The sequence below is a fragment of the Macaca mulatta genome, chromosome 6 (genome assembly GCF_049350105.2).
Source record: "Macaca mulatta isolate MMU2019108-1 chromosome 6, T2T-MMU8v2.0, whole genome shotgun sequence".
Lineage (NCBI taxonomy): Eukaryota > Metazoa > Chordata > Mammalia > Primates > Cercopithecidae > Macaca > Macaca mulatta.
This window is the reverse complement of record NC_133411.1, coordinates 11,705,923-11,807,230: the sequence shown is the minus strand read 5'-3', so window position 1 is coordinate 11,807,230 and position 101,308 is coordinate 11,705,923. Positions and strand designations below refer to the sequence as shown.

General features: G+C 47.8%; 1 protein-coding gene across 2 annotated transcripts; it reads right to left on the bottom strand.

The window, feature by feature from the left end:
- Window positions 1-7,312: 7,312 nt before the first annotated feature.
- Window positions 7,313-100,605, bottom strand: ANKRD33B (ankyrin repeat domain 33B). Of its 2 annotated transcripts, XM_001086061.4 has the most exons (4): window positions 100,091-100,605; window positions 43,640-43,769; window positions 26,295-26,435; window positions 7,313-15,898 (listed from the first exon to the last, which is right to left on the bottom strand). In XM_001086061.4, exons 1-4 carry the CDS (start codon window positions 100,442-100,444, stop codon window positions 15,057-15,059), a joined length of 1,467 nt encoding a protein of 488 aa, XP_001086061.3. In that variant the 5' UTR covers window positions 100,445-100,605; the 3' UTR covers window positions 7,313-15,056. The 2 variants fall into 2 exon arrangements, with proteins under 2 accessions (XP_001086061.3, XP_077860744.1); XM_078004618.1 differs by lacking the exon at window positions 26,295-26,435.
- Between the last annotated feature and the right edge of the window lie 703 nt (window positions 100,606-101,308).

Genomic DNA, 101,308 nt, shown 5'->3' with positions numbered 1-101,308 from the left:
TAGGGACACCATACACCCCGGAGGGGTCCCCTCCTCTCAGAAGGCCCCAGGCCAGGCCTCTTCACCACGTCTTACTCTAGGCTCTGGGAGAAACGGGGGGCTTCTCCTGGGGGCTGCTCGCCTATTCTTACCAGGATTGGAAAGATTTGGGCCCAGATGGTCTGGGACGCTGTTGCTGGTACTGAGGACACCACGGGGTCTTCCAGACCATGATGACAGCATGGCCCTAGGGGCAAGGAGCGGGGGTATCTCTTCACCAGCTGGAAGGCCATGCACGGTGTAAGGCAGTGCACCAGAGCCAGGGCTCACACAGGGCCTGGGGCAAAGAGCTGTGGCCTGATTCTCCTGGAGACCTATAATGGAAGGCATGATCATTCAGAAGGATTTTAAACAGCAGTCCCCAACCTTTTCGACACCAGGAACTGGTTTCGTGAAAAAAAATTTTTCCAATGACTGGGAGTGGGTGGGTGGCCAGAGAGGGGGCAGCAGATGGTTTCAGAAGGAAACTGTTCCCCCTCAGATCATGAGGCAGGTACTAGATTCTCATAAGGAGTGTGAGACCTAGATCTCTCGCATGTGCAGTTCACAGTAGGGTTCACGCTCCTATGAGAATCTAATGCCACAACTGATCTGACAGGAGGCGGAGCCCAGGCGGTAATGCTCGCCCACGCGCTGCTCACCTCCTGCTGTGTGGCCTTGGTCCAGGGGTTGGGGCCCCTGCTTTAAAACACACCCCACTGCAGGCTGTATTATGCTGATCTACCTTCCATCAAGAATCGCTGGGGGGTGGCGGAGTTTGGGGAACTGCTCCTGATCACTGGGAGAGTGTGGAGGCAGAGATGGAGAACTCCTGAGGACTGTCAGTCAAGGTGATGGGCACAGAGTCTATGCTCAGAGTTGCCCCCAGCATCGTTCTGTCCAGGACTGGCCCAGGCAGGGTTTGCAGCGAATTCAGAAATTCGCTCTTCTCTAGGACGTAACACCCTGTCAGAGTCACACAGAGAGTATGCATCCAAGGCTGGAGAAACTGTGTAGCCAGGGCTGGAACCCCGCCTCTGCCCCAAAGCCCCCTCCCCACACAGCCTAGAATATGCGGACTGCTGCTGGGTTTCATTAAGCTGGCACAGTGCCTTCATCCAGTCTGCTTTTCTGGGAGGAGAGCCAAGCCAAGCCTAATGGAGCAGGTACTTTCCGCGTTGCTGTCTCCTGGAGGGCTGATTTCACTTGTTTCCATTGTCATTTAATATGTCCCTAGTCAAACAATGCCCTCATTGAAGCAGGCTAATCAGCAATGTCCTGCAGCATTTGGGAGGACAGCCACCTCCCACAGGCCAATAGGCAGCCCCTGGCGGCAGGTCACTTTTCTGACCCCTGGGCACAAGGGAGGAGGTGGACCACTGCCCTGAGCCTCGCTTCTGGCTTCCTCCAGCTCCTGCTCCTCTCCCAGGAAGGCAGCTCTGTCCCTGGGAATGAGTCACTGCCAGAGATGCAGAGGGGAACAGGTGCCAACGGGGGAGCCGGAAACCCCAGCTGGGCCCTGGGCCCTGGAGCGCGGAGTGACTGGAGGCCCTCTCTCCGCTCCTGCCTCTCTGTGGGGTGCAGGGGGCTTTCATCTGGGGTCACTGGGTGGGTTTGGTCAGGTTCCAGCTGTGAACATTCTTTTAGTCTCAGGAATGGAAAAGCCCAGGCAGCCACGGCTGTGGGCCCTGAATAGTCAAGAAACTTAGAGCTGATGGAAAGTGAGCCGGTGGGCGTGGCAGACAGGGGTGGGGTTGGGTTAAAACTGCCCTCCCTCACCTGCAGCCTCAGTGACTGACCCTCGGGAAGATGACCCTGGGTGGTCCTGGGTTTTGTAGCCATCTGTTATTTAGTTTGAAGCAGGACAGAGGAAGGCAGGAAACCACCTTTCAGTGACCTCCAACTCTGCAGCAGCCTCGTTAAAGATCTGAGTCGAATTTCTGTCATTTAATTAAATTGTTATGCAAACCCTACAATCCCCACTTTACAAATGAGGACCCTGGGCATGGGAAATTAAATAACATGCCCACACCACAGCCAACGCGGGCAGGGTTGACCCACAGGCCATGCCGTGACTCCGAGGTCCAGGCTGCCGCTGCCGGGGTGAAGAGCTGGGCTCTGCTCACGGCCCCTGCTCAGTCGCGAGGCCCAAGTCAAAACGTGGCCCCGGCTCTCCTCTCTGTCAGCTCACAAATACCAGGTAGCAACTCCCGTGGGCCAAGCCCAGTTTAGGTGCTGGGACGGACGCATCATGGGGAATGGACTCCAGGCAGAAGAGTAGAGAAAATGCCATAAAGGAAAGAGGAGAGTGACAGGGGGCAGTGCACTTCAAGGGGAGCTAAATTTAGCTGGGGGTCCGGCAAGGACCTGAGCAATGACACTGGGCTGAAGGCCAAGCAGGGAAAGCAGGAAGAGGAACAAGCAGGTAGGCCACACCCCATGGGCCTCCAGGCCATGGGCCAGGGGCTGGGTGGCTTTTCTAGGTGCAACCAAAGACTGCTGGCAGGTTTTGAGCAGGACAGCGGCAGGATCCCATCCATACCCTCAACAGATCCTCTGCCCATTGTGGGAAGGATGGATTTGCGGGGAACGAACATGTAATGAGGCCGTTGTCAGGGAGGTGTGATGGTAGCTCAGGTTAGGCTGGTAGCAGAGAACGGGTGAACGATTTGAGGTCTATTTCACAAATAATACAATATAAAGCCTGAAATTAAAATTCAAGATGTTTTGCTCCTGACACTGGGTGAACCCAGGAGAGAACGGAGTGGTCCAACCATGCGCTGTGCTCCCTGCTCTGCTGCCGTGGATACGGCCCCCAGCCAACCTGCCCTCCTGTCACCGGACCAGATACAGTCCTGTACTGCTCTGCTGCCGTGGATACGGCCCTCAGCCAACCTGCCCTCCTGTCACCGGACCAGATGCAGTCCTGCTACCCCTACAGAGGGGCTTCCATGGCCCACCAGCCCCTGCAATGTTCCTAACAAGCCGATTGTATCTTCCTGTGGAGATGGGGTGGGGGCACCCCACCTTCTCGATACCACAGAGCCTGCCTCGCCCAGGCCCTGGTTGTTTACGCTGTTCCCCCTGTGGTCTGACAGGCAGTGGCCTCCTCCCAGGCTGTGAGTGCGTGTGATAAATACACCACTGTTGATTGAGTGTGTCCAGTGTCGGGTGTTGGGTGTGCAGCCATCCCGATGCCCCGGGGTGGAAATGTCTCCCTCACACAGATGGAGAAGTTGCCATCAGATTTGCAGCTGGCCAGGGTGGTGGGGTGAGGGCCCTTCCAGGCTCTCAGCATCCTGATTCAATAGTCTGTGGTAGTGGTGTGGGTTTAATTGTGTCCCCCCCAAAATATGTTCAAGTTCTAACCCATGTCCCTGTGAATGTGACCTTATTTGGAAATAGGGTCTCTGTACATACAAGCAAGTTAAGATGAGGTTGCAATGGATGAGGGTAGCGATGAGCCAATGGCTGGTGGTCTTATAGAAAGAGGCCTCGTGATGACAGAAACTAGAGCGATGCTGCTACAAGCTAAGGAATACCAAGGGTCGCCAGCAGCCGCCAGAGGCTGGAGGAGGTGGGAAGGAATTCCCCCAGAGCCTTCAGGGGGAGTGCGGCCCTGACAACATCACGTGACCTTGAACTTCTGTCCTCCAAAGCTTTGAGAGAATACATTTATTTCAAGCTATCCATGTTTGTGGTAATTGGCTAAGGCAACTCGAAGAAAGGCATACAGGTGGGGCTGGAGAACCTGCATTTCTACAGTTTTCCAGGTGATGCCGATGTTACTGGTCCGGGGACCGCCCACGGAGAACCACCGTGCAGGTAACTGCGGTTCATCACCGAGAAGATGAGAGTTGCTGCAACGTCTCAAGGGCCCCCTGGCCCTGAGTCCACAATGAGGACCAGCGTGTGGAGTTAGAGGAACACAGCCTGGGGCTGGGCACGTGGAGGAGACCCTCAGGGGCAGCACCTGCAAAGCAGGGGGAGGAAGTGCAGGTGGCCGTGGTTCTACCACCCCACCTGCCCCCTCTCACCCTCCAACAGACATTGTGGGCTTAAATCAAGCCAGGAGAAGCTCGTGTGCACCTGGGAGGCCCTTTCAGATGGGGCTTGGCGAGGCAGGACTTCTCATCCCTTCAAATGGTCACCGTGGACTACGAGCAGGTCAGGGCCCCTGTCACGGGGTGAAGGGGCATTGGGGTGCTCAGGGCTGACACCAAGGCAGGCCCTTTTGGCAGGACACAGACCAGCCATCTTTAGCCCAGGCTGGAGGGCGGCTTCCCCAGGTACCCCCTTGCACTGGGCGTGAGGACATTCCACAGCGTTTTTCAGTACAGGGCACCGGCTTCCCCGCACAGTTCGTGCACCCGAACCCTCCTGTCTCCCACGGCCCAGAGAGGGGCCTCCGGGTCTAGCTTCTCACCTAGGCTGTGGGATTAATAAGGCTTTTCTTACATAAGAGCTGACAAAATGGTGAAGTCTTTTCCTTGCAGCTGACCGATTTCTTGATTTCTTGTTTTAAAAATACTGCTTTTGGAATATCAAGGTGCTTTTGAGTTGGATTGATGTATTTTAATTATTTTTACCCAAAAGAACCTATTCACCTTTTGCTAGGTTTCTGTTGGCTTTTTAAGGGAGAGCAGTAAAGGGCTTAGGCAGCATAAGGCTGGAAGTACAGGCAATGTGAGGGGTATGGCAGTGGCGGCCGTCCTGCCCGGGGGCTGTCACCCCTTCCCCACTCCTGCCCAGGCCACACTGCTGGGGGAACAGTGACCCCTCAGGTCTGGGAAGCCCCTGGCTGGCAAGCTGACAATTTCTGCCTGAGCAATTTGCACATCAAAGTTGTCATCAGACTGGAAGCTTTGGGGCCACCTTTCATGTCCCTGGATGGAAACCAGCCTGGACATCATCAAGGAAAATGGCAGGCATGACCTGCTGGGAGCAAAGACCACGTAAAGGGTCTTGGTGAAGGAGGAGCACAAGGGGCTATGTGCAAAATCCTCAGCGGACATTCTGGACCGCTTCAGCCCAGCGTGGGCAGACACAGCCGCGAGGCAGCCGGACTGGGCGAGCTCCCTGGGAAGGCGCTCCTCTCTTCCACAGGAAAGAACTTAGCGCACGTGCCCCCAGTATCTCCAGTCAGGAAGATGGAGGAGACAAGACCACCTTTCTCCTAGCCCTCCCCAACCCCATTTCCCTTTTCCCACCCCAGTTCTCTGGATTTCCCATGGGGATCCTCCCTTGTGTGTTACCTTCCTTTTCAATCATATTTCACCCAACACACAGGCACATTGGCTCTTTCACAAATGAGCACAAATAATCGCCCATAACAATCTCCCCCTAGGACAAAGGTTCATAGATAACATTTTATTCCCTACTTAGACCCTTCCTTAATAATCACGTAGGATTATGATATTTAATGATTGAGACTTCCAATTTCCTACATTCAAAACGGAGCTTCCCAAATAAATAGGGGCTGGTTGTTTTCAGTCCCATCAGATACAACCTAAGTGAGTTGTGTACACATGTACATGTCTTTCAGCTAAAGGGAAACAAAGTACCTATATGTCATTAGAAGAAAGTATAGAAGAAAAAGATTGTTCATTGGGGGTAGGAAAGGCCTTTTTTAAAAAAACACAGGATGCAAATAACAAAACAAACAAAAGTTGGACAAATTTGACTTAATTATAATTTAAATCTTCTACATTACAGAAGATACCTTAATAAGTGATAAAACAAGAGAAAATGCACGCCACATGAATGAAATATCCCAAATACATATCAACCTCCAGCAAAAATGACACCAAAAAGTGAAATGAAAACCAAATGAGGGGCCAGGTGTGGTGGCTCACGCCAGTAATCCTAGCACTTTGGGAGGCCGAGGCAGGCGGATCACTCGAGATCAGCAGTTCGAGACAAGCCTAGCCAACATGGCAAAACCCATCTCTACTAAAAATACAAAAATTAGTGCCCGTAATCCCAGCTACTCGGGAGGCTGAGGCGGGAGAATCGCTTGAACCCAGGAGGCAGAGGTTGAAGTGAGCCAAGATTATGCCACTGCACTCCAGCCTGGGAGACAGAGTGAGACTCCGTCTCAAAAATAAAAAAGTAAAATAAAATTCCACCCACCACTCCCACCCTTAGGAAAAAAAAAAAAAAAAAAAAACCAACATCAGATGAGACATGGATACAATGTGTAAAAATAGGAAATTAAAATGGCTGAAAAACAGGTGAAAAGATGTTCAGCCTCATCAACAACTGGGAACATGAAAATTAAAACGAGATACAATTTTCTAACTGTTGGGAAAGGACCTCTCTTGCCCCCTGCTGGTGGTTGCACACACCGCAGAGCTTTGAAAAGGCCGCCATGGCAGTGACTATGGCAATTAAAACACATATTCTTTAAACCCCGGCAGATCTCACTTCTGCACTGCTATCTTAAAAGATATCCATTTGTGTATATAATTGGGTAGGTACAAGGATCTTCATTACTAGCAAATCGTAACAACCGGGACCATTTGAATAGTTCACCCATGAGAAAATGGTTAAATGAACCATGGTGCACTTCTGCTAAGGAATACTACACAGCAGTGAAAAAGAACAAAGTGGGGACCAACACACCCTTCTCAAAACACAGTGAGTGAATGGGACTGTATGTCCCATGGGGTCCTGTTTGCACAGCACAGAGGGGAGAAGGCATTAAAAAGATATTTCTAGAAGGATGTACAAATAGCTGGTCTGAGGGACTGCCCTGGGGGAAGGTAAGTCACTTTCATCTGAGAACTTTGTAAAATGTTTAGTTTTTTTTCTCTCATATTTGTGTATTACTTTTTTAGCTGTCAAAAGAAAATAAAACTAATATTTAAATTATTTAAAAATCTCTCTAGGGACATATTTTAAGTAAAGAAAAGAAACTGACGGACAACCTGTACAGTATACCATTTAGGCAAAAGAACACACGGAAACTGAACTATATTCTTGTTTTTATGTATGTACATAAATTCATGGCAACACCCCTGAAGGATGCCCACCTGCCAGTGGGTTCTTCTGAGAAGAGGCGGATTGTAATGAGATCATCTGAACATGTGACAAACTATTTGTGGGGAACTCACAATTTTTAAATATTATCTTTGAAAAATAAAGTGAAAGTTTGTCACAATAAGAAGGTGCACGTCTATTTCAATGAAAAGAAGGGAGTGACATGAAAAAATCCTGGTATAGTTCACTGTATCACTCTCTAATTTATACACACTCAAGTTTATTCAAATATCACACATCTGGACCATAAGAATGTGTTTTAACAAGTGATTTTTTATTCTTTAGCTACAATTCTCCCACATTTTTACATTATCCCATTTTTTCCATATTTTTTTAAACATTAGTACATAATTTGTTAGAAGTTAAAAGGGAAAAACATTTTTTTCTGACTAATATCACATTATATTTAGCTTAAAGATTATTAACTTTTTGAATATCAAAAATTGAAGCTGCTGGGAATCACATTTATTTGTAGGTTCCCAAATAGCCCTGAGGTCTGAATAGGAAAATATCTTTTATAAACTATAACAAAACTCTCACCTCAAAATAAAACACTATGAAATTTACACAATATATCTGTACTTAGTATCTTTACAATATCCAGAAACCTAATGGATTATTAGAAATGACAATGCAAATAGGTTTACATTCAGAAAAAAAGACAGCTTATACTAAGAGGACCTAACTTGCAACCTGGCACCCTGTGCAGGAATCTGTTCAATCCTTAGAATGGCCATAAAGTCATCTTTGTTAAAAACACAGGTCCTTGGACATCCCCAAATGCCAGGCAGACCAAAGACAATTCCAGTACACTGGCTTTTACAGTTCATCTGAATGGGGTATAAGTTTCAAATTCCTTCGGATGCCCCGAAGGCTCACAGGGATGCTGGTCATATTTCTGGGACTGTCATCGCCTTTTGCAGTTTTCATCAGGTGTATCCATAGCTGTGCAGTTCTAAACCAGCTACCAGAACTTTTGCTCAAAAAACTGGTGTTAAGGTGCCTCCATACCTACCTCCCCAAACTTCTTAAAGCATCAGGCCAACACAGACCATTGCTTTACCGGATGGAAAGTTTCGTGGTTTTTTTTTTTTTCTTTCTTTTTATTTAAATACAATAGAAGGGTGTAGTATTATGACAAAACTAGTTCCTTCAAAAACCAAACTGTGTTAGCATTGATTAGAGTATCTAATACATAGGCAGACTTGGGGAAATACCAGGGCTTCCTCAGGATAAGGTGTTGATTCTACGGGTAACCTGCAGCCAAATGTCAAGGGCTGTAGGCTGAATTCCTGGGGAGCTCTTCCAGGGGTAAAGAATCCTCTTGGGCCTGGGACCCTTGGGTTTGGGTTCCTCCGTGCAGCCAAGGTAGGGCAGAGGCAGAGAGATGGCCCAGAGCTGGCCAAATGGGTTCTCTATGAGCCGCCTGGGTCAACGCTGCCTTTCAATAAAAACCTGGACTATGATGACCCTAGCCGTGTTCTGTGCCACAGCAGGCGGAATGCTGACAGTGAGACCCCACTGAGTACACTGAACAACACACCATCAAAGCAGGTTCCATCTGACATTGCCCACAGCCAAGCTATAGCAGCATTGTAACCTTTGCCAGCACAAAGCCCAGTGTCCCTTTAGTTCATTTGTGTGTATGAGTACACACACGTGTGCTCGCCTGTGCACACACTCACACCTTAGTGTACACTGGCCACATTGGCACTGCCTGCTGCCGAGGGCTGTGCCTTTTATCAAGTCTTATTCAGGCTGGGTGAGCCTGAGGAAACTGTGTATGTAATACCGGCTTTCAGCTGAGTCGCTCGAAAGTAAGTCAAAGCAATCCAGGTAGTGTGTGTTTCTTTTTCCTGTTTCTTTCAAAACAACCTCCAGAGGAGATTTTTTAGTCACTTATTTAAAATGTTAATGAAGGAACCTGGGAGTGCAAGGGCACAGAAATGAGCAGCTGATTCAAGAGTCATACCAGTGCGTAAGCAAGTTCCAAACGCACCGAGAGGCGTGGAGGGGAAGATGCAAGCAGCGCCTTGAGAGACACTGCTTTTGTTGTAAGCTCTCCGCAGCTCCCAGCATGACCGCCGCAACGGCATTCATCCCACTGCAGTTGTCATCAATGGGACTTTATTGTTTTAGAAAGATGTCATAGTCACGGTCCCACCTGTCCTTCCCTGGACCGTGGCCCTCCAGGCAGTCCCAGGCAGGTGCCGGCTGAAACGGGCTGGTGTAGAAACCAAGGACCAGGCCCAAAGAAACAGGGTCCCCAGGTGTTTCCAAGGGGAAGCACTGATTGCCAGGTGCAGAATCCACACAGTTACCCACTATGGGAGGCAGAGGGACCTTTGCAAATCCCCAGGGAGTGTGCTAGAATTTCCCCAAATACTGCAAAAGGGAAAAAGTGCTTGCGCTTTATCATGTGAAAGACTAATGGTGTCTAGGAGCTGACACAGCACAGGGGGACTCTGACCACTCAGGAACAGTGAGCTGTGTCAGGACGGAAATGAGCAAGCCTGAGTCTCCGGTGCACCTGGGGAAAGAGTAGCGCAGGGCGCACATCAGGGCTGTGCCTCACTCCGCAGAGCACACTCGGGTCCCCAGGGTACAGATGAACAGCAGCCTTCCCACGTCATGTAGTGTGGACAGCGGGGCTGGGGGGAATGTAGTGCTCTTGCAGGCGGGCTACCAGGGATATGGCAGACCCACTTTTCAGGGCCCATTCATTTCCTCTCTGGGATGCATTTCATCATAATCACTCGGTACCCACGCTTCTTCCCAACAGCCTGGAAACAGCAGGCTGTGCATCCTTTTCAGGCCTGGGGCCTGGCCCTACTCCAGGGGCTTCTGTTTCACTCACAACAGCCTCATCTCCACTCCTGAAACCTGGTCACCACCAACAGCAGGGAGAGAAGCGGGCAGAGGGGCCCAGCATGGCCCTCCTGCATCCATAAATCCTGTTTTCCAACCGACATCACGGACTCCCTCTCTCCCGCTCCCAGGAGGAGCCTCTTGCCTCAGGAGTGGCCACGCTGAGATGACAAAGCCATTGCAATTCTGATCTCCATAGTCCTGAGGTCTCCAGTGCTGCCAGGAGTCTGTCAGGAGGAGCTTGACAGGACGGAAGACGTCCACGATGTTCCCAAGTGCAGCCAAGGGGCAGCCTCTGCACAGCGAGGTAATTCCAGATGAACGGCTCCAGGCTGTTCCCTCCTCCTTTCTGGTGAGTTTAGTGCTGGGCTGACTGTAGAACACTTTATTCACAGAAACAAGTAGAAACAATTGTCACTCTTAGTTCATGTGCTCCAATGTCAGACCGGGAGCAGCCGGTTCCGGAGGGAAGAGAGAGGACTGGCCTATCTGTGTTCTCATCAGCCGCCTCCATGCACACGGAGGTGGATTTCATTGTTGTTGATACACATGTTCCATCCACAAGAGGCAACTCAGAGGGACTGAAGCGACTTCACACCCACCCCAAAGCCATTTCTGCCACCAAAGTCCCCGATCTAGAATCACCAAGAAGTCTCCATCAAGGGTAAGCCCCAGGTATCTCAGTTGTTACCAGCAGCATCGACATTGTCTGAGAAATATTTTTTCTGTCCAGTTAAAGCATGATTTACTCAAACACTAAAAAGTAGTAAAATAGACTTCAACTTTTCCTCTATTTTTATATATAAATTTATATATAAATCCCTGAGAAGGTACCTGTCAACTTGAAATTCACTATCTACAGTTAATAAACATCAGGGTGCAGGTAGGGACCCCAAGTCCCATCCCTTTGCACAGCAGGGGCTGCGCTGTCATGGCAGGAGAGCAAACCAGGCCTCCCTTCCAAGCAAAGAAGAGGCGGTGGGAGAGGCACAGCTGTGGAGGAATTCGAAGCCATCAGCGCAGACCCTAGCAGGCCTGCCACTCATTCAGTCTGGGGTCTAGGAGGTCCCACCATGATAACCCCGCAGGGACACCACATGCCTCGCAGAGGCCCTGGCTTTTCTGTCCTTGGTAGACCTTAGTGTAGGTGGTGCCAGGGATGATCAAGAACTTAACCAGCTGGGAGAAGAAAACAGGCAAAGGAAGGAAAGGCTAATGAGGAAGAAGAGATGAGGTGATGGGGGCAGGAGAATGTGGAGGCAAAGCCAGAGAGGGCACTGCCGTGGCCACTGACAGAAGAGGAGAAGGGGTCGGTGCTCATCGGTCCCCTCCTCCCTGAACCACATTGGGGATGCAGGGAGGGTGAGCCCTCGGTGAGTGAATGCAGCTGTTCAAAGCAATGAAAATAGACAAAAATGAAAAATGTTCTCTGAAGACACTAGGCTTTTGGAGAGGCCACTGTGAGACCCCTGACTGCCAGATACCCAGCGGTGCTGAGTGGGGATGGGACAAGAAGCCTGCCCCTCCCAGCCCTGTCCACATCCTGAGACCGAGCGGCCTGTGTCACCAGTACCTAGGGCTGGAGGAAAGGGCTTCCAAATGGCTCAGGAAGATGAGGGGGTGTTTCTCCCCACCTCTATGACCAGATGACCACACCTCCCGTGAGGAATCCCTTACCCAAAAGAAGTGAACATAATAATGTTGCTTAAGTATATACTGACCCGTCAGGTCACCCCGACACTGACTCCATGACACCCCCTCAAGGTGGCTCTGTTTCCCCATCATCTGGGCTTCCCTCCCTGGTCTCCTGCACTCCCTGAGCCTGACTGAGGGCCCACCTGTCCCCTCTGTGCCCACTCCAAAGAGAACAAGAAACAAAGAGCAGAAGGCCCCCCACAGGTCAAGGCTAGAGGCTTGGCAACACTTCCTTGACTTGAAAAATTCCTCTACTAGCAAATCTGCTTCCACATGGCAAAAATGAGAAGTGCTGGGCCAGCAGCCATGAGCACAGCTGCAGGAGCTGACTGGACCCACTGCATGGGCCAAAGGGAAGGGCTGTCCACAGGCAGGCTATGGCTAGAATGAGTCTAGAGAGGGACTGGGGAGAGTCTCCAACTCAATCAGGAATGACCCTTCTTTCAGTTGGGTCTGGCAGGTTTTCAAAATCCAATCTTTCCACTGAGGCCACACCAAAGCTCCCCGGGAGGTCAGGCTTCCCCCCATGCAGCTGTCGTTTTTCCCTCAAGTTGCAAACACTGGCCAGGTAACAGCAGCTTCCACTCACCAGGCAAGTGGCCAGCCCTCCTTCAGGTTTGCCAAAGAAATCCATGTCCTGCCCCACGCTTGTTGGCTCAGCAGGCTTTTCAAAATGCAGGTATCTCTAGAGCTGTTTTGTGGACACCAGGAGCATCACTGGACAAGCCCTTTGCTGGCCCCAGAGTATCCTGTGTACCTGGATGAGGCTGGAACACATTGGAGGCAGGGCCGTAACACGCCCACTCCAGAACAGCGTGGGACCTGGGGAAATCACCAGTCATTTGCTGTCCCATCACTGCTGTTCCACACAACCCTGGAGACTCTGAGCATGGGTTGTGGTGAGGTAGCAGCTGGGCAGGACCAGAAATGTCCATTTTTGATATGGAAGCAGCAGACACCCAGGCTTGGGGTAGAAGTGGGGGCTCCATACCACTCCCATACCATTGCCAGGAATGCCTGGCAACCCACCAAGGGTCAGATGCCACGTCAGCCCAAGCAGAAGCTGCCTGGCCCTGGCTGTTCCAATGACAATCAGACATTCTTGGGAAGGTGGAGCCTTTGTGGGAGCTCAGAATGGGTGTCCTCCCGAAATCACTATGTTAGAGCCGCAGTTCTCAATGCAGGCTGCAGTGCAGTCACCTGCAGAGCTTTAGGACGCTCCCAGGGCTCAGCTCCTGGGACCAGGACCTTGAGAACTTTCACAGCAGGGGTAGCCGGTGTTGAGAAGTGTGCCTGGGAGACCACGTGGCACTGCCTGGCTGGGTCCTCGGTTGACAGAGGTGAGGGTGGGGCTCGTGGTGTCTTGGTAATGCTGTGAATTATGTACGTGTGGCAGGAAGGTGCCACATGCCAAAGGAGTCAGAAAAGACAACCCCCAAAGATAACCAGTCTCAGTCACAGTCCCCACCTCCTCAAAGGGGACATGGCCAATCCCAACTCCTTGGCCACGAGAGTGACCCACAGTCAACTAATATCTGCAGTTCTCAAAGAGGGTCCAGTCTCCTGCGGCATTCATCACGGTACCTTTCTGGGATTAAGGAGGAACTCACTGCAATCTGACCTTAAACACTGTATCATCATCGCACCAATCTTCCATTAACCTGGGTGCAGCCTGCAGTCCTGTTCAATGGAGTTTTTGGAGAGGCCAGTTTAGGATCCCTGGTTGCTCGATGCCTGATGGTGCCAAGTGGAAGGGAGTATGGAGAAGCCTGCACCAGCCCTGCCTGCGTCCTGAGACAGACACTCTGTATCACGATGTATCTAGGGTTATTAGGGTTATAGTACAGAGCCTCCAAATAGGCCTGTGATCGTGCGTGTCCAAGTATTTAATACTGAAATAAAGTGCATATGTGACAGATACTCTACAACCCACACAGCCAGAGCCATTAGAATTAGAAGCTCCTGCCTGAGTTTCCAGCTTTCAGACCCTGCACTGCCAAATTAGAATGCTGCAAATCTGATAATGATTAAAAATACAAAAATATGCAGAAAACCCCCTTTGATAAATTCAAATTTGATCACCGAGAAAAGTGATCTTCATGTCACCTTGGAGAGAAAAGTCATCTCCATGTGACTTTGGAGATAAAAGTGTGGATTTAAAACCCTCACCAAGAGCTTGTGACCCAAGGCAAATCACACCCGTGCCCTGCCCTGCTCAGGGCCCCGCATCTTGGAAATTCTATGAGGTCGGCATGAGGATGAACTAAACACCAAGTGCAGTCCTCAAAGGAAAAGGAAAAGAAATACCCACACAAGGGACTCTTTGGAACTGAGCCTGGAGGAGGGGGCTGCCCCGTCTACTCCAGGAGAATTTGCCGAAAACAAGTCTGTTCCCCATTCCATTCTCTCGCCTGTTCTACAAATCGCCTCCTCCCCATTCCTGTAATTTGTATCATTCTGGGCTCCTGACTCTTGTTGCATCTTTTTGACGTATTAAGGATATCTGGATTTGAATTACTTAAGAGCACATATGGCTTAATTTTGTATTTCTGGTAATCATTTATTAAATTTGCCCCATTTTATCGAATGACAGTTTTTTTCTCATATCTATTTTTAATGTTAAAGATTTCCTATCCAGTTTATCTAAAACCCTTTGCTTAAAATGAGTTTAATTCTAGCAATAAATAGATGTTTACCTCTCCATTGTTTTATAATTTGACAATATGTTTTCCCTCAATATATTACTGTATGGATAAGAGTTTTAAAAAGATACAATAACATCTGATCTCTCTGTCTCACCTGATCATGTGGCTGAACGAGTCAATGCCTCTGTCAAACAGAACTATCTGGCATCACTTAAGCTAATTAGTAAGAACATCCAGTGCACACCTACACCCACGAGGAGGAGAAAAGACCAAACAATCAAAAAGGGGGAGAATCCCATGATGTCTGTGTGAACTCATACAGGTATCATGAATACTTATTGCTAGAAACAGTATTTTAAACAAAAGGTCTTCAGGCAAGTGTATTAAAACTGCCTTGGATATAAGGGGCCCTATCACTTGTAAAACGTTGCAAATTTGATAAATAATGATTAAAAATACAAAATTACGCAGAAAACGCCCTTTGATAAATTGATCTTAAAAAAAAAAAAAAATCCTAATTGAGGTTCTCTAAATGGAGCCTTTTAGGCAATGTGCCCGCTAGGTGTACTGATTGCTAGGAGGGCTGGTGACAGGCGAATCGATGTGGCTCTCCCAGCCCTCTCCTGGAAGCAGCCTGGACAGACAGCCTGGAAATGCGCATGACCCCGTGGTCCATGGAGCGTCCGTGGCGCGATGCGCAACGAGGCCGCCTCCTTCTCCGCAACCAGCCCCGCGGCCTCGCCCCGGACCCGGCCCCTGCCCAGGCCCCCACGCCAGGCACACAGGCCCTCACGTCCTCTTCTTCCAGGGCGCGGAGCGCCTCTCCTTCTGCGCCTCGGCCTGGCGCTTCTTCTCGGCCTCCTCTGCCTTCCGCTTCTCCTCCTTGGCCTCCTTGTACCGCCACTTGGGGATCTGCAGGTGGCCGCTGTCCTTGGTGCTGCCCTTCCGCGCCGGCCGCTCGGGCTGGAAGGTGGGTGCCGGCGCCTTGCTGACTCGGACCCGGGGCACCACCACGCCGGGCCTCACGCTTCTCCGCCGCAGGCGCTGCAGGGGCAGGAGGCTGGCCTTCCGCGAGGAGGGCGCGGCGGGGCCCCGGGACGGGGGCGGGGGGTCGGCTCTCGGGGAGCCCTCCCGGCAGTGCACATCCTCCGTGCCGGTCTGCCCGCGTTGCCCTGCGCCTCCCACCTCATCCGCCTCCTGCGCCTGGGGGCCCCGCGCCGCCCGCGCCGCCAGGATCTCCTGCACCGCCAGCCGCCTCTTCCCCACGCACGGGGGGCTCTCGGGGCACACGGTCTGGCACACGATGGCCACGGCGGGGCTGTAGAGGCTCGTGGTCATCCGGACCATGTGGTCCAGGGCACCCCCGTCCTCCGGGCCCCGCATGGTGCGCGGCGTCAGCGCGGACAGCACGCAGTCCGTGAGCCTCTGCAGGCAGTTCTTGGAGCCCGCGGGCTTCCGCGCCGCTTCGGGGGGCGGCGGCAGCTCGGGCCGGTACTTCTCCCAGAACTGCTCCGGGCAAGGGCGCTCCAGCAGCCTCTGCATGAGGCGGACGGCATCCACGCGGCCCGTGTAAGTGGCCCATTCCTGCGGCGACATCCCACGGCGAGGGTCCCTCGCGTGGACATCCGCCCCTGCAAAACGCAAAACACACACAGGAGTGGGTGGCGGCAACAAGGACTCTTCCCTCCCAAGGCAGAGACTGGGGCAAAGCCGAGCCTCCTAACAGAGGGCACCCTAGACCCAGCCACTGCGCGAACCCTGCGCTTATCGGAGCACCCAAAGTTGGGCCTGGAGTGCAGTGATGGGAACACGGCCCACTGCAGCCTCGACCTCCTAGGCTCAAGCCATCCTCCCAAGTCAGCCTCCCGAGTAGCTGGGACTACACCACGGCCCACCTGTAGAGATGGGGCCTTGCTCTGTTGCGCAAGCTGGTTTCGAACTGCTGGGCTCAAGCAATTCTCCCGCCTCCACCTTCCAAAGTGCTGGGATTACAGGTGTGAGCCACCGTTGCCCAGCCCAGTCCAGCCTGCCTTTTAAGTGCTCCATTTGATTATCTGTCTTGAATGAAACCCTGCCTGAATTCAGCACCTACATTACGGATTTTTTTTTTTTTTTTAGATGGAATTTCGCTCTTGTTGCCCAGGCTAGAGTGCAATGGTGCAACCTCGGCTCACCGCAACCTCTGCCTCCTGGGTTCAAGCGATTCTCCTGCCTCAGCCTCCCAAGTAGCTGGGATTACAAGCATGTGCCACCACACCGGGCTAATTTTGTATTTGTGGTAGAAAGGGGGTTTCTCCATGTTGGTCAGGCTAGTCTTGAACTCTTGACCTCAGGTGATCCACCTGCCTTGGCCTCCCAAAGTGCTGGGATCACAGGCATGAGCCACCACAACCGGCCAAATTACAGAATTTTTTAAAGAAATAAGATCCTATAGCTTTCTGTCAATGGAGAGAAGAACAGACAATAAAGCTGCCTTGGATACCTGAATGCTGTGGTTAGAATAGTCTAAAAATACGACTAGTAACAGTGACTCGCAAAGTGGTGGCACCCCAGCTGTGGCCTCACTCTGAGGACTGCCATGGGTCCTGGACTGTGGGAAATGGGTGGTCCTTTGCTTCTCCCACTGCGGACTAGCTGGCCGAGCTCTGTCTATCTTTAACAGATGGTGGGCTTTTCCAGAATAGAAAAATTCATTTTTGTTTGCTCAACACATCTCATCCTGGTGGGTAGGGGGCATGAATTTTAAAAAGGCTTGTTGCAAAATGAATGGCAGTCACAGTGGCTGTGGGACCTGCCTGAGACCCCCAAGCTAGTAACAGAGAGAGGGTCTAAGACTTGGGTGTCCTAACCTCAGTCTAATGTACTTCCTACCACCCGGCAGGCCTGGTGTGACGGTTAGTTTTAGTTTTCTATGTCAACTTGGCTAGGCTAGAATACCAAGTGATTTAATCAGACATGGATCTAAGTGTTGCCCCGAAGGTATTTTGCAGCTGTGGTTAACATCTATAATCAGTTGACTTTAAGTCAAGATTGCCCTCCATAATGTGGGTGGGCCTCGCCCAATCTGCTGAGGGCCTTCAGAGCAAAGACCAAGGTTTCCTGGAGAAAAATAAATTCCTCCTCAAGACTGCAGCATCTACGTACTCCTGCCTGAGTTTCCAGCCTTCAAGCCTACTGCACCAATTTCAGACTCACCAATCCCCACAACCACACAGTCAGCTCCTTAAAATAAATCTCTTGATATCCACAGCCTATTGGTTGACTGACAGGTCCCCTTACACAGTCTCCCTGACACTAGTCACTAGTCACTTAATAAATCTCCCCAGGCCACCCACTGCCCCCAAATATTAAATATGGCAAAGTTAAACTTCAACTCAACTTGATGAAATCTGCATAAATTTCAATGTTGCAGTATAGAAATTAATATGGAATTGCTGTTCAATTAATACTGGTCCAATCTCAATCCCACATACTGTTAAAAATCATTGAGGGGCCAGGCGCAGTGGCTCACACCTGTAATCCTAGCACTTTGGGAGGGCGAGGAGGGAAGATTACCTGAGGTCAGGAGTTTGAGACCAACCTGGCCAACACATGGTGAAACCCCATCTCCACTAAAAACACACAAAATATTCGCTTGGCGTGGCGATGGGCACCTGTAATCCCAACTACTCAGGAGGCTGAGGCAGGAGAATTGCTTCAACCGGGAGGCGGAGGTTGCAGTGAACCGAGATGGCGCCACCGCACTCCAGCCTGACTAACAGAGCCAGACTCCATTTCAAAACCAAAGAAACCATTGAGGATTTCAAGTCCCATTAGTCCCATCTCCACCAGCAAAGCAACGTGGAGAACTAGGGCAGTTATCTAGTCTGTGAGCTCCTCGGGGACTGGGCCCAACAGACGCTTCTTCATGTATATCCCGTGCAGACCCAGACCCAGTTGTCTGACATGTGATGGCTGATCAATATGTGCTGAACTGAGGAAGGCCGGGTCCCCAGCCGCTGCCCTGGCCTGCCGGCCCACAGTGGCCTCATGGCTCCCGCAGACCCAGCTCACCTGAGCTGGCCTGGTAAGGATCCGAATTCTGTGACACATTAAAGAATAGCCATATTAGAAGAGTGGTAATTATTTGGAACTGGATATCAGGATGGAACTCATTAGCGAGAGTACAATTTATAAACTGACTAAAATGAAAAGGGGGCAGTAAAAGTGTCATAGCAAAAAATAGATGACACATTAAACCTTAATTAATTGCATGTCACTTAAAAAAGGAACAAACTGCAAAATTAAAATCTTAATGAACACTGCCTGAAAGAGACATTTTTCGAATGCTAATGGAAAACCAGAGGAAGAGCTGTCCAAAGTTTTGCACTCTTCGTCCTGATGTTCACCTATCTTTTCAAAATGATCTCAGAAAAGACAAAGACTCTAAGGAAAAAGGCCACTGGATCCTAGAATCCGAGTCATGCTATAAATTAGGGATCAGCTGCCTTAGGAAGAGACTGTAAAGGGTCATATTAATGACCTGAACACAGTAATTAAATTATAAAAGATAAGTACTGATTAATAACATTTTATGCAAACACCTTTCACAGAATACAGAGGATTTCTGAAATGCCACTGTATCCATCTTCCTGCCAGCAGACCCCCCAGCATCCTCACCTCCCACCTAGTGTCGTTTTGCCCAGGGCTCAACCATACGGACAAAAGTGGGGCTGCCGCCCATGGGTCCACTTGCTGCCTTGTTGAGCGCTCTAAGTCTACACAAAAATCCTCTATTTCACTTGAGGGAGCAACATCCTCAGTTCTTGGCAATGCATCACAATCAGTCTAACCCAGGACTTCTGAACCTCAGCACTATTGACATATTAGGCCAGGTAATTATTTGGTATGGGTTGTCCTGTGCATTGGAGAACACTTAACAGCATCCCTGATCTCTACCTTCTTCTAGATGCCAGTAGCACTCTGCCAGTTCTGACAGCCAAAAATGTCTCCAGATGGTCAAATGTCCCCTGGGGCAACATTACCTCCAGCTGAGAAGCACTAGTCGAATCTAATGGCTGCAATCCTGTTCCCCATTCTTCCAGCCTCCCTTACAGCTACAAGTAGCCAAGCAACCCAGCAGTGGTGACTGAGCCCTAAAGACGGTTTTGCATCCTGACGAAAGGGACCAGCATGGTTGGTGCTGCTGCAGCTTCCTGTCTGAAATACGGATTGGGTGATTCTTGTGGAATCAAGGGGTGACAGATCAACAGGCTAAGGGGAGCCAAATGGACAGGAGGAAACCACTGGGGTCTGTGTTGTCCTCACGAAGTCCAGGGCCAGCTCTGGAGGGTGACTGCCAACCTCAGACTTCTAAGGAGCTGAGAAATGCAGCCTGTTTTCTTTAAGCCGCTGTCTAGTCAGGATTTCTGTTACTTGCAGCCAAAAACATTCCAAACAGGTGCTAATGGGAAAAAAAAATCTATACTTTCCATCACTCATTCTCAAGAAGGCTTTCTCCGGGAGCCATGGCCAGGCCCAGGACTAGCAGGAGGTGGGTGGAGCGTGAAGCCCTGAATGTGTCACTTCCCTTCCTGTTTCTCCACCAGCCCCCACCCACCCCCATGTTATCCACCCTATAAACCCCAGCTCAGGTCTCTCTCTTGCAAGGGGGCCTTTCCTGGCCACAGGGGACCACTATGGACCAGCCCTCCACTGCTTCCTCTTGTGCCACCTCCAGCCTGTATCTTGGGCATTGTGGGTATAATCAGGATGACAAATCTGGATTAGGGTCCCGAGAAAGAGCTTGTGCTCCAGCCCAGCAGGGAGGACAAGCTACCCCCGCCACACAGCAGGTGGGAAGTGTGCTCAAAGTTCTCATCTCCCCTCAAAGAGGGACTGGAGTTGGAAAATAAACGTCCCAGCATCTCTGCGATATCTTTTCCTCATATTGGAGGGTCCAGGGGATCTGAGTCCCAGCTGCCCACAAGGGGAAGCTGCTCATTGGTGGACATTTCTTAGCTTCCATTCTTCCCAATCTCACTTCCCGCTCCCTCACTCCACTTCCTGGGGCCACCTTCCTACGAAACTACTTGCCCTCAAGTCCTTGTCTCAAGGTTTGCTTTTCAGGTGACACAGAATGCTTGACTTTTCATCCTTCCTCTGCCTAATGACTTCAAACAATTCTACATGGCAAATTCACACTTCATAGGAAACTTATGTTTTCCTTATAAACAGAAAGAAACCTCTATATGGTTGGAAATCATCTGACTTTCCAGGAGATATCAGGGCTTCCCTGAGACAAGAGCAACCCTCCGACCCACAGTGGGAGCATCTGTGATCTCTGTTCCTCACCGTCCTTTAAATCCACTTTGCTCCTTGGAATCACAGCAAGATTTGAGGTTACTGCTGCTTGTTTTTGCTTCCTGAAGGCTGGGGCAGTTACACCGCACTTCAGGTCTGAAAGTGAACTCCCTTAAGCAAGCCTGGAACCTGCTAACCTCCACAGATTCTGCCTGTCTTCAGAAAAAAATCACATCCTCGATATGCTTCTCGGAGTCACCTATTTAAACAGACCTGTCACTGTGGGCCTTAATATTTCAATGAATTAACAAGGTTCTGCAACTCCCCTTGCAATGCTCTTCAGAACAGCCTGAGTTATTCCTTACGAGGCCAAAACCAAAGATGCAATCGATCAGCCTCTCAGAACCCGGTTATACTTGTTATTAAAATCTGAAGTGTCCGTCTAAAACAAAGGCTCTGGCTATTAGTTTCTTTAAATGGTTTAATTTTTCTTAATATCACATATTTAAATGGAAAGAATAAGACTTAAAATATTTGCACAAATTTTACAAATATACCAACATCTGTCCTTACTGCTGTCCACTAATCCTGGGGAAGCAATTCAACACTTTTTTTTTTTTTTACAATACTTATCCATCTACTGGAAAAGGAAAATAAAACCCACTTTTCTTGGGCGAACTGTAAGCTTAGTAGTAATAGTAGAAGATGAAAATGTTTTATAAGTTCTACACTACAACCAAAGCTTAAGAGGCAGCTCAAAAGCTCCCTAAAAAATACATTACTTTTTTTTTTTTGAGACAGAGTTTCATCTGCTGCCCAGGCTGGAGTGCAGTGGCACGATATCGGCTCACTGCAACCTCCACCTCCTAGGTTCAAGCAACTCTCTTGCCTCAGCCTCCTGAGTAGCCGGGATTACGGGCGTGTGCTACCTCACCCAGTTAAATTTTGTTTGTATTTTTAGTAGAGGTGGGATTTCACCATGTTGGCCAGGCTGGTCTCGAACTTCTGTCCTCAGGTGATCCACCCACCTTAGTCTCCCATAGTGCTGAGATTACAGACGTTAGCCACGGTGCCCGGCCAAGATGTCACACTTTTATTTGAGGAAGGAATACAGAACAAGAGAGGAAGAGTACACAGAGGGGAATGTCTCTTCTCACTTTGTACATCCTTTCCCATTTAAATTATTTACATCAGTGGTTCTCAACGGGAAGCAATTCTTCCCCCAAACTGGGAGACTGTTAGCAACATCTAGAGATATTTTTGGTAGTCACAACTGGGGAGGTGCTACAGTCGTCTTGTGGGTAGAGGCCAGGGATGCCACTAAAAATCCTACAGTTTGAAAGACAGCCCCCACAACACAGAATTATCTGGCTCTGCATGTCAGCAGTGCTGAAATTAAGAAACCCCCGGCCAGGTGCGGTGGCTCACACTTGTAATCCCAGCACTTTGGGAGGCTGAGGAGGGCAGATCACAAGGTCAGGAGTTTGAGACCAGCCTAGCCAATATGGAGAAACCCTGTATCTACTAAAAATACAAAAATTAGCTGGGCGTGGTGGCAGACGCCTGTAGTCCCAGCTACTCAGGAGGCTGAGGCAGGAGAATCGCTTGAACTCGGAAGATGGAGATTGCAATGAGCTGAGATCGTACCACTGCACTCCAGCCTGGGCGATAGAGTGAGACTCTGTCTCAAAACAAAACAAAAAAAGCAAAATACAAAAACCCTGAAGTAGGGGCTTACTACCCTCACTAAGAAAGTTTAAGTATCTCATTCACAAGATATTTTTCAAAGGGAAAAACAAACCATATTTTTTCATTCACTTAACAGATAACTATTGAACACACAAACTCACAAATAATGATAATAATAACAATAACAATAATCACAACCAACATGTCCAGAAGGCTTCTCCAAGCCTGGCAGGCACCTGGGGGCTGCTCCCACGTGAACTTGCTCAATCCGCATCCCGCCTTCCTGCAGTGGGTGCTATCATTAGCCTCATTTTATAGAAGAGGAAACTGAGTCCTAGAGAGGTGAGTGACAGGCTGCAGGTGTAGAGATGGGAAGTGGAGAAGACGAATTTGAAACTGGGTCCTGGCTCCTGCGTTATTTCTGTTCAGCTCCTTGCTCTGTACCTTGTACAGGACAGGGAGAGACTCACTACAGGATCCCACAGACAATAATCTGTGGATTGTTCTAGACTGTGATGGGGGATGGGCCTGCAAAGTGGGGAACAGGGGAGGGAGAGTATAAAATCTAATGCCAAATTTGTATCCAAATAACTGATGGGGGAAAAGCAATGTCAGCAGCAAACCCACTGCCCACAGGCTCATCGTTCCAAGAGATGTGCAAGGTGTTTCTGGAATCCTCTAAATGCTGTCACACATGCCTGAAACCCCCAGGAGACCCAGGGAAGAAAGCACAGCAGTTGAACCAAATGACGAGAGGGCAACTGACCTACAAAAGGTTTGCAGTTCAAATTAGTTCAGTCGGAAAGTGCACTGATGTGACCGACATCATAAATGTTCAGTTGAAAAAGTAAATTACCAAAGATCTACACTCAATTATAACTAGATCCAGAAATAGCAAAAGCATCTGAAGCTCCCGCCAAACACAAAAGCACCACATAATCACCGTTTAATTAGAAGGAACCATTTCTCATTGATAAGGGCAGGCAGGGCCAAAACTCTGTTGAAACTGATATCTCGTTGATTTTTTTTTTAAATGAAACTATCGTCTCTGAATCAAAAATACAATCGCTGGGACTCACTTTTAATTATGATTTTTTTTCTTTATTTCCAAGAAAGTTTTCATCTTTGAAGCCTCTATTCTTATTCACTGAACTTATTTTTCTTATAGCATCCCCTAGCACTAAAGAATCCCCTAAGGTTAAAGCAGAAGGAAAGATAAATCTGAAGCAGTTGTGAATCCTGTAACTCCAGACTGATCTCGAGAAAAACAACAGATAGGCTGAGACGAGGCAGCGCTGCACACTGGCTGGAATCAAGACTGTCCCGTCACGGGCAACAGGTTATGACAGAAACTTCACAGACCCAAGAAGAGACTAGAGGTGGGATGCGGTGGCTCACGCCTGTAATCCCAACACTTTGGGAGGCTAAGGCGGGCAGATCACCTGACGTCAGGAGTTCGAGACCAACCTGGCCAACATGGTGAAACCCCGTCTCTACTAAAAATACAAAAATTAGCCGGGTGTGGTGGTAGGTGCCTGTAATCCCAGCTACTCGGCAGGCTGAGGCAGGAGAATCACTTGAACCCGGGAGGTGGAGGTTGCAGTGAGCCCAGATTGCGCTATTGCACTTCAGCCTGGGCGACACAGTGTGTCTCAAAAAGAAGAAAGAAGAAAGAAGAAAGAAGAAGAAGAAGACTGGAAAGAAGAAGAAGACTGGAAAGAAGACGACGACTAGGGACAGCGACAAAGTGAGACTGTCTCAAAAAAAAAAAGACAAAAAAAGAAGAAAAAGACTGGGGACAACTAAGAAGACAACTAAATGTGGGAGCCCAGCAGGGGTCCTGGAACAGAAAAGTGACATTACTGGAAGCACCGATGCCTGGGAAAACTCTGATGCCACCCTCAGGATAATCAAGACAGGGGTGATGCTGTGGTCTGAATGGTGACGACCCTCCAAAATTCCTATGCTGGAACTTTAGACTCCCTGGGATGGCATTAAGAGGTGAGGCCTTGAGGAGATGATTAGATTACGAAGGCTGTGCCCTCCTGAATCAAACTAGTGCCTTATGAAAGAGGTTTTGAGGGTGCCTCGGTGTCCGCTCTGCCATGAGAGGAGACAGCAAGAAGGAATGGGCATCAGCAGACATCGGCCCTGCCGGCACCCTGATCTTGGGCTTCTCAGCCTCCCCAGGTGTAGCAATACATTTCTACAGTTTATAAATTACCCAGGTGAGGTATTTTGTTACAGCAGCAGAACAAGTAAGAACAGAGAGGAAATCCACTTCTTCAGGAACTTGCAGTGCCAAGCAGGACTGGCTGAACCCAGTGCCAAGAGCAAAAATAAAGAGAAATTAAAATAACAGAATTAAGTAACGGTGAAAGCAGCATCGCACATTCACCGAGATTTCAGCTGCTCACTGAATCTAACACCACATGCGCTTGACACATATTTTCTCATTTAATTCTCAAAATAACCCGAAGAGGTTGCCCGAAGGATGATCATTGATTCTATTTCAGAGTGAAGAACAGAATTAAAGCTATTAGTTGTGTAGCATTTAGCTTAGTAGCTCATTGCAGCCGGATAGCCTTTAGCAGTATATAAAGTGTTGTCATATTTTAGCCTCAGGGAGGTGAGGGAGAAAGGTCATTACTCCCATTTCACAGATGGAACAGGAAAGTGCTTTCTCCAAGATGGCGCGAAAGACAAAGGGAGGTTGATTCAGTTTGATAGCCTGAGAATTTTCCACTCTATGACACATCAAAGAAAACAGAAATTGCCACATACATCACCATGCAATACCACATTGCCTACTAACATTACCACGCAACTCCGCAGTCACCTGCTAACGTCACCACGCGACTCCACGTCACCTAACGTCACCACGCAACTCCACGTCACCTCCTAACGTCACCACGCGACTCCACATCACCTGCTAACGTCACCACGCGACTCCACGTCACCTCCTAACGTCACCACGCGACTCCACATCACCTGCTAACGTCACCACGTGACTCCACGTCACCTCCTAATGTCACCACGTGACTCCACGTCACCTGCTAACGTCACCACGCGACTCCACGTCACCTCCTAATGTCACCATGTGACTCCACGTCACCTCCTAATGTTACCACACAACATGTCGTCTTCTAACGTTACCATGCAACTCCACATCACCTCCTAACGTCACCATGCAACTCCATGTTGCCTCCTAACATCACCATGCAACTCCACGTCACCTTCCAACATTACCATGCAACTCCATATCACATCCCAACATTAATATGCAACTCCGCATCACCTCCTAATGTTACCATGCAACTCCACGTCACCTCCTAACACTACCATGCAACTCCACATCACCTCCCAACGTTACCATGCAACTCCACGTCACCTCCCAACGTTACCATGCAACTCCACGTCACCTCCCAACGTTACCATGCAACTCCACGTCACCTCCTAACGTTACCATGCAACTCCACGTCACCTCCTAATGTTACCATGCAACTCCACATCACCTCCCAATGTTACCAGGCAACTCCGCCTCACCTCCTAACATTACCATGCAACTCCACATCGCCTCGTAACATTACTATGCAATGCCACCCACCAGCAAGCAGGGACCTCGGATGGCCTGGGCCGTTCCCACCATCCCTACACCCACCTTCAACAGCACAGTCTTGCCATTTACAGCCAAGAGATCACCCCTTTCTGAGGAAGAACAGATATGGACAGGGCTGGGGGTGTAGAATGGGTGAGCAGGAGGAAAACAGAAGGTGAGGGAAGATGCCACCCACTGCAAAGCTCAGCAGGGAGCAGGAAGGGGAGTCCTGAAGGGAACAAATGCATGGCTTCTCCCCGTGATCCTGAAAGCATTTGTTGTTGGCTTTTTAAAAAACTCAGATAATTACAGCAGTGTACCTCAGTGAAGAAACTATTCCTTATTGCAGCAGCTAGGCGTTGTTTCTATGGGAGTGATTAATCTCAAAATATATTCCTTAAAGGAGCAACTCTGGTGTCCCGGGGCCCCCGGAAGTTGCACGGGACAGGTGGACATACCTGCTAGCATCAGGGCTCGGATGCAGTCCGTTCGACCCTGCATGGCGGCTTTCATCAGGGCGGTGAACCCGAACGCGTTTCTCCTTTCAAGGTCAAGACCGGGAAAATAGTTCAACAAGTAGTTAGTGATGATAGCGTGCCCTGTAAAGAGAAATGTACACGTGTATTGGTTCCCACTTCCACAAAATGTGCTGATTCCAGCCAGGCCTTCCTAGAGGGAGAAAGAAACACCGAGTCAGCCCTGGGCCAGCCAGTCTGCTGTGTGAGTTTTTCTCGGACCCAAGATAGAATTCTCCCGGAGCCCAGAAAACAGAGGAAAGCAGAGGGCACCGCCCTGGCTGCAGCACTGCTGTTTTGGGTTCCTGCAGGTCTCCTTCCACAAAGCACTTGCGGGAGGAGCTGTCCCATCACACTGTTGGGAGTGGACGTGGGGGGCAGGGACTCTGCAGGTAGGTAGGGAGCTCAGCTTCAGACAGCCAATGCAGGCAGGAAGCCTCAACTCCAAGCAGCAGACGCCCATGCAAACAGATGCAAAGCTGCAAATGAGCTTCAGAACCACTTCCAAGTGCTCCGGAGCTGCAGGGAGGAAAAAGTCATCATCACAGCAATAGGACAGTGCCAATTCACGCTGGCACCCTCTGTTCCCACCCAGAAGCGGCAGTCTCTCTCTCTCCACCCGTATCTGCCACCCCACCTTCCCCCCCGCCGCCGTCTCTCTCTCTCTCTCTCTCTCTCTCCACGTACCTACCCCCACACACATCCCACAGAGTGTCGCAGGCAAGGCCCTCAGCTGTAAAGCAAAGCAGGTAAAGAGATTTCTTAGAGAACACAGATTTCTCCCCTTTCTCCCCTTGCACCTCCAAAAAGGATCTAACTTTCTGCTCATTCCCAGGCACGCCCATGGTGCTCTCAGTTAATGGTGAATAAGGAGACCATCAGAGCAACAGTGCTGTTTCCAGAATTCACCCAAGGAAAACCAAAATGGAGTGGGAGAGCATCCTCTTTGGGTCAACTGTCCATGCCGCCTGATGCCAGCTAGCCCATAGGTCCTTGTGTGCGTATACCTCCCCCACTTCAGTGCCCTGGAGCAGGGTCAGTCCCAGCCTTGGCACAGTCGGCACGGGGGGCCACATGACTCTCAGTTGTGGGGACTGCCCTGCGCACTGCAGGATGCTGGGCAGATCCCTGGTCTCTACACCAATAGATGCCAGTAGCAACCACCCCCACTCCCGCACAGGTTGTGACAACCAAAACTGTGTCCAGACACTGCCAAATCACCATCAGTGGGGCAACAACACCGCAGGTGAGAACCACTGTCCCCAAACTCAGACCTCATTCCTTCATGACTAACCACAGCTGGTGGAAAGAGCTTCCTCCCTCCCTCCGCCGCACCCTCCCCTTAGCTGCCACCTCCATCCAGGCCCCTGCTGATGAGGTCTGAACCCCTTGGGAACATGAGCAGTCTGCCCGAGTCTCTCCTCCTGAACCCCAGGGGAGGTGCTGGGTACCCAGTTCCCATCTTTTTTGTTTATTTAAGAGATGGAGTCTCTCTCTGTCACTCAGACTGGAGTGCAGGAGCACGATCATAGCTCACTGTAGTCTGGACCTACTGGGCTCAAGAGATCCTCCCTCCTCAGCCTCCCAAGTAACTGGGCTCACGGGCGAGCACCATCATGCCCAGCTAATTAAAAAAAATTTTTTTTTGTAGAGATGGGATCTCCTAACGTTGCCGAGGCTGGTCTCAAACTCCTGCATTCAAGCAATTCACCTGCCTTAGCCTCCCAAAGTGCTGGGATTCCAGGCGTGAGCCACTGTGCCTAGCCACAGTGCCCCATCCTGATGCACCGGGGATGCAGTGTTCAGAAATCCCCACATATTCGTTCCAACTCCAGCGTGTTCCTTTCAGCCCCCACTGTTGTAGCTGCAGGGGCCTCGTGGACGTTTCTATGCACTCCCTCCTTAACTTGGTATCACCTCTCCCCAGGAACCCCTGAATCACGGAGAAGCCGGGCTCAGGGCCCAGACTCCCCACAGGCATCTGGTTTGCACAGAAACTTCCAATGGGTGGCACTGCCTGAGATTTGGGATGGGAGAGAGGTGGCAAGGACATTACTCTGGGGTCGGGCAGGCATGAGACCTGAGGTGCCTCCCCAGCCCAGTCCACCTCTGCAGACAGAATACTAAGTGAGCATGAGGCTGCAGAGCTTCCAGCATTCCCCACTGCGGCTGAGATTCCAGCAGGCAGGGCTGGGTGCCCTTGATCTCTGCTCCCCCAGCCCCTTCAGTTCAGCAAATCCAATATGAAACCCTCCGATATATCAAGTGGCTTCTGTCTCCCCAGTCACACCCTGAGGGATAGTACTGCTGGGGCTGGAACCCAGTTTCCCTCTTTGAGGGCCACTCTGGGCTGCTGCCCCACCAGTATGAAATCCTGTGGGTTTGCTCTCCATCAATCCAAGCGAAGAAGGAACGGGCAACCAAAATCAGGAGTGAATTGTCCTGAGGAACAAGCTCGCCATTGACCTCAGCCCGTCTCCTTTTCACATTTCACCACAAATGTGAAAAGGGGAACCTTGTATCTTTTTGAAAAAGAAGCCCTGATGAGTGTAACAGTGTTCGAGTTATAAGCAGGAAACAAAGGGTACGATCCCCTCGCTGCGTGACTCACAGCCAGTCGCTGGTGCTTTTTTGACTCATTTACACCACATTGCCCTCCCTCGTCCTTTACTATGTGTGGGGAGGGGATAAGGCCAGCTGTCAGGTACCCAGAGCTGCTGAATTACTCTAAACTGGGCGGTGGTGCGGGAAGCTGGGGGAATCCTTTGATCTCAGTTTGGTTCATGGTCCAGTTAAATGCTTGGCGGCACCTGTCAGTTAGATTTAGCCAGGGTCATAGTAAAACGAATTGCAATTCATTTGGAGCCATTTCTTTAAACTGTGAAATAGCGTGTCCGTCACAATCTTCAGCAGGATGTTCCTTTGCACTGATATATCCTAAGCGCTTTGAATAGGTGGAAACACGAAAAATTGAAAGTCCACAAAGCAAACCGCCCATTATACAGATCTGTTCTGCATATTATGTTGCGTTCAGAAAAACCAACATGCAGCCAGCTCGTTCTGACTATAGGCCTGAGCTTTTGATGATCCAAGAAATCACGCCCTGCTTCCCACGGGTTTTCCCAGGATGGCAGAATAATACCTCTCATCACACAGATGACCCCATTCAATGGAAATCAAAGGTGGACACAATACTTCTAAGAATGTATAAGTATCAACCTTTATTCTCTAAAAACAATGATGAGTAACCAAATGGAGCTTTCCTTTTCTTTATATATATGAGACACACAGCCTTCCTTGCACAAGGGAACCCAAACACACGCCATATTGAAATCTACTTTAAGGCCAGGTGCAGTGGCTCACTCCTGTAATCCCAGCACTTTGGGAGGCCGAGGCAGGCAGATCACTTGAGGCCAGGACTTCGAGACCAGCCTGGGCAACATACTGAAACCCTGTCTCTACCAAAAATACAAAAATTAGCTGGGTATGGTGGTGCATGCCTATATTCCCAGCTACTCAGGAGGTCGAGACAGGAGAATTGCTTGAACCTGGGAGGTGGAGGTTGTAGTGAGATGAGATCACGCCACTGAACTCCAGCCTAGGTGACAGTGTGAGACTCTGCCTCCAAAAAAAAAATCTAGTTTGAGCCCAGTCCAACTTGGACATTACGGAATCTGACTCAATTCCTGAAATCCTCAGAGAAGCCCTTTTAAAGGGTAGGCTCACCTAGAGAACCCCAGAACACCCCCTCTCCCCCAGTGAGCCCTACCCTGCTTAAGAGAAAGTGACAAGTGACCCAGGGAGGAAGTGAATTTGAATGAAATTGCATCACTCGGACACAGTGTAGACAATGAGCTCAGTACTGAAGACAGCTGGCTCTCAGAACAGCCAGGTTCAAGGGCCAGGCCTGCCACTCAGAATCTGGGTGGCTTTTGGCAGTCAGCTTTTCCACATCTGTAAAATAAGGGATAATATTCACCTCCCATTTGTGAAAATTACAGGAGACAATATGTGTAAACGGTGACCAGCAGAATAGAAAAATCCAGAAGAAAAATTCTGAGTAATCTAGGCAGGCACTCCACTCTCAAGGGGCCAGAACGTGTTCCCCTCTCCTTAACCCGCGGGCTGTGCGCAATGACTTCCCATGAAAGACTATTACACGGAAACGGGGGAGGAGGGAGAGAACCTTCCAGGGAGAAACCTGCTAACATGACCTCAGCCAGGGGACCAAGGCCAACATTATCAGCAATGGGTCAGGTTGGTAGTGTGTCTCCTGGTGCCATGTGTTGAGAATGGCCCTTTATCAGAGGCCTTCCTCTAAAAACTCATAACTCCAGCCTCATCACAAGAAAAGCATCAGACACGTCCAAATTAAGGAACATTCTGCAATGTACCCGACCAGTCCTCCTCAAAACTGTCAAGGTCGTGAAAAACAAGAGAAGTCTGAGAAGCTCACAGCCAAGAGGAGCCTGAGGAGCCATGAGTGCTAAATGCCACATGTGATCCTGCAACAGAAAAAGGAGATCCGGGAAACGCTGAGGAAATCTGAATAAAGAATAGACTTCAGTTAATAATGGTGCATTGACACAGGTCCATTCATTGTGTCCAACGCATCACAGACGTCAGATCTTAACAACAGAGGAACTGGTGTGAGGCACACAGGCATTCTCTGTACAGTGTTTGCAGTTTCTCTGTAAGCATAAACTATTCTCAAATCAAAAGTTTATTTTAAAAAAGAGGAGACAGGCCTGGTGCAGTGGCTCACGCCTGTAATCCCAGCACTCTGGGACGCCGAGGCGGGTGGATCACGTGGTCAAGAGATCAAACCATCCTAGTCAACACGGTGAAACCCCGTCTCTACTAAAAATACAAAAATTAGCTGGGAGTGGTAGCAGATGCCTGTAATCCCAGCTACTGGGGAGGCTGAGGCAGGACAATCACTTCAACCCAGGAGGTGGAGGCTGCAGTGAGCAGAGATCACACCAGCGTACTCCAGCCTGGGCAACAGAGCAAGACACTGTCTCAAAATAAATAAATAAATAAATAAATAAAAATAAAAATAAAAAAAGGGGAGAACTAGCACAGAGCTATTCAAAATGAGTGCAAGGTTGGGACGATGATTCAGGGCTGGCTGTGCAGCCTGGTGTGGGGCCTCTCCACCCTGGACCCAAGGCTCTCCGAGTGGTGGGGAGCTCACCAGGAGACCACAGGAGCATTCAGGAGGCAGAGTTGGAGTCCAGCCCCCAACCCCGGGCGGGCAGGAGGAGGGAGTGGAGTGTTTGATTCAGAGAGCTCCTAAATGAGTGGATGCACAGGTCTGTGGTATGCAAAAGAGGAAAGCTGGAGATGACGCCTGGCCCTGCCACGCCCCTGGTTCCGCTCTGCATGGATGCCAAGGCGCCTTTATTGGGAGATACACAGAGGTGGACACCCACACCACCTGGGCCCAACCGGCTTCTCAGCCTGGCCCAACAGCCCTCCTGTGCTTCCCGGTTGACTTTTCCCCCGGCCCCATGGGGAAAATGTTAAACTTTTCATATGGAAGTCACCTACCTCAGGCAAACCCCTCTCCTGGATGACTCATCTTCAAGTTCACAGAGGGAACAGAAACCACCAGAAGGGAAGTCCCTCGGCTTTCCCCCATCGCCCCCCATGCTGCCCACATTCATGGGCCTCCGAGAAGGAAAAGTGAAATCCTGAGCCCTCCAACGGACTGAACCAGCCCCCTCCTGGCCAAGAGGACCCCAGAGAACTCTTGAAAACTGACTCCCGGCTATGACAGGATGGAAGGGCAATGCGCCTGTTATACCCATTCCTTGCTAACCACCGCGAGGCTTCCTTTCTAAGGCTAAACAGAAACCAGCCCGTTCTAAATACTCCTCCACTGATATAAACCAACCGCCTGATGCTGCCCCGCCCTTCTGTGATTTGGACAAAACAACCGACCAGCATTCCACCCTCGGATCCTGCTAATGCTGTCGCTTTTTGAACACAGGTCCCAGGGAGAGGCACGGAGCTCGGAGCTCGACTGCACACGTGCATGTTTCTCCTCTCATCAATATTCAATGCTTCTCCCATAGCTTACAGAATGTGTGTACTGAGCCACCTCGTTCACACGCATTGTTCCTCTGTCTTGTTCTTCTGCCCCTGGAAGGGTCTGTTTCTGGCTTCTGGCCAGAGGCTCTGCTTCCCTGCCACAATGGCCACCCTGCAGGCTGCAACCCTTTATGAGTAGAAAGCTCTTCTTTCCAAGTTTATGAACCTCGCCAGTCCTCAGTTCACATTTCCTACAGAAAACGCAGGGGATTCTCCTCTTGCTGAAAGAGGCGCATCCCTGCTTCTCCCCTCCTGTGCTTGACAGCCACTCCCTGCCCACTGCTGTGGAATATTTATCAGATCCCTCCTGTTTCTCTTCAATCTCTCCTTCCTTGCAGACACTTCCCTCAGAATGCTGTTGGGGCTTAGGAAGCAATACCCCACAGTGAAGGCCTCAGAAGCAAAGGTTTCTCTCTGCGCTCCTGCGCTCCCGTCTCTCAGTCCCTTCTTCCCGGAGGCCAACCATCCAAACCAGAATCCCTCTTCCCCAAGGCAGATCTTTGACCAGAACCCCCTTTCCCTAAAGCCAGCCATAAAACCTAAAAGTACTGCTCTAACATAAAGAAATTATCTGGCCTGCCATGTCTGACCGTAGGTCTTAAGATCCCCATTCTAGAAGCGCCATTCCCAGAAGGAAGGAATGCTGCTCAGAGAAACCTGGAAGAATCTAGACAGGCGGGCCCGTGGGGTTTCCCCACTCAGTCTATTAGGAGTCCCTCTACCTGGAATATTCTGCCTCGTCTTTTTACCTGGTGACCTGATGAGCCATCCCTTCCAATGCCAGGTCTTCCCTGGTGCCCCAGCCCCACGGTGTCTCATTGCCCACATTCCCATGCACGTGTGGGGATCCCACAGCCGCCACAGCCCTCGTTACCCAATTCACAAGCCTAAAACTTCCAACTGACTGCATGCTCTGGGGTGCTCAATAAATATGCATTAGATGAAAAGGCTGAAACATTCCTACTTCTCCTTTGGGAAAAGTTTATTTATTGAAAGTATCAGGGTGGGCAAGATGGCTCATGCCTGCAATCCCAGCAGAGAGGCCAAGGCCAGAAGAGGCCAGGGAGGCTGAAGCTAAAGGATCACTTGAGCCTAGGAGTTAGATACAAGCCTGGGCAACATGGCAAGATCCCATCTCAAAAAATAAAAATAAAAATTAGCAGGGCTGGCCAGGCGTGGTGGTTCATGCCTGTAACCCCAGCACTTTGGGAGGCCGAAGGGGATGGATCACCTGAGATCAGGAGTTCGAGACCAGCCTGGCCAACATGGTGAAACGCCATCTCTACTAAAAATACAAAAAATTAGCCGGGCGTGGTGGCAGACACCTGTAATCCCAGCTACTTGGGAGGCTGAGGCAGGAGAATCACTTGAACCCGGGAGGCGGAGATTGCTGTGAGCCAAGATCACATCATTGCACTCCAGCCTGGGCAACAAGAGCAAAACTCCATCTGAAAAAAAAAAAACAGGCAACGAACACAAACTGCTGTAAAAATGGGAAAATGTTACAGAATTGGGTTGTCTAAGACTTGACTGACTCAAGGCATTCAAATTGCAGTTCTCCAGACGAGACCAGTAGAGGGGGCTGTCGGCTTTGAAACTATAACATCATACCAGCCACGCGGCATGAACACACTCCAGAAATTCTTAGCATAAGGCATTTACCATGCAGATGGCCAGGCAGGGTTAGTAGGGGAGGGCAGCATCCCTGCTCTCTGCAGAACAGGCAGGAGTCTGATGCAGGAACCGGGCAAGCCCCCATCTGGCTAAGGAGCCCTCCTGGCTGGCCAGTGGGCAGGGGTGTGGCCCTGCCATGGCCAATCAGAAGAGCTCAGAAAAGCTCGCAGGAAAAGATAAGGCAGCGTTGGGAAACCAAGACTCGCCAAGTTCTACTCTCTTTTTTGAAGCGGTACAAATTGAGAAAAAAGAAAGCACTTCCAAACAACATGAACACCACAATGTGATCATGTGCACTGCTTAATAAAATAAGATCGTGATCATGTGCACTGCTTAATAAAATAAGATAAATAGCATGAAGAGGCATTGTTCCTGGCTTCCGACCAAGTCATACATTCTCCTCTGAACTGGGACTCTCCCTGATTCAGCTCAGGAGCCAGGGCTCCACAGCAGCCCAAACCCACAGCCACCCCTCGGAATCCCTGCCGTTCCGTCCCCGTCTCCGGGCAGCATCCTGCCAGGCTGGCTCTCAGCACATAGCCTTCAGAATTTTACAATTAAATGCAAGAAATAACAAGCTGCAAGCACACATCAGAGGTTCCTTACACCCAAAACAAGCTTCACGGGCTCTATCCCATCACCAGCTCAAAGAGACCCCTGGCGTTTCCTCACTTCACCACGTTCATGCTGTTCTGTTAAAGCACAGCAAGGAAACAGATATAAACACACAGCTCTATCCATGGGACTCCTTATTCATTCCTTTGGTTATCTTATTTTATTTTTGTTAGAGGCGAGGTGGTGAAAGTTGAAATGACTGGCTAAATGAGATTTAGAGATTACATGAGGATTTATTTTCATACATTTCTCTCCATTTACAGACCTAGTACAGATTTGGCTGTATTTTTATTGTGCATTAGATAGCAGAGGAAATTAGACTTTTTAGAGAACACTCAAATGGCAGATGAAGGCATTTGCATCCGAATTTGTGCTCATAAATGCTGCGTCCTCCAGAAACCCAGAGCTCCCAACTCCCAGACAACCAACCTAGTTGCCATAGCAAATAATATAAACATATGGCTGCTTTAAGATTTTGCTTCACAATGCTGATTCTGCTTAGTGTGACTGCCGTCTACACAAGCCATCCTCCATCACTGGTTTGGCACAGGCTTGTGACACAACCCTGGTTGGTGAGATGACAACGACACTCCTCTGGAGCCTTCTGGAAATGTTTTCCTGTGTTATAAAAGGAAATGCCGACAGGGATTTGCTCCTCTTCCTTGACATCCCTGAGTGTTGCAACGTGAAGCCATGGCACTTCTAGCAGCTGGGGCCAGCTTGGGACCATGAGGGAAAAGGTAAAAGAATTTCTGAGAAGGGGCTCTAGGTCCCAGCATCACCCAGCTACTCAGTGAAGCAGCCCTGCAACATCACCTGCAGATGTCCTGTGTTGCAAGAGAAGGCAGCGTCCTTGTGGTTGAAGCCAAAAGCATCCTAACAGGCACTAGGCTCAAAAGAGAGCTGGGGAAATACAACTGAAAACCAGAGTTTTGGTTCGCTGTGAGTAGGGAAATACTGAAAAGACTGATCTCAGTCAGGGCTGGCAAGAACACTCTTGGTCACTCAGGGGAAAGGAGAAATCGCCACAGCTTTCTCACGGCCATTGGCAGCTGTGTACACTTAAAACAGGCACAGCCCTTGCTGAAGCAATTCTGTTCTCAGGGTGCGTCTGCACACTGCTTCTCCTCTTCCTTGCCCTGCTTTCGGCCTAGGAAGCTGACCTGCACCACCAGCACCTGCCCGGTTTCCACCCCAGTGAGGTTTCTGGGGTGGCTCAGCAGGGGACCAGGGTGGAAGGAGCGGGATATCCAGCCCTACCTCCCACTCCAGCCCCTGATTGGGGTTCTAGGTTGAGGCCGCCTCTCAGGTTCCAGCTTCTTGGCCTGGGTCACTCTCTGCAGAGCCCCTCCCCTTAATCCTTTCAATGTTGGTTCCCTTAACTCTACCCTTCCCCTGTAATTGACAGGCCCTCATCAAGTCCTCTGTTCAGCCCTCTGAGCACACCTGTCACTCAACATGCCTCCTGCCAGGACCCTAACACGCTCTCCTCAGAGATGCACCCCAAACCCAAGGACTTCATGACAGCCTTGCTGCCATTGGGTAACTCAAAAGTTCACCTGTCCAATAACCGGGACAGTTAAGTATACCATGGTTCATGCACTTTACACAATATCCTCTTTTCAAACAAGTATTTAGGAAGCAAGTACTTCATGTCCAAGGACTGGCCTAAGAGCCGGGTCCACCACAATGAATGAAAGCAATCAGAATGAAGCCTCCCAAACTTGAAGTCTTGGTGGGGAACTGGTATGAGCCACACATCCCATGCAGGAAGGCAGGGCTATGAGCACCCGGGAGGGCTCAGGGACACCGATGCAGCAGGAGCTCCTAGATTAATTACTAAGTGAACAAAACCACTAAACACACAATCTCAACAGAACTAGCCTAGTCATGTGAATAAAAAGTGCACATACATACGTGCGTGTTTGGAAAGGACTGAATGAGGTCTGAAGAGGTAACTCCTGAGTGCTGATAAGGGAGCTGGAATGTTTGGGAGATTGAGAAGGGATCTTTTTCTTCCTTCCTGATACTACTTTTGTAGTCATTTTTGGCTGTGAGCACATAGGCGTAGACAACTTTTGAAATTAACAAATCATCAAATAAATAAAACTGGTTATGAAAGTGATTAAAATGGGATATCACCTGATTGGGCCTAAACAGCCTCTTTGGCAAAACAGCACAGGAAAGTCATTTTCACTGTAATTCCCTGATGCCTCTGTGTCTTTTCTCACAACATCTCTCCTGGGGTCTGTGACTCTGATCGTCTTCAGTGTCCACTGAGAGGCGCCCTTGGCCGTCATCAGACTAAAAACCTCCAAGCCCTCCATCCTCAACATGGGGTCCCTGGGCCAGTGGCATCAGCCTCACTGGGAAACCTGTTGATCTGCTCATTCTTGGGCCACACCCCAGGCCTATCCAAAGAAAGACTCCAGGGCCAGGGCCTGGCAGTCTGTGCTTCCACCAGACCTGTGTTAATGCTCACATGAACCAGCCCAGGTGATGCTGATGCCAGAGGCGCAAGGTTGGGAGCCAGTGTCTAAGCAACGATGCCCATGGGGATGGGGCAGCCCCTAAAGTTTCAGAAAGAAATTAAGGAAAATCTCTTCTGCACGTTGAGGCAATTAAGACACACACAAGGAAGCTTTTTAATCTGTGTTTGTTTAAATGACGTGAAGTCCCTCTCCCCTCCGCCTCCCTGTGCAACCTCAACAATTCAGTCCCAAAGCCTCAGGCAGCGGCCTAGGCTGGGTGTCCAGGGATCAGAGCCCAGGCCAGAGGGTGTGTGCACACCGAGCTGGCCACAGAGAGCTCAAGCAAATCAGTAAATAGGGGAAGATAACAAAAGCCAGTAAAAAAGAAAAAAAAAAGGCCAGGCCCGGTAGCTCACGCCTGTAATTCCAGCACTTTGGGAGGCCAAGGTGGGTGGATCACTTGAGGTCAGGAGTTCAAAACCAGTCTGCCCTACACGGTAAAACCCCGCCTTTACTGAAAATACAAAAAGTAGCTGGGCGTGGTAACTGGCGCCTATAATCCCAGCTACTCAGGAGGCTGAGGCAAGGGAATCGCTTGAACCTGGGAAATGGAGGTTGCAGAGAGCTGAGATCGTATCCCCGCACCCCAGGCTGGACAATAGAGCAAGACTCAGACTCAAAAAAAGAAAAAGAAAGAAAGAAAACAAGAAGACAAAATACATTATAATAATGATTTTATTTAAATGTAAAAGGCAGAGTAAACCCATCTAGGCATCAAATCATTAACAACAGTTAACTCCAGAGAGCAGAACTGGAGGAGGGCTGAGAGTGAGGTGCAGGAGATATTCACCCAGAAGTTCCTTGTTCATGTGGGGTTTTTTCCTCCCAAACACTCTGTATTGTATTTTAAAATCAGACTCCAAGAACATCAGCCAGGCCAAGTGGAGGAAGCAGGATAACGGCTGAGGCCTCTGCTCGCCTCCTCCTGTCCACCCAGGCAGGTTGCCAGCTGTGACGCTGCCCTCAGGACAGCCCGGACCCTTGTCCACACCCCGGCCATCCAATCCTGCTACTTGACTTGGACTCCAGCTCTGTCTGGCAGCCTGGGTCCCCCTGGGTAGGCCAGCTCCCAGGAGAGCTGAGAACACGGGAATCTTCGCCCCTACCCAGCTTCCCACCTGCCACAGTCTGCATGTTTCTGTCCTCCGAAATTGCTGTGCGAAAATCCTGTACCCAGGTCGATGCTACAGCAGGTGGCTTTGGGAGGTGATTAGGTCCTGAGGGAGGGGGTCCTCGTGGTGGGATTAGTGCCGTCACAAAAGAGGCCCTGGAGAGCTCCTTATTTCCTTATCGCAGCCTGGGCAGCTGAAGACACCATCCGTGACCAAAGGCAACAGAGAGAAGCCAGGAGTGGACTAGAACCATCAAGGACCACCACCCTATTTCTGTTTCTTAAGTAAGATGGCAGAGACAGGCCCCTGTTGATGGGGAGGATGAGGTATTACACCTAATTCAGTGAACCCTGCAAAACTCCGGCAATGCCCCACAGATAGAAGGGCAGAAAAGGAGAGGTGGCCTATGGGGATGCTTTGAGACCCACCGATGACATCTTGCAACACCCCAGGCACGAGGCCAGGCAGGGCACTAAGCTCCCGATGCCACCTTCCCCCTAAGGTGCCACCAGGCAAAGAGCGGGGGCTCCTCCTTGGTTGTTACAGCCTCCCCTGCCACACTCAACTCGGAAGTAAAACTACACAGCGCAGGAGGAGAGTGGCTGTGGGGCCTGCACCTGGTCCCGAATTCTTCCCGCCATGCCCCAGGCTGCTGGGCGCGGAGCCTGGAAAGCAGCTGGAGCCTTTTCCTCCTCTCTTTGCCAGAGCGCCCTCCAATCTCCAAGAGGACCTGTGTCATCCTTGACTTAAAATAAACCGGAGGATGAGCGCAGTCCCAGCAGAAGGATGAGCAAGCCAGAAAAAAAAAAAACAACAAAAAAAAACCCTGGATCAGTGTAAAGACAGTGAGATTCAAAAAGAAGGCGGCTGGGCTACAGGATCAGGGCAGCACCTTCATCTGCAATAGATTGATTGCTCCCCGGTTGTCTCGTGCCTAGGAAACCATTTTAAAAATGAAATTGGTTTATTGCAAGAAGCAAAAGAAAATTTTTCAAATTTTAACAATCCATATTCTTAGAAAAATTCAATAGGTCACTGATTCAGTGAAAAACATAAGCATTTGTGGAAAGGGAAGCAATTTGAAATCTGGAGAGACGGCATGAAGTTAAAAAAAATTGAACTGCGTTTTTGAATACGGTGTATAAGACCAAATAACTTTTGGTGGAATATATTGGAAGAAAACAATCACAAAGAAATAACGGGCTTTTACTTAGCAGGTCTGATGTTGGTAGCAGTGGTGGTATTCTAATTTCTGACTCTTTGGTAAAATAAATAAATAAATAAACAAACAAACAAACTATCCATAGCTGGAAACTGAGCTAATGAGGTGACTGGGTCTCTTTTCCCTCCAGGAAAGTGCTGGTGCTGGGTGCTGGGTGCTGGGTTCTGGGTGCTGGGTGCTGTCCAGGGGACCCTCTGGGAGTACTTACTTCCTAGGCGGCTCCACAACTCTACGGGCATAGAAGTTAAGCTGTAAAACTGATTGTCTACAGCAAGGCAATGGCACTGTATCTGGTAGAGATATAATTTACTTCCTGTTCTAGCTCAGGCTGCTATAACAAAATACCATAGACTGGATGGCTTAAACAACAGACATGTATTTCTCACAGTTCTGGAGACTGTGAAGTCGAAAAACAAGGCACCAACAGATTCCTTTGCTGATGAGGCTCCTCCTCCTGGTTTACAGGCAGCTGTCTTCTCACTGTGTCCTCACATGGTGGGGAAAGAGCGAGCTCCGGTCTCTTCCTCTTCTTATAAGGACACTAATCCCATCATGGTGGCCCTACTCTCATGACCTCATCTAAACTTAATTACTTCCCCAAATCCCCCCCTTCTAATGCATCATATTGGGGGTTGGCGTTTCAACATATGAATTTGACAGGGGGGACATAAACATTCAGTCTATAACATCACCTTATAGAAAAGATAACCCACAACATTATATTATATTGCTTTATAGGATATTAACCAGTTTTGCATCTATTAGCAGATGTATTTCAGCATTTGTGACTGCCTCTATGTGCCTGTTCTTCAAATTTCCTTTGAACTGGCCTTAACTAATTACTAGCCCATCACTAATTAATGAGTTTTCACTTTCTATCCACCTAACAGTCAAGTTTTAAGCTTTTGAAAATTATCCTTTAGTATCACCATTTTGTGCACATCTGTCACAGGACAGGAAAATGAGTAAATGCATTGTGATTGCAGCAAACCAGGTTTCTTGCTGACAAAGAATGGGGAGAAGCATATAGAGGGTGAAGAGGAGGAAGACTATGGTGTTGCATTTGGATTGGAGGTATCCTTATTTTTAAAATTTTTTTTCTAACTCTGCTCACTGAAATGCCTAGAAGCAATAACATTTAGTGCAAATGAGCACAGCTAGAGGCCAGATTTTGGTTTCTAAACACCATTCCCCACTAAAAAAGAGCTATCATTCCTTGAAGATACAGCTGGTTGCAGATGGGGACTGGGAAAGTCCAGGGAGAATGTGGAACACTTTGGTGTGCCATAAATCAAGAAAATACTCAAAACTGACAGAAACATGACAAAAAGACACTGGAGCCATCTTCAGGGTTACCCACTGGCTAGGTTTGGGATAACTTCAGCACTGAAAAGAACTAAGGTGTTATTGAAGTAGAACATACAACATTTTTAAAAAATGAGTAATGGTACTGAAAAAAAGGGTGGGGCTAAAGGAAAGCTCTTCTTTATAGAAAAATATCAGATAATAAGTGTAAAATAAATGATTCAGAAAAGGATTATCAAGGGCAAAAATTGGTGGGGAGACAGGATATTTATACAATCTCTAAGTATCACCTTGCAGATTACTTCTTAATTGCAGAGGGGAAATATCTGCCTTTAAAATGGAGAAATGTGGTGATTCTCACAGTAAGAAGTTCATCAAATTTTAGCATCACCCACATCAGGACAAACTGGCGGTATGTGTTCCTGATCGGACACACCAAGGATATAGCACGGCCAATGCCATATTCTTGCCAAAAATATACACTGTGCTCCAGACTCTGAAGAAACAATCATGGGTGAATACGAAATCAAAACACCTGCAAATAGGCAAGACTTTGGGAAGTACCTCATGAGTATCAAAGCACAGCTATTATCTCTAACACACAAAGAGCTCTGGCAGATCAGTAAGAAAAGAAATCCCTTCTTATCGTACAGTCTCATACCGTCATGACCTAATCCATGTCCCAGCTCTCACCAGCAACACCTGTCCCTCATCTGGATTTCTAGCAGGGACCAGATTTTGGAGCTCCATCTCTTCCTGACTTGCCATGGAGACCTCTTTACTTAGAGGTCTCAGAGCATTTCAAAGTTATGAGAGCCAGCTCAAAACCAGTGTTCCTCCCATTCCTCTTCTTTTACTTATATGCCTTTTGCAGTTGGTGTTATCCCCTGTCCCAAAGCCCAAAGCCATCCTAGATCCCCAGCTCTCCTCAATGGCCCACATCACCACCACCGCCACCTGTGTTTCCAGCCGCACAGCTCCCGGCCCTTCCCTGTGCTCTGAGCCCTCTGCTAGGCCCCCAGGATCCTCTCACCCCTGTCACCACTCACACAGCCTCACGCTACTGAAATACATTCTCTTGCACTGTGCTTAGACTTGTAATGGTCTGGTCCCCGTCCTCCCCTCATCTCTCCTAGACACATGCCATCCTACAGCCATGCCCACCTACACTGTCCCTAAGACTCGCCATTCCTGAGAACTGCCCGGCTCCCTCTCTGCCCCAGCTCAAACCCCCTTCTTGCAAGACCTCTAGCCTTCAGGCTAGATGGACTGTTCTTGTCCCACAGCACCGAGCTCCAGCAGACAGATGGTGCCAGGCTTCACGTCTGTTTCTCTGTCCCATGAGCTGCAGAATTACTCAAGGATGGGGCTGCCCTGTACTTCTGTATCCTTGGTCCCTGACATGGCAGCTGGCCCACGAGAGGAAATGAATCACTGAATGCCTTACAAAGCCTTTTCACACTCTTGCTAGGCTTTCAAAGCCTGGAATCCTCCATGGAGGTGATGCCTCACGCTCCGAAACCTGAGGAGGTGAACACATGTTAGCGCAGCCCCTAGCCCTTTCTAAGTTTGGAGAGTTCCCCACTCTATTCGTCTTGATTGAAAAGTGGGGTGCCCAGACCACTCCCACCATGGGGGATGAAACTGTCAAACACTGGTTTTTCCAGCCTCCCTGGCCCCCCACCCATCAGATCCACCCAGGGTGGCTTTGGTACAGGGGCTTGTGAAGCAACAAGGGACAAGGAGGTCTCCCTTTGGTGACAGCAACAGCTGTTTCCCAACCAGAATCAACATACAGTGTGGTCCGGGGCACTTCCTCCAGTTTCCAGGCCCTGAGTGGGATTCTCAACAACCCCTGACAACCGTGTGAGCTTCCCCTGCTTCCCTCAACACACAAGCGCCTGTCCTTCCTGGCTCAGCCACAGGCAGCTTCTTTGCTTGCAACTGAGAACCTGACCAATGAAACAGACAGAATCTTTGGAGGCCAAGAAATTTGAAAGGGGTCAGTGATAAACCTGGTCAAGACCACTGTTCCAAATGAAGTGTAATTATGAAGAGGCAAGCATAGGTTTCATGTCAGTCCTCAAAAAAATGTCTGGATACAATTCCAAAGGAGGAGAGCCGCCATGCACTTGGCAACACTGACATAAGCGCCGTCCTCTCGATGACTATGATGGGCTGAGGGCCACGTGCTTGGATATCCACTCACAAGAGGCTCCCACTAATTTCGTCTCAGCTTGTTACACGGATACTCTAACAGCTCTCAGAAACAGTTCCTGGCATTTCTTTAATTCTACAGGTAAAGTGCAAGGTCACCTTCTACACGTGTCTACTTTCATGATTAACTATTACCGAGACACACGACTGTGTCTCTTCCACTGGTGGGTCTGCCAGCCTTGTGCCACCCCCTGTCTTTGGAGCAGGATGGAGTGTGAGGCTCCAGGTGAAACGGTGACAAGGGTGGCTTTCTGGTGCAGATTCATATTCAAAAACTTTGGACAGTATCAGAGCTTGATCTGCCCACACTGAATTCTGAACAAGTGGGTAAATGCATAGTGTCCCAAATGCACAGCTTGTGCACTCACAGCGATCAGCCCTTCCCTGGCACCCCTCAGTAGCAGGACATGGTTTCCGATCATTTCCATCCTGACTGCATCGTACCGGGAGCCCGGGCTGCCTGGGGGCGGTGCTCTGGCCACGGCTCTGGGAGGAAAGGGGGAAGCCAGCTCTTACCTGCCTGTGCAGCTGTGATTAGGGCTGTGTTCCCCTCGCTGTCCTGCCAGTTGACGTCAACGTGGGGGCACTCTGCTAAGGCCACCACGGTATCCACAAAGCCGTGGTAGCAGGCGACAATAAGGCCGGTCTAGAAATGAAGAGGGGAAGCGGGTCAGAGGGGCAGAGCCGGAGCATGGTGGGTCAGCACTGGGGACCCCAAGGGGCACCCACTACCCTCCAGGGGGCTGGACAGGGCAATGACAGGGACCTGGAGTCCCAATTCTCAGAGGTGGTTTAGAGTGAGCCAGCTGCTCGATCCTTCTCAAATGTGTGTTGAGCACTGACTCGAGTGAGGGCCTAGACGTGAAAGCATCAGTGAACTGCTAAAGCCTCAGCCCTCCTGGGGTGTGCTTCCCCCAGGGAGGGAAACGCACCAACTATGGGGCTCGTAGAGAAATAAACGACAGAGCGCGGCAGACGGCGATGGGGTAAAAAAGGTGCGTGCAGGGCAGGGTGCAGCTCTCTAGGGAATAGGGTGGTCAGGCTGGGCTTGGCAGAAGTGAGGTTGGGGTCTATGCGTGAAAGAGGCAAGGCAATGGGCCACAGGGATAAAGAGAGGGGGAACGCCCCAGTAGAGGAAACAGCTCAAGCAAAGGCCCCAAGTCAGGACCGTGCCTGGTGCATCCAGGGAGCGGCCCAGAGGCCGGCAGGGCTAGAGCAGAGTGAGTGAGAAGAAGAGGAGTAACCCGGGTCCAGGAGGCAACAGGGGGTCTCAGAGGCCGTGGACAGGGCCCTGGGGACCCCCTGAGTAGGGGGAGTGTCCTGAGCCATCGGCTGCCAATCATCCGCATCCACTCTGGCTGCTGGGCAGGAAACAGGCTCTAGAAGAACAGGGTGGAAGCGGGAGCTGGTGGGAGACCACTGTGGGGCCAGGCAGGCGAGGATGGTGTCACACCAGGGTGGGGGCAGCAGTTGGGGAGGCAAATTTGGATTCTGGAAAGGAAGATTTGCTGTTAGAATGGAGGTGACATTGAGTAGAAAAAGAGCCCAGGATGACCCCAAAGTTTTGGCCCTAGCAGCTGAGAGGATGCAGTTGCCATCAAATGAGAGGGACAGGCTATGGGACAGGGTGGGCGTGGGGACAGATGGCCTGCAGACTTCAGTGTATTGTATGATACTGTCTCTGGACAACCCAGTGGTGACGTCAGGTAGAGATGGATAGCAGCGTGGAGTCATGGAGAGAGAACCAAGTTCGATAGATACACTGAGAGTTGATTTTGTACATCTATCAATTAAATATTACCAAACATTAAAATCTTAGCTCCCAGTGGAATGGCGCAAGAAGTGGGGCTTTGGTGGGGTGATTAAATCACAAGGGTGGAGCTCTCATGGATGGGATTAGTGTCCTATAAAAGGGACCTCAAGAGCTCTCTTGTGCCTTTCTCCTCCAAGTGAGGACGCAGGCAGAAGTCTGCAGTCTGCATACTGGAAGAGGGCCCAGGCCAGAACCCCACCGTGCTGGTGCCCTGATCCTGGGCTTCCAGCCTCCAGGAATGTGAGAAATAAATTTCCACTCTGTGTAAGATCTTAGCCTTCCAGCCCCTAGAACTGTGAGGAATAAACTTCCATTATAAGTAAGTACCCCGTCTATGGTGTTTTGTTGCAGCAGCCCAAGTTGACAAGGAGACTTTATAACAAAGGAAAACAGCGTAGACTCAGGTGTGAGGCTCACCGCCTCAAAGACGTACATAAAGTGAGATGCTAAAATTCAACCCAGGGTAGGAGCTAATGACCAAGCAATCAAGTGTCACTCTTGGCAGTGCCAGCCACACCACCACTGCATGGGAGGCACAAAGTTTACCTTGAGAGCCACTCCACAGTGGCCCAGCCGATTTTCACCAGATTTATTGATTTATTTATTTTTTTGAGACAGAGTTTCGCTCTTGTTGCCCAGGTTGGAGTGCAATGGCGCAATTTCAGCTCATTGCAACCTCCACCTCCTGGGTTCAAGTGATTCTCTTGCCTCAGTCTCTCAAGTAACTGGGACTACAGTCATGTGCCACCACACCCGGCTAATTTTGTATTTTTAGTAGAGACAGAGTTTCGTCATGTTGGTCAGGCTGGTCTTGAAATCCTGACCTCATGATCCACCCGCCTCGGTCTCCCAAAGGGCTGGGATTATAGGCGTGAGCCAACACGCCCGGCCAATTTTTAGTAAGAATATAATTTTTCATGGAACAATAAGAGGACTCGAGTAGCTCTGCCCACTTACCTCAATAAGGCTCCTAGTTGCCCCACAGAAGAATATTAAATCACAAATATTCATGTTTTTAAAGTTCTACAGAATACCATTGATTTTCTAACACTGACATCCATACCACGGCATAATGAACTCAATAACTGTTGACTATGGAAAAGGGTCTTTAATACACTCTAGCTTATGCGCCCTTTGAAATAGGTCATTCCATCGATACGGTGAAATATTTCACAATAATCTAATTTTAAATAGAAAAGAGTGGGCTGCAGGCAGGCTCTCCTTAGAAGCTGCTGAGGTTTTCAGCCTCTCTGGGAACTAAGAGTTCGCTGCCGCCACCACCTCCATTCTCCCAGCTAACCTACCAGCCTGCTTTCGCATAAATGTGCCGGAAAACTTGTCATTCCACCCAGGGAGCGCCCAAAAACCGTTTTTAGCTTCTTTGGATGGAGATATTGCTCTAGTATTCTACAATTTCCTGACTTATAAATAAAACATATTGAACATAATGTAACATCTTCCTCTGCATATAATTACACAAGTAGCTCATATTTATTGCAGAAAAAGATCCAAAAATTAAAGAGAAGAAGTAAAGTTATAGACCAGACACACACATATGCCCACATTTTTCTTTAAACTACAACAGGACCATTTGCTATATGTCTTAGTTAGGACTATATCAGCAATATCTTCACATCAATAAAAGTAACTCTGTGTCAAAATTTCTGATAGATACGGAGTATTCTATTCTATGTGGGGTAGAATTGTCATTATTTAACAAACCCCTATTCTCGGATACTCAGATGATCTGTTTCTCACTTTCTCATGAGTAAAACCTGCAATGAAAGCCCTGGAGCTAAGGCTTTGTGTATTTTGTTTCTTGTTTTCTCAGGAAACATTGTTAGGAGCAGGATTTCTGGATTAAAGAAAATAGGTATTTTGAAAGCTTTTAGCATATACTGCAAACCTGCCCTTCAGGAAGGTCCCAGATGGCATCTGCCTTTGCCAACCCTGACATCCAACCTGCACTTAAAGGGCTCAGGTTAAAAGGAACGCCTTCCCTAGGTGGCTACAAGAGGGACATGCTCAGGGCTCCGGAAGTATCTGGCTCCTGAATTAGGTCTCTTTCAGGACCACCCTCCCCTCCCCTCCTTCTCACCTCAACCAGGGAAGGGTTCTGCTCCGGACAGATAGCACCTCCTCCCTCCCCCACACTCCTCCAGCTTCCTAAGGTAAAACTTCCCAAAATGTGCAGCAGGCACCTGCTGGCAGCCACCTTGGGAAGGCTGATATAGTATTTAGAAACCTAAAAACATCACTTTTTTTTTTTTTTTTTTGAGACAGAGTTTTGCTCTGTGGCCCAGGCTGGAGTACAGTGGTGCGATCTTGCCTCACTGCAACCTCTGCCTCCCGGGTTCAAGCCATTCTCCTGCCTCAGCCTCCCGAGTAGCTGGGACTACAGGTGCCTGCCACCAAGCCCAGCTAATTTTTGTATTTTTTAATAGAGACAGGGTTTTACCATGTTGGCCAGGCTGGTCTTGAACTCCTGACCTTGAATGATCTACCTCAGCCTCCCAAAGTGTTGGGATTACAGGCATGAGCCACAGCACCCAGCCAGAACATCACTTATTATATTAACAAATTAAATGAGGCCAGGTGCAGTGGCTTGTGCCTATAATTCCAGCACTTTGGGAGGCCAAGGTGGGAAGACCACTTGAGGCCAGGAGTTTGAGACCAGCCTGGGCAAGACAGTGAGACACCATCTCTACAAAAAAAAAAATTTTTTTTAATTAGCCATACATGGTGGCACATGCCTGTCGTCCCAGCTACTCAGGAGGCTGAGATGGGAGGATTGCTTGTGCCCGGGAAGTCAAGGCTGCAGTGAGCCGAGATCACGCCACTGAACGCCAGGCTGGGTGACAAAGCAAGACCCTGTCTCAAAAAAAATTGGGGATGGGAGGAAGATGATCATTATCTAAGTGAGTTAAAGCTCTCAACACATACACATGCACACACAGGAAACTGCATAGAAAACATCTAGAAGAACCACACCAAAATATTAAGAACAGAAGGAACATGAATGGGAGGTATGTGATGGTTAATTTCATGTATCAACTTGGCTAGGCCACAGTACCTAGGTATTTGGTCAAACATTATTCTAGATATTTCTGTGAAGGTATTCTTTAAATGAGACTGATACTTAAATCAACAGACTTTGAGTAAAGTAGATGCCCTCCGTCATGTGAGTGGGCCTCATCCAATCAGCTAAAAACCTTAAGAGGAAAAAGGCTAGCCTCCCCACACCCTGGGAAGAAAAAACTTGACCAGCAGCACTGCCTTCGGAGTCAAACTGCAACTCTCCCCCAGATCTCCAGGTTTGAACTTGCCAGCCCCTACAATCACACACGCCACTTCCTTAAAACAAATCTCTCTCTTTCTCTACATATATGTACACACACACACACACACACACACATACAATTTCTCTGGAGACCCCTGACTAATCCAGGGTGGGTGGGGTGGTGAAGGAATATTTTGGAAGAACTACTTTCACTTTTTTTTTTTTTTTTAAGATGGAGTCTCACTGTCACCAGGCTGGAGGGCAGTGACACGATCTCAGCTCACTACAACCTCCACCTCCTGGGTTCAAGCGATTCTCCTGCCTCAGCTTCCCACGTAGCTGGGACTACAGGCGCATGCCACCACGCCCAGCCAATTTTTGTATTTTTAGTAGAGACAGGGGTTTCACCATATTGGCCAGGATGGTCTCAATCTCCTGACCCTGTGATCCGCCCTCCTCGGCCTCCCAAAGTGCTGGGATTACAGATGTGAGCCACCCCATATGATTCTGTGCAGTTAGAATTCTTATGTAAAACAAAGCTGTATTCATGAGGAAATGATATCGTTTTAATTAACATTGAAAAAAGCAAGCAAACACAATGTTTACATTAATAACATCCTCATTAAGAAATAGTTTTACAATAACCACTGTAAACAAATGCAAACAAGAGCTGTCTGTGAAGGAAAAAGGAGGGCTGGGTGCTGTGTGAGGCCCAGCACAGTCTACAGAAGAAGAAGTGGGAGTCCACGACAGCCAGGGGAGAGACCGAGGCACCAGAGGCCCAGGGAGCCCCAGAACCACGTGGGGCCTATGGTACCACAGTAGGGGAGCCATCATCCTGATGACCCAGAATAAAAAGGATGTCACCATGCTTGAGTGTGAGAAAAAATTCCAAGAACCAAGAGAGTACATTTCAGATACTTAAAAATCCATTTCTATAAAACCCCATAATAACACCAGCAATAGGTCAGGGGAGATGTCTGTGTGGCTTTATGAATGAATGCAAGAATTCTGGCCTCTAAAGAGCTACTATATTTCTAAAAGGTGGCCATGAGCTCCTGCTAACACATGTCTGATTTGCTGGGTAAACTATTTTAGGCAAGTTTCAATCATCTCAGGATATTTTAAGACAATGCAAATTAAAATCATCAGGGGTCTAAGAAAAGAATCTTGCATTGGGGACAGGGGTGGGCATCCAGGATAAACATCAATGATAGCATTTGGTCGCAGCAGCTGCAATGACACAAGAGAGATGGATTCCCTGTGAGGAGCCGACTTCCCGGTTCAGTTCACACAGGTAATTTAGGAATACTCAGGCGGCATGAATGAAGACTGACTCAAATGCTCCATTCTGAATGTCCTCTGGAGACAGAGCCTTACTATCTGCCATGCACGGAACATTTGTGTCCCTTCAAAATTCATATGTTGAAATCCTAACCCTCACGGTGATGGTATTAGGAGATGAGCCGCTGGGAGGTAACCAGGTCATAAGGGCAGCGCCAATGGGATTGGTGCCCTTATACAAGAGGACCCCAAGAGCTGCCTTGCCCTCTCCACCCTGTAGGGACACAGTAAGAAAGTGCTGTCTATGAACCAGAAAGCAGGCCCATGATCTTGGACTTCTCAGCCTCCAGAACGGTCAGAAATAAATCTCCATTGTTTATAAGTCACCCAGTTTACTGTATTGCGTTATAGCAGCCTCAGCAGACTAAGACATCATCTAATTAAGCTATTCTCCAAACAAGATTCCAAAGGAAAGGATACTTCATACAAGTCTTAAAAATTCTAAGATCCCTCAACACCAGTTCATTGCTTCAACATATCATAGAAAAGCAGTGAGTACTGCAGCCTCAAGCCCAGCGCCACAGGCAGGAATCCTTTCCCTGGGCCTAAATGGAATGAAAGAGCATGAGAGGGAGGCCCCAGGAAGACAGGGAGTCTTCAACACATGTGGCTTGTAGAGAAGACCAAGTGTGCACATCAACCACCACTGCTGGCCTTAAATTCCACACTACTCTATGCACTGGGTGTCATACAAGGCAAACCCTTCCCGGTCAACTCTCAAGGCTGGTAAATGAATTCAGCTGCAAAGACCAGCCAGCAAACTTCCTTTCTGAAGGGTCTCCCTAGGAGTTCCGATTTGTCTGCAATTTCTATGATATGACATCTATTTTCTTTTAAATACACTCCCTAAGTGTGATTGTTAGTATCTCGAACCAGATACTTTCTGGGATGTGTTGTTAGAAGTTTGGAGGGTAAAGGTCGGGTCCAGTTCTAGTGCAGAGGGGTGGCAAGTGGCAAGGGGAGAGGATTTCCTGGCCAGGAGGCAGGACCCAGCACTGCAGGTCAGACACCACCACTTCAGTCCACTGCCTCTCCAAAGCCAGCTCATTATAAAGAATCCCGTGGAACGTTCTGTGCACCAAACCTTAACCATGGATCAGTGTTGGGGAAAAGCGGGCGAACCACACAGACACAGGGACAACCCCAGTGAGCTGCCTGGACTCAGGCAGCCCCTGTTCCAAGTGCCCTTTGGTATGTGTGTATGAGTGTTTATTACGAAAAAAATTCCAAATATAGAGAAAAGTAAAATAGAAAGTAAGACAAGTAAGATAAACACCCATGTCTTCATCGGTTACATTAACGAAGGTCAATATTTTGTCATAACTGCTTCAAACTTTTTAAAGGAATCCGCATTACAGAAAAGGTTGAAATGCCTTTTTGTACTTTCTTCTCCGTCCCTCCCAGAGGTGATCACTATTTGGTGCTGCTGTGAATGCTCTGATTTTGCTTTTGCATTTTTATTACATATGCATGTATCCATAAACAATATATTTATTTATTTTTACTCATTTATTTCAAGACAGAGTTTCACTCTGCTGCCCAGGCTGGAGTGCAGTGGCACAATCTCAGCTCACTGCAACCTCTGCCCCCCAGGTTCAAGCAATTCTCCTGCCTCAGCCTCCCAGGTAGCTGGGATTACAGTCTCCTGCCACCACGCCCAACTAATTTTTTTTACTTTCAGTAGAGACAGGTGTTCGCCACGTTGGCCAAGCTGGTCTCAAACTCCTGACCTCAGGTGATCCACCCACCTCAGCCTCCCAAAGTGCTAGGATTACAGATGTGAGCCACTGTGCCCGGCCCATAAGCGATATATTTAATAGAGAGCATTATTTCCTATTTCAAATATTTGCACAAAACACTCTGCATGTACATTTGAGCCTGAAACTTGGTTTATTCAAGCAGTGCTGGACGTGATCTAGCCAAATCACTGGCAAATGCATTGTGATTACTATAGTGTCTCTGCATGTCCATCCATGCCCCTGAACTGATAGACACTGTGTCCAAAGTTCTGTGATTACAAACAGAGCACTGAAATTAAAACCTTGATCTGTATCTCCTGATGCACCTCAGCTGGAAATTAACTGGGATCCTTGTCTGTGTCAGTTTTTCGACTAGGGCACTATTGACAAGTGGGGCCAGATAATTCTTTATTCTGGGAGGGCTGTCCCCTGTACGATACAATCCCTGGCCTCTACCCATTAGATGTCAGGAGCATCTTCTACCCTCATTTATGACAACCCAAAATGCCTCCAGACATTGCCAAATGCACCCTGGGAAGCAAAATTGCCCCCAGGAGAGAACCAGTGCTCTAAGTGGACAAGCTGGGGGTAGAACATGAGCCAAAGTCCTCTCCAAAGCGGCTGTAACAACTTCAACTCCACCACTCATGGGTGAATGTTACAGTTTTTCTTCATTCTCACCAATTCCCAATACCTTTGCATTTTCACCAGTCGGATGCGTAAACACTGTTACTGTGTTTTCACTTCACATTCCCCTCATTGCCAGTAAGACTGGCTATCTTTCCATGTACCTATTGGCAGTCTGGATTTCCTCTTTGCTAAAGGATTTAATTATGTCTTTTGTCCATTTCCCATTGGCTTCTTTGTCTCTTCCTCATTGATCAGTATGAATTCTTTTTTGTTTTGCTTTTGTTTTTTTTTTCCGTCACCCAGGCTGTAGTGCCATGGCACGATCTCAGCTCACTGCAGCCTCCATCTCCCAGGTTCAAGCGATTCTCCCACCTCAGCTGACCAGGTAGCTGAAATTACAGGTGCCCTCCACCATGCCTGGCTAATTTTTGTATTTTTAGTAGAAATGGGGTTTCACCATGTCGGCCAGGCTGGTCTCAAACCCCTGACCTCAAATTATCTGCCCGCCTCGGCCTCCCAAAGGGCTGGGATTACAGGCATGAGCTACTGCCCTTGGCTGATAATTTTAAATTTTCTAGTGGCCAAATTAATAAAAGCCAAATGAAATCCTAATAAATATATTGATTTAACTCAACATATCCAAAATATTACCATTTCAAAACGCAATCAATAGAAAAATTTTAATGAGCTATTTTACTTTTGGGGGATGAATCTAGTGCATATTTTACACTTACAGCACACCTCAGTTGCACTGTGTCCAACAGCCACCTGGAGCTACCAGCTACACTACTGGGCAACACAACTCTGGACACTAAAGCTGGCATCAGGATGGCACTGGTGCCCAAGGCTGACACTAAGATGTAGCAAAGGAGGCCCTGGGACACGAAATTTAAAGAGGCGATCCGTCTCAGGCACCACAGAGAGTAGGTGCCTCTGTCAGTGCTGCCCCTGAAGCTCTGTCGAGGGTGTTGCAATTGTTTTCTCTACACCACTTGCTTTTTCATTTACCATCCCATTTCACATTTCTTTCTTTCTTTTTTTTTTTTTTTTTTTTTTTTTTTTTGAGACAGAGTCTCGCTCTGTCGCCCAAGCTGGAATGCAGTGGTGCTATCTCGGCTCACTGCAAGCTCCGCCTCCCGGGTTCCCGCCATTCTCCTGCCTCAGCCTCCTGAGTAGCTGGGACCACAGGCGCCCGCTGCCACGCCCGGCTAATTTTTTGTATTTTTGGTAGAGATGGGGTTTCACTGTGTCAGCCAGGATGGTCTCGATCTCCTGACCTTGTGATCCGCCCACCTCGGCCTCCCAAAGTGCTGGGATTACAGGCCTGAGCCACCACGCTCGGCCCCCATTTTACATTTCAATGCAGTCATATTATTAATCTTTTCTTTCATGGGAATGCTTTTTGTCATGTGTTTAAGCAATGTCTCTTATTCAAAAACCCTAAAGATATTCCTCTGTATTTAATTTCAAAAGTTTCGAAGTTTATTTTTTTTCACAGTGAGGTCTTGAATCCACCATGGTTTTTATTATGGAAATTTAAATTTACCTTTTTCTGTTTTCCTAGCACAATATATGAACACATGCATTCTTTTCCCATTGGTAGTAACAGCATGCTCAAGCACATCCCACCTCCCCATAAGCACACGAATGCACTGAGAGTTGCTTCCGTTGGTCTAGCAATCTACCTTGGCCAAACCAAGGCAATCCTGATTCCACACTGCAGCCTTGTGTTTTGCAAGGAAGAAACCTTCCTTGCTCTTCCCCTTCAGAACTGCCATGGCTCTTTTTTTTTTTTTTTTTTTTTTTTTTTTTGAGACGGAGTCTTGCTCTGTTGCCCAGGCTGGAGTGCAGTGGCGCAATCTCGGCTTACTGCAATCCTCATGGGTTCACGCCATTCTCCTGCCTTAGCCTCCTGAGTAGCTAAGACTACAGTCATGCACTACCACGCCCAGCTTTTTTTTTTTTTTTTTTTTTTTTTTTTTTTTTTTTTGTATTTTTTGAGTAGAGACAGGGTTTCACCATGTTGATCAGGCTGGTCTCAAACTCCTGACCTCAAGTGATTCACCCGCCTCAGCCTCCCAAAGTCCTGAGATTATAGGCGTGAGCCCCCACACTCAGCCAGCTGTTACTATTCTTGATTACCAAGCTTCGTTTTAAAATCAAATTCAGTTCTCAATCCTCCTAGAAGACGTGGTGAAGAAGACTGTGCAAAACACCAGACCATAGGTCACCAGAGGACACCTAAGACGACATGCCCGGACTGCCAGGAATAGGCATTTGTCTCCTCCTAGAGAGGGCTAAAGGAAGCTGCTGCTGGGAGGCACTCAGTAACAAGGAGCTATAAATAAGAAGATGAACTCACAGACAGTCCAGCAGGAAAACAAGCAGCTGGAAGCTCATCATCCAGCGTGTTTCACCGCCCCAAGTAGACCTCAGTATTCCTCAAAAACGTCCCTGACGACACCCTCCATTCTCTTCCATTTATCCTATACAGTAGCACGCACAGGAGGAAGATTCATTCAAGTATGGGCGACGGTCTGTGAAGAAGCCGGTGAAAGTACACACACACAGTCTTTTTTAATTGTTTGAACCAGGACTATTCAGTTGCACTGGATTCAGCCGCAGTACGCACTGGCATTATTCCATTATCTATTTCTTCCTGCCTCTCGGTAAAATTGCATTTCCCCACCCTTTCTGAGTTCTGACTTGACCATCTGGTTTGCTTTGGGTAATGAAATGTAAGTGAAATAGCAGGTGTCGCTTCCAGGAGGAAGTTTCGAGAGACGGTGGACGATGTGCCACCTTCCCTTTTCTCTGTCTTGACTGCCCATGAAGCTCGGAGATGGGACGGCTCTCAGCCTGGGCCTCTGGGGTGAGGGCAAAGAGAGCAGAGCCCTGCCCCCTCCAGCCAGTGCACAAGAGCATGAATGAGTGAGAGGCAAACCTTTGTTATTTTAAGCCACTGAGACTTGAGGTGGTTTGTTATCACAGCAACACAGTTGAGTGTGTGTGCGTGTGTGTAACAGCAGCGTACATCATCTATGCATGTGTCAGGCTGCCTACTTTTTGTTCCCCTTGGGAAGAACTGTCCTTTATTTTAAGATTATGTCTTTGCTACTTGATTGGGCACAAAACATACTTATAAAATGGGTTGGGCATGGTGGCTTATGCCTGTAACCCCAACACTTTGGGAGGCTGAGGTGGGTGGATCACTTGTGATCAGGAGTTCAAGACCAGCCTGGCCAACATGGTGAAATCCTGTCTCTAAAAATACAAAAGAATGAGCCAAGTGTGGTAAGGCACACCTGTAATCGCAACTACTCAGGAGGCTGAGGCACAAGAATTGCTTGAACCCAGGAGGTGGAGGTTGCAGTAAGCCGAGATCGCACCACTGCACTCCAGGCTGGGTGACAGAGTGAGACCCTATCTCAAAAATAAATAAATAAATAAATAAAATGATGATGACATGCGTTATGACTTTTAAATTTATTTCTTAGCTTGTAAAACAATAATTTGGCAATCACGTCATGCCACCTATTCCAAAACCATTTTACACCAGGTGAACCCAGCAGCCTGGGCGCCACGGTCCTGTGCTGCGCCACTGAGCGGCCGAGCATGCTGCAGCCATAGCTTCTGAACTCCCCCATGGCCACACCAAGCCCCTGGTGGTCTGTGTTCCCCCTGGTGCCGTGCCTCATGTTTTCAGGCCTCAAAGCCTTTGCAGGTGCAGTGGCCTCCGCCGGGAATGCCCATCCTCCCTGCCCCTGACCCTATCACCAAGTCGGCCTGCACATTTCTGAGTCTCCTGCCAGTATGGCCCAAGCCCTTTGACGCCCATTTTCTGACGGTCTCACGGGGCTGCCGTTCACACACCAGCCCTCACTGAACAATAAGCTCCAAGTGGAGGAAGATCATATCTTTTTAATTTTGCTTCCCAAGTGCCTGACATCTACAAGACGCTCAATAAGCACTTGCTGAATGAAGGCACATACCCCTGAAATGGATCAGTGCCTCCTACCCGGAATAACACCCAGCTTACTCTAAACTGCGGGCCGACACGCAGTGCCATGAGCTTGAAGCTTTTTATGTTCCCTCTACAGTCAGGAAAGGAAATGAGTTCAGGTCCCCAGAGACCTCAAAGACGCAGCTCCCTTCCAGTGTGGTGTCACTCTCAGCAGGTGCCCCCAGATCTGGGGATGAACAATATAGATCTGAAAGCAAGAGCCAAACTCAAAAGAAAATGAAAGTGGATCCAAGAACTCCATTCTGAGGAATTCACTTCAGAGACAACAGTCCATCAAGAGCTGGGCCCGGCGGCTCACACCTGTAATCCCAGCACTTTGGGAGGCCAAGGCGGGAGGAATGCTGGAGCCCAGTAGTACGAAAGCAGCCTGGACAACATAATGAGACCTTATCTCTAAAAAGAAATTTAAGAACTATCCAGGTGCAATGGCACACATGTGTACTCCCAGCAATTTGGGAGGCTAAGGCAGGAGGATCACTTGAGCCCAGGAATCAGCTGCAGTGAGCTATGATCATGGCCCTGCACTCCCTGTCTCCCTGTCTCACAAACAAAAAAGGAAGTCAAGAGATTTGTATCTGTATAAAGACCTGTAACTACACAGCCTGAAAAACACCCAAATATAAAACATACATCAAGAGATGACTGGCTAATGAAATACATGCTCTGGAACCCAGGCACAGTGGCTCTTGCCTGGAATCCCAACACTTTGGGAGGCCAAGGCAGGTGGATCATCTGAGGTCAGGAGTTCAAGACCAGCCTGGTCAACATGGTGAAATCCCGCCTCTATTAAAAATACAAAAAATGAGCTGGCTGCAGTGGTACACACCTGTAATCCCAGCTACTTGGGAGGCTGAGGCACAAGAGTCACCTGAACCTGGGAGGCAGAGGTTGCAGTGAGCCGAGGTCATGCCACTGCACTCCAGCCTGGGTGACGAGTAAGATTCTGTCTCAAAAACAACAAAAATAAATAAATATATGCTATGGGACACGATGTCACTCACCCAAAACAGGAATGAAATTGTGATGCACGTGCTGATGTGGGAAGAGCTTCATAGGAGAGTCTTCAGTGAGAAGTAATAATAGTAACCACAGGTCAGAGGAGCTGATACCGTATTATTTCTTCTTGTGTGAACTTCTAAAATGTGTGCGTGCCTTTGGCATGGCTATGTTCGTAAAATGTCTTTCATTTTTCTGAAAGGGGATGTAGGAAATTTAAGTAGCCATCATCAAGGCACATAGTGAAAGGGAGCAGTCTTTTGGGATTTTATTATAGATTTTGGGTCTGTTTCAATGTCCTTTTGAGGTCACGTATTTTTAAATTACACAAATAAAGTTATGTTGGCAGCAGTGCTATAGGTGATATTTGCGTTTTTTTATTTTTTTATTTTTTTTTGAGACAGAGTCTCACTCTGTCACCCAGGCTGGAGTGCAGTGGTGCGATCTCGGGTCACTGTAACCTCCGCCTCCTAGATTCAAGCGATTCTCCTGCCTCAGCCTCCAGAGCAGCTGGGACTACAGGCACCCGCCACCACGCCCAGCTAATTTTTGTATTTTTAGTAGAGACGGGGTTTCACCATACTGGCCAGGATGGTCTCGATCTCTTGACCTTGTGATCTGCCTGCCTCAGCCTCCCCAAAGTGCTGGGATTACAGACGTGAGCTACTGCGACAGGCCAATATTTGTATTTTTATCTATGCTTTTCTGCTTCAAATAGAGATGCCTAATAAACTGTTTTAAATAAAGAAATAAGACATTTTACTAATAAAATAAATAAATATGTAAAACACATCAAGATAATTCTTTCCAACATGGGGTCACCTTGTAGCCCTGTAATTAGGATTTGATAAATTCAAGGTTGTCAGTAATTCAAAACAATTTCTCTTTAGACTAAATTTTGCATAAAATGTAAATCTTATTATCACTGCAAACCTCTTTTGGGATTTATGATTTTAGATTAGTAATGTATGAAACTACTACTTTGTTCAACTCTAATCCCTCTACCAAGTTCATGTATATACCTAATCTATTTCTATCTCAGAGGCTCGCCTAATTTTCCCGACACCGGGAATGGTTTCCACGCAGTGATCGTACAAGCGTTCTGTGATGAAAGAAAACGAAGCCTGTTAACAGTTGACCTGAAGGCAGTGACTGTAACAATTACATGTTCTTCTGACCATTGATTCACTTAATCTTTTCGAAATTAAGCTTGGAATTTTTACAATGGATGTACAAAGCTTGACAGAGAACTTAAAGGAACTAGCAAGGCTAGAAGAGCAGAATATAGAAACTCACTCGGCCAGGCTTGGTGGCTCATGCCTATAATCCCAGCACTTTGGGAGGTTGAGGCAGGTGGATCACCTGAGGTCAGATGTTCAAGACCAGCCAGGCCAACATGGTGAAACCCCGTCTCTACTAATCATACAAAAATTAGCTGGGTGTGGTGGCGAGTGCCTGCAATCCCAGCTACTTGGGAGGCTGAGGCAGGAGAATCGCTTGAACCCGGGAGGCAGAGGTTGCAGGGAGCTGAAATCTTGCCACTGCACTCCAGGCCTGGGCAACAAGAACAAAACTCCAGCTCATTGGAAAAAAAAAAGAAGAAGAAGAAAAGGAAAGAAAGAAACTCACTCAATGAGAAAGAGCTCATGAGTATAATATTCTTACTCATTCCGCACCCTGTACTTCTAATATTCACAACCACAGTTATGGCGGCCAGTCTCCCGGATGGCCCCAGTGGTCTCTGTTGCCTCCTGGTACTCACATCCTTGGTGATCACCCCTCATGCTGAATCAGGGCTGGCCCCTTATGGCAGGATTAATGGTGTATGCCTTCCACGGCCACATCCTAAAGGATCTTGCAGCTTTCACCCCAGTCTCCTGGATTGCAGGCTCTTGAGGAAGCCGGCCGCCATGCCCTGTGGACACTCAAGAGAGACCCACAGGGAGAGGAACTGAGGCCCCCGGCCAACTGCCAGCACCAATGTGCCAGCCACGAGACAGAGCCACTTTGGAAGGGGACCCTCTGGCCTCAGTCAAGCCTTCAGACAACTATAGCCACAGCCAGCATCCCCACTGCAACTCACAAGAAACCCTCAGTCAGAACTGCCCAACCAGGTTCCCACGTTCCCGAGCCATAGACACTGTGAGAGAAAAGAAATGATAATTATTATTTTAAACCACTATGTTTTGGGGTGATGCATGTAGCATTAGCTAACACAAACATCAACAAGTCATAAGGATAGAATAATGACAAAATCCAGTTACAATTTTCCAAAGCCTGTCATATTAACACACAATTCCATGTTTCTGTCTTGAGAACTGGATCATTCATTAAAGTTGAATATATGCTTATACAAGATAATATATAATTAAATAAAACACATTAGTATTTTATTAATAGCCATTGAGATCTACTAGATGTTAGGTGCAGCTAGATTAGATATAATTAATGCCACAAATCAGCTAAGAAAATTTCCTCTCTGGACTTCACTATATTCCCAGAAGACGTCAGGAAAGTGTTATATTTCTCTTTTTTTTTTTTTTTTTTTCAAAAATGTTCTCCTTTTGGTAGGGCACAGTGACTCACACCTGTAATCCCAGCACTTTGGCAGGCTGAGGTGGGAAGATTGCTTGAGGTCAGGGGTTCGAGACCAGCCTGGTCAACATGGCAAAACCCCATCTCTACCAAAAAATACAAAAATTAGCCAGGTGTGGTGGTGCATGTCTGTAGTCCCCACTACTCAGGAGGCTAAGGCGGGAGAATCACTTGAACCCAGGAAGTGGAGGTTGCAGTGAGCCGAGATCACACCACTGTACTCCAGCCTGGGTGACAGAGAAAGACTCCGTCTGAGGGGGGAAAAAAAAAAAATTCCACGCACAGTGGCTCACACCTGTAATCCCAGCACTTTGGGAGGCTGAGGCGGGTAGATCACGAGGTCAGGAGTTTGAGACCAGCCTGGCCAACATGGTGAAACTCTGTCTCCACTAAAAATACAAAATTAGCCAGGTGTAGTGGCACACACCTGTAATCCCAGCTACTGGGGAGGCTGAGGCAGGATAATCACTTGAACTCAGGAGGCAGAGGTTACAGTGAGCCAAGATTGCACCATTGCACTCCAGCCTGGGCAACAAGAGTGAAACCCCATCTTAAAAAAAAAAAAAAAAAGTCATCCTTTTGAAATTATTTTTAAAAGTTAAAAAAGAAAAATCCTTTTTCTATTGTATAATCTTACATGTTATCAAACAATAGTGAAATTGAGGTATATGAAGAATTTTAATCATGAGGAAAGGCTTAAATTACCATAAAAAAATAAATATACATTTAAAAAATTATATAAAATCATCTATTAACAATGCATGACAAAAAACAAGAAAGAAAATGCACTAAACCTTCAGTAGTAATTGATTCTGAATGAGGAGGTTATAAAACGTTGTAAAAAGTCTCATTTTCCCCTACAATGAACATCTATTTTTATTTAATAATCAGAAAATACAACACTTTTAAGGACAGGAGCTGGGCACAGTGGCTCACCCCTGTAATCCCAGCACTCTGGGAGGCCAACGCAGGTGGATCACCTGAGGTCAGGAGTTCAAGACCAGCCTGGGTAACATGGCAAAACCCCGTCTCTACTAAAAATACAAAACTTAACCTGGCATGGTGGTGCACACCTATAATCTCAGCTACTCAGGAGGCTGAGGCAGGAGAATCACTTGAACCTGGGAGGCAGAGGTTGCAATGAACTGAGATCACTCCACTGTACTCCAGCCTAGGCGAGGGAAAAAAAAAAAATTAAGGAGGAAAAAATTCTGATGAAGCTTCCTAGTCTCCTGCTTAACTGTAGTTGTGTACAAATAGGTTCACAGGCTGTGAGAAAACTACAGAAGACAGAAAGCTGCTTCCCATCCTTTTCTAGAAAGAGAGAGGAGGATATAAATAGACAATCAGACTGGGCACGGTGGCTCACACCTATAAGCGCAGATCCTTGGGAGGCTGAGGAGGAAGGATGGCTTGAGTTCAGAAGTTCGAGACCAGCCTGGGCAACATGTCAAAACCCTGTGTCTACAAAAATATACAAAAATTGGCTGGGTGTGGTGGTGCACACCTGTAGTCCTAGCTACTCCAGAGGCTGAGGCAGAGGGATTGGTTGAGTTTGGAAGGTCAAGTCTGCAGTGAGCGAGCTGTGATCATGCCACTGTGCTCCAACCTGGGTGACAGACTAAAACACAGTCTCAAAAAAAAAAAAAAAAATGACAAGCAAATTGGACCTTTCAGGATCTCTGGACTATGATCAGCTTCATAAGCTCCTTGCAAAACACTGCATACAATTTCAAGAAAGGAATCTACATTGTCCATTTGTTTCAGACTCAAAGACTTGAAACCCTTTTTGGATTTTTTACCTACTCTGCCAAGTGGTTCCCACTCCGGAGGCTCCCAGCCAGCTGCTCTGAAGCAGGCTCTCAGACGACAGCATGTTCCACTCATGAGAAATAAAACTCTCCAACTATTTTCAAGGCAATGTTTTCACAAATGTGGGGCCTGTCATGCACAAATACTGGTCTACCTCACAAAAAGTGTGGCCTAATTTAGTACAACCCAACCTAATGGATGCAGAATTAACAACCTGGCTAATGATTTAGCCAAATGACCTATTTACTGTTTTCTGCCAGGCGCAGGTTTGACTTCCGCCACTCATAGTGCAGTCCCAGGACCAGCAGCATCAGCGTCCCCTGGGAGTGTGTGAGAAACGCAGACTCTCCGGCCTCAGCCTGCGCTCCTGGCTGGGAGCCTGTAATGACTTTTGTCTACAGGACCTAAAGTGTGAGCATGCTATGCTGATGCCCTGGGTGAGGCTCCGGGATGGACAGTGGTGGTGTCACCTCTACACCCAGGAACGGAGGCTGCTCAGTCACCCCTTCAGGGACACAGGACACAGAGCTCAGCTTGTGTTCTTGTTCATTTTCACTTGATTGGCTTTCTTTCAGTGGGGAAATGCGCCCACCTTCTTGTCCCGCCCAGTCTCTGCTAGACACAAATCCAAATAAATTCTTGCCTAGTCCTGGCCTTGGTGCCTACAGCACTCCCTCACATGCCCCCTAACTGGTCTTGTTTTCATCTGCACCAGCTCCTGGGTGCTCTACCCGACTCATCCCTGGCCCCACAGGGGGAAATGGCAGCCCCTTGTCACAGGCTGGGGTGGAGTGGTCAAAGGAGAAGGGCAGATCTCGAGATATTGTGGTGTGTACTTTGTTTTACAGATTTAAGAATATATAGGTGTCGTCACACTTAAAATGTGTGTGACTAAACCAGCACATCCACAGAGAGCATGCCCCGCAGGGAGGAGGGCTGCACTGCTTTCAGCTGGCTGTTGTCATCACTCATGAGCATTTATTCACCATCAGCAGGCTCACTGGTCGCTGGCTGGGTGTTGAAAATACAATGATCGCTGAAATGAAAGTCCCTCCCTTCAGGACATTCAGTCTGGGGAACGAGGCAGAGAAGTAAACAATGACCACGCCAGGCTCAGCCCAGGGGACGGTGGGAGCACAGACGACTGGCAACTGGCCCAGGCTGGGAGGAGTTGGCACCCAGCCAGGTTGTGCCTCGTTAGCCAAGCAATGGAGGCGGGAGGTCTGCAGCACCAGAGAGGGTGAAGGGACCGTGTCCCAGGCGGGAGGCAAGCATGTGCAAAGGCGTGGAGCTGACGAGTGGGGAATTCTGTGCCAGGACGGGCTTCCACGGAGGGCTGAGGAGGCTGAAGTGCATCCAAAGCTAGTGGAGAATCTCGCAGGGTCTTAGAAAGCATCATGATCAGATTTTCCTGCTAAATATCTGGCTCTCAGGTGGGAGCTGGTGTGGGAGGAGAGAGCCTTGCCATTTTCTTCTATTTTCAAAATATTCTTTAAATATATGCCCCCCAAACCTATTCTTTTTAAACTGACTTGGCAACTCATTTGTGATTTAAGGTGTAACTGAAACTGACATCTGTCTGTCTGACTCATAGCTGTCAGGGCAGCGGCTTCCACATGATATTCTGGGCTTTGGGATGTCTGTTCTGCAGGTGTTCATTAACGTCTTCTAACTTGATTTCTTTTTAATGTACAAAATTTAAATTATAACCTTTTCCAAATGTGAAAGGGCTCGATATCATTAGTCACAGGGAAATGCAAATTAAGCCCACAATGAGATACCACCATACACCCACCAGAATGGCTAAAATTAAAAAGACTGACAATACCAAATGTTGGCAAGGGTGCGGAACTCTCATGTTCCCAGCAGGTGGGAGTGTAAAATGGAAGAACCACATTGGGAAACTGGCAGTTTCTATTAAAGTTTAACACATGTCTACCTTATAAGCCAGCAATTCCATTCACGGATACACTCTCAAAATAAATTAAAGTCTATATCCACATGAAGATGTGTACAAGAATGTTCAGGACAGCTTTATCCATAACATCCAAAAATTGCAGACAACCCAAATATTCATCAAGAGACTAAATAAGCAAAGTCTGCTATAATCAAACTTGAGAATTCTACTGAACAACAAAAGAAGAACAAAATCCTGATACACACAGCAGTACCAGTGGATCTCATGCATATTACATTGAACAAAATACGCCAGACATCAAAAAGTGCATGCTGTTGGATTCTATTTAACGAAATCCAAGGACAGGCAAGACGAATACTGTATACAGTAATAAAAAATAGTGAAGGGGGTTATTAGAAAGTGGCACAAGAGAACTTTCTGGGGTAATGGAATCATATCTTAATCTGAGTGATATTTACATGTGCACATTCGTTTGTGAAAATTCATTGAACTATACACTTAAGAGTTGTGCATTTCACTGTATGTAAATTATCTCTCAATGAAGTAATGATAGCAGAAAAAGCAAATTTGCTTTTTATGCAGACATACAATGGTGAATAAGCCTATGAAAAAATGCTCAACATCATTAGTCATTGAGTCATGAGAAATGCTCATCTAAATCACAAAAAGAAATCACTTCACCCTTGTTAGGATGGCTACAATTTAAAACACACCTATATATAAAAATAACAAGTGTTTGGTAAGGATGTGAAGAAACAAACCCTTGTGCATTGCTGGTCAGAGTCTAACGTGGTACAGCCACTGTGGAAAGTAGCTTGGTTTTACCTCAAAAAGCTCAACCTAGAATTGCCATATGATCCAGTAATTCCACTCCTAGGTATATGCCCAAATGAGTTTAAAGCAGAAGTTGAAACAGAGATTTGTACACTCATGTTCCTAACAGCATTATTCACAGTAGTGAAAACATGGAATACCCGAATGTCCATCAACAGATAAATGGATAAGCAAAATGTGGTATACACATGATGGAATATGTTCAATCTTTAAAAAAAGGAAATTCTGATATATTTTATAACATAGATGAACACTGAGAACATCATGCTAAGTGATATAACCCATATGCAAAAAGACAAATATTGTATGATTCTATTTATGCAAATATCTAGAATACGCAAATTCATAAAGACAGAAAATAGGGGAGCGGTTACCAGGGGCTGAGGGGAAGAAGGAAGGAGGAGGAAGGGACTGCGGGGAGAGGGATGATAAAAACATTTTGGAAATAGTGGTAATGTTTGCACAACATTGCAAATGCCACTGAATTGTACACTGGTTACAATGGTTAAAATGAACAATTTTATGTTGTACATATTTCACCACAATTTTTAAAATTAATAATGGAATATGCCCCAAACTATCAAGTTGTATACTTTAATGAATTGTCAAAAGAGCTGTTAAATATGGAAAGAAAAAAAAAGCAACCTAATGGTACACACAACATGGCTAAATCTCAAAACCATTATGTTGAGTGAAAGAATCCAGGCACCAGAGCACACACTGTGTGATTCCACTTAAGTTTCAATACTGGCTAAACTAATCCATGGTGACAGAAATCTGAACAGGTCTTTGCCTCTGATGGGACGGGGACTGAGTAGAAAGGGGCAAGAGGAAATTTACTATGGTGATGGAAAAGCTCTATATCTTGAGTAGGGGGATGACTGCACAGGTATATATATTTGTCAAAATCATACAGCTGTTCATTTAGAATTTGTGTTCTTTCTCATATATCAATTATACCTCAACAAAGTATTTTTTTTTCTTTTATTTTTTCTTAAGACAGAATTTCTCTGTGTTGCTCAGGCTAGTCCCAAACTTCTGGGCTCAAGCGATTCACCTGCCTCAGCCTCCCAAAGTGTTGGGATTATGGGCATGAGACACCACGCCTGGCTAACCAAGTGTTATTAACATAAAATATGACTGGCCAGGTATAGTAGCTAATGCCTGTAATCCCAGAACTTTGGGAGGCTGAAGTGGGGGGATTGCTAGAGCCTAGTAGTTCCAAGACCAGTCTGTGCAACATAGTAAGACTCTGTCTCTAAACATTTAAAAAATTTTTTAATTAAAAAAATAACAACAACGAAAACACGGCCAGACACGGCAACTCGTACCTGTAATCCCAGCACTTTGGGAGGCCGAGGTGGGTGGATCACCTGAGGTCAGGTGTTCGAGACCAAGCTGGCTAATATGGTGAAACCCCATCTCTACTAAAAATACAAAAATTAGCCAGGCATGGTGGCACACACCTGTAATCCCAGCTACCTGGGAGGCTGAAGCAGGAGAACTGCTTGAACCCAGGAGGCAGAGGTTGCCGTGAGCCAAGATTGCACCATTGCACTCTAGCCTGGGCAACAGAGCAAGACTCCAGCTCAAAAAAAAAAATATATATATATATATATATAAAATATGGTTAAAACACAACAAGGCATTGAGAGTGCTAGAAGGGGCAGGCTAGAAGTCAGAAAATACTCAAAAGGCTCCTAGGAGTCACTAGGTAGAGATGACACCACTGAATGGGGTGGTCGCTTCCAGGTGCTGAGAGGAGAAGGCAAACTTAGAAGAGATGGAGGCTGGATAACAGACACCTGGATGAGGGAGGAGTGAGGAAAAAGTAGTGGTAATTAGATTCTGACTCCAACCCCTCAGAAGGATCAAAGTCATATGCCAAGAAAAGGAACACAGCAAGAAAATCTAGTACTCCTGGTAAACATGTCAAGGTCCAGAAATCCAAAACTAAAAGGAAAATCACATGTATGTACAAGATATAATCAAGAATCAGAGGTTCATATTAGAAAGCATAATTAGTTTGTGCTGTGGTCTGAAAGACTGTATGTTATGATTTCAGTTATTTTGCATTTGCTGAGGAGAGTTTTACTTCTGATTATGTGATCAACTTTAGAGAAAGTGCCATGTGGTGATGAGAGCAATGTATATTCTGTTGTTTTGGGGTGGAGAGTTCTGTAGATATCTATCAGGTCTGTTTGATCCAGAGCTGAGTTCAGGTCCTGAATATTTGTTAATTTTCTGTCTTGATGATCTAATATTGTCAGTGGGGTGTTAAAGTCTCCCATTATTATTGTGTGAGAGTCTAAGTCTCTTTGTAGGTCTCTAAGAATTTGCCTTATGAATCTGGATGCCCCTGTGTTGGGTGCCTATATATTGAGGATAGTTAGCTCTTCTTGTTGAATCGACTCCTTTACCATTATGCAATTCCCTTCTTTGTCTTTTTTTATCTTTGTTGGTTTAAAGCCTGTTTTGTCAGAAATTAGAATTGCAGCCCCTGCTTTTTTCTGTTTTCCATTTGCATGGTAAATTTTCCTCCATCCCTTCATTTTCGGCCTACATGTGTCTTTGCATGTGAGATGAGTCTCTTGAAGAAAGCACACTGATAGGTCTTGACTCTTTATCCAGCATGCTATTCTGTGTCTTTTAATTGGGACATTTAGCCAATTTACACTTAAGGTTAATGTTGCTATGTGTGAGTCTGATCCTCTCATCATGATGCTAGCTGGTTATTTGCAGAGTTGTTTATGTTGTTGCCTCATAGTGTCACTTGTCTGTGTACTTCAGTGTGTTTCTGTAGTGGCTGGGAGTGCTTTTTCCTTTCCATATTTAGTGCTACCTTCAGGAGCTCTTGCAAGCCAGGCCTGATGGTGACAAATTCCCTCAGCATTTGCTTGTCTGAAAAGGATCTTATTTCCCCTTCACTTATGAATACTTAGATTGGCTGGATATGAAACTGAGTTGGAATTTTTCTTCTTTAGGAATGTTGAATATTGTCCCCCAGTCTCTTCTGGCTTGTGGGGTTTCTGCCGAGACATCCACTGTTTTTAGTCTGATAGGCTTCCCTTTGTAGGTAACCTGGCCTTTCTCTTTGGCTGCCCTTAATATTTTTTCTTTCATTTCAACCTTGGAGAATCTGATGATGATGTGTCTTGGGGTTGATTGTCTCATGGAGCATCTTACTTGGTTTCTCTGCATTTCCTGAATTTGAATGTTGGCCTGTCTTGCTAGGTTAGGGAAGTTCTCACAGATGATATCCTGAAGTATGTTTTCCAAATTGGTTTCATTCTCCCCATGTCTTTCAGGTACCCCAATCAGTTGTAGGTTCAATCTCTTTACATAATCTTATAAACCATGGAATACTATGTAGCCATAAAAAGGAACAAAATCATGTCCTTCACAGGAACATGGATGGTGCCTGAAGGCATTATCCTCAGCAAACTAATGCAGAAACAGAAAAACAAACACCGCATGTTCTCACTTATAAGTGGGAGCTGATCGATGAGAACACATGGACACACAGTGGGGAATCAATGCACACATGGGCTTATCAGGGGGTGGGAGGCGGGAGAGCATCAGGAAGAAAAGCTAAAGAATTCTGCGCTTAATACCTAGCTGATGGGTTGATCTGTGCAGCAAACCACAATGGGCATGGCACACTGCCTGTGTAACAAACCTGCACATCCTGCACACGTGCCTCAGAACTTAAACTGAAAGTTGAGGGAAAAAAAAGCAAGCAAGCATAATTAATTTTAAAGGGTGCTGGTACATAATTAAGTCATTCTGTTGTTTTGTTTGGCTTAGTTTTTTCTGACCTGGAACAATCTGCTCAGCTTATGCCAAAAACAAAGATCCCCCAGGCACAGGCGAAACATGATCTTTTCAAACTTTTCCATGAGTCAGCGAAGGCAGTTTCACTTTTGTCCTGGGACACGTAATTCCAGGAAGCGCCTCCCCTGCCCTGGTACGCTCAGCCTTCTCCCTCTCTGGTTTCAGGCCATCACACCTGCTCGTTCACAGAGGAGACAAAAAAATGGATGACGGACAGAGATTTCCAGAGTCATAATCATCCAGATGGTGGCCACTAGAAAAGACTGGAGAAAATGTCCAGGGTTGGAGTGCAGAGATAAGCCCAGGAAAGATGACATCGCAAGCAATAGCTGAACCTCTGAAGAAGGAAAGATGACATCGCAAGCAATAGCTGAACCTCTGAAGATTCGTTTCTTCTCTTAAGGGGGTGTCCAGGTCTCTCCTCTGCACATCGGGCCCCACTGGAGGAATCTAAGCCCCTCTCCTTCAGTTACCCACTAACTGCCTGTAGTAGGTTGAAATGTATCTCCCAGAAAAGATAGGTCCACGTCCTGACCCCGGGCCCTGTGAAGGAGACTCTGTTGGGAAATCACATCTTTATAGACCATAATTAAGGATCCTAAGATGAGATCATCCTGGAGATTTGAGACACAGATGTGCAGAGAGGACAGATGAGGACAGAGAGAGATTGGAGCGATGCTGCTACAGACCACAGAATCCCCGGCTCTGCCAGAGGGAGTGCAGCCCTGCTGTCCCCTGGACTTCAGACATCTGCCCCCAACAATTGTGAGAGAATCCATTTCTGATGTTTAAACCACCTACTTTGTGGTCATCTGTCATGGCAGCCTTAGGAAAAAAAATCCACTGCCCATCTAGCACCACCACAACCGCCCATGTCCCCCAAGCCGCTCCTCCACCTGGCCTCCTCCCTCCTCTCCTGCTCAGAGCGTCACCCTCAGGTCTGGCCCCAACGGAGCACCTCCCTCTGGCCTGACTCCTCTCCACCCTCCACACTCACAGGGCACACTCTCTAGAGATATGATCCATATTTGGTGTTTCCTCCCTGCTTAAAAACATCTGCTCCTGCAACTCTCTTACTTGCCATAGGAAAAGTCCAGGACTGCCCCTGCTGGGTCCCACCGATCACCCGGGGAGTGAAATCCCATCTGCTCAGCCCAGCTCCTTCAACTCTATTTGCAGTTCACCCAGCCTCTACCAAGACAATCACCACTCCTGTTGCCTGCACCTGGAAGGCACTTTCCTACCACCCCCCTCCATCGGCAGTCAAATCCTCCTTTCTCCTAAGGCCCCCCACACAAGGTTTCCCAATGCCGAATCCCACCCACATCGCAGGCAGCTCTGGGTTCCTGGCATGTATCCGTGAATTCCTTCCCTGTTACCTCATTTTCTGCCAAGAAGTCATTCTTCTTAGGTTCACATCTTACCCCACCTAATGAATCAAATAACCTCTGAGGGCTTCAGTTTTGAGGCCGTGAACCCCATGTGGCTCCCAGGGACCTTCCAGAACATGTGCCCTTGGCATGCATGGGGATGAGTGCACGCACGGGAATGAGTGCACGCACGGGAATGAGTGCACGCACGAAGGGAATAAGAAGTAGAAATAAGGATGTGTTTTTTGGCCGGGTGCAGTGGCTCATGCCTGTAATCCCAGCACTTTGGGAGGTCGAGGTGGGCAGATCACCTAAGGTCAGGAGTTCAAGACCAGCCTGACCAACATGGAGAAACCCCGTCTCTGCTAAAAATACAAAAATTAGCCGGGCATGGTGGCACATGCCTCTAATCCCAACTCCTCGGGAGGCTGAGGCAGGAGAATCACTTGAACCCGGAGCGGAGGCTGTGGTGAGCTGAGATCGTGTCATTGCACTCCAGCCTGGGCAACAAGAGCGAAACTCTGTCTTAAAAAAAAAAAAAAGAAGGATGTGTGTTTTCAAAATGCACATGTTCTGCAGCACTGGAGATCAACAAATAAATATATGATATCTTTAAACATCACTCCCTGAATAAGAAGTGAGGAAAAGCTTTAAGTAAGGAATAGATCTGTGACAATGAAGAGAATTCCTGGCCCTGGAGAGGAGAGAAAATCCCCATGAGCTGACAGCTCCCACATGTGGTTACTCCTCGCTGTTGAGTCTTTGGGCTTTGCTCACTGCAGAGACTCTGGGGCAGGTTCTGCCTTGCCACAGGACCAGAATTTGGCTCAGAGACAGCACCGGCCTTGGGTCTGAAAAAACTGTAGCTCAACAGCCAAGAGTAGTCTCACAGCAGAAAGCAGATAAACTATCCTTAAATAGGAGAGGGATCATGGGAGGTGAGGGTAAGTGAGTTGAGAGGGGTGGGGGTTGTGCTGGAATGGGGATCCAGGTGAGCCAGGTCAGGGGAGTTGAGCCAGGGTGAGGGGTTGAGGAGTGAATGGGGCATTGAGTCAGGGTCTGATGTGAGCCCTCCTGCCCAGGAGGTGGTGACTTGGAGAGGGGCTGGAGATGGGAAGACTCAGGGCTCTCGAGGTGAGCTAGGGTTGGAGGAGTTGAGCTGTAGCCATGGCGAGCGGGAGGTTGAGCCAGGGTGGGGTTGGGATGAGCAGGGTCGGGTGTGGACTGAGACAGGGGTGAGGTACAGTGCAAGGGAAGTTAAGGCACTAAAAAGTAAATGTCACACAACAAATGTGTAGATGGCCCCTTTGAGGAGCTCCCCACTCAAATATTCAGTGTCTAAAGGGGAGGAAAGTATTCTCTCATTGCAGATGGGGTAGCACATTCATTGATGGCACAGGTTTTTGCTTTATTTTGTTCTTTCTTAAAAGAGTCAATAGCTAACACTTAAAAAAAAAGTAAACAGAGTAAAATATATTATCTGCTATAATAATTTAAAATATGTTACTGCACAGGAAAAAAAAGGTAGTCCTAGCATGCCAGTTGACCCAACTAATAATAGTTGTAGTATTATAACAATATAAGGGTTACTTGTTTTCCACCTTTGGAATCAAACTATAAAGTTGAAATAATAAGCATAATTAATCCAAGAAAATGTTATTAGTCTTGTAAGTGGAAAGTTAGTGAAGACAATATGAAGGGTAGATGCGGGGCGGTGGGAAAAGGTTAGGAAGGTCCTTACCTAACACAGGAGAAGTCAGGAAATACCAACTAGAATTGACGGAGAAGGAACTGGGGTTGAAAAAAATACATACGAAAAATGACAGGTGGATGGGTCTGATAAGAGAGGTGAAAAGGGCAAGTCAGCAAAAAGCTCTACTGCCATTGCACACAGTCATCTCCACTGCTTCAAATGGGCAAACCAAGAGGAGCTATGACGAGCAGGTTGCAATTGGCAGGGAGGGGACTGCCAGGTGAAATGAAAGCAGGAATGGTGGCAAGTGACAGCTCTGAGAAGCAGACGGGTGGCCCAGAAGCCTGGGATCTCTCACTGCAAGCTCATCTGCAGAATTCTATTTTCCTTTCTTTTTCTTTTTCTCTTTCTCTTTTTCTTCTTTTGAGACAGAGTCTCGCTCTGTCGCCCAGGCTGGAGTGCAATGGTGCAATCTCGGCTCAAGCGATTCTCATGCTCAGCCTCCCAAGTAACTGGGATTACAGGTGCCCACCACCACACCCAGCTAATTTTTTGTTGTTGTTTGTTTGTTTTTTAAGTAGAGATGGGGTTTCACCATGTTGGCCAGGCTGATCTTAAACTACTGACCTTAGGTGATCCACCCGCCTTGGCCTCCCAAAGTGCTGGGATTACAGGCATGAGCACCACCACGCCCGGCCAGGATTCTATTTTCTATCACATATATGCTCTGTTTAACAAAAATGAGAGACAAGAAAGGTAGAATACTAACAAGAATAAAGTTTCCCCACAAATTAGTGAGAAGAAAATAAAGCAGATGGCCCAAAATAAGACCCTGTCTTTAAAGGGGAACATGTGTTGAAGGAGCAATCTGGGCAATGATGGATGACTCAACCAACATTGCTGGAAAAGTTGATTACCGAGCAGCAAACACACACACACACCATACAATCAAAAGATAATACAAAAGGACTAAAAAGTTAAGGGTATAATGTACATACATACATACATACATACATACATACATACTTATAATCCTAAAATAGTTTACTGATTGAGGTAAGAAAGAGATTCAAAAGCTAAAAATAAAGAAGATAACAATAAATATATAAATGTACTTTACTACATAAATATAATATTCCTTATATAAAAATCATAAGTAAAATTGAAAGAAAAATGAAAAAGAGCAATCAAAATTAGTGACATTCACAGTATGATTTAAATATCAACAGAAATATTATATTAAATATCAGCATAAATACACCAAGAGGACAATTTTTCAAGGGTAAAGGAATGAGTAGAAAAACCAAACAATAGCAAAAAGCCAGTAAATACATGTAAAATATATATAATCTCACTAGTAAGCAAAATAATGGAAATTAAAATATTAATGAGACGCCATATGTTTAACAATAAATATTGTATTTCAGATCCTCACAAAAGATGAATTAATTAATGGCTCTGGACAAAAGTCCTAGTCACATGGAAAAAAATAAGGTTGGATCTTCATCTCATATCTCAGGTTGAAATGAATCATTAAATATTCAACCATAAAAACACTAAAAAGTCTCGGTGCAGTGACTCATGCCTGTAATCCCAGCACTTTGGGAGGCCAGGCTGGCAGATCATAAGGTCAGGAGTTCGAGACTAGTCTGACCAATATGGTGAAATCCTGTCTCTACCAAAAGTACAAAAAAAATTAGCTGGGCATGGTGGCATGCACCTGTTGTCCCACCTACTCAGGAGGCTGAGGCAGGAGAACTGCTTGAAACCAGGAAGGGGAGGTTGCAGTGAGCCGAGATGGTGCCACTGGACTCCAGCCTAGGCAACAGAGCAAGACTCCATCTCAAAAAAAAACAAAAACAAAAACAAAAACAAAAACACTAAAAAAAATTTAGATGACTATTTCTATAAACCTGGCTTAGAAACAGCATTTTGAAGCAATATAGCAAGGCCGGAAACCCTAAAGAAATAGATACATCTGACTACACAAAAAATTTAAACCTTCTCAGCAAAACAACAGTGTAAACAAAGTAAAAAGGCAAATGACAGGGACTCTCACTTTCAGCTCTGAGAAACTGGCTTCAATCAGAGGCACTTTTCCCCTGAGAACAACTGAATACTTTTTTTCCCGAAATACTATTTGGAGGCATCCAGTTTCCAAGACAACCAGGACTTGCAGGCCTGACTGTATTCCAGAAAGAAGGCGGAAGTCCCGAGATGAGCTTCCACTCTCATAGCTTTCCCTAAGGGCATTTGCTGAGTCGTAAGGCTGGGTGCTGAGAAACCAAGCAGAGAGCAGTAGTGAAGGGTAGGAGGAGCTAAGCAGAGTCTGTCATACTCTCAAGGGTTTGCAGGGAGGGGTATCCAATCTTTTGGCTTCCCTGGGCCTCAATGGAAGAACTGTCTTGGGCCACACATAAAATATACTAACACTAACATTGGCTGAAAACAAACATACACACACACAGACACACAAATCTCATAATATTTTTAAAAAGTCTACAAATTTGTGTTGGGCTGCATTCAAAGCCATCCTAGGCCTCGTGCGGCCTGCAGGCCACAGGTTGGATAAGCTTGGGTTAAGGAGACAAAAGTGGCATTCATGGTCTGCCCAGGCCATATTTCTATAGGAAGCCAAAAGGGCTATCCCCTACAAGACAGGCTAGAAAGAGGCCAGATCTTATAAAAACTACAACCTAGCCTAAATCTTCTGTCCCACTCTGTCTGCCACAGGCAAATTAAATACTCCCTGGACAAGATAACATAATCTAGTGCTACTTCAATTTTCATACACAATGTCTGGCATTCCAAAAATTACCAGATGTATCAGGAGACATTGCCAAGAGAAAAACGGAAAATAGAAAATATCCCCAGAAGATCCAGATATTAGAATTATCAGGCTTTAAAATAACTAATATGTAAAAGCAAACAACGACAAATGAAGGACTTTATCACAGAAATAGAATCAATAAAGAGTCAGAAATTTTAGAAATACAACATAATTGAAATTAAGAATGTAAAAAGCAATTAAATAGTAGATTAGGGTAAAGATATAATTAGTGAATCAAAAGATAAGTTTAATCAAAAATGCCCACAAAATTTTTTTTTAAAAGATTTAAAAGATAGGAAGAAAAGCATAACATACACAGGCAGCATGGTGTAAAAGGTCTGACGTGTGTGAATTTGGTGTCACAGGATAGGAAGAAAAAGGGATTGGAACAAAAACAATACTTGACAAGATAATGGCAGAGAATTTTCCAAAACTGACAAAAGATATCAAGCCACATATTCAGGAAATTCTATAAACCCCAAACAGGATTTTTTAAATGACAAATTAGAAAAAGAAGGTAGAATATAATAACTTTAGCATATGTAAAAGTAGCCTTAGACCTCAAGAAGACAAGACAGACTAATCAAAAAATTGACAAAAGAATTGGCAAAGTAGTTCAAAGAAAGAAATACAAAGGGCTAGTAAACGTGTGATATGAAATACGTCTCAGCCTCACTAATCAACAAAAATACACAAATAAAAGTGAGGTATCATTTTTTTGACAAGTGGGAAAAAAGTAAAAAGAGTCAAATTAATTGGTGTTGGCAAAAGCGTGGAAGGAAATGGACTCCCTTACCTTGCTAGTAAGCTTAAGTGTTGTGATGTTAAGTGAGGTAGTGAGGCTTGATGTAGTCAGGTGCAGCACAGTATGGGACACTCAGACTGGAAAATGAATCAAGTTTACTACTCACAGGTCTGGAAAGAAGAGGACAGCACCCCTGGCAAGACCAAAGAGAAGAGGGGAGGAGCCATCCAGGACCTGCTCCTTCGACCAGCAGGTGGGAAACAAGAGAGAAATGGAGGGGCCTGTGGGTTGGATCCTTTATGGGGTTACCTAGGTGGGTTTCCCACAGCACAGTTGGATTAGTTCACTTGAAGGAAGCATGAGCCTCAGCACGGGAACTCAGGGGTTACCTTATCAGATCCCCCAGGCTTAAAGCAGAAGTAATGTGGTTAAGCAGCTCAGGGTATGGCGTCTTATCCACCCAGAACATGAGAACAGGAGCTGCATGAAGACTGCCTCAAAATATGTTAGCCAAGGGTGACAAGCCAGGAACAGAACAAGCAGATGGATGCCCAGGCAGTATTCATATGCATGAGTGATAACAATAAGCAAGTTCACTCTTTCTAGGGGGCCCCTGGCTAATATGCATTCGGTGGGTCGGGGGGAGTTAGACTGTGCAGCAGAACAAGCAATCTCCACGTCCCAACAGCACAGGACAAACGTCTGCTTCCTGCTCATGCCACATGGTTGGTATGCAGCTTTTTTCCACATTGTTTTCCCTTCCAGGACTCAGGATGGTGCAGAAAACTCTACCTGGAAAATTGTGGGTTGCCTGGAAGGGGGAAAAAGGATATGGCAAATCATATGCTGGATTTTAAAACTTCTGGCCAAGAGTTACACAAGTCACTTCTCACTGAATTGGCCAAGCAAGTGACATGGCCAAGTGTGATGTTATGGGGAGAGAAGTCTAATCCTACCCCAGGGAAAGGCAGATTTACTTTCAAAAATAAGAGAACCTACTACACAGATCCAAACAAAATCTAACAATTTCCTAAGAGAGTCAGTAGGTTTTTGTACAAAGATGTGCAAATCTCTGTGTTGTTACTAAACTGCAAACTAGAAATAACCACTAGGAAGTCATAGGTTAAAGAAATAAACAGATCCAGAAAGATTACATTGTAGTCATTAAAAATGAGATGTATTTGCTGGCAAAGAAAGGTGCCCTCATGAAGTTGCTAAAGAAAAAAGATTATAAGTATCATGTTATATTAAATGTCACTAAAGTTATACCTCAAATACATAAATATACCTAGATCATGAATTGGCAGTCACTTTTTTTTTCATCTCTGGCATTTTACCTTTTTATGTTACCTGACTATTTTATAATAAGCATGCATGACTTAATATTTTGAAAATCAGCAAAGCCATTTCAATATTTTTGATAGTTAACATTTGGTGTGATGAGGATACAGTGAAACAGGTAATTTCATACCCTGTTGGTGGGAGGAAAACTTGGTACAGTAATAACATACCAATAATATACCTTCTTGGAATTGATCTAAAGAGAAATGCTCAAAGAGCCAATAGACACATACTTAGACATTCATACATCAGAGCATTATTTATATAGCAAAAATTTCAGAAACAAAAAAACACCTAAAATTAGTGAATAAACTATGATATATGCAGAAGACAGATTTTTAAAATCAAGATTCTGAAGTATTTCTAGTATAGAAATGACCCCTACAAGTGAATAAAACAGGACTCAAAACTTTATCTATAGATAGATAACTTTACAGATAACTAATCAGACAGAGCATATATATTTCACAGCACACGTCAGAAAAGAACACCGAATGTTCACTATCATTAGCTCCAGGTACTGGGAATACAGGTGACTGGTTTTTGGTTTTTTTCTTTGTACTTCTCTTTTTTTTTCATTTTCCACACATACAAAAAAATTCTATCAGAATAATAATAAAATACCTAATAAATATTACTATTCAATGTTGTCCGAGTAAAAGAATAAGGATCATGTTGTGAATGTGATCATTCACAGTGAAAATAAAGTAACTCTACTCAGAAAGATCTTTAACATCACTAAAATCTGGCAGGGTGCGGTGGTTCACGTCTGTAATCCCAGCACTTTGGGAGGCTGAGGCAAGTGGATCACTTGAGGTCAGGAGTTCAAGACCAACCTGGCCAACATGGTGAAATGCCGTCTCTACTAAAAATAAAAAAATTAGCCAGGCGTGGTGGCAGGTGTCTGTAATTCCAGCTACTTGGGAGGCTGAGGTGGGAGAATTCTTGAACCCAAGAGGCAGAGGCTGCAGTGACCCGAGATCGCACCACTGCACTCCAGCTTGGGCAACAGAATGAGACTCCATCTCAAAATAAATAAATTAATTAATTAATTAATTAATTAATTAAATAAAATCACTAAAATCGGAAACACTCTCCCACAATGAAAACTTCACATACTCCCAAATTCATTGCTTTTTTAAATTCAGTAAGCAAAAAATTCTCCCAACTTCTTAGCTAAGCAAATACTGCTGTTGAGTTAAAAGCCAGGCAACACATGACAAATATCCTGGTCCATGTAAATGTATCGGAAAAGGCCCATATTTGCAGTGCTGTGAAGTTAAAAGCCAGGAAACAAATGAGTAATGTCCCGGGATATGTAAATTATTGGAAAAGGCCATGTTTGCACTGGAAAGATCCTTCACCAACTGATTCTGGCTGTGACTGCAAGATACCAAGAGCAATTTCCTAAATTGTGCATTAAGATGCCACACAGCAAAACTTATTCGGCACTAAAAGACTGAAGATGAGAACTGTTTGTTGGTCTAAATGTCCTCTTATAAACTGTATGGAAAATAAAGAGAAGAAAGCAGTACACACATATACACACACACACACACACACACACACAAGTTACAAGAACCCAATGCACATCGTATTCTCACAGTGTATCAGGTCTAAACAAGAACTTCCAATCAAGTAAAGAGCCACTGGCTGTGGCACCAACACCAGACCTTTCTTTCTTCTTCATGTAGGGCTGCGTTACAGTTGAACCTTAAACAACTCTTGAACTCTCAGAATACACTTACAGGTAGATTTTTTTCAACCAAATAGTAGGAAGTGAAATCTACCTACAAAGGGCTGACTCTTTGTATACAGGGGCTCCACAAAGCGGACTGTGGGATTTGAGTATATGCAGATTTGGGTATAGGTGGGGGAGTCCTAGAACAAATTCCTCACATGTCCTAAACAATGACTGTATTTCTCGGTGTTACATAATGGATGAAAGAAATGCTATGCAATTGGCATTGAGCAGAGACAACAGAAAAACTCCCAAGACCCACAATAACATAGAATTCAGGTTCTTCACCATAGCCTGTGTTGCCGCCTGTTGGGTCCTTGAGGATAGAGCCCCATGGCTTGTACTTGTCTTGGCCTCCAGTCTCCTGTGGAAAGCCTGGCATGCAGAAGCCATCACCAAAACTCTGGGATGGGCAAAAGACTGATGGCTGCATCTGCTTAAGGTGAGGACAGAGAGGAGAGGCCCTGCGGTAAGTCCCATCTGTCAGACCCTAGGCCCACAGCTCTGCTTCACGCATGGCCCTCATGGCCCCATGCTTTACGCTGTTGGCACAGCGCCTTCACCCAGCATGGTAACCCATCAAACACCTGGGCCCAGGGCATCATCTTTCGTGAGGGTGCCCAGCAAGGCTACAACCCAGACATCTCCAGCACACCTGTTAGCCACACAGGCCTTGGGGCAGCCACATCTCCGGGGCTAACAGAGGAAGCCACAAACGCCCAGGAAGTGCTAATTCTAGGTGTTTCTCAGTGCGTTTCTTTTCCCCAGAACAAGCAAAGCCACATGCTCCACAGACCCCATCTAACCACATGCTTAAACTCCCTTTGTCAAATGGAAATGACTGCAGAGACTCGAAGTCAGACTTAAAACGCCTAAGCTGAGGACCGCAGGTCAGCATCCCAAATATGGATTTGTCCATCAAGGACAATGTTTAGGGGACCTCAGGTTCCAGCTCTATATGCATCCATGAAAACACTTGTTGATTTAGACAAACACTGAAAAGGCATTGATCTAATCAAGCACAATATAAGAGACGAGCTCACCACAACCAGAACCTAAGAAGATCTGCCCTGGAAGACTTTGTCCACTTGAAAGAGGACCAAACTTCCACAAGACACTAGCAAAGCTCTCACTAACGACTGGAGGTGGGTCTTCTTCCTTCCCCTCCAGCAATCTTTACCCAAGTCTGTCCTTCCCTTTGTGAGTTAAGCACTGGTCGCTTCTGACCTCATCTCCTGCCCTCTCCCCACGGTGCTCTGCTCTAGTCCCCCTAGCCTCCTGGCTCTTCTAGAACATTCCAGGCTCTACCACCTGCTCCACCAGCCTGGAAGGCTCTTTCCTAGACCTCCAAACAGCAAGACTTTCACTTCCTTCTAGGTCTTTACTCAAAGGTTCCTTCCTCAGTGAGGATGGAAATTTTCAGCTTCAGCCCAGTGCTACAAAACCCTTTCCCTGCCTGCCTTATCGCATCTCCTGAGCACTCGCTCCCTCCCCTGAGAAGGTGTGCATGTATTTAAGCTTGTTATTGTTTCTCTCCCCAACAATCACAAAAGCTGCACTTCAGCAGCAATCTCCATTCCTGTCTGGCATTCTGTCCCCTAGAACAAAGCCTGGCACAGGTACTCCCGTCCAATAAATATTTGCTAAATAAATAAATACATTAAACTGAAAAAGAGGCAACTTCATGCTGAATCAAGAGGCTTATTTAAGGCAAACTGTTCTGTGACCTTTTTTTATTTATTTTTTATTTTTTTGGAGACAGGGTCTTCTTGCTCTGTCTCCCAGGCTGGAATGCAGTGGCATGATCATGGCTCACTGCAGCTTCAACTTTCTGGCTCAAGTGATCCTCCTGCCTCAGCCTCCAAAGTAGCTGGGATTATAGGCATGTACCACCACATCTGACTAATTTTTGCATTTTTTGCAGAGACAGGGTCTCACTATGTTGCCTAGACTGGTCTCGAACTCCCAAGCTCAAGTGACCAGCCCACTTCAGCCTCCCAAAGTGCTGGGATTACACGCATAAGCCACCGCCCCCAGCTGACAGTTCTTTTTAAAGGGAGAATTCCAACAGAGAAAGTGCCTGCTTGAAGTGTTATTAGTTCATAAAAATCACTTTGAAAATCAAAGCCAAATGCATGGTTTCTTGGTAAAACACGTGTCATGCGGTTCTGTTACGTGTAAAACAGTCGTCTCTGGCCCCTCATTAACTTCCTGTCAATTACATTTTCACCGGGCAGGTGGCAGCTGCCGCCACTCGTCTTCTAGGCTGCTCATGCCAGGCAGTGGATAAACATGGCAGGTGTCCTCAAAAGACCAACTGTGATCTTCAGAGGGATATTTCATGCCTCCTGGGGCTAATCTCCCCAGATTACACTTTTAAAAGCTCCCTTGTCCTATTACAAATCCAAGAGGAAAATACGGTCAAATGTTAAGATTCAAACAACAAACACTCCAAATAACAAACAAGAGAATCATTTACAGAGCCAGGAACTCTAATTGTAGGTATTTTCCATCTTACAGAATAGGACCACTTGTTGTTGGAGGGGCTGGTAAACACAATTTTCCTACCAAAGTACATAAATTCTTTAACTGTAAAAAGCACCTGACAAAACTCTTGGTGAGGAAGAGGCAGGAGAGAGCAGCGAGGAGTGCCAAATACCGCAGATCCTTCCAGGTAAGAAGGCGTCCAGGTTCACAACTCCAACAGTGTTACTCCCTTCAGTCTCTATTCCAGTGACTTCAACAGGGGAAACTGGCAATGTCCGGAGACTTTGGTTGTCACAAAGGGGAAGGCACAGGTGCTGGCATCCAGTGGGCAAGGGCCAGGGATGCTACTCAGCACCTTGCCATGCACAGGACAGGTTCCCACAGCAAAGGATTATTGGAACCGAAATGTCCACAGTGCTGAGACCTGCCTTATTTTTAAGAACTTTCAAAATAGTGTATGTAACTGGCAACAGGGCATGGTACTTGAATCATGTTCAAAAAGCAAGGACAGGCCGGGCGCGGTGGCTCGCGCCTGTAATCCCAGCACTTTGGGAGGCCCAGGGCAGGCGGATTACCTAAGGTCAGGAGTTCAAGACCAGCCTGGCCAACATGGGGAAACCCTGTCTCTACTAATAGTACAAAAAACTTACCCAGACGTGGTAGCATGCACTTGTAGTCTCAGCTACTCGGGAGGCTGAGGCAGGAGAATCACTTGAACCCTGGAGGCGGAGGTTGCAGTTAGCCAAGATCACCCCATTGCACTCCAGCCTGGGCGACAGAGCAAGACTCCATCCCCAAAAAAGAAAAAAGAAAAAAAAAGCAGGGACAATCATCCACCAACCATGTGCAACAAACTGCTGGACTGCACAGGGCAGAAACTGAATGAGGTTGAGCATCTCCCTCATGCAGCTGACCGAGCTTCAAGAGAAAATATCCACCAATCAGTACAAAACAATGTAGAATGAAAGGCATCTACGCCAAGTTGCAAACTGCAATGAGGGTCCAAAGTCGGGGAAGCCATGCAGCAAAGGGGGCCACGGGAAGTCCATGGGAGGGGACCTCTAAGTGGCCTGTAGTCAAAGGAGGGAGAGGTATGTGGTCCATGGAGAACAAGGATCCACTGTGGTGGATCAGGGAGCAGGAGGCACAGCGCACGGCTGGGGGGACAGCAAGTCACCTGGCTTCCGTGACACAGAGGGAAGCATCTGGAGAACTAATGAGAGGGGCCCTCCAGGGAGAGTTTCCAAAGACGAGTTGCTGTAAAAAAGAAAATAAAAAAGCCACATACATGAAGATAAATCTAGAAGCAGCAGCAGAACAGACTGGCGAGAGACTCCAGGGCGGGGAGTTATACCACTTGTTTAAGTGAGACCCCAGTGAAACGTGGGAGACCATCATGGTGGACATCCCCCTGCTTGGGAAGTGACTGGATACAGGAGACGAGGAAGGCTGGGCTGACTCTTGGATTGTAAACATGGGCAGTCAGAAATGCAGGGACAGCCAGGACCAGTTCTGTACTTCGCAGCCCCAGTACAAAATGAAAATGCAGGCCCTGGTTCAAAACCATTAAGAATTTCAAAACAGTAACAGCAGAGCGTTATACCAGACACAGGGCCCTTTGAAGCACAGGCCTGTGGACTGCACAGGCTGTACACCCAGGAAGCTGGCCCCGGAGTCAACAGGAACACATTAAGAAGGAGAAGCTGGGAGAAGACTGGCAGGAGGAACTCTGCACATGAGGTTGAATGCACACGTGACTCTTAGGAAAGTGGTCCAGGGCTGAGAGCTGGCACCAGCTGCGTGAGTCTGCGGAGGCTCTGCCAGCAGACAGTGTTCCTACGGGAATGCATCAGTCAGGGCTCTCCAGAGCGACAGAACCAAGAGGAGACACAGACATAAAGAGATTTATTTTAAGAAATTGGCTCATGGGATTGTGGGGGCTGGCAAGTCCAAAATCTACAGGGCAGGCAGGAAGGCAGGCTGGAAACTCAGGCAGGAGTTTCTACTTTGAGGCAGAATTTTTATCCTCCAAGAAACCTGTTTTTATTCAATGGATTGAATGAGGTCCACCCAAATTATAGAGAGTAACCTCCTTGACTTAAAGTCAACTAATTGTAGATGTTAACTATAGCTACAAAATACCTGCACAGAACACCTAGACCAGTGTTTGACTGAATACCTGGGTTCTGTGGCCTAGCCCAGCTGACTCATAAAACTAACCATGACAGGGAGTAAATAGGCCAGCCTGTGAAAAGCACCTCGTGGAACAAAGGAAGGGAAACCAGACCGTCCAGGGGAGACCAAAAATGAGCAGTGTAAAGAAGCAAAAAGAGGCTCCCAGGTCCAGGGTGGAGGCTGTGGTGTCAGGATCCCAGATGCAGAGCAGTTCCCAGGAGCTACAGTGTTGGCGAGCCCAGAGCGCCGGGCCACTGTGCACCTCGAACAGGCTGCTCACACCTAGGACACCTGGTTGAGAGGCAAGGGGCCAAGGGAATCTGAGACTCTGCCCTGGCATCCCAGCCCCCAAAGCAGGTTTGTCACCATGTTCCAATTCTGACAATAGTGCCCAAAACGCTTGGGGAGGAGGAGGCAGCCCTGCCAAGGTCATGAGAAGTCTCAGTGGGTTGGATGGGGAAGAAATCAGGACTCAAGGGGTAGGGCCAGGCCCCAGGCACCGATGCTTTCATGACACCCACCAATAAAGCCAACATATGCTGTGGAGAAGCAGCCTGAGAAGGCAGAAGCCCTGGGCTGGCAAGGGCAGAACCAGTCCACCCCAAGGCTGGAGGCAGGACGAGGACTCAGGACCCACCAATTGGCAGCCCTTTGGCCTGGGGAAGCAGAAGATTTAGAGGACCTGCCGGAGCCCAACCCACTGCCAAATGAGTTTGGGGTTTGGGGTTGGTTCTGTTTTTATGACAGGAGGGATCTAAATATGTTCATGAAAAGGAGGGAAAGAACCAGTAGAAAGGGAAGGATGAAGGAGGCAGTGGGAGGAAGCCACTGACAAGACCTGATCCAGGGGCAAGTCCGGACCCAAGCCACTGGCAGAAGCAGATGTCCACCAACATCTATCCACTCCCGAGTCCCTCCCAAGCCCCACCCCTGGACACCCCACCAAGGGCAAAGCCAAATGGCCTACTCTCCACAGAGTTCTCCCACCCCAAACAGGAAGCAGGAGCAAGAAAAGAAAGAAAAGAGAGGAAGGGAACAGACAAGACCCAGAGAAACCAATCGCAACCTTCTCTTCAGAAAAGAAAGCAGGAGAGAAAACCTGAAGGGTGGTGGGGTAGGGGCGGCAGGGCCGGGGGTGGAGGGGGTAAGAAACATCAAAATAGACGATGTCCTGAAAGCAGTCCATCCATGGTGCTCAAAGGTGAGCAGGCAACAGAATCCGCTGGAGGGTTTGCTCAACAGTGATGCTGACCCTGCCCCAGCAAGGGGTCTAAGGTAAGGTCCCAAGTGAGGTTGGGTGGGGACCACACCCTGAGGACCTCTGCAGCGACAGGTCAGCAAACCAACTAGAGATGAATGAACGGACAGCATGGCCCAATGCTCAACACAGAATGAGTCAGACTTAGGGCTTTGCCTACTTGAAAAGACTCAGCCCCTCATCCTCCACTGTAATTGACAGGTAATTTATGGTGAGACACTGACAGGTAGAACCCGCATATGTCTTGCATGTGGCAGCCACTCCTGGGGGTAGAGTGAATGCCCTACTCTCTTACTGAGGAAAATATCAAGACAAGGTAACATAAAGTTATAAGGATCTGGTTCTTTCATAAAAATCCTCCCATAAGTCATGTAAATAGGCACACAAAGTAGACTAATGGTTGCTTAGGGCTGGAGGGGGTGGGGAATAGAGAGTAAAAGCTAAAAGATATGCGGTTCTTTCTGAATTGATGAAAACGTTCTGAAATTAACTGTGGGGACAATTGCACAATTCTGTGAACATGCTAAAAACCACTGATTTGTAAACATTAAACGGTTGAATTGTATGGTATGTGAATTCTGTATCAATACAGCTGTTATTTAAAAGGTTCCTCTTTCTTCACTTTGCCTTTCAAATTACTTCCTTTTAGTATGCTTTTTGGGGATTTCCCATTACTTTGACCTTTTCCATTAGGTTTCTTTAAAAAAAAATTTCTGTTCCTAGTCATCCCGTGACGACTTTATTTTAATCATTTAATTCTAATCATTTAATTTTTTTAATCATAAGATAGAATTCCATCAATTTTTAGAGCTAGAGATAATCTATTTGAGCATCGATTAATTTTCCAGATAAAGACCCTGGCATTTTTTGAGTGAAAGTGACTTTTTCAAAGTCATGCACAAGTAGTTATATTCAGAAATTTTAAAAACTACATACCTCTTCTGCAAGTAGAAAGACACTCAAAATACAGAATTTCAAAATTATCCCTTCAACACGTGATACTGTGTTTTAATAAAGTTCAGGAAAATCTATTCTTTTCCAAAAAAAAAACATTACTCACAGTCTTCTTGGATTTTACTGATAGGAAACATAGCCTTCCTGTCTATGTTAGAACTCACACACCCAAACCAATCCGTAAGAATGATACGAGTATTTAAGTATTTTCAAGGTCCCTCTGCCAGATTAAAACAAGGGAATTTTTAAAAAAGGAGAGTATCTTTTTTTTTTTCTTTTTCTTTTTTGAGACACAGTATCACTTCCCTTGCCCAGACTACAGTGCAGTGGCATGATCACCACTCACTGCAGCCTTGACTTCCTGGGCTCAGGTGACTCTCCAGCCTCAGCCTCCTGTGTGACTGGGATTATAGATGCATGCCACATGACCAGAAAACTTTTGTATTTTTTTGTAGAGATGGGGTTTTGCCATGTTGCCCAGCCTGGTATTGAACTCCTGGGCTCAGGCAATCCACCCACCTCAGCCCCTCAAAGCGCTGGGGGATTAGAGGCATGAGCCACTGCGCCCAGCCAAGAGTATCTTAAATATTCTTAGACCCAATAAAATTATTAGTAGAGTCACTGTAAGTCACTGTCTCTAACAAATGAGATAGGTTTGGGGTTTTTCAAAATTAACTCAAAACACTTGTGCCTCATAAACAAACCCGATGGTTCAAATTTGTTCACACTTGATAAAATTTAAAAATGATGATTTCTATTAAAAAGAAATGGACCGTACCTTCTCTAGCATATCTTAAGTAATCGAATTTTTTCAAGAAATGTATTTAATCTACTTTTCCCCAACTCCAATTCAGTCCCACCCTCCACCCCATGGGCCCTCTCTGATCAAGGGCTCTCCTATCTCCCAAAACCCTCCCAAGAAGATCTATCTCTTCTGTGTCCCCGTGTGGGCCCTGCCCCTGGCTGGGTGATGGCTTTCTTGTGTGATAAAAGAACGCAGTATAAGGGACTAAGTTTAGTCCAATGCTTCCTTCCATATAATGTAACTTCACACGCTGCTTTCCTCGGAAGTCAGGGGCCAGATAGTGCTAAAGGAGAAATTCTGTGGTTGGTGGGTGCTTCAGCTTCTCTTAGGCAGCACTCTGTGTGCAGCCTCAGCCTAAGGGTGGCCTTGCTCATAGGCAGGGTGACTATCCCAGTTCCCTGGGGACAGAGGGGTTTCCCAGGATGCAGGATTTTCAGTGCTAAAAACAAAAAACAGGAAAGTCCCAGGCAAACCAGAATGAGCTGCCTGCCTACAGGACCTGTACTTGCAGCTGGAAGTGGCCTTCCACCCATCACAGTGTGTGAAAGAGCCTCAGAGACAGCCTGGTGCAGTTCACTCTTCAACAGAGGACATGCAGGTGACAAGGCACTGCCCCTTCCCTCACTCCTGAGGGCCCATCCCAGGCCGTGCCAGCTTCCCAAAACATGACTCTTATGTGTCTAGGGCCTTTGCACTCGCAAGGAAACACGTCCCCCAAAGACCTGGACCCTCCAAAGCATGGAAGTCAGCAGGGAGATGACTGAAGGACCCCACGGTGCCGCAAGGTGGGGTCAAGGTCTCCAGTGAGGTCAACTGAACCCGGCTCTACATGGAATTCATTTCCTAGAAACCTGCCCATTATCTAACACCAGAGACAAAAGCTGAATTCCCAGTGCCAGCAAAACTGACTGCAGAGCTATGTCACTGCTGCTATTTTTAGGAGATGACTATTGTCCCTCGAGTTTTAAAATGCAAAAGCTGTAAGGTCTAGAAGGAAAGGATGCAGACTGACCCTCCCGCTACACATGGAGAGGACCAGGCCCTTTGGATGGCTGCCTTGACAGTGTTCAGCGGAAGCAGATGTGGGGAGAACCCGGGAATCCACCACAGTCACCTGTGCAAAGCCCAACACCAGACAGAATCAGTCCCTGCAAGACCCAGGATGGACCCCGACTCCAGGGGTCTTTGCAGTAACTGGTACTCAAGGGAAATGCTGAAGAAAAGAGAAAGGCGGCCAGGCATGCTGGCTCACGCCTGTAATCCCAGCACTATGGAAGGCGGAGGTGGGTGGATCACTTGAGGTCAGGAGTTCAAGACATGCCTGGCCAACATGGTGAAACCCCGTTTCTACTAAAAATACAAAACTTAGCCGGGTGTGGTGGTGGGTGCCTGTAATCCCAGCTACTTGGGAGGCTGAGGCAGGAGAATTGCTTGAGCCCGGGAGGCAAAGGTTGCAGTGAGCCGAGATTGCACCATTGCACCACTCCAGCCTGGGCAAAAAGAGCGAAACTCCATCTCAAAAGAAAAAAAAAAAAGAAAGAAAGAAAAGGGAAAGGCTTGTGACCATCCCCGGCACGAGCTTCTTCCCCCTCCTTGAAAAGCTCTCCTCATGCCACTTCCGAATCTCCTCCCACTCGCGATAGGCTTCTGTTCCATTTCCTGGGCCAGCGTCTCAGGCTCTACCCTCGCGTCATCAGAGGTGCCCACAAGATGCACCAGAAGCCCCAGCACCCTCCTCTGCTCCCTTCTGGGCTTCTCCCCATGGCACTGGCTGCCACTTTTAAGTTACAAAAGAGGCCTCACCATGTGGATGTGCTATTTTCTTAACTACTCCTCTTTGGTTAAACATTCACTTTGCTTCCACTTTTCCCCTTGGCTAAAATGGAACTAGCAGTACTGGAAAACCATCTGGAGATTCATTCGCCCCTAGAAACAACAGCTCTGTTTACTGGGTGTCTATTATGGCACAAGCACGTTCTCTATAACTTACTCGTTAATTCTGCCTAGAACCTCTAGGAGGTGTTATTACCTTCAGAGTAAGCCTCCCAATTTCTAGATGGGGATCTAAAGGAACCTGAAGATCAAAAGATCACGGGACTTGTCCAGGATCATGTAACCAACAAACTGGATTTCTACTCTAAGAAAAGTTCTAGAGCTCCTGAAACTTAAATGTATGTGCAAATTGTCTCAGGACCTTAAAATGCAGATTCTCAGGGGCCTGAGATCCTGCATTTGGTAGACGCTCCCAGGCGATGCCAATGCTGCTGGCCCATGAGCCACAGTGAAGGTAGCCAGGTTCTGTCACCCAATATTTCCAGGGAGTTCTCTTCCCACCTATTAACAACTAGGTCTGACCCTGCTTTCATGTCCAAAATTTGATTGATTGATGGAAGCAAAGCTACAGAAAAAAGGTCATGTGTGCAGCCTTTCACGCTCATTCAACTTTTTATTTTGAAATAGTTACAGCCCCACAAGAACTTGTACCCTTCACCTGCCCTCCCCAAAGGTAGCATCTTGCACAATTACCATATAATAACAATGCCATGAACTTGACATTGCTGCAATCCAAGCAGCTTATTCAGATTGCACCTGTATGCACACAATCGTGCGTGTGTGTGTGTGTGTGTATACGTCCGTCTATGCACGTAGCTTCCTGTAACCACCACAATCAAGGCACAGAACGGCTCCAGCACTGAAAGGCCCCCTCCAGCTACCCCTTTGTGGTAACACTTTTCCCCTCCCCACCCTCGGCCCCAGCAGCCTCTGATCAGTTCTCCGTCTCCACAACGGCATTATTTCAAGACTGTGATGTCAATGGAAGCACACAGCATATAACCTTCTGAGACTGGCTCTTTCCACTCCCTGTAATTCCCTGTCCTTCCTTTATTTTTAAATCAGCAAGAGTAAGTCAGTGTCCCCGTGAAGGGAAGCAGAGCGGCCTGGAAGTGCTTGAATGTGCAGCAGAAGGTCTCTGGAGATGGTGTCAGCCATACTCTGGAAAGCTACAGGAAGCTCTCCAACTTAAATAGGGGACTCTGTCACATTTACCCTTAGCTTTAGCTCTAAAGGACAGAAAACTGGTTTCATTTGCCAGGCTCTGTTTACTTATTCATAAAGGTAAGGCCCAACAATGGCATAGAATTAGGACTACGGGGAAGGAGTAATAAATCCAGCAAGACCTTTTTTTTTTTTTTTTTTTTTTGAGACGGAGTCTCACTCTGTCACCAGGCTGGAGTGCAGTGGCGCGATCTCAGCTCACTGCAACCTCCACCTCACGGGTTCAAGCGATTCTCCTGCCCTGCCTCAGCTTCCTTAGTAGCTGGGATTATAAGCACGCACCACCACATCCAGCTAATTTTTGTATTTTTAGTAGAGATGGGGTTTCACCATGTTGGCCAGGATGGTCTTGATCTCTTGACCTCATGATCTGCCCACCTCGGCCTCCCAAAGTACTGGGATTACAGGTGTGAGCCACCGCGCCTGGCCCGCCAGCAAGACTCTTAAGTGAGAATTGTTTGTTTGTTTCTTGGAAACAGGGTTTCATCGTGTCATCCAGGCTGAGTGCAGTGGCACCATCCTAGCTCATCCTCAGCCTTGAATTCCTGGGCTCAAGTGATCCTCCCACCTCAGCCTTCCCAGTAGCTGAGACAACAGAGCTGAGACAACAGGCATGTGCCACCACACCTGACTAATTTTTAATTTTTTTTTTTTTTGGTAGCGACAGAGTCTTGCTATGTTGCCCACGCTGGTCTTGAGCACCTGGCCTTAAGCAACTCTCCTGCTTCAGCCTCCCAAAGCGCTGGGATTACAGGCGTGAGCCACTGCACCTGGCCAGTTTTAAAATGTAATAGGATGACATTCTTATAGGATCTCTTTGTAATCTTTGTTATAACTGTGCTATAATCTGTTATCCTGTATTTTCAAATTTGTGCTATTTCTCTTTTTTATGACAACTATTGTCAAAAATATCTATTTTATTATTACTTTCAGAGAATCAGCTTTTGTCCTGGATCTATAATCTTCATCGTTTCATCAATTTCTGCTTTTCATTTGATTATTTCCTTCCTTTAGTTTTATTCTACCTATAATTTTCCTTCAAGATATCACTTTTGCTTTTCCCCACAAATTTTGATATGTAGTATTTTTATTACTTTTCAGCTCTAATTTATATTATGGTTTCCCTTTTTACCTAGGAGTTTACAATTGTGTTAGATTTAGAAAAAAAGAAATTAACCAAATTCAGAGAATATGGTGTTTATGACACCACTTTTTTGCATTTTCTTGAGCTTGGCTTTACAGACTACTGGGCTAATAATTCTAAATCATAACCATGTGAAATTTTTCTCCAGATTAAGTCAAGACAATTCCATATGTAAAAGAATACATAAATCCTAAAAGGATTAAAAGAAATAAGGGTGTAGAAAAGTTATTAAAATATGTGAACAAAGAAAATATGCTTCGTTCACAAAAGGTGGCACTCTTTTAGACAGCCGGTGGATGATATGTGTGTATGTGTGTGTATTCACATGCTCACTCATGTTTGTGCGTGTGTAAAGGAGCCCATGGGCAAGGAAGGAGTTGATGGCTGTCACACAGACCTGAAGAGCATGACTGAGAAGATGCCCCTTTTAGTCGTGACGGGGAATGGAGGGGTATGATGGTGTTACCTGTTTGTAGATCTGATGATGTCAGAGTTTAAGATAAAGCAGGGTGTCAGGAGTCCTTGATGTAATTAAGTATGTGATATGGTTTCCCTGTGTCCCCACGCAAATCCCATCTCAAATTGTAATCCCCACATGTCAGAGGAGGGGCCTGGTGGGAGGTCATTGGATCTTGGGGATGGATTTCCCCCTTGCTGTTCTCATGATAGTGAGTTCTCACAAGATCTGATGGTTTTAATGTGGCACTTCCCCCCTCGCTCTCCCTCTCTCTCTCTCTCTCTCTCTCATGACACCATGTAGTAAGACACGCCTTGCTTCCCCTTCGCCTTTTGCCATGATTGTAAGTTCCCTGGGGCCTCCCCAGCCATGCGGAACTGTGAGTCAATTAAACCTCTTATAATTATAAATAAAGAATATAATTATAAATAAAGAACTGCCCAGTTCCGGGCAGTTCTTTATTTCTTTATAGCAATATGAAAATAGACTAATACAGTATGTATGTCCATAAAAGAATTGGAAGAGTTTTTTTGTTGGTTCATTTTGTTTTTGTTTGTTTGTTTTTTGAGATGTAGTCTCACTCTGTTGCCCAGGCTGGAGTGCAGTGGCGCGATCTCGGGTAACTGCAACCTCTGCCTCCCAGGTTCAAGTGATTCTCCTGCCTCAGCCTCCCAAGTAGTTGGGAATACAGGAGTTTGCCACCACACCCAGCTAATTTTTTGTATTTTTGATAAAGACGGGGTTTCACCATGTTAGTCAGGATGGTCTCAATCTCCTGACCTCATGATCTGCCCACCTCAGCCTCCCAGAGTGCTGGGATTACAGGGGTGAGCCACCGCGCCCAGCTGGAAGAGATTATTTTTAAATGATGTCCCTGAATTTAAAGGACAGCTGAAGGTGGATTTTTCTTATTTCTACTAACTCAGAGATACAGAAATTGAGGTAGAAGTGAAATCCCATGTCACAGCTGGCTCAGTGGCAACTGATTGGATTGGAGTGGTGGGATTTGAGAGCAATTTCAAAGAAACAGAGAAACAACAATGTATGCTTCCAGAGGCATATTTGTGTTGGGTCTGATGAAACTCAGATCAGAAGCAGGCCTCTGATCACACGGGAATGAAGAATGAAGCATTTCCCTCTGGCCTCTGTCTCTGGGATGCTTACCTGGCTCTTGAATTAGGACCCATACCTCTGGCAAGGGACATTCCAGCTGGGAGAGGCACAGACAGGGAGGCCCAGGAAGAAGCAGGCATAACCATGTCAGCCTGTGCTCAGCAGAGGTGCCCAGTGAACGGTGTTAAGTGCATTCACAGTGGCACACTTTTTCTGAGACAAGGAAAGATAGAAGTCGCATTCCAGTGTCCACTTGGGGAACAGGCCCAGACCGGGCTGCCTGTCACTAATGCTGTGGCATGGGCAGTGGGTGAAGCCATGTGTTGTGGGGATGCGAAGTTTCAGACTCAGATTGCACTGGAACTGCCTCCTGGTTCCACCACGGGAGCGCCTATGGTACCTCCCTGAACCTGTGACTTCATCCTTTCACCACAGACACCCACGTCCACATCTCAGCGCTCCGAGAGTGGAATGAGATGCTCTGTGCTAAGGCTTCTCAAAGGCTCCATTGCTCCCAAAGCCCCTGGCAGGTTTTGCTGAAAAGTAGGCCCTGACTCAGCAGGTCTTGGTGGGGAGGGCTGGGATTCTGTACGCCTAACAAGTTCCCCAGCAGGGAACCCCCTGCTCCGGGTCTGAGGACCCCACTTTGAGTTCAAGAGTCTGCACCAGTGGTTGTCAATGTTGGCTGCACACTGAACTGACTCTGGGAGCTTTAGAAAATACGGATGTCCTGGCCGGGCGTGGTGGCTCACGCCTGTAATCCCAGCACTTTGGGAGGCCGAGGTGGGTGGATCATCTGAGGTCAGGAGTTCGAGACCAGCCTGGCCAACATGGTAAAACCCCATCTCTACTAAAAATACAAAAATTGGTCAGATGTGGTGGCAGGTGCCTGTAATCCCAGCTACTTGAGAGGTTGAAGCAGGAAAATCACTTGAACCTGGGAGGCGGAGGTTGCAGTGAGCCAAGATTGTACCATTGCACTCCAGCCTGGGCAATAAGAACAAAACTCCGTCTCAAAAAAAAGAAAAAAGAAAAAAGAAAAAAGAAAATACTGATGTCTTATCTCACCCTCAGATTCTCAGTTAATTCTGAGATGTGGCCTGGGCACTTGGACTTTTACAGACCTTTCCAGATGATTCTAATGTACAGTCCAAGCTGGGAACCACCATCGCTGGGAGACTACCTGGTGCAAAACACCTCAGAAATCTGGACTCACATTTTTTTAAACTTTGTCATTGTTGTTCAAATTTATCCAAATTTTGTTTTTTTAATTTATTTCAGAAAACTATTAACTCCTTGAGGTGATGGATATTTCCTCAATCTAAAAAATCAGAGCTGGAGATCAGGACTAGGAAACGAAAAGCACGCTCTGGGGTCCAGGCGCAAGCCCCAGTGTGGACACCTGTTGGCTCAAATAAACACTCAAGAGGCCAGGTGCGGTGGCTCACGCCTGCAATCCCAGCGCTTTGGGAGGCCGAGGTGGGTGAATCACCTGAGGTCAGGAGTTTGAGACCAGCCTGACCAACATGGTGAAACTCCATCTCTACTCAAAATTCAAAATTTAGCTGGGCGTCGTGGTGCACGCCTGTAATCCCAGCTACTCAGGAGGCTGAGGCAGGACAATCGCTTGAGCCTGGGAGGTGGAGGTTGCAGTGGGCCGAGATCGCACTACTGCACTCCAGCCTGGGCAACAGAGCGAGATCCATCTCAAAAAAATAAATAAATAAACAAATAAGATTTTAAAATAAGTACTCAAGAAACCCAAACGCAGCAGAGCCCCCTCTCCATTTCACACTGAAGATCAGGGGCAAAGTCACAGACTGTGGGGGAAATCAGCACTGTAAGTACAGACTTGAAATGGGTTATTCTACCTGTTCTGTTTGTTTTCATATTGGCAGCTGACCAATAATGATAATAATTACAATATTATAAACACAAACACACTTATATCAAGGAATTTTTTTTTTTTTAAGACGGAGTCTCGCTGTGTCTCCCAGGCTGGAGTGCAGTGGCGTGATCTCGGCTCACTGCAAGCTCCGCCTCCCGGGTTCACGCCATTCTCTCGCCTCAGCCTCCCAAGTAGCTGAGACTACAGGCGCCCGCCACCACGCCCGGCTAGTTTTTTTTTTTTTTTTTTGTATTTTTAGTAGAGATGGGGTTTCACCATGTTAGCCAGGATAGTCTCGATCTCTTGACCTCGTGATCCACCTGCCTCGGCCTCCCAAAGTGCTGGGATTACAGGCTTGAGCCACCGCGCCCGGCCAAGGAATTTTTTTTTAAAACTCAGTGCCTGTTTTCTCTTCTTTAACGAGTCCTAATTGACAAAAAAAAAAAGATATTTGGGTCATGTTGTTAAAGAATCTCATTGAAAAGAATAAAGGAGGCCAGGCATGGTAGCTCATGCCTGTAATCCCAGCACCTTGGGAGGCCGAGGCAGGAGGACTGCTTGATGCCAGGAGTTTGAGACCAGCCTGGGCAACATAGCAAGATCCTGTCTCTACAAAAAATAAATAAAAATTAGCCTGGCATAGTGGTGTGCACCTGTAGTCCCAGCTACTCAGTAGGCTGAGGTGGGAGGTTCATTTGTGTCCAGGAGGTCAAGGCTCAGTGAGCTAGGATTATGCCATTGTACTCCAGCCTGGGCAACAGAGTGAGACTCTATCTCAATATAAAATAAAATGAAGAAGCAATACCTGACAAAGCAGCCACACTGCATCAGTCAGAAAACTCCTGCAAATCCTACTGACTCCTTCGGACCTCAAGCTCCCCTCCAGGGACTCCACGGCTCCCCAGCCCCAGCTCAAAAGCTAGAAGCACACTGCAGACCACATGTCCAGCCTGAGATGCCCCAGAGGGAGAGCTCATCAGAAAACCCCTATCAAAGTCTCATCCTTATTCTGGCAGACCAACTGCAAAAATGGCTAAAATTATTCCCCTCCCTTTATCCACACCTCTCTTGTTATGTGACTTTGCATTGAGAGGAGTCTATTTTCCTACCTCTTGAATCTGGGCTTGGCCTTGCGGCTTGCTTCAGCAGAAGTGATACTGAACCTCAGCCAAGCTGAAGTATCATGAGGCCATATTTGCTCAGCCTGCTCTCCTGGAACCCCCTACCCCTGCCACGGAAAACAAGCCGAGCCAGCCTGCTGGAGGATGAGAGACCAAAGGGAACAACGATGAGTCCTCCCAGTTAAGACTGTTTTGGTCTTGCCATTCGCAGCTGACCACCAGTTGAATGCAGATGAATGAGCAAACCCAGCCTCCGTCAGCTAAGCCAGGCCACCCCCAGTAAAACATTTACAGTTGCAAACACCCGTGAGATGTTGTAGCTATTTGTTAGGCAACATGATTGTGGCCACAGATGACTGACACTCTTATATCAAAAACACATGGGGGCTGGGTGCAGTGGCTCATGCCTGTAATCCCAGCACTTTGGGAGGCCGAGGTGGGTGGATCACTTGGGCTCAGGTATTCAAGACTAGCCTGGCCAACATGGTGCAACCGCGTCTCTACTCAAAACACAAAACTTAGTCGGACGTGGTGGTGCGTGCCTGTAATCCCAGCTACTCAGGAGGCTAAGGCAGGAGAATCGCTTGGATCTGGAAGGTGGAGGTTGCAGTGAGCTGAGATCACACTACTGCACTCTAGACTGGGTGACAGTGCGAGACTCCAACTCAAAAAACAAACAAACAAAAAAAAAACACATGGGCATCTCTACTGCTGCTAGACCCAGAGCACCCCCAATCGCCCACCTGCCACCAAACCCACTTCAGCTGAGTCCTCCTCTGACTCCAGCCCCTCGGACTCCCGGTCTAGCATTCTGCTCAATTCGCCCTCCTCATCCCCTTTCTCACAGTTCAAAATCTGGTGATGCAACTAAAACACTAGCATACATGCCTTTATTTATTTATTTTCAAACGCGGGTTTTGTTCTGTCGCCCAGGCTGGGGCGCACTGGTGCAATCTCAACTCACTGCAACCTCCGCCTCCTGGGCTCAAACGATTCTCCTGCCTCAGCCTCCCTGGTAGTTGAGACTACAGGCGTCCACCACCATGCCTGGCTAATTTTTGTATTTTTTTTAGAGACGGGCATTCACCACATTGCCCAGGCTGTTCTCAAACTCCTAGGCTCAAGTGATCTGACTGCCCCGGCCTCCCAAAGTGCTGGGATTACAGGAAGGAGCCACCGCGCCCAGCCTAACATACATTCCTAAAAAGCAAAGCAAACCTCTCGCTTGTGCTTGCAGGCCCTCGGCAAGCATACAGAGGCCTGAGGTCAGAATTAACTTTCTGTGGTAACTAACAAGAACCAGAGAAGTCACTTTCTTTTTTTTTTTTTTTTTTTTTTTTTTTTTTTTTGAGACGGAGTCTCACGCTGTTGCCCAGGCTGGAGTGCAGTGGCGCGATCTCGGCTCACTGCAAGCTCCGCCTCCCGGGTTCCCGCCATTCTCCTGCCTCAGCCTCCTGAGTAGCTGGGACTACAGGCGCCCGCCACCGCGCCCGGCTAATTTTTTGTATTTTTAGTAGAGACGGGGTTTCACTGTGGTCTCAATCTCCTGACCTTGTGATCCGCCCGCCTCGGCCTCCCAAAGTGCTGGGATTACAGGCTTGAGCCACCGCGCCGGGAGAAGTCACTTTCTATGCTAATCAGCCCATTTCAGTGCACACACAGGCCATGAGCACGGAGGCCCGGTAAGGATGAAGGACTGTTCCAGTAACTGGAGTCTCATTTTAGGGGAAAAGTGATTCTGAAGCTTATAAATCTTTCTGAAGCATATAAAAAAATAAAATAAAATAAAAATAAAATTTTCTCACATACATTTCAAGATAAAGCCCTGATCATAGCTATAAATCTATGAAAATGAAGTTTTAATTTTAAACACCTCAAGAGTAAAGGGAAACACCCACACTGGGTGTGATGTGGGCTTTCCTGACCTAACAAAACAAACCAATGGAGGGGCCTTTGGAAAACGTCACCAAGAGACCCTGGAAATTTAAATATACAGAAGCGGGCCAGGCACGGTGGCTCACACCTGTAATCCCAGAACCTGAGAGGCCATGCAAGAGGATCACTTGAGGTCTGGAGTTCGAGACCAGCCTGGCCATCAGGGTGAAACCACATCTCTACTAAAAATACAAAAAATTAGCCGGGCGTGGTGGCGCACACCTGTAATCCCAGCTACTCGGGAGGCTGAGGCAGGAGATTCACTTGAACCCAGGAGGCGGAAGTTGCAGCGAACAGAGATTTTGCCACTGCACTCCAGCCTGGGTGATAGAGTAAGACTCAGCCTCAAAAACAAACAAGCACAAACATGCAGAAGCAGAATCCCATCAAGACAGGAGTGCAATATTTTAAATTGAACACATATTTGGACCTAATTAAGTCCAAGAGCTGTCTGACATTTAAACTGCCCTTCTGCAACAATTAAAACAGCACACTTTGTTTGTTTTCACTGTCATCTCAAGAGCCACCAAGGCCATAAAGGTGAACTTCAGGTGATAATAAGTGGAAGAGAAGAATTAAGAAAAAGAATTATGGCAGCTTTCACTGCCTCAAGTCAGAAGGAACAAAACCACCATAAATCCAGACGAGATCAGGAGCACCCTTTGAATGTTTCTGGGCAATTATTTGACAAATATTTACATGTTGCATATTAAATCATGCAATGCTTTTAGAGCAATAAATATTTTAGAAGGAAAATGGTGTGCTGAGCCACATCCAACATTCTATCAATCTCAGGAGGCAGGAGAGAATGCACTTTCTTAAACAAAACGCATCTGACCCTTAGTTACCCAGACCAAATGGAATGCCTGTCAGCTCAGGCAAAGCTCCCTTCTTAAACGCCCAGAGATGAAGAGCTCAATAAGCACGTCCCAGAAAAGTTTTGACGCCTTTTGAGATCATTTCCTCCTAGAAAGGCGGCTGTGGGCTGTACCTGTGAGCTGTCGTTCTGTCATTAATGCAATTACCCCTCCACTGCACCAAAGCTCTCCCGGCCTTCTTTAAGGTTTTCAATATCACTAATCATGATAAGCCTGGAGACCAGGCTCCAACGAGGTTCCCACCCCAGAGTCTCTGCACACACTGTTCCCTCCGTCTAACTCCTCTTTCCCCTAGATACCATCTCTGCTCAAATGTCACCTGCTCTCTAAATGATCATCCTATTTATAATTTCAGCCCTCAATGTCTGAATGCCTACATTACCCTTGTTCAGCTTTCAGGTTCTGTAGGCTTGGAGAGGAAACAGAAAAGCATCCCAGGGAAGGTGCCCTTAAACCAGGAGCCTGCAGGCAGTGAGGGAGTGAGCCATGCTGCCGTCAGGGAGACTGGACACCGTCATGCGAAAAGCAGTCCGTCTCCCAGTTTCCTAGGTCTTAGCTAGCTGCTCTTCCTCTGCAAGTTCTTTTCCTCACTAAAAGGCTAGGACTCTCAAAGGCAGGGACTGCTGGATTCAGCTTTGAGTCTGCTAAAGCACCTAGCGGGAGCACAGTAGGTTTGCAGTAAACTTTAGCAATGACTCACTGCATTTACCACAGAGCGGGCCATCAGGGCTTTGCCACACTTGATTCTTTCAGCTGTTTTTCAGGAAGATGTCTGATCAACAGCCTTGAGGCTCCTGCCTCACTCCCCCCACTGACCCCCCAAAGCACAGAACACAGGTCCTGCTCCCTCTGATCCAAAGATGAAGGAGTCCAGGGGTCTCTAAGTTAGCAGGCTATGTACGGGCCTACATCATTATTTTACGTGACACAGAGACACGAAGTCTTCACTTCTGCTGTCATCAAGGGGGAAGAAAAGCAGAGAGAGAAAAAGCCTTGCCTGGCAGAAGACAAAAAACAAAACAAAATAAAACTGGAAGGTGCTCTCTTCCAAGCCAAGAGAAGGCAGGTGAATGAGAAACAAGATGGTGAACACAGGCCTGGGGCCGGGACGGTACTAAGCCATTTTATGCTCACATCCTAGGAGGAGAGGCTGCCGTTATCCCTATTTTACAGATGAGGAAACTGAGGCAGAGAGCTGCTGGGAGGCTGGAGCTAGCCTCCCATACCACAGCCCTCCCCTGCCTCTCTGCTGTGTGGCCTGGAGACTCAGTCTGTTAGGCTCAAGCCCCTGGGGATGGTTTACATTGCTGTCAGTTTTCTCCAATGCAGCTGTTTTCAAACATTTACATTTTGCCCCTAAAGGAAACATTATATAAAGCTGAGCCCAGTGGTGCCCTAGAGTGGGGACTGGGCGAGCCAGGCCCCTCCTGTGCCCATTCCAGCCCACTGGAGGCAACCAGGCTGCCCAGGAAGCAGGAGAGACCCACCCCTCCTGTTCCTTTATGAGCTTGGTGGGGCTTCCTTTAAAGCTGGTCCCCATACCGGCTTCCAGAAAGCAAGGTTTCTGATACTCACATTTGTGCCTGAAAACTCACAGTTAAACCAAATGTAGAGCTTGAGAAACAGGCCCTAGGACTTCGGGAGGGGCTCCAAGCCCTAATCACATGCCAGCCAGGGCATCTGTCGCCCGGGCTGGGGGAGGGGGCACTGCAAGGGGAACAGCAGCAGGAATTACAGGACTCCAGGTGATGCTACCCACGGGGACCCCACATCTGATCTCACTGCCTAACACATGACAAGGGCAGACCCTTCCTCCAAGTTCAAATGCTGTGGGATATGGTTTGGCTGTGTCCCCACCCAAATCTCATCTTGAATTCCCACGTGCTGTGGGAGGGACCAGGTGGAGGTAATTGAATCACGGGGGCAATGTAGTACAAGCAGAAAGTGACATTCAAGGGCTTCCCATCCACCTAAGCCCAGCCCAAACCACAGTCAGGGCAAACCACCTGCCCCACCCACTGCAGGATAAACCAAAGGCACAAGGTCACCCCGGTCCCCAAGTCAAAGCACATGTTTTCTATCAGCTGCAGGCTCCTGAGCAAAAGCATTTGCATTTGTGCTAGGCTGCATCTGCAGATACAAGGTACCTCGGGGAATATAAAAATCAGGTGAGAACGCTGCCATTTGCCCACTGAGCACAGACTAATGGGCACTTGGCCATCGTGGTCTCTCTGCAGTTTTCCCTTGAAGTGCTTTGCTTGGTGGAAGGTGTTCCACCAGCCAGTCCTTCTCAGGTCTTCTTAAGTCAACTTTTTCTTTTCTTTTCTAAACATCTCTTGCTTTCTCTGAGTCTGGTCATAACGAATGGATAGCCTGTGCCTGCCTCCACGCCGCCTGCCCTCCCGGAGTGCCCTACCCCCGCGGCTCTGGGGCTCTCCCCAGGCCCTGCCTCTGGGGAGCCCCGGCTGTCTCTGGCTCGCGGAGGTGACCGTGCGGACAGACCAGTCAGAGATCACGTTGGCTGGTCGCGGCGCGGGCCACAAGGCTCAGCGGAGGTGGGGGTAGGGGACCAAGCTGTCCCGGCGAGGGAATAAACTGTTGCTTCCTAATCACTGCGACTGGAGGAGCCGATCTGAGCCCCAGCGTGTTAGAACAAGGGCGGCGCGAGGGGCCCAGGGGACAAATGGGGCGCTGGGCAGGAGGGGCTGTCTCCTGCAGGCGAGAAGGAATGGTCCCCTGCCAGGGGCCTGGGGAAAGGTAACGGTCAGGAGGGGCCCGGGTTGAAGAAACCCCGCAAAAAGCCAATCCTGGATTGCAGCACTGGCCGCCAGCGCGAATTCAGTCAGGAGGTCCCTGGGGGCCGGTAAACGAGAAGGAGATGGGGTGAGGACGCCGGACTGGCGTTTCCTGCCGCGCTGCCACCGCGGGCAGAGCAAACTGCTCCTCCCCGCACCGCGTCCCCCAGCCTGGGACGGGGAGGCCACCTAGGGCACCCCACACACCGCGCTCCCAAACAGCGGCGAAAAGGAGCTCTGGGCGGCGGCTGAGTGACCAAGGGACCCGTCCGGAGCCAGGACCTGGGAGGCGCGGGGATGTGGTTGGGAGGAGGGGAGCGGAGCAGTGGGGTGCTCAAATCCTGCGGGGACGCCCGCTTACCCGGCCGTTGCGGTCAGTCTCCTGCGCCTCCTCGACGCTCACCCCCCGCCGCAGCAGCGTCCGCAGCAGCCCCACGTTGTTGGCGCAGGCGGCGCGCAGGAGGGTGGCCGCCTCCGGGACGCCCTCCGGGACGCTCTCCGCGCTCTCGACGCCTTGCTCCTCCTCATCCTCGAAAGGGTAGAAAGAGTCGTCCGAGGCGATGCTGCGGGTGTCGGGCAGACTCGAGAAGTCCTCAAACTCTTCGTAGTCAGTGGGGTCCTCCTCGACCTGCGCTCCCCGGGGTGGGGACGGCGGTGGCGGGGTCATGCAGCGCGCCCCGCCGCCCTCCGGCCCGGTCCCGGCCAGCAGCACCATGCCTGCGGCCGGGGCGCGGGCCGGGGGCCGGGGCGCGGGCAAGGAGAGCGGGACGCGGGGCGCGCGCCGAGGTCCCCGCTTCTCGCTTCTGCGTCCCCAGGGAAGCCGTGGCCCGCGCGCTCCAGCTCGGCGGAAACCGGCGCCAGGCGGCTGCGCTCAGCGAAAAAAGTCTCCGGAGGCTGAGCGAGTCCCTGGGGTGGGCGGGACCGCGGGGGCTTTCCGAGGCGGGGCGGGGCGGGGCGCAGGGACACGCCTTCACCCGGGGCCTTCCCCGGGGCCCGTTCCTGGCCAGAGTTCAGAGCCAGGCACGCGCTCTCCCGAGCGCCGGGACGGGGCACCTGGCAGCGTTGCCCCAGAGCTGGGGACAGCTCGCGCAGGAGAAACAGAAGCAATCACTAAAGAAGCCGAACCCGAGTCTCGGGCGGCGAGCCGCCCCGCCCCCCCTCCGCCGGCCCGCGGGATGGGGGCGGAGGTGGCGGTGGGGGGACGCCGGGGTGGAGCCGGCCTCCAGCTTCGGGAACTTGGGACCCCTGGAGCCGACCCCCGCCAAGGACGTCGGGCCCCCGCGCCAGGGTGGGGCCAGTTTCTCCCGCGGCTTCGGAGGTGCCGAGCGAGTTTTCTCCCTTCGGGGGATCCCGGGCTTTGGGGCGGACTCCACCCGGCAGCGGCTGCTTTGAGGCCGGGGAATCCCCGGGGCGCTTGGCGGGCGGAGGAGGCGGGAGCCGGAGCTGAGCCGTCTACCTGGGACCTGGGCCAGGGGAGCGCTGCGGGGGGGCTGCCACTCTGAACTGGGGGCCGTCGGCTGCCGTGGGGGAGTCCCAGCCGGGAGGGGAGGACGATCCTGAGTCCCCCGGTCTCGCAGAA

Bases quoted from the DNA above. Each gene is read 5' to 3' on its own strand.
- ANKRD33B (XM_001086061.4), bottom strand. From the start codon at position 100,444: ATGGTGCTGCTGGCCGGGACCGGGCCGGAGGGCGGCGGGGCGCGCTGC. The intron at 26,436-43,639 runs GTAAGAGCTGGC...TTCTCTTTACAG, and splicing joins AATCACAGCTGCACAGGCAG to GGCACGCTATCATCACTAAC. The intron at 15,899-26,294 runs GTATGTCCACCT...TGCGTTTTGCAG, and splicing joins CCGAGCCCTGATGCTAGCAG to GGGCGGATGTCCACGCGAGG.